The following is a 129,801-nucleotide window of genomic DNA, read 5'->3' on the forward strand; positions in this document are numbered from 1 at the left end:
AAACATCCGAAGGGCATCACATTGGTGAAGAATGGTGCAGTGCATTATTTCTCAAATTTGGGTCTCCAGCTGTTGTTGGACTACAACTCCCATCATCCCGAGCTAGCAGGACTAGTGGTCAGGGATGATGAGAGTTGTAGTCCAACAATGGCTGTTGACCCAAGTTTGAGAAACAGTGCTGTAATGGAAGGACCCTTGGACGTGATGGAGTGGCAATCGGAAGATGTTGGCCTGGAGCAAAAATAAAGGCCCTTTCCTGCCCATTGCATTTTGATTCCCACCATATTGGCAGATACTCCCATCAGCCCCCAACCAGTATTGTCAGAAGCTGAAGTTCAGCACCACCTGGCTTCTGGTTCCCCCTTCATGGTCCAGAAGATGCTTAAAGCAACGGCTACTTGTTTTGCAAAGATCCAATGTGGATTCTTCTATAAAAGCCTCATTTGGTCCTTTCATTGCTCTGGTCTTGATATTCGCCACTTGATCTTTTCAAACAATAAACAGCAGTGACAAAACAAATGTACGTCCAAGCTGCATCAGATATGGGAGAGAGGAGGGGGGGAGACATGCCCGCAAGTGAGTGCTCTTTTCATTATTCTGCTCTGATACCTTCCCTTGGAAGCTGGGGCGCTCAGATCTCACAGCTTCTATTTAAAATGATAAATCAGAAGCATTAAGCACAACGGATCTCACGCGCAACGGACAGCATGAAACCGAGCCTGCTCAGCTGCCCAAGCAACCTTTCGGAAATGTCAGCGCCAGCAGAGTTGGAAGAGAGGGGGGGCATGCGATGGCAATGGACTGAACTCCAGAGCCGTGGAGTTTTGGATGCTCCATCGTTTGACACCCTTCAGTGCTGAGCTCTTGTCTAATCATGACAGAGGGCTGCTTGGCATGCTCCTTGCCACGAATGCCTGCCATCTCAGAGAAACGGATTCCTCTCTCTTTCTCTGCAAATTAGGAGTGGGGGAATCTCAGACCCAGGGGACAACTGCAGCCCTGGGATAGCTCAGCTGGTACAGCATGAGACTCTTCATCTCATGGTTGTGGGTTCGAACCCCACGTTGGGCAAAAGATTCCTGCGTTGCAGCAGGTTGGACCAGACGACCCTTTTGGTCCCTTCTGACTCTACAAGTCTGTGTTTTTCTAGGCTTCCCTATCTAGGCTTCCCTCTCACTGGCCCTGATTCTAACCTGGAGCATGTTTGCTTAGCTGGGATGGGTCCCTGAACTTGGATATAGTGCCTCTTGCTTGTCTGGATGAAGGACTCAGAGGGGTGTAGAAACTAGCTCGCTGTAGAAATGTAAAAGGCACATTGATTTGTCCAGCCATGTTTGCCTTTGCCCCTGCCTACTTCTGGCATGTAGGGACGCGGGTGGCACTGTGGGTTAAGCCACGGAGACTAGGGCTTGCCAATCAGAAGGTCGGCGGTTTGAATCCCCGCGACAGGGTGAGCTCCCGTTGCTCGGTCCCTGCTCCTGCCAACCTAGCAGTTTGAAAGCACGTCAAAGTGCAAGTAGATAAACAGGTACCGCTCCGGCGGAAAGGTAAACGGCGTTCCCGTGCGCTGCTCTGGTTCATGCTGGCCACATGACCCGGAAGCTGTACGCTGGCTCCCTCGGCCAATAAAGTGAGATGAGCGTCGCAACCCCAGAGTTGGCCACGACTGGACCTAATGGTAAGGGGTCCCTTTACTTTTACCTTTCTTCTGGGATGTGGCTCTCAGAAAGCTGCCCGGAATGGAATGTGGCCCTCAGCTGAAAAAGGCTCCCAACCGCTGCTCTAAAGCATACCTTCCTATAGGACCGCTCACTGTAGTGGAAATGCAGAAGACAATTGTATTTCGAGGAGTTAGATGGCATGTCCCTTTCCCTTTAACATCCCCAGTTTGAGGTCTGCTGGATTCTTTTGTTTCACACACCTGTCGCGAGTTTCTTGGGTTCTTCTGTGTTGCAAGTGCTGGCTGGATGCCCGGCTGCAGCTAGTGGGAGACTCTCAGCCGCTTTGTATTAATCCCATCTCAGGGTCCTTGGCTAATCATGAGTAATGTCAGGTCCACTTGATTACATCAAGGCAGGCTATAAAAGCCATAGGTGGGAGGGGCCCAGGGAGCTTCTACCCAGATCAAAGGACCTGATGCTGGGAGACTGATGGTCAGGGTCTTTCTCCTGCTGCTCTACCTGGGGCTCTGGGCAGCTGAAGAGGAGATTGGGTAGCCCCTGTTGGGTATGTTTTATTTTATGCTTTGCATGCCTGCTGTTTATTAGTTAATAAAACTGTTTTGGTTCCCCTTCCACCTCCTCATTCCTTTTGTCCTGATATCCTTGGAAAGAACTGATGTATTTGGCAGCACACTCACCTATCTTGGTGGGTGGTGTTGCAGCCAGGCATCCAAGCCCTTGCGATGATCTGGCTCAGGGATGTGGGATAGATGCCCCCTTCTGCTCTTGAGCCAAGGGTGGTATCTGTTGTTGGCATGCAGAGGGTTGCAAGGCCAGCTGGCTAGCCCCTGCCGTCCTGCTGCGAAGACCCATCCGCCTCTGCTGCGACATAAATCAGCAACCCAGGCTTCAACGCCAGGGCACACTATGTCAGCAGAGCGAACTGCACACACAGAATAGACTTGAGGCTTGTGGAGCATACTACAACTATGGATTTATTAATCATAAATCAGGACAAAGAAACATGTCATCTCTCTCTCCGTCTTCTCAGGGAGACAGGGAAAAGCAAAAGCTATACACACAACGGAAGTTCCCAGCAAGCTGTGCTGGTATGTAAACAGACATGTGACATGCAACAGTTCTATGTCTGCAACTAAAGGTGGAATGGAATTTTCCAACAGTATCTGTGAGACTTTGGGAGAAGATGACTAGGTGAGACAGACAGCAAGCCTTGTCCTGTAACAAGAAAGCCTCACTCCAACCTCAGGAGAATGGGAGTAGCTGCGGAGCCTCAGGAGGAATGGCTGGGCAAGAGAGATGATGAATGGTTCAAAGCCAGTCACAATCACCTCCCAGCATCAGCTGCCGGAAGTGGCCACCTCATTCTCTACCTTAGGGCTGGCCCTACAAATGAACCAGGGATGTTTTGCTCGCAAAGCTCCTGTTCTAGTCTTGTTCTATGGCAAGAGGCTTCATCCTTTTAAAAGGTGTTTTTCGGTAGCACACCAACTGCTGGCAAAAACACAGAAGTATTTTGCAGTAAATGGTTCGTACAACCACAGGCCAAAGCTTCAGTCTCGAACCGATTGATGCAGAATAAACAGCCAGGGCAAAAAAGGGGCTTTTAGCAATGGATTCAGCCTTGAAACAATCAGGGATGTACACACTTGCAGGTCTAAAAATAAGCTTGGCCCGATCCCAGTTTGCATGGTTCTTAATGGATTGAAACCAAGATACTTTAGGGACTACGCTACCTCTACAGACCGTTCAAAAATAATCCTGCACTTTCGGATAATCTAGCTGTGGTATAGATTTTTTAGCTGTTGGGAACGCCGTGTTTCTCACTGCAGAACCTCCACCACAGAGGTCTTTGCTGAAAAAGATTCCAGGGCAGATGCTTTCCTTCCATGGAGAAATATCCACGAAACAACAGTATATCTGCATTCAAAATCTTCAAGGGTATCATGGACAAACAACACATGGTTTTGGGGTGCGGTGGGGGAGGAGGGATGTGAATTGCATTCAACCCTTTGCCTCTGCATAGTGATGTCATAGTGCAAATCACCTTCATTCCTTTTTATTATTTTTTAGAATTAAAATTTCAACAAAAAATAACAAATAAAAAACAAACAACCACCACCACAACAACCACAAACAAAGAAAATTATACACAACAACAATATCAAATCGATAAAATGGGATTCTCTGAATCCCATGACTTCCCCCCGTTCCTTAAATTCCCTTTTCAATTGCATGTCATTTCTATTCCAAATTATTTTTTTCTACCTCAAATATCCTATATGAATTCTAAAATTACAAGTGTTCTTAAAATCCTGCCACTGTATTAACCTGTTTACAATACTTTTGCAAACACATAATAAACATTTCCCATTCTTTTTTAAACTTCTTATCATCTTGATTTCTCAGCTTTCCAGTTAGTTTCTCACCATTTCAGCATAGTCCATTAACTTGGTTTGCCAATCTTCTTTGGTCAGGACAGCTTCTTCTTTCCATCTCATTCCTAATCGCTTAGAAATGTTTCCTAAGACGCTGTGTTTTCAGCTGTACAGGCCAGTTGCCTCTGTATTTCCTTTCTCTCTGTGTGGTGTCATCATCATCATCATCATCTTCTTCTTCTTAATTTTAATTAATTAATCCCTCATTGCATTGTGGACAATAAAGGATGAGTGGGGATTTGAACCCTGGTCTCCCAGGTCATACTCCAACACTATAACCACTACACCACACTGCCTCTTCACGCTGCGGCTTCAGTATTAATCACCTTTCCTCTGGGGCTACTTTTTGGGAGAAAAATATATCTCTAGATCTCTGCAGTTTGCCCTTTAGTTTTCTGCCTGCTTGTGCTAACAAGTTCTGCAAAATGGATGTGGATTTTATGTTCTTGACACACATTATTTGTCACACAGAATCACAGAAGGGACACCAAGGGCCATCTAGTCCAACCCCTTGCAATGCACGAATCACAGCTGACAAGTTGCCACCCAGCTTTTCACAAGCGCTCCGTTTAGAATCCCAACCTATGGAGTCGTCTTTTTTGTGTGTGCCTGCTGCTGGAAATAAAAATGGGTCTTTTGCTCCTCATTTACTCCATGGAGGAAAAAACGGCCGTGTTGAAACAAGCTGTTAAGAACGAACAACACTGAAAAGAATAGATGGTGCACACGGATGAAATATAAAGTAATATTGTAGCAAAAGAGCTATTGTGTGGAATAAAGTAAAGAGGGGCCATTATTTGCCTCTTTGATTGCTTTCTAATGGGCTCTGATGGTCAGTTGATGTTCCTCAAAATAGCTAAGGATTCTTCTTCAGTGGTTTTTCCTAGTTTGAAGATGAGCTTTTAATGAGCCTTGGTCGTTTCTGGTTATGACAAACCCCTATGTTCCTGGAAAGGATGTAGAGAGAAATAGTTGTGAGGAAGAAAGTAGCCAGTGACTGAGACCAGAAATCTGATTTTGATCAGGCTGGGTGCATGACGGGGCACAGTCCTAAAGCGCTCATCCTTTTACTGAATAAGTTATTCATTAATTGCATTTTGACACAAAACTGGTATCCACCTGTGTATATCAAACAAGACACAGCTTTCTTTCTTTCTTTCTTTTTTAATATTCTTTTTATTAAATTTCATTTATCACACACACTCAAAGGAAAAACAGAACCATTTAAAGCAACAACTAAGAAAGAAAAAAGAAAGAATTACAAGTACTCATTAAATCCAGTACTTATTAAATCAAATAACAGAAAAAAGTGACGAAAAAAGCACCAAAGAAGTGGGGGGGAAAGGGTGTAAGATAAGAAATGAAATAAAAATAAGCTAATACATAACACATACTAGCTAGTAAACAAGACACAGCTTTCAATGAGATGAAAAGACTCATACTCACACATCGCCTAATCTTTAGCTAGTTTTGTGTGTGTAATTGATTTCATCTTTTATTGTTAATGATGGTTTCATGTGTATTTGTTTTTAATTGGCTGGTGGATTTTAGTCATGTTTTATGCACTGTATATAACTTGACTTGCACACTACTTGGGTTATTTTGTGAACAAGCAGTTTATACATTTTTTTAAAAAAATTGAAACAAACCTACAAACTGTTTGGCCTAGATCAAAGGAGGCTGAGAGAAGATATTATAGCCATCTTCAAATCTCGAAAGGGCTGTCACATGGAGGAGGGAGCAAGCTTGTTTTCTCCTGCAGGACCTGAACCAATGGATTCAAGTTACAAGAAAGGAGATTCTGACTAAACTTCAGGAAGAATTTTCTGGTAGGAGCTGTTCCACCGTGGAACTGAGTCCCTCAGAAGGTGGTAAAGGGAACCTTGACCATTAGGTCCAGTCGTGGCTGACTCTGGGGTTGCGGTGCTCATCTCACTTTATTGGCTGAGGGAGCCAGCGTACAGCTTCCGGGTCATGTGGCCAGCATGACTAAGCCACTTCTGGCGAAACAGAGCAGCGCACGGAAATGCCGTTTACCTTCCCGCCGGAGCGGTACCTATTTATCTACTTGCACTTTGATGTGCTTTTGAACTGCTAGGTTGGCAGGAGCAGGGACCAAGCAACAGGAGCGCACCCCTTCACAGGGATTTGAACCGCTGACCTTCTGATTGGGAAATCCTAGGCTCTGTGGTTTAACCCACAGTGCCACCCGCGTCCCTCTCAGAAGGTGGTAGACTCTCTTTTATTGGACATTTTAAGCAGAGGTTGGATGGCCATCTGTCATGGATGCTGTAGTTGAGTTCCCTCAGGGTCACAACTCTACCATTATATTATTCTATGAAACAGGCATTGGATTGCACTGTACAATTAGTCCCATAGAAACCAATGGAACAAGCTCACCACAACAGAAATCCAGGTGCTTTTGATGGGACTTGCAACTTGATCCTGCACATAGGGTGGAATTCAGCTAAGTTTTACTCAGAGAAGGCCCACTGAAATTAATGAACATGACTAGATTAGGTCCATTAATTCCAGTGGGTTCACTCTGGATAAAACATAGCTGAATGCCACCCACAGTTACTTAAAGTCCCATTTGAATACTGTAAATAGAACTTGATTTCAATTTCCATTTACATTAGGGCCAGGATTTCATTTCTGTCACTATATTGCCCCTGTAAGACAAACACTGATGATCCATCAGCTCTAGGGGGCTGAAGACAGCTCGTCCCTGTCAATATTTGTTCGAAGGGGGCTGGGCTCCCTCAGTGTTGAGAGGACCTGGTGTGTGTGATGTCATGTGTGTGGTGTGCATTTCACGTTGCAGGTACAGCGGCCAGCTCCTCTAGAGTGCTCGGCCTCCACTGTTGCACATGCATTGTGCATGTGACATCTGTCACATGCATGTGACACGTACTGGGCCCCCTCAATACTGGAGGCAACCTGGTGCCTAAAGGTAAAGGCAATGACCACCTGTGGGGTTGCGGCACTCATCTCACTTTATTGGCCGAGGGAGCCGGCATACAGTTTCCGGGTCATGTGGCCAACATGACTAAGCCGCTTCTGGCGAACCAGAGCAGCGCACGGAAACACCGTTTACCTTCCCGCTGGAGTGGTGCCTATTTATCTACTTGCACTTTGACGTGCTTTCGAACTGCTAGGTTGGCAGGAGCAGGGACCGAGCAACGGGAGCTCACCCCATCATGGGGATTCGAACCGCCGACCTTCTGATCAGCAAGTCCTAGTCTCTGTGGTTTAAGCCACAGCGCCACCCGCGTCCCCAACCTGGTGCCTATATCAACCCAATAGAGAAGTCTCTTTCTTTTCACCTTGCATAACAGAACAGCCTAGCTCTAACAGTCTTAGCTGACATGCCTTGATGGCTCATCCTTGACCGCCCCTTCCTCCCCACTTGCCAATTCATTAAAATGCAGCTACTGCTACCTAAGTTGCACTTGAGAAGTTGAATTCCCAGTCATTCCGAGACAACCTCATTTTCCTTACAGAAGCCACCGGCTTGGGCCTCCTGCCCCCTCCACCCCGTCCCCAAACCTAGCTATTCATCATTTTCTCTTTATATCCTTTAACATCAGGAACTGTCCTCGACCACTATGTTTCAGGCATGGTCTCCTGTCAGCAGCTGGAGCGATATTTGGCAAAGAAGATCCTTAGCCAGGTCTCCTTTTGTGTTAGATTCAGCTTATCTAAAAGAAGGCACTCGGCTAGCCGGTCTTTTTAATTGGCACCGGGCCGTGTTGATTTGGATTTCTGCAACCCTTTCAAAGAATGGTCTTACACGTGTCTCCTAAGTCCAGCAGTCTGTCGCCAGGAGCAATCTCTCTGGCTGGAGAAAGGCAGTTGTTTTTAAGAGATAAAATTGAAGATGGTTTGGGAGAAGCATTGCCTTCCATGTTGTGTACACTTATTTTTTTGGCCCCCCAGGCACCTGCAAGTCCAAAAGCTTCTGGGGGATTTTGAAAAGATACAACACCCCTGCAAAACCTGTTTACCAGAGGCCGACATGGAGTGTGTCTGCTGCTCACCTGTGGGCTTCTGCTTCTAATTGGTATCCTGCTTCCTCTGTTCAAGTGTGTGCTACCTCTGCTCCCAAACACCCGGCCAGTTCTGTTTCTCAGCATGCTATTAGGGCAAAAATCAGATCAGTAGAGTCAAATGAAAGTATATCCAAACGCTCATTAGACAAAAAATCATTATGCATTATACATACACACCACAGATACCCCAAACAGCCAGACCTGCAAGTAATACTGTAAACAAATAAGAAACCTTAAACAAGCATTACATTTTTGTGTATTGCTGGTCTGAAGCAGCTGTTTTGCCAGAAACCATGGTGTGAGTGAGTACAGAGGCAGCATTTTTTCTTTCCTTGTTTGCCTTTTGCAAAGTTTCAAAGAGTTTTCCTGGTTCTCTCCCCACCCCCATCATTTTGGTTTCAAAATTCTGTGGTATAGAACTTATTGGAAATTTTCCTGTGGGAATTGTTGATAATCGTTGACTCATTATGCAAATATTCACCTAACAAACAATTTCTTCAGAACGTATTATGTTCATGTAGCGAGACTTCAGTGTATACCAACAGTTCTGAAACATGCCAATCACAGTGGTGATGAATGGTGGGTTATTTCTCTTGGTAAGAAATACATGCCTGATAAGCTCTAGTTTCAACAAATATGACAGATCTCAAAGAGAGCAGGGGCAACTCCAAACTGTCAGTATTTTGTGGGAGGGATTCAAGCACGTACTGGAAATTTAGGTTTGTGCAGCTGAAGTGGTTTAAATGCAACATATATACTTAGAGAGCCAGTGTGCTTTAGTAGTTAGAGCAGGGGTCAGCAAACTTATTCAGCAGGGGGCCGGTCCACTGTCCCTCAGAGCTTGTGGGGAGCCGGATTATTATTATTATTATTATTATTTTGGGGGGGAAATGTACCAATTCCTATGCCCCACAAATAACCCAGAGATGCATTTTAAATAAAAGGACACATTCTAATCATGTAAAAACACGCTGATTCCTGGACTGTCTGTGGGCCGGATTTAGAGGACAATTGGGCTGGATCCAGCCCCCAGGCCTTAGTTTGCCTACCCATGAATTAGAGTGTTGGACTAAGACCTGGGAGACCAGGGTTCAAATCTCCACTCAGCCGTGGGTGACTTTACAGTGGTACCTCGGGTTACATACACTTCAGGTTACAGACTCTGCTAACCCAGAAATATTACCTCGGGTTAAGAACTTTGCTTCAGGATGAGAACAGAAATTGTGCGGTGGCAGTGAGAGGCCCCATTAGCTAAAGTGGTGCTTCAGGTTAAGAACAGTTTCAGGTTAAGAACAGACCTCCAGAACGAATTAAGTTCTTAACCTGAGGTACCACTGTATTTATGTTATTTCACAAAATCTATACACTGCCTGAATGCTTAAAAAAACACCTCAAAGCAGTCCATGAAGAGAACCAAAACAGTTTACAAAGAGAATTGGGCCATTCACAGTGCCTGTCAGCCTATCCTACCTCACAGGATTGTTGTGAGTATAAATGGAAAGAAAGAGGAAAACATGTTCTCTACCTCGAGCTCCTTGGAGGAAAGGTGGGATTTAAATGAAATAAATAAAATAAACATGCAAACTGTCCTTTGCCGTTACGGAAGTGAGAGGACCAAGTGAGGTTGTGGGGTTGGGGGAGGCAAGCTGCAAGATCGACTGCAGGCACAGGTTAAAAGCAGCAACCGAGAGTCTGGAAGGCCAGAGTCAGGCATGTATAACCCAAGGGCCAGATTTATTTTAGGGTGTGAAGCAAAGAAGCCCAAGATTTCAGAAGGCTAGATTTCGGAAGGCTGCAGAGGTGAGGCAGGTGGAGATTACCCACAAGAGCCTGGCTACTCTGGCAGCTAAGGAGCTAGGCCAAGCCTAATGTCATTCTTATATAACAGGCACATCCAACTTCAAAGAGACTGTGATCTACTCCCACCATAAATAAACTGGCAGTGATCTACCCATTGGATTGACCAGAGTTGTTCAGCTTTTTTGGGGGAGGATGAGCAAAAAAGCTGTTGAGATTTTTATGGGGAGGGTGAACCAAAGTTGTTGAGCTCCCCCCCCCAGTTTTTTTATGGGGGGGGGGAGGCGATTGATCAGGATTCCACAATCGACCACTGACACCCTGCGATCAACAGGTGTATCACAATCAATAGGTTGTACATGCCTGTTATATAAGGTCAGAAGGGCCGTGATTGGCTCTGCAGGTCACCTGATCCCTCTGAGCTTACCAGCTGCCATCTCCTTTTCTGCCAGTATCAAGGTGATGTTGAGGAGCAGCAAAGCCCAGGCCAAACATTCTGTCTGCCTACAAGCTGTTCTGGTGGCACAGAACAGGAACACACCTGGTCCCTGCTGTCAGATTCCCTGGTTCAAGCCCACCATCACCTTGCACAGGTCAGCAGATCTTGTAAAGACTACCACTAAATGTTATTTTTTCAGACCTTTACCATGCCTGCCAGGGGTGTGAGCCCGACTATCCTGATACAGATACCTTAGTGTGGGTGAAGCTTTTAATATCATACAGGTTTTTTAATTTTAAAGGTTATTTGCTAATGATGAATCATCCCTACCTAACACAGAACAGCCACTTATATTATTCCCCTGCCTTCTCTTCGTTCCTCAGTTGTCAAGAATAACTACCCTCTAAAATGGCTGGCTATATGCCCAAGGCCAGTAGTTACACATCACTGTGAACAATGTCCCTTTCCTTTCCCCCCCAACCACCAATCCTTGGTGGGTGGTGGAATTATTCCCAGCCTCTGTTGTGTTGTAATAATTTACGCCAGTAATTCTTACAATACTGCACAGGATCAATATCGGGGTGCCTTCAGGGTTTATGCCCCTTCCATTTCACAACAAATAAAGGTTGGCTCAAGTGAAGCCCACTGAGCTCATCTTTTCATGCACTCTTATTTTGTTATTATCCCTTTTGTATTCATTTGCCACTCATTCAATGCCGTGTTTGTGTGTGCATCTATCTTATCTATATATCTGGGTTACTTTTTATGGCAAGCGGAACAACCGATTTTGGTGCATGCTATTTTATTTTCCCAGATTGCTTTGAATATTTCTTCATTCTTGGGGTGTTAGACAGGGGAAAAAATTGGTCAGTAAGGGATATTATGGGGAAATAAAATGGTATCTGACAAAATCAGCTCTGCTGCTGCCAGTAGCCACTAACCAGTTTTGTGGAACTGCCTTCCAGCTGCGGTCAGACAGGGTCCCACCCTGCTGAATTTCCATTGCCTACTGAAGATGACTTCTTCTTCTTCTTCCTCTTCCTCTTCCTCTTCTTCTCCCCTTCCTCCTCCTCCTCCTCCTCCTTCTTACAGGCATTTTAATTAGAGAAAATTTATAGTTTTAACTAGTGTCCAGAGCACTGCGTAGTCCTGTTATGCTGGATGAGTTTCAGTTAGTAAGGCTCTAGGATGGCGACAACTGCTTGGATCCCTTGAAGATCCCTAGGACAATGTGGCGGGGGGGGGGGGAATGACAGGGACAGTCCTAGTAAACAGGAACCGTTTCCACAAACGTTATTCTTATCTTCATATTGCAGACTGTTGGTGGTATTGGAGGGGAGAGATGGCAGAGGCACTTTGCCAGAGGTGGTGCTAATCAGTTTCAGGGAAATGCTGGGCTCGTATTTTGAAGGCCGTTCTGTAAACTGCGACCAGCGCTCTGCGCACCATGCACACAGATGTGGGGTGTGACTCAAACTTCATTTTGCAAAGAAAAATAGAGAGGCCATAAAAAAAAAGAATAGTGACAAATGAAGAGGAGATGGCAAAAGCGGTCAAGGGCTGCATGTAGATTCAGAAGCCATGGCCTGGAGAATGAGGGCAGCTGTCAGGGACAGGTCCTTCAGCACCCTGGACAGATCCCCAAGAGCTACAGTATCTACACACTACTTTTTCTGGCCTGCTCCTAAATCTAAGTGGAAATGCAAGGCGATAAATACATTATGATCTAACATGGGTTCAGAGGGATGTGGGTGAGTGACTAGTTAAGGTCAACAGGCCATGAGCTTTAGAAAGAAGAATCAACTCTTTTCTCTCTCCTTGGGGACATCACCTTGCATTTTTATTTTTATTTTGGGAAAAGGTGGTCCCCACAGACAGTGAAGCTCCTTCCCTGTGGGGACAAAAGAAATATATCTGGGGACCAAAGAAACATATTAGTCACTGTGTTTGTACAATGTGTCATACCATTTCCCAGATTAGAGAAGGGTTTGTTATGTTACTGCAGCGCTTATGTTTCTATTTTCTCTCTTCACAGCAATAGCACAATTTGTATTTATACTCTGAATCATATTTTCTCCTCACCTTTCTGAAGGGTGAAAGGAAGGGGGGGGCACCGGAGCCAATTTTGGAGTGAGAAATAAGAAGCAGGTATAAAAAGGCAGGAGGGGAAGCTGAGGTGATGAGTAAGGGGGGGGGGGGAGGAATTCACGGGTTATGCCTTTTGATTCCTGTTTCTTGGCTTCTTTAAAAACATAATATGGAAATGAATAATGCAGGCATGTATTCTAGGTTTTGGGAATCCACGCTTGGGAGTATGCGCAGTTTGCAAGGGAACAGAATAAGAGCTCTTCCGAATTAGACAAAGGACCTGTCTAATCCAACATACTCATCATCATCATCATCATCAAAATGTTTATTCGGCTTTACGCCCATCATGAAACACAACACAACAAAACAAATCAAATAAAACAGCGGACTCGTACAAGCCACAAGTAGTATAACACAGTTCACAACTCACAAGGACAAATATTAGCCATTCATAAGAAAAGTTTAAGATTAAGATTAAGATTAAAATTAAAAATTTTTTGCACTACACTAAAATCAATATCTGATATCGTTATAGAAAATTCTTATAACTATCAATAATCAGCTAACATTCCATTCCGTCTCTTGTACGAGAGGACGGCTGTTAGGAATTTAGCAACCTGTAGGGTAATATAAGGATCCACATCTTGAAGAACGCAGGCAAGCTGTAGGTCTACTGGTTTGCCAGCCATTGGCTGGATTAAGGAGTATAGTATGCTAGCACAGGCTGAACTGTACAAAGGGCAGATAAACATAACATGATGTAGAGATTCAGATGTTTTCATTTCACAAGCACACATTGAAGGGACTTGGCCCTTAGTCTCAGCACGTTTGTTGGAAACTATTAATCCAACATACTGTTTCATGCAACTTTTTTTAAAAAATGCTTCTTGCAAGAAGAGCATGCCAAATTTTAACATGTCACATTAAAAAAGACCCACTATTTTTGTTTCTTTCCCAGGAGGTCTGGCCGCCTCCACAATGGCACCTATGGGTGGGCGACTGGGAGAAGAGGATGCTAAATGAAATGGGCCTTTGGTCTGATCCTGCAGAGCTCTTATGTTCTTCTTAGGTAAGAGCAAAGCAGAAATTGCAAATGTACACAATTAGTTGGTGTGAGCTTGTTATGATTTATTGGCTATAATTCTGTCAACGGGGTGACAGACCTGCTGTTGAAAGCTTTTGAACATTTCAGTATTTGGGGAATTTGGACCACACACAAAATATGAAGAGCACCTGATATTAGCTCTTGGTTTTAAACCAAGCTACGGTCCTTGACTGTAAGGGGATTTTATTTGGCAATAGGTCAAGCCTTCTGTACGAATATGTGTGTGTGTGTATTGTCAAAGTTGTCATCTATCTCAGTACAGCTCACCAAGAGGATACTTTTCTTTAAGCTATTTTAAATCCCCGTTGAAGTTTCCACATTCCTAGGCTGCTGAAAGAAAAAGGTCACTTGCCACAAACTGTATTTCTTCCGCAGCTCATGGAACACAAGGTGTTCCCCGTGAGATCTGGCACTTACCTTTGCAAATCCCTGGCTGCTGCTATTTTCTCATGAGCAAATAAATAAGGAAACAAGCTAGGTTGAAAAGCATACATAGATAGATAGAGCCAGGTCTATAATTTGCTGTGCCAATTAACATACTGCTGACTCCTGGAGGGAATGCAAGAGAGCCGCTGTTGCTTTTTTCGCTTTGTGTGTGCAATCATTTATTGTAGGAAGGTGCTATAAATAGAGTGTGGATGGAATGTATGAATGATTTAATGAGGAGAAAGTAGGGTTGGTCCAGAAGCTGGGTCAAGTCAATGCTTGAGACTTTAAAAAGCTGTTTCATTCCACTCATTAAAAAAAAGCAGCCTCAGCCTCACAAATATCTAAACAAACAAAGCTCACAAATAAGAATGCTAAATACTAAAATACACTTCTGATGTTGCAGGACTATAAATCCCACCATCCTTGGCTTTTAGGTATTCTGACATGGGCTGATGGAAGCTCAATCACACCTTGAGGCTCCACAGATTTTGTGCAAAAGTGACAATAGACCAATGCTTTTTAAAGGGCCAGCTAAAAACCGCCCAAGAAATGAGCAAACTTTTGAGTTCAATGGGTTAAATTCTAGCATCTTATAAAACTTTAAAACTTGGAGTGTTTTTTAAAATAGCTTTTCAGTTGTCTGACAGGGAAAGTGTCTGTTTTGTGTATGGGGGGGGGAGTGTTGCCTACTTTTTTGTCTATACTTTACTCTCTCTCTCTCTCTCTCTCTCTCTCTCTCTCTCTCTGTGTGTGTGTGTGTGTGTGTGTTTGTGTGTGTGTAGGGGCTTTGCTTGCTAATTAGAAAGCAACAACAACAACAGAGCATTGCCAGTTTTTCTTCAGTGAAATGAGCATTTTGTGGTGCCCACATCAATTTCTTAGATTTCCAGATACGACTTGGGCCCAAAAAGGGCTGTGGACGTCTGCGTTAACATATAGAGAGAGTGCCAATCTAGCATGGAGATTTATTTGGAGCATGTGAATAATTCCTCCCATGGGGCTTTTTTTTTTCCAGATCAGGAGACAGATCAGGGCAGCTGGGCAGGATGCAGAATGTTGAAGAGGTCTTTACTGGAAAGAAACACACACACACAAATACACACACACACACCAACCTTGGCCACCTTGCAACAATAAGGTAAACCTCGCATCAATCCAATTCCAAAGAAATGAACCAGGGATGATTTCAATGTTGCAAATAATTTCAAAGTGATAATTCCATCTGGGCAAACATTCCAGCTTACCAAACAGAAGAACCCGTCCTCTCCTTCCTCTGCAAACTCTTTTAGGGGTTCTCCTGACCAGCCTGAGCCAATTTTGTGGGTTGCAGGGGAGCATAGGGTGAAGAGAGGAGGAAAGCCCTGTTGCACCAGTGGCAGCCCTTGCATAGGGTTCCTGCTGATGCATCTCATTAGCTGACTCCTGCCCTGAAAATAATGAAGAAGAAAATGAAGAAGAAGAAAACTTTTGAAAAACCGGAGGACAGATTTTAGCAAAGCACTTGGAAAACAGGAGGGCGAGTGGATTCAGCACCTGGGTCAGCAACTTGTTATGGTAAATACAGTGGTACCTCGGTTTACGAACTTACTCCGCTCTGGAAGTCTGTTCTTAAACCGAAACCGTTCTTAAACCAAGGAGCGCTTTCCCCAATGAGGCCTCCCGCCGCTGGTGCCCTTCCACCATTCGGCTTCCATTCTTAGACTGAGGTAAAGTCCGCAAACCGGGACACTGCTTCCGGTTTTGCGGAGTTTGTAAACCGAATAGTTCGTAAACAGGGCTGTTCTTAAACCGAGGTACCACTGCACGCCTTTTAAAAAGGTGTGCTTAAATTGGCCATTTTCATTCTGGAAAAAAATTGCAGGTGTAGAGCACCTAAACTGATGTGTTCCTGATCTTCATTGGGGCTCAGCATTGGTTGCTTGCAGAATTCCCCTTGACTGTTTCTTGCCCTCTGGGGGCAATAGCAGCACCTTCAAGGGGATGGTGGTAGCAGAAACTGCTGGTCAGAGCAGATAATCTCAAGCTAAGTTAAACCAATGGTCCTTCCTATGGTCCTCTGAAAACAGAACTACCACCTATCAATGTTCATTCAGGAAGCTCAGAATAGTTGGTCCAATTCATTCAAGCTGAGCCAAGAGATGTACTCCCAACACTAACGGCAAGTTGGTTTTTGGCATGAATTTCTGGTGCTTCTCTCCAGGTAGGTGAGCAAGTGAAGGAAGGTGCTGCATGTTATCAAAGTAGAAGAAGAGGGGGAGGAGTTTGGATTTGATATCCCACTTTATTGCTACCCTTAGGAGCGGGGAAGTAGCTATTTACACATGTGAGTAAAGTATTTGCAGAGCTATTTCTTGCCGTTTTCCTACAGGCATCCGGTTGACCACTGTGACACTGGACTAGACTGGCCACTGGCCTGATCCAGCAGCCTCTTCTTATGTTCTTATGGCTAGTGGAAAAGCACATCATAAATGAACAAAATGAAATATGCAAACTTGGGCTTCATTTATGGAAATGAAGTAAAAGAGGGATCAAGAGAGGTTGCTATGCAACTGGGTGTTTTCATTAAATTAAAAAAAGGGAAAGTATGCTCTTGATAATATATTTGACCTAAAAAGGAGCAAGTTTAGAACTGGTAATAATGAGGGATTCCTGTAATAATTATATTATTTCTAGCTGAGCTGCAGAAAGATTTGGCCATTATTTTACAAAATAGGACTAGTGCTATAGTCTTTAATTACAAGAGCTTTGGCAGCCAGGAATGAAGCTAGCTAATGGAAAGGAAAAATAATAAGTGGATGTATTTAATCCATTGCAAACACAAGGGTAATAATACGTGTGGGAAGTATCCATAGCTCTCAGCCTTTAAGATGGGCTCTTATGCAACCCTAATGAAAAATAGTTTTGAAATGTGCTGCAAAACCCTTTGGAAATGGGCTTGCAGCAGGGGAGTTCCCCAGTGGATTGGGCCCTGCGTTAATATTCTAGTCCTAACACGTTCCTCTCTGCCAGGAAGGTGTGATGTTCAGCAGATCAAAGAAGAAATAGCAGCTGCTTTGCATGAATAACAACAGTTTTAAACATGTTTTCATTCAAAAACTGAAAAGACTTATTTAGTATTCAGTTGCAGCTTTGACTATACAGGACAAAAAATGAGAAGAGAGGCGAGGGAATTAAAACGGAGCAAGGCTTTGGTATTAAAAGTGGTCATGACAACTTTGCTGCAGCTTTAGATTGACAGACTAACAGCACAATCCAAACCGTGTCAAAAGTAATGCTTATTGGATTTAATAGGGTCTTGGCATTAAGGATTGCTGCCTATTTTAGCTGAGATGCTAAGTTATCCTATTGCCATTGGATCAAATGGAATAAAAAACAATTTTTCTAAAAAACATATTTTATCATTGTGGGTGGGTGTGTTTGTACATTTTCAGAACTAGAGAAGAGTAATATTACTTTCTGAACATAAGAAATGCCTTCTGGATCAGGCCTTTGGCCAATCTAGTCCAGCATTCTGTGTGGTGTAGTGGTTAAGAGTGGTGGACTCGTAATCTGGTGAACCGGGTTCGCATCTCTGCTCCTCCACATGCAGCTGCTGGGTGACCTTGGGCTAGTCACACTTCTCTGAAGTCTCTCAGCCCCACTCACCTCACAGGGTGTTTGTTGTGGGGGAGGAAGAAGGGAAAGGAGAATGTTAGCCGCTTTGAGACTCCTTCGGGTAGTGATAAAGCGGGAAATCAAATCCAAACTCCTCCTCCTCTTCTTCTTCTCCTCACAGTGGCCAACCAGATGCATATGGGAAGCCTTCAAGCAGGACCTAGGCAGTCTCCCTTCCTGTGGTTTTAAAACAACTGGTACTCAGAAACCTTCATCATAGCTAGGAGCTTATCCTCCATGATTTTGTCCAATCCTCTTTTAAAGCCATTCAACTAGGGTGGCCACCACTGTCTCTTGTGGAAGGCAAGTGAAATACAGTCATACCTCGTGTTGCGCTTGCTTCAGGTTGAGCGTTTTCAGGTTGCGTCCCGCAGCGACCCAGAAGTACCGGAAAGGGTTACTTCCAGGTTTCGCCGCTCGTGCATGTGCAGATGTGCAAAATGACATCACGCACATGCGCAGAAGCGGCGAATCGCGACCCGCTCACGCGCAGACGCAGGTTGTGTTCTGCTCATGTTGCGAACAGGCCTCTGGAATGGCTCCCGTTCGCAACCAGAGGTACCACTGTACTTAGAAAAGTCCCTTTCAGTTATATTCCTCCGTTGGGTGCAGCCTGGAAGCTGCAGCTGGTGAAGAACCCCAGCTGCCGGCTGGGATGTCTCCCAGACAGAATAGGCTAGGACAGAATAGGACACCTCTGGTGGGAGAATTGCACTGGCTGCCAAGATGCTCCTGGGCTCAGTTCAAGGTTTTCCTTTTAGCCCTTTACATCTTGGGGACAGGTTACTTGACAGGCTACCTGAGGGAGTACCTTTGCTCTGTGTACCCCAACCTGATGGGGTATATTAGGAGTTCTTTATGCCCCAGAGGTACAACTGACATCAGCTAGAAACCAAACCTTTAGGCTTGCACTCCATCTCGATGGAATCAGCTTCTGGATGAACATAGAGAACCACAGCTTTTAGACAGTGATTAACAATTTTTATTTTTGTTTTTTTAAAGGGCTTCCCCTGAAGAAACTCAGCCATTTTGTATTGTATATGATAGATAATTTTGTAAGTTGATGCTTTTTAAGATCTGTGTTTTAGACTGTTGCATGTATTTCACATTCTTTCTCTTTTGTGTGTATGTGTGTGTATACTTGTTGTTTTTGGGATATTTCTGTTGTTGTTCAGAAACACTTGTTGGGAAGAAGTTTATAAATCCTTAAAATAGATTGATAGGCACACATACCATTATGCAGACTGCAGAGAGTTTTTTTGTTGTTCATATGTTTGTCTGGCTTATCTTTTGGCTAAGATGCTTAACACTGAACGACATCCCCTCAAGGAGCCGCAATATCATATAATTTGTGCCTCACATTCTCTCTCTCTCTCTCTCTCTCTCTCTCTCTCTCTCTCTCTCTCTCTGTGTGTGTGTGTGTGTGTGTGTCTGGGTACCATCTTATTCCGTAAAGAGTTCCACCCTTGGCCCAGAAAAAAAAAGGGCAGAGGACTGGTGAATTGTGGGACCTGTAGTTCCTTAGCACTCTCCTTTGTCTGTGTGATTGAGGGAATGAAAAGACCCTTCTCCTTTTAATTCCTCAGTTGCTGCCACCACTGCTTCTCTGCCACTGACAAGGACAATACAATGCGTGAGGGGAGACAATTCTGTGGACCTGGAAGCACTGCAGGGATGGGTCATTTGGTGGTGTGCAGAAGGAGTGAAGACAGGGATTCATCCCTCAGTGCTACAGTTTTAGATCTGAGCAGGGGAGCAGTACCAGGGGTTGGGAGTTTGCCCACTCCCTTTGGGGCAGGCTTTCCAAACTCCCAGGGTTCTTCTTCAGGCAAATTCCCATGATGTCTCTAATTCTAAGATCCTGATGCTCTGGAATGGAGATGTCCAATTTAGCTACTCAGCACGGACAAATCTATATTTGTCCTTTTAAAATGTGTGGTGGGAATGCAGATTATTGGGTTGTCTTTGTTTTTATAATGTGTTTTGTGTTTTGTATACTGTGATTTTATGTTGGGAACCACCCTAAGATCTATGGGTATAGGGTGGTATACTGAATGAATGAATGACTGAAAATATTTTTGTCAAAAATAGAAGGCAAAGGCAGTTCCAAGATAGTGACCATCCGAGTAGACAATGCCATGAAATGAAGAAAGATATTTGTGTGAATGATATTTTTCCCACTCTTGCTAGTAGAAATTTAAAGGATCATGTATTCACAGACCACAATAGCACAACATGACAACAGCTTCGTGCTGTCTTTCTTTGTTGATGCTAAATGCTCCCTCACCCAGCTGAAACACATTCTACCTGAATGGAGAGACTGCTTGTTATTCATCACTGTCAGCAGGGTATAGAGAATCGTGGGGTAAATTCTAAAGTGACACCTCTAAAGAATGGCAAATGTCCCGATTTTGCTTTTGTGTTTGAGCCCAGGGAAATGTTTTCAAAGAGCAGTCCCCAAGGACAAGTATGTTTCTTGTATTATTATTAAATGTTTTTTAAACCACACTTAAGGGAAATTGCAGAGGGCATCCAGAGCACTGAAATTACCTTTATGAGTTGCATTAGGCTTGCCACTTGAAAGGTGACTTCCCTCTCCATGCTAGATTGACAAAACAGGTTTAAACAAAACAAAACAAGAAAGAACCCTGGCTCTTATATATGCGATTTGTACTGTGGTACTTCCTACAGCCGAAGGGACAAGCCCTATTTACACTCTTCTGTGGCTTGCCTCTTCAGCTGCGGGGATGGCTCTGTCACCAGTGTCAACAAAACTCTGGCTATGCATGAGATTCTGCCCCATCTCTCACTTCTTTGGATTAAAACTCTTCTATTTTAGCCCTTGGGATGCAGGTGGCGCTGTGGGTTAAACCACAGAGCTTAGGACTTGCCAATCAGAAGGTCGGTGGTTCGAATCCCCATGACAGGGTGAGCTCCCATTGCTCGGTCTCCGCTCCTGCCAACCTAGCAGTTCGAAAGCACATCAAAGTGCAAGTAGATAAATAGGTACCGCTCCAGCGGGAAAGTAAACAGCGTTTCCGCACGCTGCTCTGGTTCACCAGAAGCGGCTTAGTCATGCTGGCCACATGACCCGGAAGCTGTACACCGGCTCCCTCAGCCAGTAAAGCGAGATGAGTGCCGCAACCCCAGAGTTGGTCATGACTGGACCTAATGGTCAGGGTTCCCTTTACCTTTACCTTTATTTTAGCCCTTGGATATCTTGACTTGAGGATTGTCCAGACATTACACTGAACACAAGCACAAACTGTCGTGACACGTGTACAAGCATTTGTGTGAAAGGGTGTACACTTGTTCATTTGTACAGCTCAACTATGGTGTGCAGACGCTGTACTTTTTTTGAACGTGACATGTAAAAGTACAAGGGTACAAGTGTTTAGCCATTTGTGTGCACTGCTTGTACACTCCTGGATGGTAGACACCCCACAAGAGATTAATGCTGACATTACCTCTAGTTTCTGGTGGTCTGACTGCATCCTAAATAACTATGTTTATTTAGTTCATCCTGACACCAGTTCTGTGGATTGGAATAACTTATTTTAAGCATAGGAAATGAGGCCGGGCAATCATGATTTGCTTATTGGTCAGTTACTCAGTACACACTAGCTGCTCATGATGCAGACTCAATTTTATAGAATTTTAGAGCTGGGAGGAACCATGAGGATCATCTAGTCCAGCCCCTGCAATGCAGGAATCTTTTCGCCCATCGTGGGGCTCAAACCCAGGACCTTGAGATTGAGAGTTTCATGCTGTTACCAGCTGACCACAGATCCATAGCAGCTCTTAATAACCATGCAGCACGATTAGAAACATTTGATGAAGACAGGCTGTGAAACAGCATCTGCCAAAAAATAGACCTTTCTCTGGCCTTTTCACCCTTAATAAAACAAGATACCTTGTGATTCCATGGGGTATCGTTTGAATGTCTCTTGCGGGAGACATCTAAATACAGCAATGGCATCAATCAATAATGGGCATCCACTGATTTGATTTGCTAAATGAGGATGTGCGTAACAGAGAAGGTAAAATATTAGCTTGGTAAAAGAATACAATGTTATTGACTACTGGGGCTAAGACTAATAAGAGGCAGCTGTGCACAGCTCTGTGCCTTTTGACGAGAGGATCAGAAAGGAAATTATTCCTCTCTTGTGTTAAAAGCACAGATAAATGGGCCAGTTCGGTGCATTTATGAAGGCTGTTAATTAGATGCATAGAATTACAAAGAAGGCAAAGAAGGATGCTTTAGTGCTGCCCAGGGATATTTTAAGCAGAGCCTCCATGGCCTTTTATTGGCTAAAGTTCTGCTACAGGTCCTTGTTCTTACTATCACTAGGGGACAAGAAAACTAGGTAGGATCTGATTGCAGAAAGCTGTAGCTGATGGATGAATTGACAAAATGCATATGGCTTAAAATCTGTCGCTGTTGTTATGAAAGTCACTGTTTATTCAGGCACAGGAGTCAAACCTTGATGAGAAAACCCAAAAGCAATTCACAGTCAGTGCACAAACAACAACAACAACACACAGATAAGAGGACCCCATGTGAGAGGCGGGTAAGGGGAGATCTCACAGGTTGAGAGGCTGTGAAAACAGAGGGCTGAGCCCAGGTGAAAGATGGAATGGGGTACCTTCCTCTGGAGAGGATGAAAGTAATGAGATAGGATCTTGTAGTTTCTTTTTTTTCTTTCTTTGGTTTCTTTCTTTTCTTCATTTCTTGTAGATTAGTTTGATCTTTCACTCGCATTGTGAAAAAATCAGCAATAAATTCTAAACAACAACAACAACACAGCAGCTACTACCACATTACTGAATCAGACCGTAATATTGTAAGAACCCTGCCAGATTATAATACAGTCATACCTTGGTTTACAGCCTCTTCAAGTTGCATCTTTTCAGGTTGCGGACCACCAAAACCTGGAAGTACCAGAACAGGTTACTTCTAGGTTTCGGTGGTTTCGCATGTGCAGAAGTGCCAAATCGCAACCCGTGTGTGCACAGACGTGGAGACGTGGGTTGCGAGTGCTGCAGGTTGCGAATGTGAATCCCGCATGGATCACGTTCACAACCCGAGTGTCCACTGTATTAATAATATATTTATTTTACCCCACCTTTTTCTCTGTCAGGGACTCCAAGTAACAGAACACATGGAAGCGAAGAAACCATATTGCAATGAGTTACCCGGACCAGTTGGGGGCAACAGACAGAAAAGCAACCTGCTCTTTGCGCCCAGGCCTCCCTCCTTCCTTTCTTCATCAGTGTTAGTGTTGAGTCTTCCTTTTGTTCCCCTCATTGACTCCATGATATGGCCAGAAGGAAGCTTGCGCTTGGACTGGCTTTCTTTGCCAGGAGTGGGAAAAAACCTTAAGACACTTCATCCTTTCAACCAGCAGTCTTTATACCAAACTCTCAACAGTGTGGAGGGCTAGAGGTGAAAGTGGATGGAACAACAGATGAGACTCTTACCTTTGAAGACTAGGCTACCTCCTAGCCATGCAAAAGCAATATGTTTTCTACAGACGCACATTTCTCCATCCGGACAGGCAAGAGGCATTATTGCAGCTCAGCAACCAGCAAAAGCACTTGAGGGGGGTGACCTATGGAGAGTTACTGAGTCCAAGGTCCTCTGTCCCTGCTTCAGACATTTGCTCTGGGCATACTGATGCCAGTGGGAGAGGCTGCCCTGTTCGTTTTCTCTCTCTGGAACCTTAATGTCTGAAAAGGGGCTTTTGTCTGATCTGGATTGAGCTCTACATCAGGCCCAGTATCCGTGGAGTTCACTGCGCATGCTTCAAGCATCGATTTATAACTCCCTCCTGCGGCTTTCTTGTAGTTTAGGTACAAATCTGTTTTTATAAATATTTCACTCTCATCATAGCAAAATCCCCTTAACTGTCTCTTTCCACTATATCACTCCTTCCAAAACTCGGAACATCTAAAAGCGGTAATCCTTCAAAGCACGCTCTGTAAGCCTCTGTTTCAGTTTGGGGAACTGTCCTTTACCAAACAAGAAGAGAAAGGTTCTGAACATGGAGAGAAACTGTGTTGTATTTTTTTACATCTGCCAGCTGGATTAATAACGAAGTGCTGTGGCATTTTTCAAGGACCATGTGTTCCATGAAAGATGCCACTAAACCATATCAGTCTGCCTTGCTGATTGAATTGTTGCTGTAAGTTTCGATCCAAGAGCATTTGAAAAAATGCTTGCAATTTGCCACTTTAATGGGCCAATACCATGAATGGTTGCTTTAAGATAAAGGCACATTATACATCAGGAAACCACTGATTCTCTAGCACAGCTGCAAAGACTCACTCCAACTTTCACTCTTGCTTATTACTCCTGACTTTCACTCATACCTTCTACGTATTATTAGCCCAACTTCTGCAATGGGTCCAAGGCCACAGGAGGGCAGAAATTTTTTAGGACAGGTTTCAGCACAGCACCGGGGAAGTATCTTTCCCTGTCTTGGCTACATAAGACAGCCAAAGGAAGTTTGGGTCAGAAGAGCAGCTAATGCCTCTCCCTTGAGGAAACTCTAGTTCCATCAAGCCTTAAAGTGCCTCTGGTTAGATCTTTATTGTGTAGACTCTCCATTTTGAAGAATTCCCTGCCAGTGTTGAGTATTCCATTTTTGGACTAGGTGTCTGGCTATGTGGTAGCAAGTCAGCTTCAAAGGTTCTCAGATGAAGCAGATGCACATTCCAGTCCAGCTTCAGGAATGATTTTTTGGGGAAAGAGGCAACTTCAGCCATCCTGGTAGATGACCTCTGCTGGGAGCTATACAGGGAGAAGAGAGCTGTTGTATTCTCCCTTCCACTTTTCTCATTTCCAACTGCATCGCATTTATTCAATGCAAAGGCAACATTAAGAATTTATGAAGGAACAAATGAGAAAACTTGAACACACAATTCTTAGATAAGGAAATGCAGAAATGAGAAAAGGGAAATACAAAGGCCAAGTGAAAGAAGGAATGCAGGAAACGGCCTTGTTTCAAGTCCATCTAGCTCAGTAATGGCTGTGGCTCTCCAGGGTTTTAGACTCAGCAGAGATTCCTAACCCTACATGAAGACGCTGAGGTCTGAGCCGTGGTCCTGAGGCAAGGTTGCTCTCTTCTGCCATTACTTCTCTGCCATTAGCTTCTCTGCCATTACTGACCTTCTGATTGGGAATAGACTTTTAAAGCGCCTCAGAGACATTAGGAACATGAACACAGGAATTTCTCTTATACTGAGTCAGACCGCTGGTCCATGTAGCCCACTACTGTGACTACAATAACTGGTAGCTGCTCACCAGGGCTTCAGATTGTGGGATGTGAAACACAAGAGCAGTCAAGTACAGCATGTTTACACATGGGGAGGAATGTTTGTCCAGCCAGCAGGAAACTTCCTGTTTCCTTCTGGGCTGGGACAGACTTCCTCTGCATGTGACTGGAGGTGGGTGTGGCCTCACCTGTGCAGGTAATGACAAAAAGCACAAGGCAGGGCAGCCATCTCTCTCTCTCTCTCTCTCTTTCACCACATGCATCGAAGAAACAACATCTACTGAGCCAAAGATGCCCTCTTGGCTTCCAGCCAAGAGAGGACAAAAGGGACTGTCTTCTTATGAGATAGATTCCAAGTGTATGTTACTTCATTAAGCTAAGTCTGCCTTCTGGGATCTGATTGTGAACAGAATGTGAGTAAACTCTTTTTATACTTTTGTAAAAGACTGTGTCATCTCTTATATTTTATGAGGGAATAAGGGGAAAATACCAGAACAGTTATTATAGAGGCTTTAGCGAGCCTGAGCAAACGTATCCGTGGCAAAGTTTAAAATAAGGGGAATGTTACTCTGCTGAAATTGTGGAACTTGTTAACACAAGTTGGATAAGGATATAATCAGACAATATATCCTCTCCTGCATTCCTGAACATTCCCACACAGATGGGATGCATTTCCAGCATTACTTGTGGATGCCAAATTTTGAACCTGGGACTTTCTGCATCCGACACAAATGCTCCACCACTGAGCAATGGTCCTGAAGCAAGGGCGCTCTCTTCAATGCAGCCGTTTCAGGACACCGCAAGATAGGTAAGTCAAATGATTTGTTCATATAGCCCAGTAACGTCTGCTCTGACTGCAGCAGCTTTCCAGGGTCTCAGGCAGTCTTTTGCCCATCACCTGGTCCTAGTAACTTGTGGTAGCCAAGGTGGAACTTCAGATCTTCTGCATACCAAGATAAATAAGACCAAAAAAATTATGCAGGGTCAAACAAAAGCCTATCTAGTTTAGCATTCTGTGCCCATGGTGGCCAGCCAAATGTTGATTGGGAGCTCACAAGCAGGATATGAGCACAGTTGCCCTCAGTGCCCCCCCATCACTTAGATATAGTCTTTACCTCTCCCTTCATTACAAAGGTTTGATTGATTGACAGAGGACTAAACTAGACATAGCATTGGGGTTCATTCTTAGGCTGCATGTACACACACAGATTCAATCTGCCATCTCAGTTTGGACTGAGACAGCATTCAACTGCACTGCATTCTGCCTTTCCATTTTCCCTTAGTGCAGGGAAGGCTGGGAGTGAAACCTGCATCTGAACTTGCCTTGCCAAATTGGTTCCCGAACATCTGTTGGAATTTCTGATGTCTCAAAATTCTGCAGAGTATATTTATTGATATAACATGTCTGACACTTCTCTTTAGAGCTACACTTTAACTAAGCAAACTACAAAGACATGAAAGACAGGGGGGAAATTCAATGCAGCACTAAGGAGACCACTCCATTAGTGAAAATAGTTCTGTTTGCCTGATGGTGCAATCTTCCCTCTCATGCAACCTGCACCCTGTTATGGAGGTTCCAGCAAAAACTCTCAAGGAGGCTGCATATTTAGACCAGTGAAGGGTGTGGCTTGTATACCCTCCAACATTTCTCAGATGAAAATAGGGAGGTTCCATTTCACAATGATACTTTTACTATTTATACCCCACACATCTTACTGAGTTTCCCCAGCCACTCTGGGCAGTTTCCAACATATATAAAACATAATAAAACATTAATATATATTTTTTTAAACTTCCCTATACAGGATTGCCTTCAGACGGCTTGGGAGTCAGATAACTCCATACCTTCCAACTTTTCTCCAGTGAAAATAGTGACATCCTAAGGAAAAGTGGGACATTCCTGGATCAAATCAGAGACCGGGATGGCTTCTCTAAATCAGGGATGTCCCTGGAAAATTGTATCTCGGAGGGTCTGGTCCTGAGGGACAGAAAAAGAGATTTGCAGAGCCACTTTTGTCCCCTTGGTCTGAGGTTCAAGACTCTCTGATTTAGAGCTTTGAAAAGTTAAGTCCAGCAGCAGCCATGTTCTACACCACCTGTAGCCTCCAGACCATCTTCAGAGGCAGCCCCACAAATGGCTCAGGCCATTATCCACTTTACATTATCCACTGTATCCAAACAAGTTTTACAAGTAACCTTTGGATGGCCGCTCTCTAAAAACACCCAGTGCCTCTTTTTGCACATGCTTCCATTATATACTTGAACTCTATGGTGGAGATGACATGGGCAATATAGAGACATTCAGCGTTAACATGCACTTAAGAAACTGAATGCCAAACAATGTGGCTAATTAAATGAAGGTGCTATGGAGTGTCATTGTAAAGACAAGCCTTTTATTTTCTGATGATTGCTACAGAGAGGACCTGAGCTTTCAAAACAGTGTGTTAGAAGAGTGGTTTAGAGTCTGCAAACCATCGTACATTGGGAACGCAACCGGGAAAGGGGGGAGGGAAATTTGGAATCCAAAGGGTGTTAAATTATATTTTATTCTTTTTTTAATTCTTTTATGTTAATCTGTATCTTATATTAAAGAGGGGAACTCGTGGAAGGGAACAGGTCGATTTTAGGGGATGGGAAAATATTTTTTAAATTGGGTTAATGATAATAATTTTAAAATTTGGGGTAAGAATTTGTTGAATCTATTTGAAAGAATTGGAATACAAGAGGGGGTGGGGAGGGGGAAGTCCTGGAAAGATGATATTGAAAATAAGGCCTTAAATTTGGATGTTTTTCTTTTTTTTGTTATATTTGAAAATCTTTAATAAATATTATTAAAAAAAAAAAATAGAGTCTGCAAACCATCAAGGACGATGCTCTTGTCATTGTACAAGTTCTTATTACAACTATCAGAAATAACAGGATTCTTCATTTGAATTGTTCCGAACTTACCACGAGCCATAAAGATAGAACTTTCTCTACAAAACTGAATAGATCTTACATCATCGTGATGCGGGGGCAGGGGAGAGCAGTCTAACATTTTTTACTCTGAAATAAATACCGTATTTTTCTGTGTATACGCCCCCCCCATTTATAACACGACCCCTATTATTTTTGGGGATTCAAATTTAAGAAAATGGGGGGAGATGCCCTAGAGTTGTTGAGCTTTTGCTTTTTTTGGGGGGGGGGGATGCCGAAAATCACTAACCCGAGTGACAAACGCTCTCTCTACTTTTACAAACTTTGAGGCTTCTCAAAGCCTGCTGATACCTCCTTTTTGGCATAAATGGTGCTGTACTGATCATTTAGGTATCCACAACTGGAGAATGAGTTTGCTGTTAGCTTAAGATACGGGTTCTTAGTTGACCAGTGCTGTATTATTCATCATGTAGCTGCTGAGTTCTATTGTTCTCCTTCTTTTATTTTAAAATTCCAAACAAGATTCTTACGCTTCCAGGGGAAAGCTGAAGATGTCTCCAAAGGTTAACTTCTTATTTAATCCATGCCTGCTAATAGCAGTAAGTTTACTTTGCAGGAACCGATAGCTGCAATTTGTAGCTCAAACTGAGAAACAATAATGAGATCCAATCCCATGGGGTCTGAGCTCTTTATTAGCAATTCATCCCTTATTTTGTACAATGTTATTACAGTTTCAAACCTAATTATCTGTATAATCCAAAACTATTCTGCATGTAATGAAAATATTTTAACATATTCATCAGAGCTTTTGCATATAATGACAACATCCCCCCACTTTTTTTGAGAAAGGCAAAGTTCAGTATGAAACGTGCACATAAATTATTTTTAGGATGAATAGGCAAATGTTATTACAGAAAATAAATAGCCGGTTTTTAAGGAAGCAGGATTTAAAATTAAAAGAGTCAGATGCACGTAACTTTATCATCAACCATGGTTCAGGAAACAGGGAACATGGAAATTTCTGCTGATGCTAAGAAGCAGAAGCTAGATCTGGTGTGTGTGCATTGGTGTGGTTGGTCCAATTTGTGCAGCACAAGAGATATGATGACAACCACACAGATGCCAGTGTAGTGTCTGGGTTTAACTGCTTAACCAGGACCTGAGAGACCAGGATTCAAATCCCCACTTGGCTGTGAAGCTCACTGGGTAACCATGAGCCACTCACTGCCTCTCAGCCTAACCTACCTCTCAGGGTTATTATGGGGATTAAATGAGGAGGGGGTAGAACCATGTATGCTGCCTTGAGCTCCTTGGAGCAAAAAAAGTAGAATATAAGCACAATAAAATAAATAAAAACAACACCTCAATATTTCATTAGTAAATCCCTTTCTTTTTTTGAATTTGAAATACTTTATTGTCACTTGTACAACTTGTATACAGTGAGATTACACAAGCACCCCCCCTCAGCTCTCTTAGTCTTAATTCCCCTTGTTTACTGACGCACACCCACCAAACCCGAAAGTCAGTTGCCCTGTTGTAATCTTTTCATTCAGCAGCCTAACAGCCCACGGATAGAAGCTGTTCTTTACCTTGTTGGTGCTTCTATATCTTCTGCCTGAGGGCAGGAGATCAAGAAAGTGCCGGCCAGGGTGTGAATCATCCCTGAGGATTTTCCTCACTCTCCTGAGGCAACGTTCTTCCACTATTTCATCCAGCGGATTCACGGGACAGCCCATAATATCTTGTGCTGTATTCACCACCCTCTGTAGGCACTATCAGATGATGTCAAACCAGCGTACCACACCATGATGTAGTATGAAAGGACACTTTCTATTGCTGACCGGTAGAAGGAGATCATCAAATGTTGATTGACATTGTTCTTCTGCAATACTCTGAGGAGATGAAGTCTCTGTTGGGCTTTCTTAACCACCTGGGTTGTATTTATTTTCCAAGGAAGGTCTTCATTGAGATAAACTCCTAGGAATTTAAAGGAATTTTAAAGGTTTCAGAAGGAATTGTTGGGAAATAATGTGAAATTACTTTCTAAAATGTACAATTTTTTATTGGAATGGTATACTAAAGATGAAGAAGTTAACTCGGTAATGATCCAATGGGCGAGGTATTTTGGATATAATATACATCTGTCAGCATGGGAAAAACTATGGAGAGAGGATTTAAAATTTATGGCATGTTATACATTAAAAGAAATTACATGAAAATGATGTACAAAATGTCTCTAGCACATGCTGGAGATGTAAAGAAGAAATAGGCACAATGTTTCACGTGTGGTGGCAGTGTAGGAAAATAGAGGTGTCCTGGGAGGACATTTATTCCGAGCTTAAAAGAATGCTAAATTTTGCTTTAAAAAACAACAACCAGAAGCCTTCCTACTGGGAATCATAGATATGGATATTCCCAAAAATGTTAGAGAGATCTTTCTTTATGCCACAGTTGCCGCCAGGATGCGTATTGCATCAAATTGGAAAAGTGACAAAGTTCCTTCTAGGACAGAATGGATTAAAAAACTGGTTGAATATGCAGAGTTGGACAATTTATCAGGAAAAATGAAAAATAAACCAAAACATGTATTCATTTCTAAGTGGGAAGTAGTTTAAATATATTTGAAAAATGATTGTCGCAGTCTAAACTCTGTTGTAGCATTTGAATAACATCTGTAGTAGTTGGTAGTAAGAATCAAGACCACAGATAAGTAAATATTTATTTATACTTTTGGCTTTGATAACAATTTGACAAGTTTTGGCAATAAGTTAATAATGAATATGTGAAATATGGAGTGGATGGGAAGTTGTATGTAAAGTAAGAAGATATTCTTTATTCTATTCTATTAGATACTTTTTCTTTCTTTTAGTTGATTTGTTTTAGCTTTTTGTATTAATGGATGGTGAAGAATGTTTCTTTTGTTTATTTCAATAAAGCAATTTTTTTAAAACAAACAAACAAACAAACAAAACCAAGAAAATGATGTATTGCTGGTACTTAACTCTGAGTAAATTAGCAAAAATGTATAGGACTAGTTAAAATATCTGCTAGAAATGTAAAGAAAAGGAATGCACCACATATGTTAAATGTGGTGGAATTGTAAGGTAATAAAAGAATTCTGGGAAATGATATATAATGAATTAGAAAAAAAGATAAAATAACATTTGTTAAAAAAAACCAGAAGCATTTTTGTTAGGAATTGTAGGTGCAGAATTACCGACAGAGCAGAAAAAACTATTCATGTATGCAACGACTGCCACCAGGATGCTGGGTAGCCCAGAGCTAGAAAGACGACAAGGTCCCTCTTGGGATACTGCCAGGGAGACAGAGGTATCAGGTCTCCACACCATCTCCAGACGATCACTGGTCTCCCGTGGAAACAGCATCAGTCAATTAGTGACACGAGCCTCAGACACATTCCAAGACTCATGCACGCCCTTTTCAGCAGTCTCCGCAATGGAAGATTCAGGCAGAAGAGCATATTTACAGCTTTATTCAACGTAGGTCAGAACAAAGGGAAAATATGACTGCTTGCATCTGTGTCAAGGAAACAGCCAGAATAAAAGATATACAGTGGTGCCTCGCAAGACGAAATTAATTCGTTCCGCAAGTTTTTTCGTCTTGCGATTTTTTCATCTTGCGAAGCATGGACTTTGGAAAAGCTTCAAAAATCACCAAAGTCTTCAAAAACCTCAAAAAAGGCTACCACACCGCGTGCTATGAGCTGCTCCTCGAAGTGAATGCACGGTTTTAAGAAAAAGGAAACAAACTTGCAAGACAAAGGAAACAAACTTGCAAGACGTTTTCATCTTGTGAAGCAAGCCCATAGGGAAATCCGTCTTGCGAAGCAACTCAAAAAACGAAAAACTCTTTTGTTTTGCGAGTTTTTTGTCTTACGAGGCATTCGTCTTGCGAGGTACCACTGTATACAAAACGGAAGTTCCCAGCGAGAACAGTGCTGGGAGTAAACAGGCATGTGACACACAACAATCATGCCTGACTCTTTTAAGGAGGAACGGAACTATATCCTAACAGTCCCTACCAGAGTGGAATGGCAGACTAAATGCTTGGGTTATGCAGAAATGGCAAAAATGACCAGGAAAATCAGAAATCAGGAAGATCAAAATTTCAGTAAAGTTGAATACCACTGTAAACATTTGAACTCTTTAGCAGGTCTAAAATAACTATTGTAAGGTAACAAGGACTTTGGATACAATGGAAAACTGGAAAATTGGAGCGACACACGATATGCAGTAGAAAAGGTTGGAAGGGTGGAGGGAAGTCTAAACCTATGGAAGGGTGGAGGGAAGTCTAAAGATTCAGAAGAATCTTGTTTATTTGTTCTTATTTATGATTGTGAATGTAAACAATAATTTGTAAAATCGAATAATTTTTTTCTTAGAAAATAAATAAAAATAATAAACTCAGGGGACAACCAGAGATGCTCCTACAGATGATCTCAGTGACTCAGCTGAGATATGAGGGTTCAGTAGACCAGCTTATAAAACACACTTGGGGGTACAACCCCAGAAGGAAAACAAACATTTAAAACAATGTACAACAATAAATTTATAATTTATAAATGCGAGAAGAGTATAGACACTTAAAACCCATGGAACCGAGTTTGGGGATTTTCTTAACAAACTAGTTTAGGTTGAGGGATAGTCTGTGCCTACAGATCTGTACACATAATCTGGTGACCATCTGGGTCGTCTTATGATCTTTGCCTAACAGGAAAGGGTCAAAAGGTCAAATTTTTGCTTTACTGGGAGGTCAGCGAGCCTCACCAGCAGGGGATCAATGGTCTCACTACGTGCCTCTTCATAAAAGGGACATCTAAAGAACAAGTGCTCTGAGCTTCCTATCTCCCCCAATGAACAAGCGCAAAGTCTCTGAGCATATGGGAATTTTTAAAAGGATCCTTCCAGGACTGGCGAGGGCAGAGCTGAGCTTCTGGCATAAGGGTTCAGTAGTCTAGTCTCTGCACTCAGCCCCAGCTGAAGCTTCTGTGCCAAAGCACGGACTACAGAAGTCAGGTTCCCCATTTCCAGGAGTTGGATAGATGCATATATTAACCATCACCACCACAACGAACTACAATCTTGCATAATCAACTTGATTAGGTCCCTCTGGTTTTCAGGCCTGCAAGATGTGCATTGTAGATGGTAACATAACCCGCAAACTGTGCTGTGGACCGAAACCAGCATATTGATTTAAGTAATTTTCATAAAATCTCATTAGGCTCATTGACGGCTCTCTACACCTTTGGGGAGTGCTTCATTACCATGTAAATAGAGATAGGTCCTTTGGGCTTCCAAAATTAAGAAACAGGGGAAGCTCGTCAGGCGAGAAGGAAAGCTTCTGTGGAAAGGTACCAATAAACCAAAATGAGATTTATTGCAGCAATCTGTGCTTCCCAGCATCTGCATGTGTTGCATTTTGAATTCCCCAAACTCTTTACAATCTTTACGTTGTTTCAGAAGAGATAAGAAGGAGCTGTCTCTGTAATGTTTGATACACGTGGGTGAGATCTTCCAGGGAAGATCCTCAGGGGTCAGTTTCCTTTTGGAGGAGAGAACAACAGGGACTTGTCTTATTATATGATATGTTTGTAAGAAGAAGAGTTGTCATGCGGCTGGAGCGAGAGAGTGAAGCAAGCAGGCGGGTGGCATGAGTGAGCAGGCCAGCAGTGTGAGCAGGCAATTGAATGGCCCAGGCAAGCTTTCCCACTTCCCTGAATGAAGATGAGAAAGTCTTTCTTCCCTTTGCTCTGTGCCACCAACAGAAGGAAGTGTAGCAGGAATGGGGGGTGGTTAAAGGAGCTGTGAGGTGATAATGGGTTGAGATATAAAGGGAGAGGGGTTGACAAGGTGGTTGTGTCAGATAACCAGTCTCATATAAGCAACATGTTTAAGTCTAATTAATGCATGAAGGAGTTAAAATCATAGAGTAAGCTGTCCTGCCAGGCTTAGCTATGCCACTTCCTCTTACCTTGGGAGGAATTAGGTAATCAGGTCTATTGCTTACCGAGAAACACAGCATGTGAAGAGACTTGAGCTGCTTGCTCCAGCTCAGTCACATGGCTCTCACCCGCCACTCTTGAGTTCCTATACCAATAATCTAGGATTTTTTTACCACTTTGTAACTAAGCTATGTTTTACTGCCTGTGCAACTTTTTTTGACTAAGGTGTGGAAAAGCACATGAATCTGACCTTTGGAGAGTTTGTAAGTAAATAATTTTTAACCAAAGGTGTGGTCTTTTCCTATGCTGGGAGGGAAATTTTGGAACTTAAATTTTTAGGTCTAAAGCCTATATTTCCATGCTCTACTTTGCTGTATACTTTGTGACTTTAACTCTCTGCTGGGGCTTTCTCACCAAAGAGTACTTGCCCCAAACTTGGAATTTGGCATCTAGGAATTCTCCTTTCTTTCTTTTTTTCTTTTTTTACACCAACTGGTTGGTGGAGTGGGGAATAGGCCGCATTTCCTGGTTCTGTAATGTCTGTCTGCAGTAGTTGCCAACATACAGGTTGAGCAAGGATGAACAAGCAATGATAGTCCCAAAACAGCAACATCAAGGCCAAGTAATGGCATCGCTCCTCAAGCCTTTAAGGCTCCTATACCTTATGCATAGTTGAGAGTATTGCTGCCTCTACCTCAGTATTGTCTGCACTGGCTGACATTTTCCAGGGTACCACATCCCCACTTCCTGGCTTTTTTTACCTGGAGATGCTGCGGATTGAACCTGGAACCTTCTGCATGCAAACCATGTGCACTTCCACTGCGCTATTGCCCTTTCCCCAGTGGGCTATGACCCTTCCCCAATCAATTGTCATCTGCAGTGAGAGCTTTCCAGCTTTTGTTGAGCATGTGCAGCTGCCTGTAATGGTCTGCATCTATTTTTACCAGAGAGTTGATCTTCACTACTCCGAAAAGTACAAGGCAGCCTTTTCATTAATGGACATTCAATCCTGCCTCAAAAGACCAAGAAGAAAGAACAATCCATTTTGTTATTAATTAAGCGGCCTTTGGGTCCGCCATTTCGTTCAATAACATTTAGTACGTATATGTGAATCCCATGTCAAGTGTCTTTTATAGGCAGCGCTGAGGCTCCATCTGGCTAAGCCTCCCTCCCTCCCCAATTTCACAACTAAGGTAATAAAACAAGGATTTCTCTGGAGGTTTGGAACTGCCTTTCCAATGACCCTCCAATAAAGCAATCAGAAATGCATAAATAATCACTGCTTAAGCAGCATTCAGCCTTAATTAAGATAAATTACAAAGTGTGGCAGCAAACATTTTGAGATAAAACCCACAACGGCTCTCGTATATCAAGAGTGCCACTTCCATAAATATGGAGAACATATCAATTTTGAGCTTAATTTAATAGGTTTATTTAGGAGGAGAGAAATCCTCTGTCCAAAGCAAAGTCTCTTCTTAAAGGACTTTTGTCACTTAAGCTTTAATGCTATAGATTACAGCTCTGGGAAAAGCGGCCCAGTGGATCAATCAGAGCATAGACTTAGGGCACCTGAACACAGACTTAGGGTATTTCCATTTGCCTGTTGCTGCCAACCCAGGACGTTTTGCTGCCTGAAGCAGACCCCAGATGGCACCTGCCCAACCCTTACCTAGACCAACTCTTTTAAAAAATAATTGTAGGCACCAATTCCTGTTTTCATCTATTCATGGTGCAGCCTAAAGCACATCTCTTTACTGCATGGCAGGCAGGGCCAGCCCATCCATGAGGCAAGGTGAGATGATCCTCTCAGGCAACAGAGCCACAATGGTGGCAGATCTGGCCTCCAAGGAACACATCGTCCACCACTGCTGCCACAGTGGCAGTGGTGTCTGAAGCACACTCCTTGAGGCCAGGTCTGCCTCCTTCTCAGAAGCCCCTTCACAATGGCCTCTTGACGAATGGGAGATGCTGCTGCTCTCCATCCACCCCTAGGGAGGAAATGGCCAGGGTCTCCCTCTTAGTCTCCTGGTGTCAGGGACCGGGCTGAGGAGGGCTGCACTGAGGAGGAATGGTGGGAACCTCCCCCTCCCCCTGCTCCTAGTCAGGATCCTGAATCTTCCCAGGAGCAGGAGGACAGTATATATTTGGAACAGTGGTTTGAAGAGGGACATAGTTCAGAAGGCAGAAGCTGGGAAGAACTGAATGGGGAACAGCTAGGAGGAGAAGAACTGGAGGAGAGAGAGTTAACAGACTCACTGCCACTGGGAAGCATTAATCCACTCAGCCCAAGGTCAAGAAAAGCAGATAAGGTGGCAGCCATTTTGGGGGTGGTGGTTAAAGGGGAACATGAGGGAAGGAGAGAGAAATAAAGCCTCATTGCACAGATAGAAGCCCTTGTGAATGGCTTCCACTGATGTGGTTCGCTAGGTAAATCCCATCCCATTTATGTCTTTCCTTCCAAGGTAAATGGCAATTAAGAGTTGGGGGTGTGTGGATGGGGGGATGGGGACTTGATGGGGGGAAAGTGAGGGAGGAAATGTGAAATCTTCCTTCTAGCTGTGCCATGGTCCCAGGTCCCCTCTAGCTGATATATACATATATTTAGAAGTCTAAAAAGACAGAAATGGAGTCACATATTTCTCGTCTGATGTAGTTTGGCCCTCAGACTACAATGCTAAGCATGCTTATGGAAGAATGAGCAGATCTGGTATTCCAAGTAAGCAAATAGGCTTAGATCTGGTTTGGAATATTTAGGTGATTGCTTTAGTTGCCACCCATTCTCCTCTTCATGGCTTCCTTCTGCTGCTTCACTTAATAAACACACATTATTATTATTATTTTAAAAGAAATCTGGAGTGAGCCAAGTGTTGCAAACCTACCTGAAGTATTGATATCAGAGTTAAAGTGAAATGTGAAACAGACAGTGGAGAGAAAAAACACACACAACCTCCTCCAAGTCCCATCTCACACATCCTCTTGGTGACTGTTTAAATGTGACACCTTCATGTTTAACTGAACACTTTGGAGATAAAAATACTTCATTGGGTTCCTTTTAGCTGTGCTGAACAACACAGCTTTGAAAAAAAGAAGAAGAGAGAGAGAGAGAAAAAAAGAAGAAGAATTCAGCTCATTGTTTAGTAACACCCAAATGAGGTTTGACTTTGCCCCCAAATGGCAATGAAGACTAGCAAGCACTGGTGTTTTTGTCAGAGTCGCACTTTGCTGAGATCCATAGCATCTTCTCGACAGGAGCAAGAAGGCAGTGGTTCTAAGCGCAGGATGCAGCAACAATTGCTGAGACAAAGCAGGTGTGGGTCTAGTCAGGGCCTGGATGATGCTAGACCTTCTGGATACCCCATATATATCACCCAGAATTCCATCATGGAAGAAAAGTGGGGTATAAATGTTTAAAAGTTGAGGTGTTTGATGTGATTCAGAGGAGAACTATGGACAGTGTAAGAGTTTAGACTTTGAGAACTGGTGTGGTGTCGTAGTTAGAGTGTTGGGAGCAGCACCTGGGAGACCAGGGTTCATATCCATACTCAGCCATGAAGCTCACTGGGTAACCTTGAGCCACTCACTGCCTCTCAGCCTAACCTACCTCTCAGGGTTGTTGTGTGGATTCAATGAGGGGGGTAGAACCATGTATGCTGCCTTGAGCTCTTTGGAGTAAAAAAAAAAAGGTAGGATATAAGTGCAATAAAATAAATAATAAACTGGGTGCTATCAAAAGAAGCTGGATGCTCAAAGACTCAGAACAGGCAAAAGAAAGTACTTCATCAAGGAGCACTTAGTTAAACTATGGAACTGGAGTGACAAATTCATGAAGGATAAGGCTATCAGTAGCTACTGGATGCAATGAATACGTCCTTCCTCCATTATTGAAGGCCATATACTCTGAATATCAGGGGATCACAAGAGGGGAGAATGTGGTTGGATGGTAATTCTGCTTGTGCGATTCCCAGAGGCACCTGGTTGTGAGAACAGGAACTTGGACTAGATGGGCATTTGGCCCGATTCAGCAGGACTCTTCTTGTACAGTATATATACCGAGCTGAAGGCTCGGTCTGGTGTTGATGTCAGATGAGCATTGCCAACTCAAGGGACAACCAGAGATGCTCCTACAGATGATCTCAGTGACTCAGCTGAGATATAAGGGTTCAGGAGGTCCCTAAGGTATCTTTTACCTGAGTTGCTGAGGGCAAGGACCTTAGACCTGGCTCAGTCATAGCTGGGAAGTTAATGCAGATGCTGAAACAATTGTGTCACACATTTGTGACTATCTGCTGCCATCAGTCGTCTAGCTCAGCCATGAAGCTCACAGATGCCCAAGGGAAGCCCATGAGCAGGACCTGAGCACAAAATCGCTCTTTCCACCAGCAGCTCCCAACATGGGGTATTCAAAGGCACACAGGCTGCATAGCCACTGTGGCTAGTAGCTGCTGATAGATTTATCCTCCATTAAATACTAAGCCACATGGATTTTTTAATATACATATTAAGCGGGCTAGAAATAAATGTCACGTCAGGGATATGGGAGTTGCACTGCACATCAGTCCCCTCACTGAGAAAAGGGGGTTGAGATAGATGTCCTCCAACCTTTCTTAATGATCTCGTTGGAATTCCCACTCCGGGGCTGTGATTTGGCCCGGGGGTGGGGGTGGGGGTGGCAGGGAAACAGGCTGACTGGAGTAGAGAGAGAGAGAGCGCTTAGCAGCAGTAGCGCGCTAGCCCGCGGCTTGTTTCTCTTGTTGCGCGCAGCCCGATTCGAATTCGCCTGTGCCTGCGCCATCATCGGGTGGGTGTGGCGCAGCGTGGCGCGTAAACTCCCGAGCGCAGCGGAGGCTGGAGAAGAGCGAACAGTCTGGGATTCAGGGAGTCAGGTGGAGGAGAAGGAGAAGGAGGAGGTCGCTGTTCTTGGTACCGCTGCCGCCGCCGGCTGGGACCAGCGAGTAGCCGCAGCCGCAGCCGCAGCTTGCGGGGTTGAGTGAGCGAGTGCGTTTTTGCGCCCCTCTCCGACCTGCAAGCATGGCTTCGTCGCAAGGCAAGCTGGAGCTGAAATTCGCGGACTGGATGGCAAGTTTGCCCGAGAGCATCCACAGCGTGCCCCTGACGAATCTGGCGATCCCAGGTAGGCGACTCGAGGTTGGGATTTGGGGAGGACTGGTTGGTTTTGCCTCAAAAGTCCTTTATAAAATGTGGATGAGCGCTTGGGCTGCAGCCAGACATGGGAAAGGTGACATTGCCAGAGAATCTCTTCGCTTCTCCTGCAGGGAGATAACGGCTTTTCTTCTGGGGAATGGCTGGCGTGTGTGATGGAGGGCTGGGAGAAACTGGCTTGTATGTGAGCCCCTCGGCGTTTCATGTGTGTGTGCGTATTGCGTGCGCATCTGTGCACATGCTTTCCCAGAAGGGTAGCTGGTATCAGTCGCGTTGCACCAAGCAAACAACAAAGACTCTCGTGGCTCCTTGAAGGCGAGCGCATTTGCAACGCCATCTCGTACATTGTTTACTCAGGAGTAAGTTCCATTGTGGCCAACGGGACTTACTCCCTAGTAAGTGTGGTTAGGGGTTGCAGCCTTGCTGAGGCATAATCTTTCACAGGCTGGAGACCGTATATAATATATATGGCATATGGGAAGAAAGTGGATTTGAATCCCAGAAAGCTTACGCCGCAATAAAATTGGCTTTTGCTTAGGGTGCCACAGGCATATAAAGTGTTACTGCAACAAGGAATTCGCCCTCTGGAAATGTGTGTGTAATACTAAAAATCCTCACCTTCTCCACCTGCCTCTGTGGCCAGAAGATCTGTGTTTGACTTGCATTGGAAGGCTTATGGCTTTAGATAATTCCCCCACTGCCTGGCATCCAGGTTCTTAATATTCTCCTCAAGTCTCTAAAAATGAATCTCTAGTTCCAAGAAAAGGAGGGACAAAAGTTCAGACTAATGAAACCATTTCATTCTATTATCTGTCCCTCTTCATTCCACCTTCTGTTAGAAGCTCAATGGCACCTTGATGTGTGTCCCATAGATCATGCGTTTCCATGATCTAATACATGTGGCAGATCTGTCTGGCTTGGTTCACACATGCATGCCCTTCTCTTCATTCTCTGCCTCTGACTGCTGCATCTTGATGAGTGACAAGCAAGGGTCAGTTTAGATATTTGGCACCACCAACCTCTTGCTGTTAAAATCGGGCACACATGCTTGTTACTACATTTTATTTTTTATTTAACTTTTTTCTAAGGAGCTCAAGGTTCTACCTCCCCCTGTTTTGTCCTCACAAACAACCCTGTGAGGTAGATTAGGCTGAGACACAGCAGCTGGCCCAAATTCAGCCAGTGAGGTTCATGGCTGTGTGGGAGTTTGAATTTGGGTCTCACCAGTTCCTAGCTCTAAACCTTACTGGCATGCCTGCCTGGCCCCATCCCACCCCTCTCTGTTTGCATAGTTGAGATAGTTCTCATCTTCAAATCCACAGAATGGCCAGCATCATGTCTAGTGGTCCCAAGCTTGTGAGCTGCCTAAATAGCAAAGCATTGCACCTTTCAGGTGATGCGAGATGAAACCAATGTTAAGCCTGGGTGGTTTTTGCATCGTTGACGTTGCATGCATGCAACAATATGTTTCCTGGCATTGCAGGGAAAGGGTGATGGGTGTTCATGTATGAACTGACCCTTGCTGGTAGGAGTGTGTGCGTACATGTGTGAGCAATCATCAAAGAGCCATGGAGAATGGACAGTTCAAGACCAAGAACTAAGATCCAGGGGTCAAGATGTTTGCATGCAGCAGGTAGAGGGAAGTCTGTTGGGGTTGATGTGCCTCACTCTGCATTGCTGATAGCCTTGCTCTATAATGGGCTGCGTAGCCCTAGTCCTAACAGATGTTGGATTCTCAGCTCTCATCAGCCCCAGCCAGAATGGCCAATGGGCAGCGATGATGGGAGATGGAGTCCAGCAACATCTAGCCACAGGTTCCCCATCTCTGCTTTGTGGGAAACTCATCTATCATTTGAAATCTACCCAAGAACCGTTGACACACTGCAACTTTTCAAAATGATCTGCCTTATTCCTCTGTTGCAGAGTCAACAGTTTGTAATGGATGGCAGACTTGGGGTTGTAATAGGGAGAACTGAAGGGTCAAAGCCTATCTCAGCCATGCATCTCATCTGGGGCGGAGGGTGTATATTGAGAAAGTTGTCTCAGCCTTGACTTTGCCTCTCAGCATTGTGAGGATAAATTGTATAAGTCTTTGATGTCCTTGGAGGAAACGGCCACTGCCACTACTGTAGAACACATGAAAGATTTCTCCCACCCCCCAAAAAAATCCAGTTTAGAAAAAGTACCTTTCTCTGGAAAAGCAGAATAAATTTATTTATTGGGATTAATAATAAGCTTTGAAAAAATAATAATAACAACAACAACCCTCCATTGTCATTTACTATATTGGTGCTTTTTCCCCACACAAGACTTACATTGCCTTTCAACTAATTTCATGCTGTTCGTGTGGATACCTGGAAGCTTTTTTTGTGCAAGACAAAGCAGATGAGCATTCTAGCCAGGGCAGATTTCATATTTTCATTGCAAACTGAGAAGCAAGGAATGTGTTTAACCATTCAACCCTATTCCTATTCAGAAGCAAGGCCTACTGAGTTCAGTGGAACTTGTTCCCTAGTAAATGTGCCAAGTCCCATTGAACTCAGTTGGGCTTACAGGGAAGATTGCGCTTTAAGCCACATTTGTGAAAACGCTCCGTGTGCATGTTGCTAGACCAACATGCCAAATGCATCCTAATGCCTGTAGTCTTGGGATTGCAAGGTGTGTGTGCAAAGGAAGCAGTTGTGGGGACACCACTTGGCTCTGGATGACCTCGGACAAAGGACACGACTTGAAAATGTGGAGTTGCTTTGTGGAACAAAAGATATCTTCTAATTTTGGGATATTGTTGAAGCTGCTGTGCGAAGGAGCGCCTGTGCAGATTGCCAAGGTTATTTGGAATTTGCAAGAGCAAGAGAGAGGTGGTGCCTGATCATTGTAGGAAACAATGATCAATTTGTCTGCCTCTGAACTCCTAGCTCAGCCTTTGCAAACCTGGTGCCCTCCAGATGTTTTAGACTACAGCTCACATTGTTCCCAGTGAGCACAGCTCGCTGACTGGAGCTGATCGGAGTTGCAACCACAACATCTGGAGCATCCTGGTTTCGTGAAGGCTGCACTAGTGTCTAGGGTGTCAGCATGAGACAGAACAAAGGTAAAAAACAGGCGGCTTCTTGGGGGGAAAATATATTCTAATACGTTCTTTCCATAATTGTCTGATATGAAAATAACTTGCCCAAAATAACATTTTGGAGAGGAGGGGGAGAAAGGGAGGGAGAGAGAGAAATTCTTTGTATTCTCTGCAGTACAAAGAAATGGATTCTCTGCTAATTGCTAATTGAAATCTAATATATGCTAATTGAAAACTAATGCATGCAAATAGGTTAATTGCTCTGACATAGAAAGTGGATGGCTTGCTGATTGGAGATGTGTTTATCTGGCTAGTTAAATTTAAAAACAAAAACACACAATTATTGCTCTCTTCACAAACACACACACACACACACACACACACACTCAAACTGAGTTTTTCAAGCACCTTGAGTGCTGAGCGGATCTGCCATGGGAAGTGGGTTGGAATGCCTGTGGTTAGATAAGCTTTCCTGTTATACTGAGCAATTTAAAGGCAGAAGCCAGAACCCATAGTGTAGGGCCAAGATTATGGAACAGCGCAAACTGCTCTTGCAATAACAGACGATGGCTATCTGTGGGTGGATGGCATTTAATCCTGCTCTAGATGCTTCATAGCACAGTGGTCGATTGCATGCTCTGCATGCAAAAGGTCTTGGGTTCGTGCCTGAAACCTTAGAGAGCCTCTGGCAGTCCGCGTACAGTACAATAGTGAGCAAGACAAGCCAATGTCCTCAGTACAAAGCAGTTTCCTAGAGCTGCAATGTAGGCTTGATCTGCCTTTGGAACAAAGCGCTTTGCAGCTCAGTGGCAATCTGATTTAGTATTGATAAGGGTGGGTGTGCGAATCAAGCAAAATTAAATAAATACAGGGGATTGCTTACTTGTGCTTTGCTGTTGCAATGGGAGAAATGCTGTTTGCTTTCTTGTTCTTCTTCTGGACCTATTTCCCCAACCTTTCCTGCTGTAGGTTGACTGTTGGCTCCATAATTTCTGGGGGGCTTACTTTGGGCAGGTAACCTTTGGGAACATGCTGGGTCCTCTTGTTGCATCGACCAACCACATGTCCATGGGAAGCTCTCAAGCAGCACCTGAGCACAACAGCATCCTCCCCACTTGCAATTCCCAGCAACTGCTATTCAGAGGCATAATGCCTCCCAAATCAGTAGAGGTAGAACATAAACACATAAAATGTGTGGGACGCGGGTGGCGCTGTGGGTTAAACCACAGAGCCTAGGACTTGCCAATCAGAAGGTCGGCGGTTTGAATCCCCACAACGTGGTGAGCTCCCGTTGCTCAGTCCAAGCTCCTGCCAACCTAGCAGTTCGAAAGCACGTCAAAGTGCAAGTAGATAAATAGGTACCGCTCCGGCGGGAAGGTAAACGGCATTTCAGTGCGCTGCTCTGGTTCGCCAGAAGCGGCTTAGTCATGCTGGCCACATGACCTGGAAGCTGTATGCTGGCTCCCTCGGCCAATAAAGCGAGATGAGCAACCCTGGAGTCGGTCACAACTGGACCTAATGGTCAGGGGTCCTTAGAACATAAACATCATGGCTGTTAGTCATTTATAGTCTTGCCCTCCAGGAATTGGTCTGGTCCTCTTTCAGGGCCATCTAAGTTGGCGGCCATCTTATGGGTGAAAAGCCTTTCCCTATCTGCTTTCTTAGCACCGTGCATAATCTTATGTGCCTCTGGAACACCCCCTCTTACTTTTTTCCTACACTGAACAGCCCCAAATCATGGAATCACAGAATTGTAGAGTTGGAAGAGTCATGAAGCCCAACTCCCTGGAAATGTAGGAACTACAGCTAAAGAATCTCTTTACATTGCAACTTTTTCTCTTGAGGGAGCTGCACCACCCACTAGATCATTTTGGTTGTTCTTTTATGGACCTTTTCCAAGTAGTGGGCCTCACAGGGGCATCTAATTGAAAGAGATTGGTGTGTGTGTGTGTGTGTGTGTGTGTGCACGCGCGCAAATGGATTGTTTTCCCTCATGTTGCCTTTGACATTGGGTTTTCTTTCCATATCTTGCTGGAGAATGTTGGGACCCCTCCTGCAAATCCCAACCATTCTACCTTCTAGAATATAGAAGGAGTTTCTTTTTCTTTCAGTGCCTGCCACTACGGTTTTATTTGCCACCACTTAATCTGAAATGACCTTGGCAGTATTGATTAACACACTCCAATTCCCTTTCTTGGAAGGTGGCAAAAGATAATATTCTTTTGTTGTAGGAGTTGCAAGGGGATTAGTATCCCCAAATGCTCAGAACTCTTGGAACTCCTGCCATTAAAATGAGAGATAAGGAGAGGAAAGGGAATTAGAAATGCACCAGGGCTGTTTAGGCTGGGGCTGAAATCATATATACAAACTTCACGGAACAGAGTGGCACCTACTTCTGAGTAAAAATGTACAGAATTGCTCTGCACCTAGATCTAAATGCCTTCGTTTGTTAAGTCTGACCAAACATGGTAAGTATATCATTCTGATTTGGTTCGGATCCTGAGTTTAAACTCAGAGGGAACCACCAAAGGTTAGTTGACCAAACTTAGCAGTTGACAACTTAGTGTCAAGCCTTCCATCCTCATTACATAATCCTCCCAACTATCTCCTTTTGTTGTTGTTGTTTAGTCGTTTAGTCGTGTCTGACTCTTCCTGACCCCATGGACCAGAGCACGCCAGGCACTCCTGTCTTCCACTGCCTCCCGCAGTTTGGTCAAACTCATGCTGGTAGCTTCGAGAACACTGTCCAACCATCTCATCCTCTGTTGTCCACTTCTCCTTGTGCCCTCCATCTTTCCCAACATCAGGGTCTTTTCCAGGAAGTCTTCTCTTTTCATGAGGTGGCCAAAGTATTGGAGCCTTAGCTTCAGGATCTGTCCTTCCAGTGAGTACTCAGGGCTGATTTCCTTAAGAATGGACAGGTTTGAACTTCTTACAGTCCATGGGACTCTCAAGAGTCTCCTCCAGCACCATAATTCAAAAGCATCAGCCACCTTTATGGTCCAGCTCTCACTTCCATACATCACTACTGGGAAAACCATAGCTTTAACTATACTGGCCTTTGTTGGCAAGGTGATGTCTCTGCTTTTTAAGATGCTTGGTTAATTAGTTAATTAATACACTAATCAGTTAAAAGCATGGCAGGATAATCTTGGCAGCAATGTATATTTTTGTGGCTGGATAAGAGCCAATGCCATAGTACACTGTTTCCCAAACTTGGGTCTCCAGCCATTTTTGGACCTCAACACCCATCATCCCTAGCTGGCAAAACCAGTGGTCAGCAGTGATGAGAACTGTAGTCTGAAAACAACTGGAGACTCAAGTTTGGGAAACCCTGTTGTAGTAGCTCATGTTGATGGAGAGCCACAGGCAGAGGCTATCAAGTTAGATGAGCTGCCGGCCTGACTCAGTTTTAAGGCAGCTAACGAAGCAGTGGACAATATGACCAGCGTACCCCCAAATTCTTTTATCTTGCGCTAGAGCAGGGTTTCCCAGACTTGGCCCTCCAGCTGTTTGGGGACTACAATTCCCACCATCCCTGACCACTGGTCCTGCTTAGCTAGGGATGATGGGTATTGTAGTCCAAAAACAGCTGGTGACCCAAGTTTGAGAATCCCTGCTCTAGAGCAATGCTGCAGAACATTTTCCAGCCTGAGGGCCACATTCCCTTCTGGGTAACCTTCTCAGGGCCACATGCCAGTGGTGGGTGGGGCCAGATGCAAAAGTGGGTGGGGCCTTGAATATGAATGTAAGGTTGTTCAGTAGGCTAGTTTCTGTGCATTGATTCCCCTTCTTTCCTCCATCCAGCAATGCAGGTGTTATCTGAGTTCAAAAACACATTCCAGACAGGCAAAAATGTTTAGGGTTGGGAAGGGCATGGGACCTGGGTAGAGTTCAGGCAGAGGGTCCCATTTGGCTCTTGGACCTGAGGTTCCACATCCCTGCCATCAAGGGTGCACCTAGTGGCCATATAGCTTGACAGAGCTCTGACAGCAAGTCTGTGTTTACTTCTCTTCTCTGAGGCCATCTTGGTGAGTTGATTGCCAGGCCCACTCACTGCTCACATGGTGACCCTTTTCAAAATTGCTTCAAGGCACCGTTCTGGGGAAGTCAGTGAGTGCTGTATATTAATTGGGAACACTGCATTCAATTCTTATGTGTAAGCCTTTCTCCAGAAATAAATAGCTACGCCTGTGGGTAGATTTTTTTTTGGTATAACTTGTTCTTATCACCTTCACTGAAATATGAATCAGTCTGGTCCAATGGCAGAATTTAAATTTGTTGTTTTCTCTCTGCACCCCCAGTAGGAAGAATGTTGATCTTGATATTGGCATAGCAAGAGTTTGAGCTCAGAATGTTATCTGCATCTGTTGTTATGTGTGTGTGTGTGTGTTTGTGTGTGTGTGTGTGTGTGTGTGTGTGTGTATATATATTCATACAATAACTTATCTTCAGTTTCCTAATGGATTTGTCTTGACTGATTCAATATTGAAGATGTTCCTAGGGTAATCAGATATACTTGGTTTCCTGATAATTCACTGTGCTTACATGTTTTGCTTGTTCTTTGCTCATAGAATGAGAAAGAGTCACGTGGCTCGAGTTAATGTTTGCTTTTAGGGGCGATCTGCTGCTAGTGATGTTGTGGAGACTCGTAATTAGCCCAGCCGCACTGCACATCTCGCCTTTTCACAATTCCCATACGTGTAACAAAACGTGATTTTGATGCACCCAAAGTATAATAGTCTTGCAATTGAGAAATGAGATTTATCATGAAATAAATTTATTCTGTGCTCCTGTGTGGTTTGCTTTGTGACTGGCATAACGAAGCAGCCCAGGTAGGCCAGGCTGAGAGACAGTTCTTCACCTATGGTGAGCTTTGTAGCAGAGTGGAGTTTTGATCCTGGGCTTCCCTAACCCTAGTCTGATACTCTTGCTGCGACATCACACTTGACTTGAAATTCGAACTTTACCGCAAAAGAAGAAGAAAGAATATGTTTCATTCCACTTTTATGTTCTAGTTGCAATGATTACGCCAATAAGAACTACTTAGAGCCTATTTCTCCCCAACGGTGTCCATTTCTTCTGCCTGTATTATCTGTTAATGGATCCATTTCTGTGATGTCCAGTACCTTAATTGCCCATTCAGTTGATGCAGATGTCAAGTGCTGAGCGGGAGAGGAGTAGATTTGCAGCTCCTAGGAGAGTTTTTTTTTGTGCGTGTGTGCAATAAAAATAATTTGATTGGCTCTTGATAATCCTCTTCGAGAGAGTACAATATCAAAGTTAATACATCAGACATCAGCCTTGACACTCATCAATGAAACAATAACCTTGGCAGTCTGGACCCAGAAGGAGGCAAGGGGGGCGGGGGTGACATCCTCAGCAAAAGGTTAATTCAGTGCAAGGACCAGTCACTTGCCCAGGATTAGGGCTCTGATGCCCATTTGAAGGGGCCTGGAAGCAGGATGCAGAAAAACTGGGAAGTGGGAAAACAGGCAGGTAAGGAAGCAGATCCTGGATTGGCTGGGGACAACATGCCAAAGAAGTGGGGGCTGGTACCCCTTGGGCAGAAGTCAGAGAGCCCTACAGTAGGTGGACCCAGAGTCAATGACTCTCAGAGCTGACTGATTAGAGAATAATAATAATAATAATAATAATAATAATAATAATAATAAATTTTATTTATATCCCACCCTCCCCAGCCGAAGCTGGGCTCAGGGCGGCTAACAATAACGTAATACAACATTCTAAAATCATTTCATTATAGACTTAATTCAAATCAAATTGATGGCAACCATTGGGCTAGAGTTCTGTGAAGATTGCCAAGGAGGGAGTCAGGCTGTGCCCTGGCCAAAGGCCTGGTGGAACAGCTCTGTCTTGCAGGCCCTGGGGAAAGATGTCAAGTCCCGCAGGGCCCTAGTCTCTTGTGACAGAGTGTTCCCCAGATTGGAGCCACAGCCGAAAAAGCCCTGGCTCTAGTTGAGGCCAGCCTAACTTCTCTGTGGCCTGGGACCTTCAAGATGTTTTTGTTTGAAGACCATAAGTTCCTCTGTGGGACGAGTCAGGATGGCCATCCATCAACAGATAGAGTTGGGTGTCATCAGCATACTGATGGCAGCCCAGCCCAAAATTCTGGATTTGACCCCATCTTCCTCCCAGCTGAGTTCTTCAAGGGGCAACACCGAAACTAAGGAGAGGAGGAATGTGGCAGGCAGTGCCCCTTGCTGGAAATGGTCGTAAGTAAAAAGACAGGAGTCGCTGGCTGAGGGTAGGCAGAAGTTGGTGGGGCAGTGCCCCTGTTGCCCTCATTCGCTAGCTTCTTTTGCAGAAAGCAAGGTGGTTCCTAACTGTTGCCCTGCGAGTGCTGCTATACTAGATAACCAGCAACGTAGCAAGAGTGGGTAGAAAGAGGGTCCTGCCATGGGTGCCACCTGGACAGGGCAGAATGAGCATGAAGGATGGATTTCTGGACTATCAATTGTTTTTAAAATAAAATGATGCAATTTTTCTTCTTCTTCAGGGTGGAAATGATTACAAATGTCTTCAAGTTGGTTAATATCAGGTGTCAGCTTATTCTGGGGCTTAGTGGGGGCAGCAGGCCTGGCAGAGCAGCTTGTGCAGCTCAGAATGGACTCTGTGACTGCAGCCTGACACAACAAAACACATTCAGGGTGCTATCCAAGTTAGCAATTTGGGGCATGTTTGCCTGCAGGATCATCTTACTCCTGTATCCACCCACTTGGCCACTTCAGTTTGTGGAACTGATACAGCAACTGGCCCTCATAATACCTATTCTGCATTTGTAAGAAATCAATCTTTCAGTGTGGCAGAACTTACACTCCCTGCCTATTTACACCAGGGAGTTGCATTCACTGTACTCTTTTCGGTGCCTGATAAAAGCATTTTTGTTTAGACGAGCTTGCCTTGACATGTAGAATGTTGGCGTATGTTTTTAATCTGATTTTGTCTTTTGACTGTTTTAAAGAGTTGTTCTTACTGATAATTTTATTGTTTTATTCTCTTTGTAAACTGATTTTGGGTCCTTTTTTCTTTTTGCAATCAAGTGATGTATTAAATCATATGAGATAAACAAATAAGTTAACTTGGGAGTTAAGCCTACTGAGTTCAGTGGGTCTTCCTCGTGAGCAGGATTTTCTGTTTTCAGTCATTAAATACTGCTGACCGGGGACAGGAATGTGGAATTCATTTTAAAGTAAGGCAGCCTTCCTTTCTGGAATGCGCTACATTTTTCAGGAATTGTTGTATCCATGGATAAGATTACTGTATGTGTTTGCTAAACCAAAATGGGCATAGATGTTACTCATATGCTGGACAGCTCCACACTGCTGATTTTCAAGCAGGTTTCGCCTTGCTGCTATTGCAAACAAAATGAACCAGAATGAAAAACTGCTACACAATGTGAATAATAGGTTATTTGAATGCATCTTCTCATACCAATAAGTGTGTAATTTCATGAGCAGCTTGAAATGCCAGTGAAATGTTCAATTAGTCCCCAAATAGCAGCCCAGCGTTGTTGTTGTTGTTGTTGTTGTTGTTTTGTGTGTGTGTAAGAGATTTCAAGAATGTGAAGCATGTTTGGAAGTCGTCACAAATCCCAGTATTGTTTGCATGGTATTAACAGCATTTTGGAATTCTTTCCTTATGTTCTTTTCTGGCTTCATCTCCATAATAACATTTCAAACTGCGTGTTGTTTTGAGCAACTCCTCTTGAATGTCTGGGAGATGGGGGGTAGGGCATCAGAATGATAATCCAAAAATTGAACAAGCACGAATCAGTCACACAGATTTCTCTGAAAAGAGGCTGCATGAGATATGTTCCTGCAATTCCAGCATGGAACCACTGCTGTCTCTTCTGCAAAGCCCTCGGTCCTTGACAGAAACACGTTTGCTTGCACTTATCTCTTACTATTCTTCTCTCTCCATTGTCTTGCTCCTACAATCTCTTCTTCGGTGTCTAAATTTAGTCTGTAAAGCTCTTTAGAGCAGGGACATATATTTGGCTTCTGTTACTCTGTAAATCATCATGCACAGTGATGGCATGATAAATAACTATCTCCACAAATTGAAGGGTGGCCTGTGGATATTCTTATTCTTATGAGCTCATTCGGAGTGGAGGTAGTGCTGATCCAGGACACTGTGCCCTCACTCTCAGTTGCCTTTCTGACATAGCCAAATCTTATTGGCTCTGTAGTCTTGCAATGTTGTTCACTTCATTGCACTTTAGATTGTGTTATGGCTGATGTATTTGCCTCCCCTGGGCTCCTTTGGGAGGAAAGGCAGGGTGTGCATTGAATGAATGAATGAATGATCCTTGCTTGTCTGGATGGATTAATCTTAGCAAGAAGGGCTGTAACCCAAAGGGCCAAAGGGCCTCAGGTGCAATCCTTGGGATATCTTGGTATGGTTGGGAAACTCTCGTTTAAAATCCTGGGGAGCCAGATGAATCAATGGTCTTCCGAGAGAGAAAGTATGCACAGAAAATGTTGCACATGCATTGAAATGTGAGGCAAATGTTGTATGTGGTGTGTATTCCAACACCTGTTTTCTATTGGCTTATTATCCTGCATATTAGTATAGCAGTGGAATATTTTTCTTTGTATAAAATCCTAGCATCATGACGGGTGTGTTTTTTCTCTCCCTTTCTTAATGACATTTTAATTCTAGCCCTCCTCTTGGCATCTACAAATTGCTGGTGTATATTACCTCTTAGGCTGACATTTCTATATGCTTATATTTGGCCAAGATCAAATTTTTCTTGGAAAGTTTTAGGAACATCTGTTTAGCCATTTGGGGGCTACTGAAGCATGTAGAAATTATACCATTCAGCTGTTTAAATTTTGCTAAAGTACTTCTTCCTATTTTAGCACGGGCATGAATAGAAAATAGATCAAATGCAATAACTGAGAATTTCAAAATGGGCTTCCTCTGGGGCTCTTCTCTCTCCTTTCGCTCTATCCTGATTGCAGCTACTGTTCTGCACCTTAGAATATTCCATTTCTGAGAGCCACTGCAGGTATGAAGAGACTGGCTCAGAGTGGAAAAAATTGGGTTCAAACTCCTGGTCGGTCATGAATCTTGCAGTATGACTTTGGGCCAGCCACTATAGGCCAATTTAGACATAAATGCTAAACGTTACTTTGGATCATGACCTCCTACTTCCATCTCCAGTTTTGGTGTGGGCACAAGGAAGAGTTCAGAAGCTTAGGCCTCCATTTTCAGTTAATCCAAGTTTCACATTCTGTCTAAACTCTAGGCTGTTGTTAAGCTAGTTATGGTTTACCACAACAAGCCAACTTCATAAACCACAGACAAAAGATGCCTGAGGTTCCCCAGGACTGTTTGAAAACCTTTTTGACCAGATGTGTGAGTTGGACAGTGGAAACATTTCTGCAGATGCCATGAGGGACAACGTCCCTGTTGTGCTACTTTCTTTTTTTATATATATAATATTTATTCAGATTTTGAAAATTACAAAAAAGAACAATAAAAAAGAAAAATAACAAAGACATAAAAATACACACAAACAATTAAAAAAGAACAAATCAAACCTTTACATAGCTTTCTTTGCTTTGCTTATTTCCTTGACCTCCTCACACCTCCCTTTTTTGTATTCTAGTTCAATTAGATGTTTCAGCAAATCCTTTCCAGCTTTGTTTTTATCCTAATAATTTGTCTTAATATATTGTAATTCTCGTCTTTCACCAATTAATAAATCAATTTTAACCTAATCCTTTATATCGTTTCTGCTAAAACCACATTACTTCATTCCAACAACCTTCTAACATTCCTTAATTTTACAATGTTTCTGTAAATAAACTTTGAATTTTTTCCAATCTTCTTCCACCAACTCTTCACCTTGGTCTCGGATTCTGTCAGTCATTTCCGCCAGTTCCATATAGTCCATCACTTTCATCTGCCATTCTTCCCGGGTGGGTAAATCTTGTGTCTTCCAATACCTCGCGATGAGTATTCTTGCTGCTGTTGTTGCATACATAAAAAAAGTTCTGTCCTTCTTTGGCACCAATTGGCCGACCATGCTCAGGAGAAAGGCCTCTGGTTTCTTCTGAAAGGTATATTTAAATACCTTTTTCATTTCATTATAGATCATCTCCCAGAAAGTCTTAATCCTTGGGCATGTCCACCAAAGGTGAAAGAATGTACCTTCAGTCTCTTTACATTTCCAACATTTATTATCGGGCAAATGATAGATTTTTGCAAGCTTGACTGGTGTCATGTACCATCTGTATATCATTTTCATTCTCTCTTAAGGCATTGCATGCCGTATTCTCTCTTAAGGCATTGCATGCCGTAAACTTCATACCTGTGCTCCATATCTGTTCCCAGTCAGCCATCATGATATTATGTCCAACATCTTGTGCCCATTTAATCATTACAGATTTAACCGTTTCATCCTGAGTATTCCATTTCAACAGCAAGTTATACCTTCTCGACAAATTCTTAGTTTTGGGTTCTAACAATTCTGTTTCCAGTTTTGATTTTTCCACCTGAAAACCAATTTTCTTGTCCAAATTATAGGCCTCCATTTGTTGGTAATAATGAAGCCAATCTCACACTTTGTTTTTTAGTTTTTCATAACTCTGCAATTTTAATCTGTCTCCCTCTTGTTCCAAAATCCTGTTGTGCTACTTTCAGCTCTCTTAAAAGTTGTCTGTCTCTTGTCTCGGACCCAATCCCAGCCAGTTTCCGAGGAGACTCTTCTCTGACTTCAATGGCTGCTTGATTTTAATAATAGTAACCTTGGTGGCTTAACCTTGAGTGATTAATTGCTCTTCTCACATTTACAAATCCATCTGCCAGCAGCACATCTGCCTGTTGCTTGTGTAGCTCTTGATTTTAATTTCTCCCAGAAAAAAGACCCGGGCTTCCTGTAAAGGTAGAACAAGGAGTGGAAGTCATATATGCATTTTACTCAGAGTAGACCCATTTGAACTAATGAACATGACTAAGTTAGGTCTACTCAGAGGAGGAACTTAGTTGAATCCCACCCCAGGAGGTTGGACATCTGTTAGAGATACTGTAGATGCTTCTACTGAGCAGGAGGTTGGAATGGATTGAGCATCATCCATGTGGTGTCTGCATGCAGGTTCAAGGGCCAGCAGCTGTGAAGCTCTCACTGCAATATGATGCCCTTTTGTTGACTTTCTTAAGACAATTAACATGATTTTCACCCTCCATTGACTCATGGAACCTTATGGAAAGGCGCTTTCATTGGAACTGCTTTTCTTGGAACGTCTCAAACTACAGTGGTACCTCGGGTTACAGACGCTTCAGGTTACAGACTCCGCTAACCCAGAAATATTACCTCGGGTTAAGAACTTTGCTTCAGGATGAGAACAGAAATCGTGCTCCAGTGGCGCAGCGGCAGCGGGAGGCCCCATTAAGCTAAAGTGGTGTCTCAGGTTAAGAACAGTTTCAGGTTAAGAACGGACCTCCGGAACGAATTAAGTTCTTAACCCGAGGTACCACTGTACAACCATTGGCTGCTATTTTCTGTATTATCTTTTCTGTATTAAGCTCTGTATGAGTACGTTTTGTTAAGGTAAAGGTAAAGGTACCCCTGCCCGTACGGGCCAGTCTTGACAGACTCTGGGGTTGTGCGCCCATCTCACTTAAGAGGCCAGGGGCCAGCGCTGTCCGGAGACACTTCCGGGTCACGTGGCCAGCGTGACATCGCTGCTCTGGCGAGCCAGAGCCGCACACGGAAACGCCGTTTACCTTCCCGCTGGTAAGCGGTCCCTATTTATCTACTTGCACCCGGAGGTGCTTTCGAACTGCTAGGTTGGCAGGCGCTGGGACTGAGCAGCGGGAGCGCACCCCGCCGCAGGGATTCGAACCGCCGACCTTTCGATCGGCAAGCCCTAGGCGCTGAGGCTTTAACCCACAGCGCCACCTGTGTCCCTACGTTTTGTTACTTGACATTAAAAAACAATTTAAAATAGTTTAAAAATTGGAAAGAGCATGTCTTTAAAGCAGTACTATACCACTTTAATGGCCATGGCTCCCCCCCCCCCCAGAATCCTGGGAACTGTAGTTTGTTTTGAATTGCTAAGAGAACCCTATTCCCAATACAGAACCACAACTCCCAGAGCTCCCTGGCAAAGAGGATTGATTGTTAAACCACTCTGGAAATCATCAGAGGAGGTCTGTGGTGGGAAGAGGTGTCTCCTAACAACTCTTAGCATGCTTAGCAAATTACAGTTCTCCAGATTCTTGGGTGGAAACTGTGGCTGGTTGGAGAACAAAATCCACACACATCCCCCACTTTTGCAAACATTTTTGGTTGGAGCACAAAATTCAAAGAAGTTTTTTTAAAAAACAACAACAAAACCAAACCAAAACCCTGCATTTTCATTTGCATGTTGTTTCAATGCAAATTAATATAGTTTTGCATTGTCTTTCTCATTACTACTCTTTTCAACAAAATCCCACTGCTATTGATAGGTTCTATGAGGGACAAAATATATGGAATTATTCTTTTATATCTCTTACTTCATTCATTTCCCATATACCATTAAGTCTTGACTGGAAAACTTTCCCCATCTTCTCTCTCTCTCCCTGCAGCTACAAGATTTTCTAAATGCACCATGTAGAGACCATTTTCTCTTTTACATTTCATCACAGACTTTCATAGCAGCCAAGACTATATATCGGCCAAGAACATCCACTTGGCTAAACGGTCAAGGAATTTACAAAGGGCATTTTTGCTGTCTAGTTGCACAGCTGTGAATTTGTCATACCTGGAGACGCTTCAAAAGTTTGAGCTCAGGGCTTCCTGTGAAATTGTTGTTAGACATTCTTGCTTGTTGGCATTGGGGAAAATTGGGGTACCTAGAGTGCTGGGTTCCTTATTACTTATATACAACATAAATGCTGGACTCCCAATTTTCTTCTTCTTCAAGAACCAATGGTGGCTGCTAAGCTACAAACTGCAGCCAACACACAATCATTACTTAGCTTGTGAGCCACCGTGAGACCTACAGGTATGGGGAAGTAAAGATCACCAGTGTTGAAGCAATGATTCTTCAACATCAACTTCGTTGGACTGGACACGTTGTGCAAATGCCTGATTACCATCTTCCAAAGCAACTACTCTATTCCGAACTTAAAAATGGAAAGCGTAATGCTGGTGGTCAACAGAAGAGGTTTAAAAACAGTCTCAAGGCAAATCTAAAAAAAAAAAAAAACCCCTAAAAAAATGTAGTATAAATACTGACAATTGGGAAACACTGGCCTGCGAGTGCTCCAGTTGGAGAACAGCCTTCACCAAAGGTGCCATGGACTTTGAAGACACTCGAACTCAGGACGCAAGGGAGAAATGTGCTAAGAGGAAGGCATGTGTGGCAAATCCACACCATGATCAACTTCTGCCCAGAAACCGATGTCCCCACTATGTGGATCCATAATTGGCCTCCACAGTCACTTACGGACTCACTGTTAAAACTATGTTGATGGAAGACAATCTTTCTCAGCTATGAGTGATTGCCAAAGGAAGAAGAAGAAGATAAATTTAATAAAAAATAAAAAATAGTAACAATAGCCACAAATCCAGACTAAGCCCAGTTCATTATATTGTCTAGTTCCTTGAGAGTTGTTTTATACCTACTTATTTTGTTTTATGTTCCACCTTTCTTCTGTTGAATTCAAATTGCTGCCTAGGAGTTTCCAAGCAATTGTGGCATACCCTCCAACATTTCTTTGATTCCGATGAATCAGAAACCTGGACAGCTTCTGTAATCCAGGACTGTCCCTGGAAAACAGGGACACTTGGAGGGTCTGTTGTGGTGTCTCATCCATTCAGCCCAGTCCAGATGCAGACCTGCTTAGCTTCAGAAGGCTTGCTTGGCTCTTGTGCTCTCAGGGGCCATTATGGCAGCTTGAAGTGCCCCCATCTTATTGTGTAAAGGTTGTTCAATCTTTCTTCCACCTAACCTTCAGTACTGCCTATCTCCAAGCACTCTGGGAAGAGTAAAATACTCTCCACGGTGTCAATTTCAGACTAAGCTGCACTTGATACGTGGCACTACATCTGCAGATTAGCTGAGATGTATGACACACACACAGGCTGCTGTTGCTAGGGAGGGAAGAGCCTGTTGAGGAGGTTTATTGGATTACAAAATTTGCTCTTAAAAATGAGACTGGGAGGAAGTGGAGCTATTCCAGCTTTCGAAATAATTCCTGTAATACAATTTTCTGAAGCAAGGTGTAGCTGGAAAAAGAAACTGATTGTGGCTCAAAATCACCGCGGAGCTAGAATCTGAACTTGGGATCTTGGCGGAAAGCTAGGCTTTATTTTCCTGCCTTTTGACAGTATATATAAATCTAACTCTCATTTTGCAAGATGACCTTTTGTGTGAACAAGAGATTTGAGGAGTTTAGTGGTGGCATACTGTCAGCACAAGCACAAAACAGGACAATAAGCTAGGGTGGAATTCAGAACGGCTCATTTTGGGAGGTGAAATCAAGAGGGTTGCATCCTGCTGGGCAAGCAGAATTCCACTTGCATGCCCATGAAATGTGCTATGGAGGGTCCCTAAATCCACCGGAGCAGATTTTGAGGGTGCACAGAGTAGGGACTGCAAAGTGAAGGAGGAGCGGGAGCTCCATTGTGCAAGAATAAGTCTATTGTTTGAGTGGAACAGCAGCCATGCTTGCAACCTAAAGATGTACTTCCTGGAGAGATGGTCAAAGCAGTGGTGAGCAAACTTTATTTTGGTGTTGGTGGCCCAATTTCCTTTGGCGTAGGTTAGGGGACACGTGATGATTGTGGATGGGGTTGAAGACAATGGTGGAAATGACCAGAGCCCAAAGTAGGTGATGGCATTCTTCCCCCGCTCTCTTTCATTCTCTTTCTCTCCCTCCCTCCCTCTCTCTCTATCTCTCTCTCTCCCTCCCTCCCTCCTTTCCATCCCTTCTCTCCCCTGCTGCTCATCCAATGGGCTGTTGCAGGAGGGACAGATCATTCTTTCCAGATGTCTGAGCAGAGATCACCTGCAGAGGAGTTTTCAAAGTCAGCCAAGGACCACATAAAATTTGAGTGAAGGCCACATGCAGCCCGCGGGCCACAGGTTGCCCATTGCTGGTTTAAGGTAAACCATACATGGGCAAGGAACCAAGGAGCTATTTGATCGTTAGGTTCGTATTTTCTCAAACGTAGGCAGCATAATGACATAACAGTCCATAAATCATTATCACGTTCAACTTAATAAAACAGTTTTGCAAATTATGGCTCATGCCCCAAGTGATCAATCTCTCAATCAATATTACTGTGCACAAAGACAAGGAGGGAGAGAGTTACTGAAGGTGAAAACATTCCAAAGGGTGCATGCATATTTTTATAAAATGTTACAGGTTTTTTGGGGGGTTTGGGGGTACATTTTTCATAAGCCACTAAGATACACAATTGTCCTAATGGCTCCCATTTGTATTTGTATTAAGCTTTCAAGGAATGTGTTTATTTCTAAAACTGATACCTGCTTCTTCAGTGACCGTCACCATTCCCTGGATGGCTTATAAACTATAGAAGAACAGAGTGAACCTCTTTATAATAAGAAAGTTCCCTTGCATCTGACTTTGGTGGGGTTAAGGTAATCTCCCAAACCAGGAGGGAAGCATTATAAAGTGGCATGCATAAATGGAAGGGAACCATGTCACTATAATTTTATAAGTACAGTATCACGATAGAAAGATGAAAGTGGGTCACAAGCTGGAACATGTGTGGAGCAGGGTGACCAAGATGATCAAGGGTCTGGAAACCAAGCCTTATGAGGAACAGTGGAGGGAGTGGGTATGTTTAGCCAGTTAAAGAGGAGACTTGGAGGAGATATGATACCCATCTTCAAATACAGTGGTACCTCGGGTTAAGAACTTAATTCGTTCTGGAGGTCCATTCTTAACCTGAAACTGTTCTTAACCTGAGGTACCACTTCAGCTAATGGGACCTCCCGCCGCTGCATGATTTCTGTTCTCACCCTGAAGCAAAGTTCATAACCTGAGGTACTATTTCTGGGTTAGCAGAGTCTGTAACCTGAAGTGTCTGTAACCCGAGGTACCACTGTAACTCAAGGGCTGTCACATGGAAGAGGGAACAAGCTTGTTTACTCCTGCTTTGGAGGATAGGACTCAAACCAATGGCTTCAACTTACAAGAAAGGAGATTCCGACTTAACATCGGGAAGAATATCAGGAAGAACTTTCTGAGAGTAAGAGCTGTTTGACGTTGCAACAGGCTCCCACGGGTGGTTGTGGATCTTCCTTCCATGGAGGCTTTCAAGCAGAGGTTGGATGGCCTCTGAGATTTGTGGATCACTTTGTGGGGTGTGTTTGTGTTGAACTAGAAGACCCTTGGGGTTCCTTCCAGCTCTATAATTCTATGATTCTGTGATTCTTATCAGAAAGCTTAGGAATATTGGAAGCTCCTAACACTATCTGGCAGTGGCTCTATATGGCTTCAGACCCAGGGGCATAGGAAGGGGGAGTGGGGGGACGGTCCACCCCAGGTCATCACCCTGAGGGGGGATGACAAAATGGCGGTTGGCCGAAGGCTACGCTCACTGTAGGGTGGCCAAGGGCGCACACACGCTGTTGTTATGGGCGCTGTTTGAGCGCTGTCCGTATCGGCGGCGCTTGATCGGCGCCGTCTGTATCGGCGCCGCACATGCTCCACCGGGTGGTTTGCCCCGGCCCTGTGGGTGGTTCGCCCCACCCCTCAACACCCTGCACTGTGGGCCGGAGAGCCTTCCTTCACCACTGTTCAGACCAGGAACATTCTTAGCTATACCTGAAGGTGTTGGGGATTTAAAAGACCACTGAAGGTGGCCCTGTTTTGGGTTTTTAATGTCTGACACTGTATTGTTTTTAATATTTGGTTGGAAGCCACGCAGAGTGGCTGGGGAAACCCAGCCAGATGAGTGTGGTATAAATAATAAATTATTATTATTTTGAACTTGGGAACTTCCACATGCAAGCAGTCACTCTGTTTCGGTGCTAATAAGATCCTTCCCACTGACCAACAGACCTTGCACCAGTAACACACATCAAGAAGAGCTTGACTCTGGCCCTGATAGAGATAACTGTAGCAAATGGTTTTGGTGTCACAGATTTGGCAGTGGTGAGAAGAGAGCCAGAAAAGACAGAATAGAAAAAAAGAGGAGTGAGAAGAGTGGTGAATCTAAACCAAGTGCCTAAAGAAAATGTATTAATACAAAGGATTGCTTAGTGTATCAACAGTTCTTTTCATCAGAAGCAGCTGCAGGTGTCAATGGACCGAAAGTAAAATCGATGTAAGAACAGAGCTATGAATCTGTCCCCCCCAAAAAAAAAGTCTGAATAACAGTCACAAGGAAACCACCAGCGTACAACTTGCATAAAACCAAAAATTAATAATCTGTTGCACATAATTATCTTGATACGAATGTCAAGCTGACATCTAGAATCTCTTAAAAAAATACTGTGAACAGCAGATTTATGAAACAAATAATTAGCTAACTATATATGAGAGAGGGAGGGAGAGACAAGCCTGATAGTTGGGGGCTAAAATCTCCAGCTGTGTTCAGAATACTCCAACCCACTGACTACAGTCTGAAGCCATATTCAGTTGTTCCTTCATATGCATGCAAAAAAAGGGCTTGAGACTGTGTCCTCCTGCTTCTGCCTCCAATATTCCTATATATTGGTGGCCCTGCTCTCATTGCCTGCACACTGAGGGGGGGAGGGAGTTTGACTTTACCAACATCTTGGGTCAGGACATTGCAAGCACTCCATGCATCAGCATTGGTGACCACACGCATGTGGTGGCAGATGATTTTGTCCACCTGGGTTCCACCATAACCAGCAACATCTCAATCAATGCTGAGCTAGACAAGCATACTGGCAAGGCAGCTACAGCAATGGCTTACCTCTCTGAAAGGGTATGGGACAATGTGATGCTTAACATCCAATACCAAGATGAAGGTCTACCAGGCTTGCGTGTTGAGCACATGGTAGAGAGTTGTGGGCCACTTACAACTGCCAGGAATGATGCCTCGATGCCTTCCACATGCACTGCGTCAGGAAGATTTGGAGCATCACATGGCAGGGCATAGTCCCAAGCAAAGATCTGGTCTCCCAAGCCCACATTCCCTGCATGTTCACACTCCTGTCTCAGTGACATCTGCATTGGCTTGGTCGTGTGTACAGAATGGAAGATGGCAGGATCCCCAAGGATGTGCTCTACAGGAAGCAGGCTTGTTGGCATTCTGCATTACAAAGATGCCTGCAAACATGGCTTCAAGTCTCTCCCATATCAGTCTCTACTGCCACAGCAGGAACTGTAACCTTCCCACAGTTTGACTTCACCCCCCAAAGGCGCACTTCTCCATTGTCTCCTGAGAATGTGTGTTCAGCTCCTGCTATGTTTAAACTAGGTGGGTCTATATATATGACTGGAAGAGATTGGCAGGCGGAGAGATGTAAGAATAGTGGGATATCTCTTTCTGGGGATCTGAGGTGGGGCAGTAGCTCTGCTGCCTTGCAGTCTGGGCCTCTTCTTCTGTATCTAGGGTGGAGAACCACTGACTTGTGGGTCAGATAGAGTATCTTCTCCTTGCTCTGAACAAAACCTTCAGTTGGAGCCAACAGAATATTTGTTCTGATATTGTAGCCTCCTCATGGGCAGTGATCATGCTCCCACTGAAAATGTTATCCTGCACCACAAGTGGGCTTGAAAAAGCCTTCCATTGGTGTCAAACATAATGATCAAAGTCTGATCTTCCTGGAAATGACGTTGGGAAGGGTTAAGATCACCTCTCAAACTTCATTGCTGGGGTGGAAGTGAGTGTGTGGTTGTCTCTCTGTGTTTGTTGGATTAGGTTTAGGGTTAAGTGTGTGGTGTGGAGACCCCTATCTCCTTCACAGAGCTCCAGTACTCAAGAGTTCCCTGGGAAGAGGGATTGATTGTTAAACTACTCTGGGAATCGTAGCCCTGTGAGGGAAATATGGGTCTCCTAACAACTACAAGCACCCTTTGCAAACTACAGTTTCCAGGATTCTCTGTGGGGAAGCTATGACTGTGTGCTAGGCCCGGGGGAACCCTTGAAACGCAGTCCAGGACCGGTCCAGAATCCGGAGGTTCTGCTAGGAGTCAGTCTGACAGGGCCAAAGCAAGACACGAGAGAGGAAACCAAGCAAGGACAGGTACAGGATCTGGCATACAGCAATGTTGCTCCCGTAACCTGGGGTGGGGTCAGTCAGCCTTTTATCTTTGTTGGGCTAACGGCTGGTCCTGATCCCCCGGCGACTCACCTCCCTGTTTCGCCCGAAGGCGAGCACTCCTCCTGCGAGTACTCAGGTCTCTCTTTCTCTCAGACCTTAGTCTCTGAAGCTCGGGAGATGTCTGTGGGTTACTAGACCTAGGGGCCTCCTCAGCCTCCCCTGGCCCAACCGGTAGTGGAGCAGCTGTAAGTGATGGCCCAGCTGAAGGCAACGAGGTACTCCCCACATCTGGAGCCAGGGCAAGTTCAGGTCCCTGACTCGGCCCAGCTGGTGTTTGTTGCAGGGGAACCTGTGCAGACTGGGACTCTTCAGGATCAGGCCCCAGACTTGGTTCAGATGATGCCTGAGGCAAAGGATCCAGTGCAGACTGAGACTCCTCTGGTTCCTAGTCCGAGTCCGAGTACCAGGCCATCACAGACTGCTTAAAATGGTGTTGTTGTTGTTGTTGCTGCTGTTGTTGTTGTTTAGTCATCTTAGTTGTGTTCGACTCTCCATGATCCCATGAACCAGAGCATACCTTGGAAGCTCTCACTTTCTTCTCAAAGCTTCTCCTTTTTTATGTCCATGGAGTTTTCTTGGCAAAATACTGGAGTTGTTTACCAGTTCCTTCTGCAGGTGGATCACATTTAGTCTAAACTCTCGAATATGACCTGTCCATCTTGGGTGGCCCTGCACAGCATAGCTCATAGCTTCTTGGAGTTATTCAAGCCCCTTCAACATGACAAAGCAGTGGTCCATGAAGGGGAAAATGGTGTTACACCACTCTAAATGTATAGTACAGATGGAGTTTTAATGGATGTCTTATAGACATTTTTGGAGGACATTCTCTGATCAGTGGATTGAACCTGGAGCTTGGCTGTCGTTACTGTGAACTTTTTTTTTTTTAATGTGCTGTGCATTTGTGGTGGAACATTGAAGTAATGAGCAAACATGTGATCATCTAATAGAAAAAAGTGGTGGATGAGGCCCCAGGTTATTTTCCTGCTAGCCCATTGTTCAGAAAACAGAGGGAAACAAATGCAAATTGTTCAGCATGGAGAAGTTCTTTGCAAAACACCCTTTGCAAGGGTTGTGTTAGAAGAGCTGCCTCTCTCCACCTGCATTAGAGCTTTGTGCTAAATGTTTTTTGAGGCTGTGCCAAGATCTGGGTGACCTTGATGGTTGTCCTGCAATGGAAAGCTGAGACATGTATGCTCAGGAAAGGCCTTAATAATTGACTTAAAAGCTGGAGATTGCCAATCCTAGAATTTACCACAATGAAAACATACTATTGGGAGTGTTATTGGGGGTGGCCAGGTGTCAAAACTAGAAATGACCTGATATTTGGGAGACATTTCTCCCCTGTCCATTCAGGACAGAAGCAAATAGCTCCCTTACCCATATTAGGAAAGAGTGGGAGAAATTCAGTGCCCTGTGGCCTGTTGGTTTTTTTGCTGAATAGCATCATGAGAGAGGCGGGGGACTTGAGAATTCATTCAGACCTGGGAAATACTGTGTAAACTTTCCAGATTATAACGTTAGCACATTTTCTAATGTTCCTTTCACTGCAGTGCCTGTTGCATTATGGAACAGTGGCCCTTTGATCAATAAACTGGCATATCATGCTAAATTTCATTCATACCAGCAGTTGTGCTGTGACACAACAATGGGTGCTGTTGGACATTGTCGCTGTCCCCCCCCCCTTTCCACACATGCATGCTTCTTATTCCCCCACAGATCACCCGGGAAAACCTCAAGAATGAACTATATGTCAGTATGCCACCCCAAATTCCACCATTTTATTCCTGCAGTTTTCTAACTTAATGGACTTGCAGTTAATGGAAGCAATGAGCAGAGAAATGAGCACTAAACTGCCACCAGATTTCTGCAGGTGGCTTCTACATTGTGTGAAACCTCAAGTAAAATGTGGAAATTAACAGTTAGGGGAAAGAAATATAATGCTGTGTGGATTCAGCCTGAATTAGGCTTCTTATCTCTCCCGCTCCTCATGAGGCAAGTTTGGTGGGGGGCAGAGCCACCCAGCTGTCAGTCACCTGGTGTTGCAATGTGCTGATTTTCACCAATCACAAAACGCTGTATGCAGAACTTCAGGGGTGCCATTGGTCAGCAGATTGTCAGTGCCTACAAACCTGCTTTGGTCCAGCTGTGTCCTTGCCTGCCCTATCCCTGATGCCATATTTGATGTTAGGCATAGGGCAAGTGGTGGTGGCTTGGCTGAAACAGCCCTGGTGGGCAGAATGGCTTAGTTCATTTATTACATGCTGCCATTCCACAGTGAGCTGTGCCCCAAAGCAGATGCATCCACTTATCAAAAAAGCAAGCACTGGGGGTAGCTGAGAGAAGCCAGCTTACAAAACGTATCCATAAATTCAAGCAGGGCAAAAATCAACAATGGAACCAACATAGAGTAAATTCCGTATAACAAAAGAAACTCTTTCTCTTTAGTGATCACTTGTAGCTGGGTAAAATTGTCTTCAATAAACACGGTTTTAAAAGTGAGTCTGTAAGTGACTGTGGAGGCCAATTCTGGATCCACACGTCCTTCCACAGTGGGGAAATAGATTTCAGGGTGGGAGTTGATCATGGTGAGGGTTTCCTAAATGTGCCTTCCTTTCAGCATGTTTCTCCCTTTCATCCTGAGTTCGAGTGTATTCAAAGCCCATGATACCTTTGGTAAAGGCTGTTCTCCAATTGGAGTGCTCTCAGGCCAGTGTTTCCCAGTTGTTGGTATTTATACTACATTTTTAAAGATTTGCCTTGAGAGTCTTTGAAGCTCTTTTGTTGACCACCAGCGTGACACTTTCCATTTTTAAGTTCAGAATAGAGTAGCTGCTTTGGAGGACGATAATCAGGCATCCACACAACATGACCAGTCCAACAAATCTAGACTTAAATACGTAAGTACTGAGCAAAGGAAAGTGAACAGAGAATCAGGTTTCAGTTGCTGCCGCTAGTCTTGCTGAACTCCATGAGGCAAAACACTACTAAACCTTAGGTTACGTATATACAATGCTGGTAACAACACACACAATGTAACAGGCTGTTTTTGATTCTGTAACTTCTATTTCGAACACAGTTCAACATATAATATCTCACAAAGTATAATTCCATAGACCAACACATCATGCAAACAGAACATATCAAGAGAAATTAAAGTCCAATGGATGGTCAGGAGATAAAGTCCATTTAGTTCCTAAATTGGCATATTGGCAATAACCACAATATGGTATGCTTATCTCCTGATGTTCCACGTATATATGTTCTGTTTGCATGATGTGTTGGTCTATAGAATTACACTTTGTGAGATATTATATATTGAATTGTGTTTGAAATAGAAGTTATAGTCAAAAACAGCATGTTATATTGTGTGTGTTGTTACCAGAACTCCATGAGGCTGTAGTAGGCTGCCTTTAGGCACAGTTCAAAGGAGAAAGCACGGCATTGTGAGGTAGCTGAGTGGTGTTCTTCATTTTAATACTCGTAAAAGTTTCAAACCTGTCTCTAATGCCCCCACAGCCTCCTGCACTTCCTGGAAGGACAGGACAACCTCTTATCCAAAATGCATCCTGGAAAATCACTCCAAGAGAAGGTGGCTTTGGGAGGGGGGGGGGTGTCCTGAGGCTGGGGAAAAGACCCGGAGGGCCACATTTACCCCCCCTGGGCATGAGGTTCCTCACCTCTTGGTAAAACACATCACTGAGGAAATGGCTCACAAAACCTTGTGAACCCAACTCTGGATTCTACTCTTCTTACGTTCTCAGCTGCCTAAGGTCATTTCAACTGGGAACATCAGACCAAGTCAGGGGTCTTCCATATGTTGAAGCTGGTGCTTGATCAGTGAGCTGTGGTGGTCCCTACGGCAGAGCGTCACAGTTCTAGGCAGTTCCTTCAGGCTCCTGGCTGCAACCCGTAGTTGCCTGGCTCTGCTTTAAGACTTGCTTGTTGCTGAGAAATTCTATGAGCAGCAAAAATAGCAATCTTTAAAGAACTTGCTCGCTTTGGACAGCTCTTTTTTCAAAAATCTGTTCAAAGCAGGAATTCCCTGTGTATAATTTTCTTTTGAGTTAGAAGCCACTGTTTAGCTCTCTGAGTGACAATAGTGATTCTTTGTGCTGTAATGTAGAAAACAGAGGTTCGGCGGGGTGTTGCTATCGTTTAAACACCAATTAATGCAGTAATTTCTTGGCTGCAGCAGTAAAGGATTCCTTTTCATTTTTAATTTGCACGGATTCTTGAAAGTGTGTACTGCTATGCTGGTGCTTAGCAGGGAGTCGTTAATGGGTGGTATCGCATTACCATCTTCCCCCTTCCCTCCCTGGTTTCGTATGGTAACCTCCCCCCCTGCCTTTGTGGAAAATAAAAAGGGGGTAAGCCCCACCCAAGCCATTACCACTCCGCATGCGTTAATGTTCCTGCTATTCATCCTGCCTACACAGACATGCTATCCTTAGTATACTCCCTGTGCCTTGCAGATCTTGAAAAGCATTATGCATTGTGATGAAAGTTTGACATTTATGTACACGGGATGGTGTGTTTTTTGTGTGTAAGAATTTGTGATTTCTATTATTTGGCACTCCACGAGCACGATAATCTAGCTTCGTAAGAAGAGTGCGTTAGAGCGCATTGTATGGCAGAGTGAAAGTTCATCTGTTAATGCAAAAGAAAAAGGGAAAGCAAGGACAGATCTTTTAAAAAAGAAAAAGAAAAGCTAGGTTGTTTGAACCAGTGGTTATGGAAAAGGCCGCTTTGTCTCTCAAGATGCACATTCCACGGTGAGACAAGAATCTTGATAAGTGCGCCAGCCTGAACACCCCCCCCCCAGAACACTCAGGAATCCATCAGATTCCATCAGTCTTTGAGAGTGCACCAACTCGTTGAGTCTCTCCTGCGGAGTTGAGTAGCTACATTTAGCCTAAACCTCACCAGGGAATGGTCTATCCATGACAAGTGACTCACACTGAGCCCACCCCCCCACTCCACCCCAGTCTACACCAGATTAGGTATAGGGGAAGCAGCTGTGGTTTGGGGAATATGGCCTTATGAGTCAAATTGAGACCCATGCTGGGCCAAATTAGTCTGGAGGTTCTCCAACCTCGCAGTAAATGAGCTATGCTGGATGCAGAAAAGCAGCAGAATTCTCCAGCTTTCCTCCTCCAGCCCGTTCAATTCTCCAGCATGGAATTCAGAGCTCTCACCAGGATGGAATTCCCTGGTGCCTATAGCTACCAGGTGAATGTTTCAGTACACAGCTGCAGTATAAACAGACTGCTATGGTCAGACCACTTTGAACAGTCAATAAAACAAGCCATTTCCTACAAAAGCTGCTGTGGCGCAATAGATTATCTCTGATGTGCCACCTGACTTTTCAGCTTCCAGACACATGACTCTGTTCTGCTTGGACTATGCCCCCTTCCACACCGAATTTTATGTATTGATTTAACATTTGTTCCCCACCTTTCCTTGAAGGTGCTCATGGTTCTCCCCCCGCTGATATCATAATGCTGTGATGCAAATATGTGACCATGTCTGGAATACATCTCTGGTCCTCTCGCCTCAAAAAGGAGACTATAGAATTGGAAAAGCTTCAGAAAAGGGTTACTTTTGCAGCTTATTGGGACTTTTTAGTTTAGAGTAAAGGTAAGAGGTGATGTGGGTGGCGCTGTGGGTTAAACCTCAGAGCCTAGGACTTGCTGATCAGAAGGTCAGCGGTTCGAATCCCCACGATGGGGTGAGCTCCCGTTGCTCGGTCCCTGCTCCTGCCAACCTAACAGTTCGAAAGCACGTCAATGTACAAGTAGATAAATAGGTACTGCTCTGGCGGGAAGGTAAATGGCGTTTCTGTGCACTGCTCTGGTTTGCCAGAAGCGGCTCAGTCATGCTGGGCACATGACCCGGAAGCTGGACGTTGGCTCCCTCAGCCAGTAAAGCGAGATGAGCGCCGCAACCCCAGAGTTGGCCACAACTGGACCTAATGGTCAGGGGTCCCTTTACCTTTACCTTAAGAGGTGACATTATGTGTGGCATGGAGAAAGTTGCTGGAGAAAAAGTTTTTGCCCTGCTCCCATAGCACTAGAACTTGTGACTATCCGGTGAATGTTGGAAGAAGCTTCAGGACAGATAAAAGAAAATACTTATTCACACAGCACATAATTAAACTATTAAACTTGCTCCCGCAGGAGGAAATGAAGTGATGGCCATCAACTTGGATGGCTTTAGAAGGGAACAAATTCATGGACAATAAGGCTTTCAGTGTAGGGTTACCAGACGTCCCCGGTTCCCGGGGACAGTTCCCTGATTTGCAAATCTGTCCCCGGACAAATTCCGTCACCGGGATGTCCCCAGATTTGCAAATCTGTCCCCAGTAAACAGCGGCGGCCTCAGCAGCCCGGAGCAAGCCTGTTAACGCACTTGGCTCTGGCTAGCTTCAGGAGCTGCTCGCTGCCCTGGCACCTGCCATTTTCCTGCTCCACGGCAGTGGATGGAGCAGTCTGTTAATGTGGAAAAAGCACAAAAGCAAGGGGAGAGGGCCGTGCAGAAATCCATGTTTTAATTGCTCGTCTTATTAGCCTCCCAACAAAAGCAAAACAAAACTGTAAAAACAGATAAACAAACAGAATATTTCAGCAGATACCTGCAGTGTCATATTGTTCTGCAGTCAGGTTGGTGAATAAAAGAAAGCAGGAACCTAAAAACTTGGGGTGGGTGGGGAAGAGACTGCTATCTAATTAAAGCAAGGAAAAAACCCAAACAGATTAAGCTGAAGCCATCATGTTTCCTACATGCTGTGCTGGGAATAAATTAAATGGCAAAGTTTCAAACATTCCAGGTCCTGGTGCACAACTAAAATAGAATCATAGAATTGTAGAGCTGGAAGGAACCCCAAAGGTCATCTAGAAATGGAGTTCTTTATTGCAGGGTTGGGAAGAGCTGTTTGAAATGGGTAAAGGTAAAGGTAAAGGGACCCCTGACCATTAGGACCAGTCATGACCGACTCTGGGGTTGTGACACTCATCTCACTTTATTGGCCGAGGGAGCCGGTGTACAGCTTCCGGGTCATGTGGCCAGCATGACTAAGCCGCTTCTGGCGAACCATAGCAGCACACGGAAACGCCGTTTACCTTCCCACCAGAGCGGTACCTATTTATCTATTTGCACTTTGACGTGCTTTCAAACTGCTAGGTTGGCAGGAGCAGGGACCGAGCAACAGGAGCTCACCCCGTTGCAGGGATTCGAACCGCCAACTTTCTGTTTGGCAAGTCCTAGGCTCTGTGGTTTAACTCACAGTGCCACCTGCGTCCCGTTTGAAATGGGAGATGTGAATAATAATAATAATAATGTGCACCCACTGTTCTTGCAGCATTAAATGTGCCTGGGTTTGGCCCCCATTTACTTTGCAGATCCACCATCATGACGCTGGTGCCTTCCAAGTGTTTTGGATCACAGTTCCCATCAGTCCCAGCCAGCATGTCCAATGATAAAGGAAGGTAGAGCTGTAGTCCAATATTAGCTCAAGGGCACCAGGCATTTTTGTTAATATAAATTCTCCCCAGTATATTTTTTGAAAAAAGAAAGAATAAGTTGTATGAACATTTAAGGTAACATTTTCAGACAATTGCTAAGAATAAGCATCAAGGTTTCAAAGTAGCTTAAAATAAGTTGGCTGTACCCCAGTGCATCTTCTTGGCCACATGCTACAGTTTTCTGGGACTTGTGGTACAAGCAAAGTACTGGACTCTGAAGTCCCTTTCATCTCTCATTCTTTTAAAGATTCCACAGCAGGAAACTAGGTGGTTTTGACCTAACAGATGCTTGGTATCTTTGCTGAACACAGTTTGTTCTAGTATTTTCTTCTTTGGGTTTCAGAAATGGGGGGAACGAGCTAACAATTTTTGATGGTACATAACATACCCAACTAGCTGGCTAGATACAGATATATTGTAAGCAACATACATCCTGGATATAAAATATTACTCTCTCTCTTTTTGGTGATCACTCATAGCCAAGTAAGATTGTCTTCCATAAACATGGTTTAAAAAGTGAGTCTGTAAGTAACTGTGGAGGCCAATTCTGGATCCACATGTCCTTCCACAGTGAGGACATTGTTTTCTGGGTGGGAGTTGATCATGGTGTGGATTTGCCAAGCATGCCTTCCTCTTAGCATGTTTCTCCCTTGCTTCCTGAGTTCGAGTGTCTTCAAAACCCATGACACCTTTGGTAAAGGCTGTTCTCCAACTGGAGTGCTCGAAGGCCACTGTTTCCCAGTTGTTAGTGTTTATACTACATTTTTTAAAAAAATTGCCTTGAGACAGTTTTTAAACCTCTTTTGTTGACCACCAGCATTACGCTTTCCATTTTTAAGTTCGGAATAGAATAGTTGCTTTGGAAGACTATCATCAGGCATCCGCACAACATGACCAGTCCAACAAAGTTGATGTTCAAGAATCATTGCTTCAACACTGGTGATCTTTGCTTCTTCCAGTACACTGATATTAGTTCGCCTGTCTTCCCAAGTGATGTGTAAAATTTTTTGGAGACACCGTTGATTGAATCTTTCGAGGAGTTGGAGATGGTGTTTATAAGTGGTCCATGTTTCACAAGCATACAGTAAGGTTGGTAGTACAATAGCTTTGTAAACAAGCATTTTGGTTTCCCTGCGAATGTCCCGGTCCTCAAACACTGCACTTCAATTGGGAGAAAGCCGCACTCACAGAGATCAGGCCATGCTAGATTTCAGCATCAATGTTGGCCCTTGTGGAAAGATAACTGCCTAGGTAGGAGAAGTGATTGACATTTTCCAACGTTACACCATTGAGTTGGATTTGTGGTGCTGCAGAGGGGTTATTTTGTACTTGTTGGTGCAGCACTTTGGTTTTTTGAATGTTGAGTGATAGGTCATGCTCTTCGTAAGCTTCTGCAAAGATATTTAGGATGGTTTGGAGGTCATCCTCTGAGTGTGCACACACTATATTGTTATCAGCATACTGAAGCTCTATGATGGAAGTTACGGTAACTTTACTCTTTGCTTTCAGCCTGCTCAGATTGAAGAGCTTTCCATCTGTTCAAGATATGATTTCTACTCTGGTGGGGAGTTTCCCTTTGACAAAGTGTAGGATCATGGCAATGAAAATAATTAATAGAGTTGGGGCAATAACACAACCTTGTTTAATACCAGATCCCACTATGAATGGTTCACTTTGAGAGCCATTGTTATCTGCAGTTGTTGCTGTCATATTATCATGGAGGAGCCAAACGATGTTTACAAATTATCTGGGCAGCCAATTTTCAGAAGGACAGTCCACAGGGCATTACGATTTACAGTGTCGAAAGCCTTAGTCAGGTCGATAAATGCCATATACAGGGGTTGGTTTTGCTCTCTCCATTTTTCCTGAAGCTGTCGAGAGGTGAAAATCATATTCACTGTCCCCCTAGAAAGCAAGGGTGAAAAAAGATGGACAGGATCCATAGAGAACTGGTCTTGTTGGTTGCTTACAACAATAACCCTATTCAGAAGTCATACCCAGGGTGAGTGATGAGAGGATCTTTGCATGTTCAGTGTAATAGTGTGTTCAGTGTGTGTTTGAACAAGAGTAGAACACCCTGTACTTTATCAGTGTCCCCAACAGTGCTCACATTCCTTCTTTCTGATTGCTTAGCAACAGTGATTTAGGGACCAAACATCCTTAGCAGCAGTAGAGCAGCAGTAGTGGCCCCATGCCTGCCTAATAAACCTTGGAACATTCCTTCCACAGTTTGCTTTCTAACTTTCATTATATATGTGCGATTGATTTACTTATTTTTAAAATGAAAGCTCAAAGTCCAGCCCTCCTGTTGAAGCGAAGGGGGCAGGAATGAATGTAAAGATGAACCAAACATTGTCCTACTCCAAAATGAACTTAATTTACTTTTAGGTAGGTAGCCGTGTTGGTCTGACGCAGTCAAAATATATTTAAAAAATAAAAAAATTGTCCAGTAGCACCTCAGAGACCAACTAAGTTTGTTCTTGGTATAAGCTTTTGTGTGCATGCACACTTCTTCAGCAGTGGCGTAGCGTGGGTTGTCAGCACCCGGGGCAAGGCAAGTAATTTGCGCCTCCTAACCCTGGATTTGCGCCCCCTAACCCTATCCCTAACCCTAACCCCCAGATGTTGCGCCCGGTGCGGCCGGCACCCCCTGCACCCCCCACGCTACGCCACTGTTCTTCAGATACCTGAAGAATCTTCGGTATCTGAAGAATTTGTTGTTGTTATTATTATTATTATTTCCTGACCCACAAATTTAGTCCAGGACAGAAGTCTGAGCACATCTGCATATTAATGTACACACATTGGACCACCTGCTTTTGACTTGTAACCCAGCTTTCCAAAGCAGACATTCAATAGAAGGTGCATAGGGGCTTCCTCCCATCCCAGCCTACATTAATTCACCCTGGCTATTTAAATAGAACTACCAGAACTCTACAGAGAAACTTTTCTAATCCAGCCATTTTGCAGAAGGTTTGGGACGTTTTTGCACGATGTGAGTCTGAGGACCTGAGATTACAATGGCAGAGGGCTTGTGATTTTAGTATGCTTTGGTTTTAATTATTGTTATTATAAATTCATTTATAGTCTGCCATTCTGAGCACTGCCCACACAAAGTGGCTTACATATCATAAAAGCACAATGCAGTGTGCAACGCAGAACTGAAAGCCAGACCATTTCTAAGGCGGTGGTGCAAATGTTACTTAAGAACAATTAAAGGGCAATTAAAAGCAGGATAATTTAGATTTGTTTTTGCAAAGAATAAAATGCACATACTGAGCTTTCTACATGTTACAGGCAATTTTTAAAAAACCATTAAAATTGAACACCTGTGTTGAAAAGATTCAGCAGTACAGTTTTTCTGTTAGGGCTGTCAACTGATGAAATCCTTTTAACTGATTAGCCATCTGTTGGTGAATTATTAACTTTATGTAAGTTTGTATAAACACAGAAATGGGTATACATAGACAGGTGAAAGCCAGTATTTTAAGTATCATTTTATGAGTTTTTGAGTGCCGGAATCCTCTAAATTCTTGCCTCTAGTAAGTTTTAGAGTTTAATCAAGACTTGGGTTGTTAAACTGGAAAGCAGACACTTAGTCCCTGGATTCAGAAAGTATTCAGAGAACAAAGGGGCCATTAAGAAAGCAAGAGAGAGGGCTATGGACCAGTTTACAAATGGGTGGGGCCCCTCCTCCAGTTATTAGAGAGTGAGAAGGACAAAAGCCAGGGTTTAGTGCTGAAAGGACGTGTCATGTGGCCTAGATGTAAAGGCCTAGGTTGTGCTTGATTAATAAACAAAACCAATTTTTTTAAAAAATATTTTTTATTTGATTTTACAAGTGTAAAGTTATAACAATACCAAATACATGTTCATGTTCAGAGATTTCTCCAGACTTCCCACCATCCCCTCCTTGGGTCCTATTGTCAAAACTTTCAACTGCATAATATTTCATCATCCATATTTTGTGTATCTCCATATTGTCCATAGTCTTTGTTACATTACAAGTGCTATTAGAATCCTGCTAATGTTTTCATTTGTTTACAGTGGTCTCCTAAATGAAATATAAAACTTTCCTATTCTTTCTTTAAGTTTTTGTCCTCTTGGTTCCTGAGCCTTCCGGTCAGTTTTGCCTTTTCGGCATATTCCAACAGCTTAATTTGCCATCCTGTGTGTTTTCTGTTCTGAGACTTTCTGAGCTCTTCTTGATCTTGGGGAGGGCAGTGGAGGAATGCTGTCCAACGACTGTGAATCTGTTAACTCTCTCTCTTACAGTGTTTCTTCTCCTAGCTGTTCCCCATCCAGTATTTCCCAGCTTCTGCCTTCTGAACTATGTCCCTCTGCAAACCACTGTTCCAAATCTATACTGTCCTCCTGCTCCTGGGAAGATTCAGGATCAGGGAGAGGGGGTAGCTCCACCCACTTCCTCCCTAGTCATCTGTTTTCTCCATCAAGTCTACACACATCTCCAACTCTCAATTGCTATTTACCTTGAAAGGAAAGACATAAATAGGATGGGATTTACCTAGTGAACCACATAAGCGGAAGCCATTCGCAAGGGCTTCTATCTGTGCAATGAGGCTTTCTCTCTCTCTCCTTCCCCCATGTACGCTTTCACCACCACCCCCAAAATGGCTGCCACCTTATCTGCTCTTCTTGAGCTTGGGCTGAGTGGATGAACGCTTCCCAGTGACAGTTAACTCTCCCCCCCCCCAGTTCTTCTCCTTCTAGCTGTTCCCCACCCAGTTCTTCCCAGCTTCTGCCTTCTGAACTATGCCCCTCTTCAAACCACTGTTCCAAATCTATACTGTCCTCCTGCTCCTGGGAAGATTCAGGAGCAGGAACAGGGAGATGGGGTGGCTCCCACCATTCCTCTTCAGTGCAGCCCTCCTCAGCACGATCTCTGACAGTCAGTAGAGTATGATACTCATAATCTCAGGGTTGTGTGTTGAAGCCCCATGTTGGGTAAAAGATTATTGCATTGCATGGGGTGGGATTGGTTGAACCTCATGCTCCCTTCCAACTCTACAATTCTATGATCCTAAGGCCTTATTCTTATGTGAATATGTGTATAGAACCACTCCAGTCTTAGTCCTGACCAATGCAGGTTAGATATTCCTGATCATCTTGATAACAGGTGGGAAAAATCAACAGCTCCCCATTCTTTTTTCCTCCTCTGTTGGAATAACTTGGTTGTTGGAGCAGGAGCCTCAAAATTACAGGGTCGTGGGTTCAAGCCCCAGGTTGGGGAAAAGGTTCCTGCATTGCAGGGTGTTAGACTAGATGACCCTCAGGGTCCCTTTGAACTCTACAATTTTTTGTTCTATTCTACCTTTGCTCTTTGCTATGAGTCATTGGAGAATAAACTCAGCAAGTTTATTTTTACCGTCTTAAATCTCTGTCTGCCTCTGTGTGTGTACATTCAAAAGGGTATATGTTTGTGTGAAGGAGGAAACCCAAAAATAACAAGGAAAAGACAAGCAAACCCTAACAAGGGCCATCACCTGGAAGCCAGCACCTGGCAAACTTGAAAAAATGTGCCTAGAATTGTCTCCGGGATACTTATTTGCCTTCCGAGACTGTCTTGCTGTTAGCATGAATATCAAACGCAACGCCAAAAGCATTTTCACATGCGTTTAGTTTCAGCTTGATTAACATAGGGCAGGTGAATTGTTCATTTTCTTCATTAGCACATTTTACAAGTGTATTGTTATAATTATTATTTCTACGCTTAATTTATCAATTGCCCTTCTAAACCACTGTCTCAAGGCGACTTACACATACTATAATTAAAAAGAATTTAAAACGGACAGATTTAAACACAGCTTCTGGAACCACCAGAAACCCCCCTCCCCTCCACAATTTAGCTTAACACAGCATAGATAAATCCGTCATTTTCTTCATTAGCACATTTTATAAATGTGCGCAAAGTGATCTCAATACAGCTGGGAGTGGAGATAAGTTCTTAGTTGCCACTAGGAAAAAAATCCCTCCCTCCATGATGTATCTTGATCATTGTTTTCTGCTGCCACCAGAAAACCCCTCTTGCCTATCCTTGATTTACCTTGATTAACACATTCTCTTCATTAGCACATTTTATAAATGCATGGTGAGATGGGGGTGGGGGGGTGGGAGTAAGATCCAGCTAGAAGCAGAGCTAAGTTCTTGGCTGCCATCAGAAAATCCCCTCCTTCCCTTCTCTCAGCATTGCATCAGTTTAGCAATCTAGTTGCTTATTTATTTATTTATTTATTTATTTATTTATTTATTTTTGAAATCATGTGTATCTAATCTTGAAGGACCGAAATCATTCTAAGGTGTCTTACAAGTCAACTCAAAATGCAATAATAACTTGTGGTTCGAGGACCCGACCACCGCGACGTGAAAAGAAGACACAGGGACACGTGATATAAGGTTAATGGGCTAGAAAAGGCCACAACTTTATTGATTACAGCAATGAAAAGGTATTGGCTTAGGCATTGGATCACGAAACAAGTGGGTTTATTCACCAGGGGTTCATCACCTGTTGATGCTAATCCAACTATAGGCTCACCCCTGCTGTCACCGAGGGTCGTGCCATGGCCTCCCGCCAAGCAGGCATCGGACAGAATACACGACCGCCAGATTCCTTTAACGGAATACCCCTAAACATTGAAGGCATAGGCGATGGCCACACCTAGCACTTCGACACACCACAGCACATTATTCCAATGCCTAACCTCCCCACCAATACCACAAAAGTTGTGACGATTGCTACGAGGTAGGTGAAAAAACCAAAAAGCCTAATGCCAAATGGAAAAACTCCTACCAGGCCCCCCGTGCAACCGGGGCGACCAACCTAAGGTCCATAGCAAGGCCAATGACCTAAGCCCTAACTCAATGGGAGTGGAGGGTGGGTGACTCGCACAGGACGACGAAGAGAAATGCGGCCGGGGAGAGGCTGACGCTGCAGCATCAAGGCTGCTGGACACGCCCCCCCACGGCACCTGGTTGGACGGCCACCGGGGGGGGGCGTGGGCGCCAGCCAGGTGAGCTGGAGGCAGGGGGCTATGCCCCCTGCTAGGGGCGGTGTTCAGGCTCCCGCCCACAACCACTCCCCTCTCTTTCAGGGAGGAGAGTCTTTGTGGTTCGAGGACCCGACCACCGCGACGTGAAAAGAAGACACAGGGACACGTGATATAAGGTTAATGGGCTAGAAAAGGCCACAACTTTATTGATTACAGCAATGAAAAGGTATTGGCTTAGGCATTGGATTGCGAAACAAGTGGGTTTATTCACCAGGGGTTCATCACCTGTTGATGCTAATCCAACTATAGGCTCACCCCTGCTGTCACCGAGGGTCGTGCCATGGCCTCCCGCCAAGCAGGCATCGGACAGAATACACGACCGCCAGATTCCTTTAACGGAATCCTTTAACATTGAAGGCATAGGCGATGGCCACACCTAGCACTTCGACACACCACAGCACATTATTCCAATGCCTAACCGCCACCCGAGCCGAAAGGCTCGCCGCCAATACCCTCAAAGCTGTAACCAATCCCAGATGCATTTGCTGACACTAGCTAACCAACTGTCGTTCCCCAGATCCGATAGGTGGACACCGTCATTCCGGTATAAAGCTTGGTCGCTGATCCGGATACGGTCATGATAAATGATTCGGCCATACAAAAGTGCACCCAACGGGCTATTGCACGATTTAAGAGTTTCCTGGTTTTTCAATGGCCATACAATTCTGCACACTGCGTCACACAATTCTCTTCAGGAAGGAGGACCAGAACACCGTTGTTCCGGGACACAAGGCAGCCACCTCATCCAAATCTCTCTTTATGTGCCACGACAAGTCCACACTTCTTCTGCTGATAAGGATGTCAGGAGGGCCAAATGCGGCAACTCTCCCTCTCAACAATGGCATAAGCAATGCCTCGTCTCGAAAACCAGGAAACTCGCACTCCAGATGGCTGCCAGGAGGGCCAAACGTGGCAACTCTCCCTCTCAGCAATGGCATAAGCAATGCCTCGTCACGAAAACCAGGAAACTCGCACTCCAGATGGCTGTCAGGAGGGCCAAACGTGGCAACTCTCCCTCTCAGCAATGGCATAAGCAATGCCTCGTCACAAAAACCAGGAAACTCGCACTCCAGGTGGCTGTCAGGAGGGCCAAACGTGGCAACTCTCCCTCTCAGCAATGGCATAAGCAATGCCTCGTCACAAAACCCAGGAAACTCGCACTCCAGGTGGCTGCCAGGAGGGCCAAACGTGGCAACTCTCCCTCTCAGCAATGGCATAAGCAATGCCTCATCTCGAAAACCAGGAAACTCGCACTCCAGGTGGCTGTCAGGAGGGCCAAACGTGGCAACTCTCCCTCTCAGCAATGGCATAAGCAATGCCTCATCTCGAAAACCAGGAAACTCGCACTCCAGGTGGCTGTCAGGAGGGCCAAACGTGGCAACTCTCCCTCTCAGCAATGGCATAAGCAATGCCTCGTCACGAAAACCAGGAAACTCGCACTCCAGGTGGCTGTCAGGAGGGCCAAACGTGGCAACTCTCCCTCTCAGCAATGGCATAAGCAATGCCTCGTCACAAAAACCAGGAAACCCACACTCCAGGTGGGTGTCAGGAGGGCCAAACGTGGCAACTCCCCCTCTCAGCAATGGCATAAGCAATGCCTCGTCTCGAAAACCAGGAAACTCGAACTTCAGGTAGCAATCCGAGGTTAGGGGTGAGGCCACAGCTAACTGACCGTACGTGGGCCAATGGACTATACCATGGCCACAAATCCAGACATTTCTGAGAACGGCTGAAAATAAAGGAGAGAGAAGAAAAAGAAAAGAAAATTATGGATAAGTAGAGGTAAAGGAGCAGGGCGCATTCTAACGAATGTAGCCTTTATAAGCGTCGGATTCCACTGGCCCATTTCCTTAATCTTATCCACTGGCAGGCCCAAGCTTGCAGCTGTTGAGGCGGCGCCAATCCTAAATGAGTGTGCTGCATAATCCTGGGAAGATGAACCACAGGCATCAATAACTTTGCGGAGTGCCCTTGTGAATTGGTGTCTCAACAAAGGTGAACCATCCTCGTGAACCAGGACCGGGCCAGGACCGGGCAGTCTGAGGTAAAGGTACCATCTAGTGTCTTTGACCGGGCATGGGCCCCGCTGCGCTGAAGCTGTAAGTTTTACGAGGGAACCCCTACCTGCCTGGTCCGTTTGGGATTGACGTATGCGCACAGTCATGCTAGCTTCGGTCAACTGCAGTTCCTCCCACTTGCGTTAACCTCGGCTACCACTTCACCAACCCTCAAGGCACCAAAGAAGGCGATCGCATATGCTGCGGAAAAGAGGCGGGCCTCGAACTTGGCCCAGCAGATTGACCTAAGCTTTGTGCGTATCTGAGATAGCAGCCCGTAAGAAATTGGCTTGCGGCTCTAGGGGGGCTGTAGCCTGCCCCAAACCTCAATAGCTCTGCGGGTCAGGAAGTCACTGCACAGGTCAGAAGAAAACATGGCTCTAGCAAAGAAGCTGATGGCGACTACGTGTATCTTTAAAGTTTTGGGGTCCCGTCCCAAATCGTCAAGATGGGAAAGGTATTGCAGAATGTAATCCGTGGTGGGTGGCACGCTAGGCAAAAGCCCCAATATCCCTGACCTGAAGCCCATGAGCTCCAGGTGCTAGCCACCGGAAGCGAGACATCTGAGAGCGAGACCCTTAGGGTAAGAAAGGTTGTGGATTAAGTTAAAGAAAGGTTGTGGATTAAGTCAAAATGCAATAATAACTTTTCAAAATGTCTAACTCTCTACACATGTTATTTGGGTGGAGATGGCAACACAGAGGCAAGCTCTCACATTGCTGCCTGCCTCCCTCTGCCCCTGGAGGTCTATGTGTCCCGGCAGCAGACGATGATGTCAAGTGGAGGATTTGGAAAGTATTGGTGGGTGTCAAGCACTGGACTGAGGAGGAATGGTGGGAACCGCCCCCCTTTTCCTCAACCTTCCTAAGGGCAGGAGGACAGTATTGATTTAGAGCAGTGGTTTGCAGAGGGGCATAGTCCAGAAGGGAAAAGCTGGGAAATACTGCGTGAGGAACAGCTAGAAGAGGAAACCCCAGGAGAGAGAGACAGCTGGCAGATTCAGTGTCCTTGGACAGCATTCCTGACCCCCCTTCGCCTAAGATTAGACGGGCTTGAGAATGATAGAACAGAGAGCATAGCGGCAACAAGCTCAGATTACCCGACATAGGAGTGACGTAGATTAATGGGGATGGAGGGGGTAAACCTTTACTGGGAGCAACGCCATTTCTAGAGAGATAAGCATTCCTTTGTTTCTTGCTGTGATTATTAAAGAAACTAACTGGTAAGAATGCTCCTTTCGTTTGATATGCTTATTTACTGCCACGAGGGGAAAGATCTGATTCCCCAAAGCCTGACACTGGGCAACTTCCAAGTCTGCCCCTGCTCTCCATTCTCACGGTGCATTATTTAAAAACTGGGCTTCAAACAGATGGCTATCATCTGTAAAAGTAGGTGCATGGCCGCCGTGGTTGGAAAGCACAGAACTTCCATTTCTCTCCATGGTGCTGAGAGGTCTCTCTCTTCTTTCAAAGTCCAGACTGTTGGGTTTCTGCAACGCAGGAGTCTTTGCACAAAGGTTAAAATAAGTCTGAAGTGCATTTAAATTAAATTGCTGATCATTGGATTTTTCAGAACTAGTGGTGGAAAAAAACACCTTCTGGTCTCAGTGTGGGACAGGGTTTTCTGTCTGTCTGTCTGTCTGTCTGTCTGTCTGTCTGTCTGTTTTAAAGGTGTTTTCCTGAGGGACTGGAAAATGCATTGCTTTTTCTTAGCCCCAGTTGGAGTACATGACAGAGTCTCAGATTCCCCAGCTTTGCTTTGGTGGGTGCTGCTAGGCAAGGACAAACCAGGCCAGACCAGTAGGTAGACCAGATCAGGTAGTTCTTCCACAGCTTGGATTAGAATTCAAGCCAGAGTAGGAGTGGGGGGATGGCATGATGCAGGATACAGCCATATTTGCATTTTGAGCCAGCAGTGCCCAAATTCAGCAGTGTCACTGCTCAATGCTGCATAACGTTAAACCAAATGAGTGAAGGGACTCCATTAAAAAAAAGGCTGTTTGTTTGAGGTGATACAATAAGTGGTATCTGTGGACCCTGGTGCTTGTATCTGAGCTGGCTGCAGATTATGCCCAAAGCCTTTTGAGATGCGTTGCCTGTTCTGATTTCTGGCCTTGAGCTAATCAGCACAAATGTACGGTAGGTACAATTGGCAAGCCATTTTAACGAGGCAAACTTTGGGAATTGATATAAATAGATCTCAGTATTTGGAAATAATTTTTTGGTTTTTTTTTACCCTCATGAAGATACACTCCATTATGCAGTGCATGACACACACCCAACATCATTATCTGCGGAAGGCACAGTATAACAGACCTATGGATTTCTTTGAATTTCAGAGTTAGAAGTTATTTGTAACAGCACAAGTAGAGAGAGCAGCTTTATTCAGAAAGGTGGGGGGTGGGGAGATTTGGCCAGCCAAGGATGCTACCCCAAATTTTGTCATGAGAGTAGTAGTGGCGTGATCATGAAAACCACTGGGACAAAACTGCCATGGTTTTGTGATTTAATGGGATTGCAATCAGAAGTTTTTCCAGCAGCAAATAACACAGAAATGAGCACCAGGCTTCCGCTATACCCTGCTAGACTTCCAGAAGTCGCTTACAAAAATACAAACACTATTAAATTTAAAAATTAATAATCACCAGACACTGAGAATTGTCTTTCAGGACAAATACAAGCATCAGTGTTATGTTCTGTATGCAGTGATCCATATGGCATCAAAGCAGGCTTGGAAAATCTTTCACGACATTACAGATTAAGCTCACATCCACAGGGTATGCTTTGATCTACAGCATTGAGAAGCGACTTTTGCATTGTGTAAAATATAAAACAAAATCAGCAGTTTGAGAAACGTTGGGAAGATGGAATAAAACTGCCGTAATTTTAAAACATACAGAAAGTAACAGAAAGTTAAAACCGCAATAGGACAGACTAAAACCAATTAAAACTCACACAGACTTTATAAACCTTTGAGTAAGGTAAAGGTAAAGGGACCCCTGACCATTAGGTCCAGTCGTGACCGACTCTGGGGTTGCAGCGCTCATCTCGCTTTATTGGCCGAGGGAGCCGGTGTACAGCTTGCAGGTCATGTGGCCAGCATGACAAACATGGCAAACCAGAGCAGCATGGCAAACCAGAGCAGCGCACGAAAATGCCGTTTACCTTCCCGCTGGAGCAGTACCTATTTATCTACTTGCACTTTGACGTGCTTTCAAACTGCTAGGTTGGCAGGAGCAGGGACCGAGCAACGGGAGCTCACCCCTTGTGGGGATTCGAACCGCCAACCTTCTGACCGGCAAGCCCTAGGCTCTGTGGTTTAACCCACAGTGCCACCCGCATCCCTTAAACCTTTGAGTAGGCTTGTCTAAATGAGAATGTCTTCAGCAGGTGCCAAAAAGAATACAGTTAAGGTGTCTGCCTGGCATCAATAAGCTGGGAGTTCCAAAGTGCCAATGCTGCCATGCTAAACAATGTAGTGCCCCTTTAAAAAAGTAATGTGTAGTTTTGCTCAGAGATGCATGCAGCTTGCCATGAGGCTAATGGCACCCATTCCTTTTGGGTAATGTGAATATAGATAAGAAAATCCTGTGTGCTGTGGACTGGGAAGATACTACATCTTTGTGGCAGATACTTTGACTGGCATTTGATTTATTCTTCATTTTGTTTAAAGCTTTTGACTTTTCCTTAAAAACATTAATTTCATGTCTTCATCATTACATATTATCCATTCCCTTTCCTGGATTTCCCAACTCTCAAAAGAGATATAAGAAGTTACCAGGTTCCTCTTATTTTTGCTTTCTTTAAGCCTCCCTTCCTCCTCAAATACAGCGGTTATTTTAACCATATTTAACCTTCTTAATTAGATCTAATTTATTGGGCTTCTGATATTTTCTGTATGCTTTTGTGCAAAGTTTTCTAGCTGGAGTGATGCTATCTACAGCTTGATCTCATTAGCTTACTCTGAGGTTCTTTATTTAACTGCCAGCACCTCTTTGATCCTGCCATAACTTCCTTGCTATATTTGACCACTGCAGGAAGATCCACCCGCTTTTGAAAGCTGTGGATTTCGAAACATCTGTTTTGGACTCACCCGGCCTAGTGTGCAAGAGCATGTCTTCCTTTTGGTTCGGCATCAAGCAGGAGAGAGAGAGAGAGAGAGAGAGAGAGAGAGAGAGAGAACCCCATTTCATCCAACCCCATTGATTAAGTACTTTGATTCAGCAGATAAGAGATTGCTAAGTAAAGTTTGCATTCTAGCCGACACATCAATCAAAACAGCATGTTCTGCAGAGAACTGCTTGGCTTAACAGCGTTTCAGCATGCCTATTATAGTAATTATTCTAAGCATCATTTTTATGACGCACAGAAAGGCAATTTTAAGTACTGTATTGTGCCCCGCTCCCCAGTCTGTAGGTCGCCCCCCACTTCCCGGCGCCACATGCTTGCTGGTCTGCATAGCAACTAAGCTGGGAGGTAGAACTGGCAAACTTCTGCACTAGAGAAATGGAAGATAGTTTGATTATGCTGTGTGTACACACACATATGCACACATATAATACATTATGCAAATTGGGTCTAAATTATGCAATCTACATTATGCTGTCTAAATTATGCAGAAATTCTGCTATTTTCCCCAACTGACGTAAGGAAGATGTGTAAACAGTCTATATTAGAGCAGAACATTGCACTTAGATAATTACTGTGATCATATGCACCATGGATAGGCGCTTTGGGCAAATATATTTGTTTATGTTTTGGCACTAAAGCTGAAAATTGGAAATGCTGTAAAATGGAAATGCTTTTTTAAAAAAACAAAACAAAACAAACCACACACCCCAAGAAACAGCAAGTTGAATTTTGTGTACAAAATAAATGAAATGAATCAATACAATATATGCATGTTTGGGGCATAACTGTTATTGCCATTTTATTTTGAATACTCTGAAAATTGGGTAATACTTTATACTGGAAAGCTGGAGAGCACACCCCTTACATTGCTTAGCTGAGAAAAGTCTCAGGAAACCTTGCTTAATTTGCTTCTGCCTTTGCCAATGATAAGGGACGCAGGTGGCGCTGTGGGTTAAACCACAGAGCCTAGGACTTGCCGATCAGAAGGTTGGCAGTTCGAATCCCTGTGACGGGGTGAGTTCCCGTTGCTCAGTCCCTGCTCCTGCCAACCTAGCAGTTCAAAAGCACACCAAACAATGCAAGTAGATACAGTGGTGCCCCACAAGACGAATGCCTCGCAAGACGAAAAACTCGCTAGACGGAAGGGTTTTCCGTTTTTCGAGGCGCTTCGCAAGACGAATTTCCCTATGGGCTTGTTTCGCAAGACGAAAACGTCTTGCGAGTCTTGCGAGTCTTGCGAGTCTTGCGAGTCTTGCGAGTTTTCCCCCTTCCCCCCCTTTTTCTAAGCCGCTAAGCCGCTAATAGCCGCTAATAGCCGCTAAGCCGCTAAGCCGCTAATAGCGCTAATCCGCTAAGCTGCTAATAGGGGTGTTTCGCAAGACGAAAAAACCGCAAGACGAAGAGACTTGCGGAACGGATGAATTTCGTCTTGCGAGGCACCACTGTAAATAGGTACCGCTCCGGCGGGAAGGTAAACAGTGTTTCCGTGCGCTGCTCTGGTTCGCCAGAAGCAGCTTAGTCATGCTGGCCACGTGACCCAGAAGCTGTACGCCAGCTCCCTCGGCCAATAAAGCGAGATGAGCGCCGCAACCCCAGAGTCGGCCATGACTGGACATAATGGTCAGGGGTCCCTTTACCTTGCCAATGATGCAAGTAGGCATGTTGAGATCAAGCTTTAGCTGTATCATACTATTTGACGCTGTAGGTAGGTTTTGATGCTGTATTAGATTGTATGATTTATTTGGTGCCCAGGCCACTTTGCAATGTAATAACCATGCAACACAAGAACTTTAAAACTATTATTTCTGTATAACTCATATCAAAAGCCGCAGTGTCAAACCATTTAATAAATTACTGCAATCGCTGTCCCCTCATTCCAAAGCCTGCTGTGGAAGAGGTGTGTCTTTTACCTGTTTCCTAAAACCACAATAGATTTGGGAAGCAAAATAATACTGTAAGTAGTTGTTAGCTGGGAAGCAATTCCTTGCATGTAGAAACTCAGCATGTCAGGGTGATTCAGCCTAAACTTCTCCTACATGTCTTACTTCAACGTATAGGGAAGTGTACGGGGTGTGCATGCATGCTGAACATTCAAACATTCAAGCAGTCCCCCCCACCTTGTAGCCTGAAGTAGTTGTTGTTGTTTAGTTGTTTATTTGTGTAGTCGTGTCCGACTCTTCCTGACCCCATGGACCAGAGCACGCAAGGCACTCCTGTCTTCCACTGCCTCCCGCAGTTTGGTCAAATTCATGCTGGTAGTTTTAAGAACACTGTCCAACCATCTCGTCCTCTGTCGTCCCCTTCTCTTTGCGCCCTCAATCTTTCCCAACATCAGGGTCTTTTCCAGGGAGTTTTCTCCTCTCATGAGGTGGCCAAAGTATTGGAGCCTCAGCTTCAGGATCTGTCCTTCCAGTGAGCACTCAGTGCTGATTTCCTTCAGAATGGATAGGTTTGATCTTTTTGCAGTCCGTGGGACTCTCAAGAGTCTCCTCCAGCACCATAATTCAAAAGCATCAATTCTTCGGCAGCCTACTTTATGGTCAGCCTGAATTAGTACCTCAGTAATTATACCTTTAATTATCCTAAAGATATAAACTGGTCCTTCATAACACAGCAGCCTTGCACATCTGCATGTGAGAGGGAGACCTTCAGAAAGCTCACTCTGACAACTCAAGAACTCATTGTCTACACCAGTTTGGGCCAGGTATCCTCTCATATATACCTGCCTGGGCCCTCAGATTATTACCACCAGAGATCCTTTTTAGGTTCCCCACTTAAAGAGATGAAACTGGAGGGTACTAAGGACCTGATACCTACATAAACATCTTTTTGGCACCTGGTGAAGACCTTTGTATTTTCAGTTTTTGTAGTTATCATCATCATCCCTCTGGCTGGGATTTAAATGCTGTTATGCTGTTTGTTCTGGTTTTTAGAAACTCTCATCTTTGTGGCTCCCATTTTTGTTGCATAAGGAATTAAAATGCCTACAAAGTCTCTCTTCCCTTCCTTTCTGGCAACAAGCCATTTTGCTAATTGTGCTACTGGCATGCGCTAATTAGCCGTAACTCATATTTTGTAAGAACTGTTTAGAATTTTTTTTGATGCACTCGTTGTGGGGGGAGATTTATGTCTATATATTTGCTAGCATGCAGATGCTGCAAACACACTCCAAGGGGTGCATCACAAGTTGAAGCAAGAGACAATTTGCAGCCCGGAATCTTAGTCTGCCCTGCTCCTAAACTGGGCTATCCCATGCAATAGGTCAGGGGTGGGGAGCCTTTTTCAGTCTGAGGGCGCCATTTTTCCTTGTGTGCAACCTGCGGAGAGCTGCATGCCAGAGGTGGGCAGGGCAGAGGCAAAAGTCAGCAAAACCAGAAGCAAAAGTGGTGGAGCAACATATGTAAAGATGGCTATCTTCCTTCCATGCAAAAGCCATTATCTTCTACACACAACCCACATGCTCATCTCTCCATTGCCCAGGAAGAGGTACCAACACAGTTCAACAGTACCTTCCAGCCAAGCAAAAGCACTCGCAGGAACTCTCTTTTGTTGAAACGCAAGAGCAATCATGGCTCAATGCCTCTCCATATTGTAGCCATGTGTTACAATACTGACCAAGTTCTCCATATGATCTTAACCTTAATTGGCCTTGATCTTCTTTTACTAATTGCTGATATCTGACCCATTTGCCTTCTGTGTTTTTCTTTTTAACAGATAATACCTCTAATGGGGATATCCACCATGGTGTTTTGGGCTCTAACAATCTCCAATGTCTTTGCCTGGGCATGAACATTAAGGCACCGTGCAGTGCCCAGCTTGATATGTCACACACTGCAGCTGCTGAGGTATATTTTGAAGCATAGAGAACACACTGAAGGCAAATTCAGGTCCCCCCCACCCCCTGCCCTGGGTATCTTTAGGCAAAAGAACAAGCAGCCTCTGCCAGCTTTTAAATCCATGGGGGACAGGTTATTGCAGAGTAAACAAACATATAGTATACAGAGCGGAGTCAGGTAGGGGGCTCTGCCAGTGGTCCTTGGTGTTAGGACTGGGGACTGGGTGGCTGAGTGGGTACAGAGTGGGGTTCTAAATTGGGCAGCATCCCGCACCCAACTGCAGCTTACAGATCAAGCAGAAGGGAAGCCCAGGCTTGAAGGAATCGATGCATAAATTACTGTGGTCAAACTTTCCTGCACCAGGAATGGTCATATCTTTCGTACTAATGGCAGTTTGTAAAGGTAGTTATGGGGGTGCAGGACTCTGTCCTCCAACAGAAGGGTATGTCCCTCCCTCCCAGGAGAAGCACCACTGCCCCTCACTGGAATCTGCAGCCTGAGGCAGTGGCAGCAAACTGCCTAATGCTAGGGCTGGTAGGTTTCTGGTGGTTGTTTTTTTAAAGGACAGAATATGAAACTCCAGCATAGATTCTGGATTTTTTTTTTTTTTACAGTCTTAATAAAACCTATTACACAAGCAGCGGGTGAAAGTAACATTGAAAAAGTCTGCAGGGAGTCTAAAAATATACATCCAAGTCCGCCTTGCACTGAGGAAGGACTGTACGGATTGTACTGGGGGGAAATTATAGTGGAAAAATAAGCTAGCGATCCAGAAGGTTTCTTTCGCTGATGAGCTCCGGTAATTGGCATGCAGACTGCTTTTTCTTTTCTTTTTTCGTCCAGCAATCGTGTTAGTACTGTGAAGCACTGTACTTCAAAGAAAGGTTTCTCCCCATTATAAAAATCTATTAAGTATTGTTGTTGTTACAGATAACATCAATCAAGAGACTGCTCAGGGCTGAGAGGGAACACTTTGATTTCAACTTCCTTTTACTAGAAAGTGTTGCCCTCAGTCACTTAATGCTGTGTGCTACAAAGACCTTTAACAGGGACCGTCTGGAAATTTCATCATCTTCTTTTCTAATACAAGCGATTCTCTTTCTAAATTGCTTTTATCAGTAGACATGCCAGGATTATTCTGAACGCAAATGATGATAGGGACGTTGTTGCGTAGAAAAGATGCTGTCTCTCATGCTCAGTAGTGTGAAAGTGCTCAAGGAATTCTGCTGTATGGAGGAAATTGCGGGTGGGGGCGGAAATCAAGCCCCCAGGTTTTGCCCAGGAATGTAGGCTACTTTAGACATGTTTCACCTGAGCATGCTGGTCACTAATTAAATTATGTGTGGATCTCCTTCTTTGCATGGAATCCTATTCACTTTTCTCACAAGAGCTGCTAGACCATTTAGCTGGTAGGTTAATCAACTGAAGCTCAAGTTGATTAATAATTTGTGCTGTAAGTTAAGAGCTCGCTTGCTTATTTTTGTGGCTGTTTTGGTTCTGGGGTGCTGCGTGCTTGATGAGAGGATCTGCTGGCAGTCACGTTTTTGGGGATCTGATTCAGTTTCACAGGGCTAGAAGCATGAAGAACAATCAATGGAAGCAACCCCAAGAGTGAAGGCCCAATGGATTTGGGTAATGTAGTCCAAACCAGACAGAAGGTCATGAAGGTCAAGTTGCAGAATCATCAGCTGAAAAAAACCCCATGGTTTAGAAGCAAGTAAACTCATCCAAAGCAGGTAGCAATATGGAGGAACAGGAACAAATCTAAATAGGGGTATCAGGTTGAGTCAAGTGGTGAAAATTGAAGATAAAACTCAGAGAGTAAGGTGTGTTTCATCCAGGCTGGTCCACTGAGCCACCTGAAGATGGGTGATGGGGATTGCATTGCAGTCCCAATGATACCTTTGAGCAGGAATAGCCAATGTAGTCTAGCCAGATGTTGCTGGACCACAACTCCCATCACCCCTGACAATGAGCCATACTGACTAGGGCTGATGGGATTTGGAGTCCAGCAACATTTGGAGGGGAACACATTGGCAAGTGCTGGTGGACTCCATAAATTGTGTGTTGTGCAAATAAGTTATTTTGCCTGTCCCAAACCTTCTGCCACTTGGTTTCATTTCCTCCCTCTGTGTTCAAGTATTAGATTATGAAAGACAGAGAGAAAATTAGCTCCATCCATTAGCATCCAACTCCAGCTTTGTTCATGATCATAGCACAACACACCCAATATTTTAACATCTGCCTTTGTGCTGAATATTGGTTTCCAAATATCTTTATCTTTGAATAGTCGTTGTGGACCAATTTATCCTGGAAAGAGTTCTTTTTAAAAAAGAAAAAAAGCTGGCTTCCTGTACTTGAAGAATGAGTTTTTAAAAGCTGTGCAGTCAATATGGGCAGCCCTGAGCAGATTAACTGCCTGGCAATGGATCTCTCTGCCTATATATATGTGACTTGGGAGAAAGAATTAGCTATTAACCACTGATTTATTTTTGTTTTGATGATACAATGCAAATATTTTACGCTGGGTAAATAGATTTATTTAAACCAGGGCTTTCATTTGACTGATGGCTTCTTTAATAGAAATACCATTTGCATCACAAAAAGGTCTCCGATGCAATATATCCTTCCTAAGTGCTCACAAGAGGTGGGAAGGGGGAAATTGAAGCGTGTGCAAATGGTATCTCCCCCCCCCCGCCGCCCGGCCCCACCAAAAGCAATGCCATTGTATATTTTGATATTGCAATAAAACAACTTTAGTTGCACCTCCTCAAGCTTGAACAAGAAAGTCCTGTGGCCCATGTACTGGTTCCTTACACCCCGATGGTACCAGTTGTGGAAAGGAACTTCAACCCAGTTCGTGCCAAGATGAGAACAGCTTGTTCTGCAGGGAGCAGAGAGCTCAGCCTAACTACAGTGGTACCGCGGGTTACATACGCTTCAGGTTACACACGCTTCAGGTTACATATGCTTCAGGTTACAGACTCCGCTAACCCAGAAATAGTGCTTCAGGTTAAGAACTTTGCTTGAGGATAAGAACAGAAATCGGGCTTCGGCGGTGGGTCGGCAGCAGGAGGCCCCATTAGCTAAAGTGGTTCTTCAGGTTAAGCACAGTTTCAGGTTAAGAACAGACCTCCGGGATGAATTAAGTACTTAACCTGAGGTACCACTGTACTAGCAAAGAACAGCAGGTGGATGTTGCTTCAGCAACAGCCAGGCTTAGACCGAGCCCTTTATAGGAGCAGCGATTGTCCTGTGTTCACCTGCACTGAAAGATTCCTCCTCAGTAAGAGGAGACCAGGTCCTTCCAGGCGTCTTTTACTCAGATGGAACAGGGCAGACCCGGAGAGGAATTCAGTAGCATGCACAGTGCAAGTGTTTGAGCTTGCCAGACAAATTGTTTCCCTGACTCCTCCCTCCATTTTTTTTTGGGGGGGGGGCAAACGGAGGGGGAAAGGCTGTTGCACAAGCGGAAGTCATTGCACATGGCTTCCACTGAGAGGACTCATTAGTTGAATCTGATCTCACTGGAGCACTTGAAATTTAGTCCTCTGAGCCAGAGGATGGAATTAGGACAACCTCTAGGCCAGAGCATGGGCATAGCCAGGATTTTTTTGCGGGGAGGACTTGGTTGTGGGGAGGGGAGGACTTTTGTGTGTGGAGGGGGAAGAACCGATGTGATTGGTCAGTTAGTTAAGTATTTCTATTGTTTTACTTGATCTAGAGGGGGCCACTGCCCCCCTGCCCCCCCCTTGGCTATGCCCATGGGCCAGAGTGGCACTGTTGTCACAGGCTGATCTTGTGGAAGTCCAGCTGGGATTGGGGCTGAACTTCTAAAGGAGGGGGGGAGTGTGGTCTCTGCCTAACTCCTGCCCCTTAACTTGGGTTTTTTCAGGGGGGGGGATGGTAGGTTTTTGTAGGCTCTAACTCTGTACCCACTAAATGCAGCAGGATTTCACATCTGAGTGGAAATGCAGACAATCGGGTTGCAAATTCACTTTTCAAGGCGATGGTGGAAACGGTTCATTAATTAATTTTGCAGAGAAGCAGGGATTGCTTTAAGCTTCAAAGGGGAAGTCTTTGCGGACCGAAGACTGCCATTCCGAGCAGGACCTGCAAAACAGAAAGGGGCTTACTTTAGAGTAAGTGAGGTCTCCCATTGCAGTTCAGAAATGCTTGTCCATCCTTGCATTGCCATGAGGACACAACATCATGAGATTGCAGTGAAGAAAGCACGTTTTACTAGGTGTGGGCACAGAACACCGTATTCAGCTCATGATGAAAAGCAACATCTCATATAATGTAGTAATTGGGTTAGATCAGGGTTGGGGAGCTGTCATCATTGCTGGTCATTACCCGTTCTGACCAGGAAAGATGGCAATTCAAGTCCAGGAACATTTGGAGGGCAGCAACTTCCAGATCCCTGGTTTCAACATAGAAACTAGTTATTTACTTTTAATCAACACAGACATTTCTCCTAACAGGGGACCTCTTTTCAGTGACTAAGGCAAGAATAGATTGACAGAAGACAGTATTTGCACATGAATGAACAGACCTGGGTTTGCAAAACATAATGATTGTGGGTGTAAGAAAATCTCAGATCATCAGATAATTAACTGAGAGAATAGTGAAGTCTGCCAGATTATTTTCCACCCAGGCACAAATATATTTAACTTTATGTGCTTACATGGTTGCCTTTGTAGTAAGATCTGAGTAAGAACGCTTGCAGGAAACATTGTAGATTGGTATTTTTAATTTTTTTTTTTTAAAAGAGAACTTTTTAGCAGGAACTATTTCAACGGCGGCTTAAACACTGGTGAAATTTGTTGTCACGAAGAAAGAGTGTCGGTTCATACATGCACGCTCTTAGCTAGCCAGCATTTGATGATTCACCATAATATGTCTAATCCAACTCCAATAAAAGACACTCTATTTGAGGTGATGTGAAGTGATATCTGTGGCATTTTGATTTATGATGGCAATCCACTGTTCAGTGCTTCAGTCATTATATGACAAACATTCATGAGTGAATCAGCCCTCAAAAACATTCTGAGGTCTGGATAAAATAGAGTTCTTCTGCAAGTGGAATTAGGAACATAGGAATCTGCTTCATTCCTATGTCAAGCCATAGCTCAGGATCTCACCTTGCTCTGTACTGTATCTCCCCATCTGTCTGTAGTCTTCAAAGGACACACAGATGTTCTAAAGGTAGGAGACTTGGGTGGGGTGGAGTGGTCAGCTGTTTTAACCCTTTCTTTGCTATTTTTCTGCACGGAATCTTATCTTCCTGTCCCCTTTACTGGTTTTCTTCCAAAGAGTTCAAAGTTATAGGTCCTCCCTTCACAGTGAGAAAACCAGATAGTTCTGGGACTGCCACTAGCATAATTTTTATTTTATTTACCATTTACTATTAGGTTTATATACCTCCCTTCATCAGAAGATTTCAGGGCGGTTCACGAGATAAAAATACAAGATAAAAACACAAATAAGTAATTAAAACAAAAACAGCAAAACAATGAGATTTTCCCTCCCTTCCTCCCCCTGCATGTCCCCCCAGGCCATCTGTAGATCTGCCTTGGAGGATTGGGAGAACACCCAGAATAGATTTCGGGGTGGGGAGAACATTCTGTTGTGCAAGGATAGCCTTAGGCTTAGCACTGCGTTGAATGCAACCCTTTCTCTTGAAAAGCACTCTAGCCACTCAGATTCCTTTTAAGGATTGGACTGGGAGCATCACTGCAAAGAGCTGAGAACATAAAAAGAGCTCTGTTGGATCAGGCCAAAGGCCCATTTAGTCCATCATCCTGTTCTCACCTTGGTCAGCCAGGTGCCTATAGGAGGCCCCCATACAGGATGCCCATCTGCATTTCCCAGCAACTGAAAATTCAGAGGAATAATGCCTCTGATCCCGAAGGTCATATATAGCCATTGACTATATATAAGCAATGATAATGTTGTCCTCCATGAATTTGTCTAATCCCCTTTCAGTAAATGACCTGCAGGGTGGTGTGAGTGCAGAGAACAGAAGATGCTACACTTTAAACAGAGTGTGGCACATGAGAGTCTTTCTAGGGTCCTTTGCCTTTCAGATAACGTGCAGATGATTCCTATTTGTTGCTGGTGCTTTCTCATGCCTGCTCCTTAAGAGAGCCTCAGCCTTCGTTGCTCTGCTTTTGGTTAGGGCTGGATTCTAGGATAGGTCGCAGGAGATCAGGACCATGGTCAGCACATTTGGGGGGGAGGTTCCAACTCCGGCAGGAAACATGGCTCTCAGGTGTCGCAAACTTGGAATTCCGCTTCAGCAATTATCTGGAGCAAGCCAGAGAGGGCTGCTGTTTGCAACTCCACTCCCAAGGAGAATCCTATCAGGGCTGAAAGGGGCTGTGCCTTATTACTTAGGCTTGGACAGTGATGGGACTAGGGCGCCTTCTGCTGCCTCTGGGATTTCCGGCTTCACCGGCAGGTTTTCTGAGGGGTTGCTCAGAGTTCTAGAAGAGGGAAGAGCTACATCCTCAGGCTGTGCAAGAAAATGCACTACTGTTTTCTGAGGGATGCCTTCCCCTGGGTATCTCATGAGACAGGTAGATTTGAAGCTATCCATCTCCAGGAATGGGACCTGTAACAAACCTCCCCGTCCTCTGTCAGATTCATCCTCTTTGGCACTGGAGTATAATGTTTTTCAGCCTTTAAACAGCAATATTTTGTGCCTGAAACAAAAAGATCCCTATGTATATGCATGCTTGTGTATTGGGTGGTGCCACCGTCCTTGAATTTTGGGGGGAGCTGTAGGGAATATGGTGGCAGAAGTGTCCCAAGACTCTCTTGGATAAAACCCGTTATGTCCTTTATGATGAGCTAAACTTGTTGCCTCCATGCTCACACTGTTCTGTAGTCTTTTGAAGTTTCATTTTATATAATGTCACTGGTCACTGGTATTATCACTCAAAGCCTTCTTAGAATCATGGCAGGGCCCCTTTCATTTACAGCTATTGGTGTTTGAATGTTATGCACTCTTCTCCAGCCCTGGAAACTGACGCATCCTTTGCTCCTCCGAGGATGCGTGGAATAGAAATGTGATAGACCTGCCATTGAGTCAGTTGATTCATCCATCCAAATCCAAAGGAATAGTGCAGTTTCATCGTCATCTGGGAGGGTCCAGTTGCATCATAGTGGTGCTCTTATAATTCTAGGGTTCTCATCCTATGAGTCCATAATGACAACCATTCCCATGCCATCCTTCTGTCTATCTGGCACGTTGCCCCATCATCTGAACAGTGTCTGCACAATGCTACAGTTTGTGCTGTTGCAAGGACACAGTGATGGTGATGATCCAAATTGAGTGCACATTTGGGTCAGGGTTGGGGAAGCTTAGACCCAGGGACTGAATATGGCCTCACCATCCAGCCCTCATAACTCTCCTTGGGCTACACATCTCAGTGGCTTGTCTTCATGGAGAATAGAGAAGGGTGCGTGAGTGTGTGTCAAAACTAGCCTGCTGCAAATTTACAGTGGTACCTTGGGTTCCATACGCTTCAGGTTATATACGCTTCAGGTTATAGACTCTGCTAATCCAGAAATAGTGCTTCAGGTTAAGAACTTTGCTTCAGGATGAGAACAGAAATCGTGCTCCGGCGGCGTGGCAGTAGCAGGAGGCCCCATTACCTAAAGTGGTGCTTCAGGTTAAGAACAGTTTCAGGTTAAGTATGGACCTCCAGAATGAATTAAGTACTTAACCCGAGGTACCACTGTACATTTGTGGCTTTTCCTGCTTTTACCTCTGGCCCCGCCACAGATGTCAGGATTAGGTGTTAGGACTAAGCCCTCTCTCATATAATTTAAACAGGTGTTGGATTCATATATTTTGGCCTGATATCAGCTGGAGTTATTCCTCATTGTCAGCCTTCAAGACTAACGGTGTGTTTCCTGGAAGACTAACAATTGCTACTCAAACACATCGAGGACTTGCAGAATGAAAACCAAACAATTGCCAGTGCCAAGTCATATTCTGTGCAAGAAGCACGACCCAGCAGGGACTCGGCACACCACTGACTGAGCCTGAAAAGTTAAGTCATTTCCCCCTCCCAGGTAACAATATGCTTTGACCTCCAAACACTCAACATAGTACAAACACAGCTATCCCTTTCATTGACTCTGCGAGGTGCAAACTAATGCTATCAGAACACCAGCACAAGTGTGAAGCAATCAGGTGGCTTCTGAAAAGAACATATTTTGTGATTCTCTTGCTACACAGGTAACCCATTTGGATACTACTAGCAACATCTTTCCAATGCTAAAATAACTGATATTAAAACAGTTAGAGAGGAAATAAGTGATTTGTGTTGTAATTTGAGCTCTGGAATATTTTCATGCAGCCCTGAGTATCAGTCTTCAAATCTTGCTTTTTTTAAAAAAGAAATGCAAACGTGTTGTTTTGTGTTATTTTTAGGCTCTCATGACTCATTTAGCTTCTACATTGATGAAGCCTCACCCGTTGGACCTGAACAACCTGACACCGTCCAGAATTTTGTCTCTGTGTTTGGAACTGTGGCTAAAAAGCTGATGAGGAAATGGTTGGCGACGCAGACGATGAACTTCACAAGCCAGCTTGGAGCAGGCATACGGTATTTTGATCTTAGAATCTCCACCAAGCCCAGAGACCCCGACAATGAACTCTACTTTGCTCACGGTTTGTTCAGTGCCAAAGTCAACGAGGGCCTTGAGGAGATCAGTGCCTTTCTTGCTGACCACCACAAGGAAGTGGTCTTTTTGGACTTCAACCACTTCTACGGGATGCAAATGTGCCACCATGAAAAACTGGTCCAAATGCTCAAAGACACTTTTGGGAATAAAATGTGCCCGGCTATATTTGCTCATGAAGTCTGTCTCCAGTATCTGTGGGAGAAGGATTATCAAGTGCTGGTGTTTTATCACAGTCCAGTTGCTTTGGAGGTTTCCTTCTTGTGGCCAGGGCAGATGATGCCAGCTCCGTGGGCCAATACAACAGATCCTGAAAAACTGATCCAGTTTCTCCAGGCATCCATCATTGAGAAAAGGAAGAAGGGCTCCTTTTTTATATCTCAGGTGGTGCTGACCCCAAAGGCTAGCACTGTGGTCAAAGGTGTCACTAGTGGTCTCAGAGAAACCATCACAGAAAGGTGAGTGCCTTACAAATCCAGGTGTGCTTGGATATATGGCCTAGGATATACGTACCTACGGGCCGCCTCTCCTGGTACGCTCCACGGAGGACCTTACGGTCTGCAAATAATAACACCTTGGAGATCCTGGGCCTCAGAGAAATTAGGCTGGCCTTGACCAGGGCCAGGGCCTTTTCAGCCTTGGCCCTGGCCTGGTGGAACGCTCTGCCACAAGAGATCATGGTCCTGTGACATCTTTCCACAGAGCCTGCAAGACGGAGTTGTTCCACCAGGCTCAACCTGATTCCCCTTTTCTTTTTGTATAAGAACCAATATGAAAGAGGCCTCCCAGCATTCTCATGGGCCCATATAAAATCAGCATAAACAGTTAGGCCGATGAGCACTTACTGTTCCCAACCCTAACCCTGTGGAAAGCCATCTAATTAGACTTTAATTTGATTTTGACCTGTTTTTAGGAGGTAATTTAATTATTGTTTAATCTTATACCAATGTTATATATCTGGTGTTAGTCTCCCTGAGCCCGACTTTGGCCGGGGAGGGTGGGATATAAATAAAAGTTGTTTTTATTATTATTATTATTATTATTATTATTATTATTATTATTACATGGAAGTAAGATCCTATTAGAGCTGTCTTCTCTTATTCATTTATGATGGTCAAAAAATGCAGAAACAACAATTGTTACTGTTACTTGTGGATGGGAGCAATTGGCCAGAAATCAGATAATGACTGTTTCCCTCCTTTTTGGTCTGTATTTGTAAACATGCATGCTTATTATCTACAGGTGATGGGTTTAAGTATTGATTAATGTCCTTCAAGCAGCTTGAGTCTAGGTCTGAAGATTAGATGTGGCCACCATGCAGAGAGGAAGGAATGGGTGACCCAGATGTAAATATGCAGGGATAGATTTGCAGTACACCCAACTTTGTGATCCTTTCTGAAATGAGAAAGGGAAGTGGGGACTGAGCATAAAAAACAAAACAAAACAAAACAAAACACAGTGTTCTCTTGCACCAAGGCAGAGCTAATCCACGACATTTTCTTGCCTGAAGTTGAGATGGGGATGAATACCAATTTATTTCCAAAAACAATTCTTCCCAATAGTTTTTATTCCTGTATTAAGTTGCAAGCCACAATAAAATGATGAGAGCTAAAGGGTGTCCAACTTCAGAAATTTATATTGTTTATATTATATATCACGTCAGAAGCTTTCACCCAAAGAATGCTGGGAAATGTAGTTTGGTGAGGATGTTGAGATTTCTCTGTTAGAGCTCCCTAGCCCTTGACACAGAACTACAATTCCCAGAGTTCCCCAAAGAGAAGGAATCATTATTAAACTGATTTATTTTCTAAGTGTAGATGGGTCTCAAGGGATGCTTCTTACCACATGCTTTACTTCTGTCAAAGGGGATTTATTTTCAAAACACTTTTCTTGTTTTCTTTTTCTTTGTTTTAGGAGTAATTATTTTTTTCCTTGAAACAATTCACTTCAAGGACTACTTTGAACCTGATTATTCAAGTAGTGCAAAACCCATCTCTGCATCTTCTCTTGGGAAAATACCTTGAAATATATTTCCATTCATACAAAGGTTGTCGGAGGGATTAGTTTTTTCTTACCATGGGGGATTAGTTTCCTTCTTTGCTCTTTCCCACTTGAAATATTATTCAAAGAAAATAGGGCTATGATCAAAGTTCAGCTGCCTAGCTTGGGCTGCAAAACATCTAAGCCTTAGAGGGTTTCATTGTATCACTTAATTGTATGTTTTCAGTCTGAAATTTGATCTTACTGCTAATGTGTGCATTACAAATCCTAATGAATATTTGTGTAACCATTATCTGAAGACCTAGACCTGGACCTGACTTGCTTTGGAGTAACTGATATTTCAGGTTTTAACTCTCTCCACCCTCACTACCCCTTTCTCCCCACCCCCACCCCATTCCCCAAAAGCTGTAAATTTGAGTCCAGTTAAAAACATATCTCAACCCTTTCTGTTCACCTATGGTTATTTTTTTTCACATTTAAAGAAAAAGTGAAACCTGGCTTGTCTCCTTCCCCCCTGGTTCGGTAGAATGAATATATTCATGGGTTTATTGCTTTATGTGTTTATAATGAGCACCTTTATAAAAAATATATATATCTTTTAAACTGATATTGTGTTACAGATGGAAATGACTCTTCTAAGATGTTGTCTGCTATGAAACACAGCATGCACCATCTAACAAAGGAACGATGATCCCCCCCCCCCCCGCTTTTAAAATAGGGGTGGGGAATCAGTAGATTTCAACTCTCATCAGCCTCAAATGATGGAAGTTGTCTTCCAGTCATATCTGGAAGCTCCAGGTTCCAGAACCCGTTCTAAATTACTGTTAAAAGCATGCATAAATTTGTGCAGATACAAATAAACAATGGATGCATTGATTAAAATGCATACAATTAATCAGCTCCAATTTCCTTAATTGGGTGATCTGACTCATATATGTGTATATGTGTATATGTGTGTGTGTACATATGTATATGTGTATGTGTATATGTATATGTAGGGACGCGGGTGGCGCTGTGGGTTAAACCACAGAGCCTAGGCTTTGCTGAACAGAAGGTCAACGGTTCGAATCCCCGAGAAAGGGTGAGCTCCCGTTGCTCGGTCCCTGCTCCTGCTAACCTAGCTGTTCGAAAGCACGTCAAAGTGCAAGTAGATAAATAGGTACCGTTCTGGCGGGAAGGTAAACACCGTTTCCGTGCGCTGCTCTGGTTTGCCAGAAGCGGCTTAGTCATGCTGGCTACATGACCCGGAAGCTGTACGCCAGCTCCCTCGGCCAATAAAGCGAGATGAGTGCTGCAACCCCAGAGTCGGTCATGACTGGACCTAATGGTCAGGGGTCCCTTTACCTTTATGTATATATATGTTTGTGTGTGTGTGTGTGTGTATGTTTATATGTATATATGTGTATGTGTATGTGTATACGTATATGTATACACACACACACACACACACACACACTTTTGGAGAAAGGTACATATTCAGACCCTAACCCTCCAAATGTTAATTCTTCAGGAGGAGATGTTCCACTGGAGGCCAGAAATATATGCAGCCAGCCATAAGGTCTTTGAAGACTGATGAGTTCACTGATGTGGCGCATGAGTGCATGCCCACAACAAAGCAGCTTGTGCTGACGCCGTGCATTGACGCACAAACACCGTCTCACCTGCCACAAAGCTATTTCTCTAATGCAGACGGGAATTACAAGGGCGCAGTTCATCTGTCCTCCTCAGAATGAAAAATGGCTCTGCTCTCCTCCCCAGCCCCCTTCCCTCAAGCAACACAGCAAATGTACAATAAGGCAGCGCCGTTGTAATCCAGATAAAAGTGAAAGGAGTCTGCAGGCCTCCCCTAAAACACAGCTCAATAGCAAATACATCATGTCTGCTTCTGGCTGATAATGTTCACTGAAGAACTCTGCTGCTTGATACCAGAAGCAGCTAGTCCCTGGTGTCTAAAAGAAGGTGGGGCCTGTAATAATGTCAGGTTCCTTGAAGCTCTTTTCTGAATTCACAACTCCAACCTGGATTACTGTTGTATCCAGCAGCAGTTGGCATGGGTGGGTAAATGGGAAGACCCAGGTGGGCACTTGCCTGTTATTTTGTCATTTTCAGTTTTTTTAAGAAACCTGGAAGGCTTGCGGCAACATCAGACTTCGCGTGTTCTCCTGTACAGGGTGTACATGCCAAGCTTCTTTGACTAGCAGGCAGCTTGTGCCAAACTCATAATGACCCTGCTGTTCTTTCCCCTCCCTTTCCATCCAGTTCTTTGCCTTTCTTCTCCCTTTTACAAATTCAGCAGCCCCATTGGCTGGAACCAGAGGCTGGAGGATAAACAGCAGTCAGTTGTGTGTTCAGCTTTTCAGTTCTAAAGGGGATCTGATGGGGCCATTATTGAAAATAAAAGCTGCTAGTAGTTCTTACGCTCTTAATTCGTTTGAAGGGATCTTCCTTAAATCTAACCAACAACGTTTCACACACACACACACACCCTAAAACTCCCAGGGGCAAGATGGAGTTCCAGGTACACTGAGGCCCTCACTCTGTAACGTTTCATAATTTGGGATAAGCATTGGTCAACGCCCCTCCCCTTCCCCAGTCTGGTGGAGCTGTTGATGAATGCTGGTTCTGTCCAAAGGAAGCCATCTGTCACCTAATGAATAAGGGAGCTCTGACCTGCTGTGCAGAACTGAGACCTGGCCAAATGAGCTGGCCTGGCTTCACCTATGTACCTCCTATAGGTACATAGCTGTGCCTGCCTGGGAAGTCAACACAGCTCCAACCAAGTCAGAGGGGTGAGCCTAGGGGCCTGAACTCAGGAGGAAAACCCCATTCTGAAAGTAGAAAAACACCATTCTGAAAGGCATGAAAAAATCAAAAGTACTTACCTTATTTTTCGCCCTATAGGACACACTTTTCCCCCTCCAAAAATGAAGGGGAAATGTGTGTTCATCCAATGGGGTGAATACAGGCTTCAGGAAGCTATGCGCAACCCTAGGGAGCCCGGCGCGAAGCCGCGCCAGGCTCCCAAAGGTTGCTCAGAGCTGCCTGCATTCCTTGGGCTCCGCGCAACCCTCCGGAGCCCGGCGCGAAGCCGCGCCGGGCTCCCAAGGGTTGCGCAGAGCTGCCTGCATTTCAAAGCCTGGGGTGCGCTGAAGAGCGCACCCGGGCTTCGCGCAGCTCTCAGCAAGCCTGGGGAGACCGGCGTGGCTCCCTAGGCTTGCGGATAGCAGGCTGTTCTGGGGGCTGGGGTCGGGGGAAGCTCGGGCTTCCCCCGCACCAGCCCCGTGCCTGGGGGGGAAATAATTTTTTTTTCTTTATTCCCCCCCCCAAAAAAAAAACTAGGTGCGTCCTATGGGGCGGTGCGTCCTATGGGGCGAAAAATACGGTACTTGTTCCCACAGATTTTCCTGGACATTACTGGGATTTCAAAGGTGGAATTGACATCTAGGGGTGGGGGGGGGACAATTTCCGAAAGGTGGCGCTTTCTCCTGGATCTTATTTTTTTCCAGAAATTTGGGGTTTTTTAGTTTCTCAGATTGAAATTTTGCAGTCACCTATACAACTTACAACAAACAACAAGGAATCTCTTGGACTTCCCCCCTACCCTTTGTGGGTCCCACTGTTAATCATTTCCTCCTGCATCTTTTATAACAATCCAGATCTTTATCTCTCCATTGTATCCTAAATTCACCATTAAACTACAAGTGATATTCCAATCCTACTAATGATTTTAACTGTTTACAGTGGCCTTTAAGATAAGTTATAAATTTCCCCCATTGCTTTCTACTGGATCTTAGGCAAGTCAATCGAAAAATTGTGTTATTTTGGTGTTGTTTTTTTTGTAAGCTCAACTTTGGAGGTGTCCTGGTTTTCACTTTTCGGAATATGGGTTTTCCCAGCTCTTGACTTCAGTCCTCAGGACACTGCTCCAAATGCCTCCCGGATATGTTGGAGCCTTCTTACAAGAACAGGCAGAGATGATCTCTCTCCAGAGGTATCTGCTCTCTGGCCCATATTTTGTAACTTTTGTATGCACTGGTTTTTATCTTCAAAGGTTCTTACATCTCTTTGTGTTCGCTGCTCCAGGGTACAGCTGTATTTTTAGAGTTGGCAACGAGGATTAAGTAATGATGGCTCTAACTGAGCCAGTGAGTTAAAGGAACTTAGAGTTGTTCCACTTGGCCACAAAGCCCCCACTAACCTTCTAGGGTTTTGGGTGCTGGGGATAAAATGATGAGAATTCCACACTAGCTATCTATCCTGAGTTGCTTGGAGCAGAGGCAGGAATTAAATGTGAAGTATCAGGAGTCATCACCATTGTGGAAGCAGTTGGGAATAGCTCTAGGCCAGCAGTAGTGTGGCTGCGACTGCCACTAAGATTTTGCCTGGCCCAAACCTAGACTTTAGAAAAAGTGGGATTTTGAGGAGTAATTTTCAAGAATTGAGAGATGGCATGGATTATGGAGTCAAAGTCTCCAACAGGGATGGGTGAATCTTGTGAATGTTGGTTTCCTTCATCTTTACACTTTTACAAATGTAAGTTCACTTTTCCACATTTCCACATCATTTTGTGATTTAAAAAACAACAGTGCAATCTAGGTATGGCCACACATATACACCATACATTTAAAGTGCTTTAAGCAGTCTCAGCTTCTCCCAAAGAATTATGGGAGCTGTGGTTTGTTAAGGGTGTTGAGAATTGTTAGGAGACCCCTATTACCCCCCCCCCCGAGCTACAGTTTCCTGAATGGTTTAGCAATTAATTCTTCTTCACAGGGAACTCTGGGAACTGTGTCTCTTTGAGGGGAGTAGGGGCCTCCTAACAACTCTCAGCACCCTTAACAAACTACAGTTCCCAGAATCCTATGGAGGTAGCCATGAAAGTTTAACATGGGGGTCATAGTGCTTTATATGTATGCTGTGAATGTTGGCCTATATCTACTCAGAAGTCCCAATGAGTTTTATGAGCCTTAGCCTCAGCTAACTGTGTTTCAGCTTCACAACCCAAGTCTATTGCAAGAAAAACAACAGAGAGTTCTGTAGCGCCTGGAAGCAGACTTCGCGAACCTGGTGCCCTCCAGGTTCAAAATGTTCAAAGCAGCAGAGCACATCTGCTAGACCTGTTCCTAATAAGTGACCCCCACTCTCTGCCCTAATTCCAGATCAATCAACTCCTTTAACTGGATTTACAGAGGTCGTCCCCATTTCTGATTATATCCTGGAATGTCCCGCTTTTCCTATTGTCATTGGAGAAATGTTGGAGGGTATGTTAACTGGCTTTCCCAGTAGTGATGTTTTCCCAGTAGTGATGTATGGAAGTGAGAGCTGGACCACAAAGAAGAATTGATGCTTTTGAATTATGGTGCTGGAGGAGACTCTTGAGGGTCCCATGGACTGTAAGAAGATCAAACCTATCCATTCTTAAGGAAATCAGCCCTGAGTGCTCACTGGAAGGACAGATCCTGAAGCTGAGACAGATCGTGAAGCTGAGGTGTTGGAAAAGATGGAGGGCACAAGGAGAAGGGGACGACAGAGGACGAGATGGTTGGACAGTGTTCTCGAAGCTACTAACGTGAGTTTGACCAAACTGCGGGAGGCAGTGGAAGACAGGAGTGCCTGGCGTGCTCTGGTCCATGGGGTCACGAAGAGTCGGACACAACTAAACGACTAAACAACAACAACATGTTAACTGGCAAACTGGAACTGCTTCTTCCCCAACTTCCTGTCTCTCTGCAGACTCCTCCTGCCTCTTACCTTAACACATTCCATCCTCTCAGCAACACCCCGGTTCCATCCAGTCTCACACCAGAGCACAGTTCATGACCACATACATCCCACCCACCATGACAGCAGTCATTTTGTTAGCAAATCAATAAAAAGCAGGCAAGACAGAGACTCACATTTTGCCTCACTGCATTTGCCTCTCAGTAGTTCATGAAATATCTCTGGAGCCAGCGATTCACTTCTCATTTTCTTCCCTGTGAAAATTATTATAATACCTCATTGAGGATTTGTGAGGCTAAATTCATTAATGTTTGCAAAGCACTTTCCATGATTCTTCGCGGCTGGAAAAAGATGCAGACTTCATTTTGAGCAGTAGGATAAAACACAGTGGTTTCTTTATTATTATTATTATTATTACAGGCGATGATGTTTTTGTTCCTTTAAGAGCCATTATTCCGATTTGATTGTACTTTCCTTGCAAGGGGGAAAGGCAGGCAAATTCAGTGTTAGGCCTTGTGCATTCCCACTTGTCTGTCAGAAGTCAAATTTTATAGCGAAAGAAATAAAAGGAGGTCTAGGAGGAGTTTGTAATGGAGATGGGATAACTTTGGGCTTGGGAAGACACATTACGCTTGGGCCGAAATAGATGCACAAGCTGCTATAATGACACTTCCCCCAGAATTCATGATTTGAGCTGGTAAAAGAATGACATATCCTTCAGCATTTCTCTGATGAAAATGGGGCATCCTATCCCATAATAATAATAATTTTATTATTTATACCCCGCCCATCTGACTGGGTTGCCCCAGCCATTCTGGGCAGCTTCCAACATATATAAAAACATTAAACATTTTTAAAAACTTCCCTATGCATGGCTGCCTTCAGATGTCTTCCAAAGGTTGTACAGTGGTACCTTGGGTTACATACGTTTCAGGTTACAGACTCTGCTAACCCAGAAATATTACCTCGGATTAAGAACTTTGCTTCAGGATGAGAACAGAAATCGGGCTCCAGCAGCGCGGCAGCAGCAGGAGGCCCCATTAGCTAAAGTGGTGTTTCAGGTTAAGAACAGTTTCAGGTTAAGAACGGACCTCCAGGATGAATTAAGTTCTTAACCCAAGGTACCACTGTATAGTTATACTTATCTCCTTGGCTTGGGGTTGCGTAGCTCCAGACCCTCCAATATTTCTCTGAAGAAATTACGGACGTCCTAAGGAAAATCAGGACATTCTAGGATCAAATCAGAAACCAGGATGGTCTTCTGTAAATCCAGGACTGTTCCTGAAAAACAGGGACACTTGGAGGGTCTGGAATGAACGAGGAAGAGGCGGATGTAAAGATGGGTTTAATGTGACCGAAGGATGGAGCATACAATGGGCTTTGACCTTTGGGGAGATTTTAAAATTGTAGAGCCATCTAAATTAGAGTTCTGGTAGCTAAGCAACTGTCATGTAGAATATATTACTGCTTGATAAAGTGGCTTTAAGGACTGAAGCAAAACTGATTGGTGATGAGCAGTTTGGAGCCTTGGAGATCTGCCAGGTCCATCCTTTGTTTACTGAGCTTCATCAGAGAGGAGTGTTTTGCCTCAAGAGCTTTAAGACAATTGCAGTAATGCATGTTGTGAAGAATTAAACGCCCAAGATCAACACAATCTGGAATCCACCTATAAATTCACAACAGCTCCTTAATGTGGGATTGCCACAATGGGTTCCTTATTTTCAAAGGCTGCCTCTTTTTTTTGCTAGTTATACCTTACTTCATGGGGGAGGTCACTGTTGGTGTTATTTTCATGGGGGAGCTATGTTCATGATCTCCACCTGGAGACTTTTGATTGGACTGCCTATTTCCTACATTAGAACCTTTTAGATATGATTGCTAAGAGAATCACTTATGGTGTCTCAATCATGTATTTTACTTTGTAGCTGCTGTGGCATAACAATAATTATTTTGCTATACAATGTAGGAAGGTGTCCTTCCAGAGATCACAAAGATTAATCTAACCCGGGTCATTCCCATTTCTAGCTGTCTTGAAGAAAATCTGTGCTGATTATGCTTTTCAGTGTTATTTTTCAGCTGCAATGGGGTGCAAGCATGTATTAAATCTAGCCATTTTTTACTGAGCATTATCAGTAATGATCTCTGAGGGAGCAGAGAGATCTATGCTCTTATCCAACTTCCCAAGTTTACAAATGCTATAGTATCTATAAATGAAATATGCAAAATGAAGGCAGGGCAGCAGATTGCATTAGCAGTATTTTATATATTTAGGTCAGGTCAGTTTTGCCACGAGGAGAAAATCTGATTTGTTGAATTTGTTTCTTTTGTGTGCTAAATAGTACCAGCTTTCAGCCTGCGCGGCTGGGTTCATGCAAAATTGTTGCCAAGTTGGTGGTGACTTTTTACAAGATAAAAACTTTCTGACTGATGGGAGTTCAAGTCAGAAACATATGGAGGGCACCAGGTTGGGGCAAGGGTGTGCTAAAAAGGTGCCCTGCCCAGGGGAACTTATTTTTCCAAGTATCTAAGGATACTGCCAAAGAATTAATGCTTTTGAATTATGGTGCTGGAGGAGACTCTTGAGAGTCCCATGGACTGCAAGAAGATCAAACCTATCCATTCTGAAGGAAATCAGCCCTGAGTGCTCACTGGAAGGACAGATCCTGAAGCTGAGGCTCCAGTACTTTGGCTACCTCATAAGAAGAGAAGACTCCCTGGAAAAGACCCAGATATTGGGAAAGATTAAGGGCACAAGGAGAAGGGGACAACAGAGGACGAGATGGTTGGACAGTGTTCTCGAAGATACAAACATGAGTTTGACCAAACTGCAGGAGGCAGTGGAAGACAGGAGGGCCTGGCGTGCTCTGGTCCATGGGGTCACGAAGAGTCGGACACAACTAAACGACTAAACAACAACAACATGTTAACTGGCAAACTGGAACTGCTTCTTCCCCAACTTCCTGTCAGAAGACAGAAGTGCCTGACGTGCTCTGGTCCATGGGGTCATGAAGAGTCGGACATGACTAAACGACTAAACAACAACAACAAGGATACCAGCATGTCTAAGCATAATCAGAAAAGAGCTGTTTTAACCCATCGGCTCTAGCAAAAACAAGCTAGCTAGATTCTACCCAGTGGCAATGGCCCAACAAAGAAACTTAAGGTGTCTCAAGGGATTTCTTAATTGCTTCAAGATTGGTTCTTACATTGCAAAGAACCAGATTTATAGCACTGAAGAAATGCCTTGAGCCACCTTAAGGTTTTTTTTGGCTGCACCATTGTCCCTGGGTAAAATCTAGGCTACCTTGGCTCTCCCTTTCTCCATTCATGTCACTTGTCTCATCATTCGTCCCCCTGCTGTTTCTTTATGTAGCTCTTGATTGCTCAGTGACATGTATGCCTCGGTCCCTGAGCTAGCTAGTTTCACTTTCCTGGATTCTCACATCAGTGCTCCATTTCACAGCTGCATGGTTAACCATGTCACTTTGGCTCCTACTCTTGGTTACACTCGCTGAATATTCCATCGGGGAAATGCATCCAGCAGCGCTGGGATGTATCAATTCATTACCGGCTCCCGCTGCAGAGAAAACGCTGCCTGTTCGATGTGGTTTTATTTAAGGAGATAACATATGCTGTGTACAGGAAGGGCAGATCAGGGCTATTGTAATTGCCTGGAGTTGAATTACCTCCAGCCGTGTTCTTGTCAGATATCATAAGCGGAGACAGAGGGTAAGCCTGGTCAGTATTTTCTTGGGTAATCTCCAGTGGATACACAACTGCCACAGGCATTGGTGCTGGAAATTCAGCATCAACAAACAGCCTTTGTGATGGGGTAGGAGCTGTAAGGAATCTTGTGTTGCATAGGTAGGTCACATAGACTTGTGTGAGGATCATACACCTGCCTTTATGTTCCCTTATATATTAGAAAAGTGGGGAAATGTGCAATCATGGTGCTGTTACAAAAGCTGGGTGCCATACCTGCAAGATTCCTGAGGGGTCCACGCACTCACCCAGGGTCTGTGTTCCTTTGGAGAACCGAGACTTCAGAGACTGTTGTATCTTTAAGAAATATGGTTTATTCACTATTTAGACCTTCAGTCTCCATGGAGGGAGTCCAGGTCTTACAGCATGGTCATTTCAAGAGGAGCATGTCCCCCACAGCAGTGCAGCCATGGAGTCCAAGGCATCTCTCCTAGCCAGCCTTCAGCCAGCCTGCCCAAGATGGATCCCTGTCTTTCTTCCTCCTCCTCCTTCACAGAACACCCCGCTAAAAACTCTCTTTTCCTGTCACCTTGTACCCAGTTATCCTGGCAACCTTCCAGACCACAGTCTCATACCTCAGGGCAAGGGGGAAAAGGACAGTTCCCTTGCATTACCAATGGCTCTCAATGGCCTTCGCTTCGCCAGGTCATTTTGCATAAGCTAACTCAGGGATTCATCTGCAGCTTGTATTTCTCCCTTTGCATCCTATATAACCAAATTCCTACCATTTATTAATTTATAGGCTTGGGGGGGCCATTTAACCAGCCCATGGACCCCTGCCACCGTCTCGGGGACTCCCACCGCCTGCTTGGTCAGCTCCCATGTGCCGCGCTAAACCGGTGCAGAGCAGAGACGGGACCGCCTTCTGCGACACTGGCCGGCTTCCCACTGGCTGCAGGAAGCTCCTGCAGCCAATGGGAAGCTGTGCACACCTCCTCCCCGCTGGAAGGAATGCCAGAAATAGCGTTTGCGCATGCGCACTCTGGCCCACCACAGCGTCTGCAGGACCATAAACTGGCCCAAGCCACGAAAACTTTGCCAACCCCTGCTCTGGACCGTTTGTGGAGTGGGCCCTTAAGAAGGGCCTCAGATAATGATTTCAGAGTCCAGGTTGGTTTAAAGGCAAATCTTCATAATCCCCCCTTATACCACTGACTTGCCTTTTCCCTAAACTAAAGAGTCCCAGATGCTGCAACCTTTATGTGGGGCTTAGAGGAAAAATAAATGCCACCTTCATTAAATCATCCTCTGAATACTCCCTGAATATGAATAGCGTGTAATGCTTGTTACAACCTCTTACAATGGATGAATTATCTAACAGCAAGGCAGTTAAATAACTTTTTTAATAAGTCTGGGTAGCAGTGTCAAATGACCTCCGTCCTGAGGCCCACGGTGCTAGCTGGCTCTTGTCGGCGTCTACCGAACCACATCAGCCCAATAAATTGACAGAAATTACCGTAATTGCTCCACATGGAATTCTAGGACTTGCTGGCCTTGAATATAGTCAGCCAGCAAAGAGGCTTTTGATGCAATCTCTCTACTATAGCAGAGGCCAGTTCAAAGGATCCAATTAAAAGAGGGGCTGAGACTCCATATGGGAGAGGAAGGCGAATTCCTCAGCCGGCAAATATAAATGGTGGGAAGGGTGTGAGGGTTTTTCACAACAGCATGCAAATGCAATGTCGCCTCCAATGCCTCTCCCTCACGCCTGTGGGAGTTTGAACAGAGGGTTTATCTTGTCACCAAAGAAGGTTGATGGGAATAGACACCACAGAGTCAGGCCCTCTGTGGTCTCCCGTGAGACTGGCTGACTGTAACAGAAGGTATGCCTTGGCAGCCCATCTGTCTGGGAAACACAACAGACCTCGATGACTAGGCAGCTAGCCATCCTTCGTTAAACCTTTGGTGTGTTTTGAAGCTTCCTGCAAAAGCCACCATTTCCCTCATGCGTAACTAGACGTACTCCTGGCCTGGACCCTTCAGCGACACTACCGCTCGTCTAAATGTTCAGCTGTCATTAAAATTAACAACATTAATAATACGACTCTTCTTTAGTCATGGAGAACACAGGCCAGTTACTGTAAGACAGGGGCAGGGAACACTTTCCTACTTGGGGGCTGCAAAATTGTGGACACAAGCCAGGGGTAGGTGGGGCAGGAGCTAAAAGTGGATGTGGTTTCAACCCACACATACATCTTCATCCTGCATCCAAGCAGCAGGAGCTGTGATCACAGGTCAAAGGCACATTCCAGCCTGTAAAAAGCTCTTCAGGGGGGTCTGGAGCAGAGTCGGTGATAGGTGTGTCCTGAGAATGGGTGTGGTCTGGGGAGGGCATGGCCTAGAGAGAATCCTGAGGGCCATTTTGGTCCCTGGGCCAGCCCTGCTCTAAGAACTGCTTTGGTCGCGCTGTGTGATGACTTCTGTTGGGGAGAGACAAGGGAAATGTGTCCCTGTGTGGAGCCAGTGGGGTATAGTGGTTAAGAGCTGTAGACTCGTAATCTGGTGAACCGGGTTTGTTTCCCCGCTCCTCCACATGCAGCTGCTGGGTGACCTTGGGCTAGTCACACTTCTTTGAAGTCTCTCAGCCCCACTCACCTCACAGAGTGTTTGTTGTGGGGGAGGAAGGGAAAGGAGAATGTGAGCCGCTTTGAGACTTCTTCGGGTAATGGTAAAGGGGGATATCAAATCCAAACTCCTCCTCTTCTTCCTCCTCTTCCTCTGTTAATTCTCCTCAACCTCTCAGCGGCTTTTGATACCATCGACCATGGCATCCTTCTTGAGTGGGTGTCTAAGTTAGAGGTGGGTGACTTTGAGGTGGTTGCTGTCCTGCCTGATGGTTACTTCCAGGGAGTGTTGCTTGGGGAGTGTTCTTCAGCCCTGTGGAGCCTTCAATTTGGGGTCCCTAGGGGTTCGATTTTATCCCCTATGCTGTCTAACATCTGCATGAAATGACTGGGTGGGTTTATCCAAAGTTTTGCAGTACACTGTCGGCAATTTGCTGATGACCGACAGCTCTGCTTCCCCTTTGCATCTGTGGGTGAGGCAGTGGATGTGCTAGACTGTTGTCTTGCCTCAGTAATGAACTGGATGAGAGCCAGCAAAGACTTGGGCACTGTTAGTGGGTGGTTCCCTAGACCAGATGGTTGGGGGGCTGGCTGATCTGGAGGAGCGGGTACATAGTTTGGGGGTACTTCTGGGTCTGTTGCTTTTGGGGAAAACCCCCACTCCATTACAAAACAGGACATTGGAAAGTAATGTGCAAGTAGCTTCTTGGTGACATGGATGATGATGTTGGACTTCACCACCCTTCAGCCCCATCCAGCATGGCCCAAATCAGGGATTATGGGAATTGTAGTCCAACAAATTCTTGAATGCCACAGGTTCCCTGTCCCTGACATAGATTCTTTGCTGATCTCAGGGCATCAGCCATGGAAGTTCTTCATTCTTGTAGGCATTAGGCTCATAGGAAACAAGTGGAAGTAACTTTTACAAATTTATGAATTCAGCTTTTCTAAATTGCCGCTCGGCAGCCATGGAATTCATTCTGCTGAAATGCTTATCTATAATTCAGCACTCTCCAATTGCTGGATAAAATTTGGAAGCATATTCAATCAGATGGCACAGTTTAACATTTTGAGGCTGGATGAACATTTTAATATGATTGATCACTACCCGGTAGTTTCTTGGCAACAACCATGAGCTGATTACTTCCCCCATTCCTCGCCCCCGTGTGATCAGTTCCTTTTAATAAGGAACCACCACCGACTTGGAGGACTTGTGTTTCTTGGTGGGATACAACACACAAGCTCAGCCAGTGGAAGCCTGTGCAAGCACTTCCACTAACACAATGCCCCCCTCTCCCTCTCCCTCTCCCCCTCATGCCCCCTGCATCTCTCAAATAGGCTTCGGGAGCGGGGCAGAAGATCCCCTGAGCAGTATGCAGGAGGAAGAAAGGTCAGGTCATTCCACCAGGCAAGCAGATGTGCTTCCAGTAATAGAGCAGTCTGCTAGCACTATGCTGAATTCCTCTCTCTGGTTGCAAAGACCAGGCTGAGAGATAAGCAAACAGCATAATATAGTGGTAGCCCTCCAGATATTGTTGGACTACAGCTCCCATCATGCCTGACCATTGGCCATGCTGGATGGGAGTTGTAACTCAAGAACATCCCAGGCTTCTTCAGTGGCCTGCCTCCTCTCTGCTTCTCTTCCCCCCTCAACTTCAGCCTCTGCTTCTGCCTTTGATTCTGGACTGCTCTCCCAGCCTCTTCCTGCTCTCTAGACCCTGTTCCGTCTTCAGCTTCTGACTCCTCCTCCTCCCAGTCTGCTCCCTCTTCTCCCTCATCACTGTCCCACCACCAGTTCGCTGGCTCTGAGCCTTTTCTCCCTGCTGTTGCCTCCCACCACTCCTCAGCACCCAGCCACTCCATGACGCTGGGTCACCCAATCCAGGCCAAGTCCACAGTGTAAGGGAACAGGAGACGTAACACTTGGCCTGCCATGGCACCAATCTGAATCTCCCTACTGGTAGCTGTTACTTACTAGGGCTATGTATTGGATCTGGCTGGTTCTCAGATCCTGAACTGGAGTGGGCTAATTTGGGGCAACCCTGGATTTATCCAGATTGGGTTGAGGCAGCCCGAGACTGGCCTGGGTCACGTCAGGTTTACCTGGAGGAATGTCAAAAGAGCTGGGGGGTGATTGTGATGAGGGGAGGAGAGGGAGAAGGAGATTTGCAGGCAACCTGTATGTTTCTCCTCTCCCCCTGCAACCGCATGTTTCACCATGTTTAAGTGGTCCAGGGGGGAGAAGAAAACATTTGTCTCCTTCTCCCTGTCCCTCTACCACATGACTGCCCAAGGCCCCCAAATTGCATCGAGACTCAGATCTGCATACTCTAAGCTCCAGATTGTCTTGGGACAGATCAGGGCCACTCTGTAGTATTGGAACCACAGCCCTGTTATTTATCCCGAGAGGAAAACTGGTACTGGCGCTTGGGGTGGGTGGATATTTTGATGCAAACTTGAGGAATCATTAGGAACATTACAGGGATGATGAAGAAGGAGAGTTTGGATTTGATATCCCACTTTATCACTACCCGAAGGAGTTTCAAAGCGGCTAACAATCTCCTTTCCTTCCTCCCCCACAACAAACACTCTGTGAGGTGAGTGGGGCTGAGAGACTTCAAAGAAGTGCGACTAGCCCAAGGTCACCCAGCAGCTACATGTGGAGGAGCGGGGAATCTAACCCAGTTCACCAGATTACGAGTCCACCGCTCTGAACCACTGGCTCCACACTGTGATGGAGAGATCTTTCTCTGACTCTCCAAACACCTTGGCTACCTGCAGGTTTTTGTATTGGGAAAGAGACACACATTGGGCCAGGCACATAATCCACTTTCTCTGCCCCTCTCCCCCTCTTTTTTAACAGCTAACCAGAAGGTGTTTATTGCTAATGTCAGGGTGTATAATGTAGCTGTTTTATGTTTCTAAGAGCATTCAGCCATGTGGGTATCTGCCATGCCACATGGGCTGTGCTTTCGCTGAATAAACTGCTTAATGAGGCCAATTACAGGGATGGAGGCACTGGGAATTACAAGGAATGGTAAACAAGACAAGGGACAAGGGACAAATTTGATTTTGTTTTAATTCTAATAAGGAACCACCTAATTCTCACTTCTCAAGCCAATATGTGAACCAAAACACATCTATCTTTTGAAATTCGTCCTTCTCCAAATTTTGTGATGCAGTTCTCCAGCCAAACAAAAATGCACATATTAGGGGAAAGTGTGCATAACATGCACATTTTAGTGAAAATGACTTTTAAAATGCATAATAGTGAAAATTGATAGCAATCATGTGTATAGTAGTCAAAATTGCATACAAAATGTAATTTATTGGCAGAAATTTGCACTAAAATGTTAACACATTTACATAAGGTGTTTGGTTTCTAATTTTTTTTTTAATTGCTGCAGGAATGTGAAGAATTTAATTTATGTTTGAGAAACTGAGAAACCCAAACTAATGGATCTATACATCCTTAAACAAATTTGTCCATCCTTAAACAAGACACACCACCTCCAGCCCAGGGAAAACACCGACTTGGTTTTTTTCCCTTCTCATTGCCATGTACATATGGAATATTTTCATTAAAATGGTTCAGATTTTGGTTGTGATTTGAATTTTAAGATTATCTGTGGAAGGAAAAATATACTTTCCTACCTGTGAACTTCTCCTCTTGAGGAGAATTAAATGAAGTACACTTTTGTTAAGTTGGATTCTCTGCTGCAAGTTTTCCAATTGTATTTACTACCTCCATTTTTATTCATTTTTGAGACCTGGCCCATCAGGGTGGGGAACCGTTGGCCCTCCTGATGTTTCTGAATTTCAGTCAGAACATCAAAACCCAGAGAGCATCCAAAATGAAACAGAAAACAAAAAAGAAAATTTCTCAAGATGCTGAGAATAAAATCCTTTCTCTCTCTCTCTCTCTCTCTCTCTCTCTCTCTCTCCTCCGCCCGGCATCTTGAGGTACATTAATGGGTGTTGGAGCCCAACAACCTTGACAAGAGTTGTCACCATGTCTAAAACCATGGGAAGCCAATGCTGGCCATTGTAGATAACATTTAGCTAGATGGGCTGATAGTTTGACTCAATGTAAGACGCCTTCTTATGTCCCTGCACATTTGATGCTTTCAATGGTGGGTAATTTTTTTCTCTTCTTCCTCCCCAGAGCTCTCCCCGCCATGATGCAGTGGGTCCAGACTCAGACACCGGGCGAAAGTGGTGTCAACATTGTCACTGCGGACTTTGTAGAACTTGGCGATTTTATCAGCACGATCATAAAACTGAACTACATCTTGGCTGAAGGCGAAGCTGATACGACTTGATAGTACCGTAATGTGTCCGACATGCTCTAAAGTGGAACTTATCTCCCTTAGTTGTGTTAGGTTGTAATCTTGTGGCACAGATTTTGCAAGCACATGCTGAATATTATTCTTTTCTTTTGGACATGCTGAGGACTTAGAAAGGATGAGGGGGGGAGAGAAAGAAAATGGGTTGTTGTTTTTCTACTTGGTCTGATCATTTCTTGACATTGATTAGCTTGTGTCTCATGAAACCCAACCAGGTTTCATTTACACAGTTATCTTATTCAAGAAAGCCATTCATAAATATTTCTCCAACAACCACATGTGGTTTTGGCCATATTGAGGATCATTTGCTATGCTTAACTTGTAACTGGCGTTCATGAACTGCCCTTTGTCTGTGCAGTAGATTCTCATTGTCTTTAGTAATTCTGCTGCTGAACAAGAACATTGTATAGTCTTATCCAGGTGCTCCATATATATATATAAATGTTTCAGAAATTGGTGGCATCAGGTTTGTTGAACTCAGGTGGGAAGGAAGAATATGGCATCATAAAGAAAAGATCAGTCAAAAGTTAACAGTTGCAGTTACAATGCCTAATAACGTGCAGATTTCCTGAAATTTTTAAACATTTCAAATATGTTGTTGCTATTGCTTTTAAAAGAAGTTCCCCATTGTGAGTCTAATTCTGTCTTCTCCTGTGAGGGGCAGAAGCCTGTCATAGACTTATGCACAGAGTTTCATTATGCACTTTTAGAGGGTGACTCTACATTACCATTTGGAACCATGGCTTCCTGAGAAGTCAATTAAAAAAAAATCATTATATTGATTTGTCACTTTAGTTAGTTAGTTAGAAAATGCATTAACCACCTTTGGGGAGTAGGAATGCAATGGAGTATCCAGGGAAAGGGCATGACTGGAATCTTGAATGGAAGCACTCCATGCTGCAGCGTTCTGTTGCAAGTCCCACTTGTTAAGCTAAAATAAGCTTTCCTTGTCTGAATGAATGATGAAAAGCTATTGCTTCTAAAGCAGGAGTTTCCAAAATGTGGTCCATGAGCTTCATTCAGGTAGTGTGCAGCGTGTCTGTGGATTTGTGGTTTAAGATGGGAGAAGGCACACCTATCCCATTAAATACTGGTACTGAATTTTAATTGCGTTTTTGTTTCTTCTTTTATTCCTTATATTGGATTTTATTGTACTACAGTTTGCATTCTATGGAATTCAAATTATAGTACTGTAAGCTTCAATATAGAAGAAACAAAAGAAGTAATTAAAAAATACAATTAAAAGCTACAACAAGTAGCACCACACATTACAGTTGCTACAACAGACAGAAAAAACAATAAGTGGTCCGCGAGGAGGGAGAGAACCACTGTTCTAGAGAAAGTTACAAAGGAAGACTGCCCCATGTTGTTCTTAAAGGAATATCCAAAATGTTTATATACTTGACCATGTAAGGAAGTACCTCACACATAAACATATCCTAGAATTCAGAGATATAGTTGGAAGATATGTAATCCTCCCCCCTCTGGCATTTTCCCTCATAGTACTCACAGGTATGAAGTACCAGTACTTCTTTTGTGGCCCATGGCAGCCAATTTGGGCTGGCACCTATGGTACTTTTATCAATATATACCAGCACCTCTTTTTTTAACCCCCCAAAAGAGAGAGCACATGATAAGTACCTCATAAAATCATAAGACCTCATAACAGAACATGAAGAAGAGGTCTGATAATTTATTTGAATTTTCAGAGAAATCTGAGAAACAGCCTAGCTTAGTTGCCCTGTCACGGGTCTTCTCAGGCTGTGGACACCATACATAAATTCAGATCTTTCACAATCTTAGCCCCACTTCAACTATCTCTACTTCTTCACTTCTGGATCCCACATTACTCTATAATCTCATCCCTTTTCCTCTTTTAACTCTCCCCTCCCTTGCTTCACTATGACTGGAAAACCTTCAAGTCACTTCGATTGTCCCACTCAGTGGTGAAATGTTCGCTGTAATTCTAGACTCTCAGCTTAGTGGTTTTACAGGGAAGTTGTTTAGTGGGGTAAGACATATTATTCCACTTATTTCAAAATGTCAGCTGGGGATCCTACTGCTCATTCTGCTGAAGGGGACCCTAGATTTCTGCTCCAAAGTCCAGCCTTAACTGCACCTCCATTTCTGCTAGGACAACAGTAATGGGTGTGCAATATTCCCATATTCAGCGAATTGTGCTCCAGGGTAGCAAGATTCCAAGTTTCTTCCCTCCCTGAGGCTCCTTCTTTTAGTAATATCCCCAGATCTTGCTTCTATTCCCACCTGTCCAAACTCATTTGTGTGATGGATTATTGGGTCAGTGGCAAAGCACAGGATTTGCATGCACAAGGTTCCAATTTTGGTCTCTGGCATCTCTGGCAAAAGCAGGCGTGACCACAGACTATGCTTCTTGGCACTGACAGGAGTCAGAGTCCAACAACATCTGCAGGGTCACAGGTTCCCCCAGTCCCAAGTTACGGGGACCAGAAGGGTTGGTAGAAATCGTTGCCTCAAACTCTGCAGAGCCTCTGTCAGTCCCATTACTGGGAAAGACAGACCAATGGTGTGACAGTAGAGAGTATCCTAGTCCATATATGAATGGATAGTTGCCCAGGTTTCCCCTGTGCTCATGCACTCAAGCAAATATCACTTGTGGAGCTGGTGGGAAAGCTGCCAAAGGGGAGTTTCCCCAAGTCCACCATGACTAGTCTTTTGAGGAACCCCTGATAAACTTCCAAGGAATCCCATGGTTCCCCAAATCATAGTCTGAGAAAACCTTGGCCTTGGATGAATGACGACAAGAAAGACTAGACACTGAACATCTATGGGCTAATACTGTCAAATGTTCAAAGATGGCTAATCATCCAACATTGTCTGCTGAGTGGAGTGTATGAAACATCTCACCAACATCTGACACCAATTTTTCATGGGAAGAAGTGATGGGGGGGGGAATCAGTTGTTGTTGTTTAAAAAAAACTATTGGGAACAAACTTTCCAGAAGCAAGAATTATTCTGATCCAACACAGGAGCATAAGGAGCCTTCCGTAACAGTTGCTGACGCAGATATGCTACCAAACGTACAACTGCATGGATTTCTCCATCCACATTGTCATGCATATCCAACATCTACGTTGAGACATCATTGGATGCGAATTAGGAATCTGCACCCAGAATTATCAGGTGTTGAGCATAGCTAAAGCCAGGGATGTTTTTCAGCTGAAACTTATCAGAATTCAGTTCCGGCACCTCTCAGGTTGGCGCCATTGCCATTGTAAGAGAACAAGGGAGACTTCATGGTGAGTTCCAGCACCTCTTTTTCTAGAAAAGAGCACTGGCTAAAGCCAATATGTTTAGGGATGGGTATCTCTCTGTGTGGTTGTGGTTGTTTGGCCGAATCCCGTATTTCCATTTTAACATCCATTCAAATCCAGTGTGATTTTTTATTTTTTTTACTGGTTCAGTGGAATGTTCATAAATATTCCCTTCTGGTGTTGTAGGACAACAAAACACAGCTGCCTCTTGTGCACCTTAGAAGAGGGCTTGGGGAACCTTGGGCCCTCCAGATGTTGCCAGACTCTGGCTCCCATCAGCCCCAGACATCCCATCAACCCAACGTCAGGGCTGACTGACTCCTGACAACATCAAGAGGACCACAGGTTCTCCATTTCTGCCTTAGGCTGTGCACACATTACCAGCTTAGATCGCTGCCAGTCATACTTTTCCTCAATGTAGATTGAAGCTGGTTTGGGGGAGAATGCCTCAAAACACAGTATGTTGTTAGAAATGACAAGGTAGATAAGGATCATGTGTACACTGCTTCGCAGTGGGAGCAGACTGAGTGCAGAGTAAAAGCAGGAGTGTGTACACAGCCTTAGAGCAAGCAATTCTGAAGATGGATTGTCAGTCTGCTTTACAGAACAGCTTCAGTGTACTTTATTTCAAACAGGACACCTGGAGGGACAAGCCCAGCTGCCTGAACGCTGTCCTTTGTGTGGACCGTAAGAGCTCAGCCAATAACTAGTCTAGCTTCTTTTACAGTGAAGCAAAAGCTAATTGTGTATTATACAATATGTGTGGCATAACTCTGCAGTAGCTTCTGTGTTTACATTGTTCTGAACTGTTCCCGTTTACCTGCCGACAAAAAAAGAAAGAAAGAAAAAATGCGCTGTATACTCTGTAAAATGTATTGATTACCAATTTGTTAAGAGTTCAGTGATTCCTTCTTCCCCCAGCTCATAATTTTGAAATTGTGCCAGTGTTCCCGTAAGTTTTCATGTTTGTGTTTGTGTGTATGTATGTGTTCAGGGGTGTGGGGTGTGTACTACGTTGTACAATATATGAGAATTAGCAACTTCAGCCTCAATGGAAAGGGTAGTTGTGTTATCTTCCTTAACGCTACAAATGTTCCAGCTTGTGAAATCTTGAAGTTTCATGTGTGCTTGAGGATTACTGTATTTGGGCTGAGATCCAGAGAGCTCTTTAACAGAAAGACTTCTTTAAAAACCATTGAGTGCATGGACCTCTTGAAGCTCCCTGGATCTCACTCCTAGGGTTCGGTTGCTTTCCTTCTTAGTATGCAAGTTTTAATTGTAAAGATTTAAGAAAAATGAATGTTTGCTTTTTTAAAAAAAAACAAAACAATGTCAAATATACAACCACAAATCTTACAACGGAATGAATTTGCAAGGATTGATTTGTAGGTTTCACGATAATTAAATTTGAAATTCAGCATAATCTGTGTTTCGCTGCCAGGTTTCAAACCTGGGAAGGGGAGAGGGAGGGCAGGTTTTGTGACACTGAAACCAAAGTCAGATACCAAAAATTCTAGTTTTACTCCTGAAACTTGGGATATAATATTTTAAAACAAACATAAATACATGCCTACATTATGCTAGGTTTGTTTTTCAATGTTCTGAATATTATAGCTATTATAGATAGGGGGGATTTGTCAAATTTCAAATGGAATGGAAAAAATTACTTCCACTCTAATTTATACAGCCAAGTCACACAACCTCTTTAAATAATTCAGATGGTGCATTTGTCACAAACAATGAAGGGAATCACCAAACAAAAAAGGAAGCAGTTTTCATTCTGACACATATCAAACACTGGTGTTCTGTCCTCATCATTGAACCCATGCCTCTCCTTCAGTGGGTGATAACCAACCAAGTCATATACAAAGTAGACCCATTTAAAATCAATAGACAACTTCATTGATTTCAGTGGGTTCACTCTAAGTAACACTGGGTATCCCACAGTATGCACTAACTTTTTTTTACCTAATTCAAGTACTCTAGCAACATTTTAGTGCCAACTGCCCCCCACCCAACGTTATCAAGTCTGGAATGAGTGGGAGTGGAGGTTAGTTGACCTGCCATTTCACTGAAGTTCTGAGCAGAAGTGAAAACTGAGTTTGGTGTTTCTTTCACAGGGAGAAAAATTGATTAAGGCTATAATCCTAAATTCACTTACTCAACATGGTGGGACTTGCTTCTCTATAAACATCCACTTCTAAGTAGACATGACTAAGGATAAGATTACAATCCTGTGCATATTCACATGGGAGAAGACTCTGAGATTTACTTCTGAGCATAGGCTTGTAGTACACCTTCTATTTTTTGAAAACCCACTTCTCGAATTAGGGGTCAATATAGTCCTGCTACCAAAATTCAACTGAAGATAATGTCATTCTTATTTGCAAATCATCATCATCATCATCATCATCATCATCATCTTCATTTATTGCCCACACTACACCCTAAGGTCCCAGAGTGGGTTACAACAATTAGAATACAACATTAAAAACAATTAAAAACACCTTACAATCACAGAAACAAGATGAGTCCTATTGTGAAAGCGTTCATTGAGGCCAGTTCAAATTTCGGTAGGTGACAGCAGTTGTCACAAGGTAAGTACTTTGTGTGGGGCTGTGCACGAGTGCCAGGTAATCTTCTCCCCAGCTAAAAGAAACATATGAAAATAAAGGGATGTGGGGCTTGAACGTGGGGCTTGAACCCACAACCTTGAGATTAAGAGTCTCACGCTCTACTGACTGAGCTGCCGTTTCCAAAGCAGGACTTTTCCATGGTTGGATTCCAGTCTCACCAGTCTCAGCCAGCATAGCTGATGCTAGAAAACGATGGGACTATTACAGGCAGAAATACCTGCTAAACCACCATGCATTGCCATTAAGAACATTGGTCCTGCCCAAGTTAAAGACATGTTGTATGTACAAGAACTTTGGGAGTAAGTCCTATTGAGATTTGCTTCCAGCTAAATGTATTAGGCCAAGTGCTGCATTGAAAGTGGCAGTTGCACATCTTGTGACTGGATTATTGCATTCAATGGGATGCAGCTGCAATGAACTGTAGCTGGGTTGGGGTTATAATGATTGGCACCATCATCAGTTTATTGCACTCAACAGACCAGAAATAAACTATACATTGCACCGCGCAGTACTAATTATTGTCAACACGAATATCCAAATGGAATTTTTTCCCCTGACAGGACAGCATTAATCCCTTAACCCCTTACTTCCCTTCTTTCTCCAAGAAACACATGCTCAAAGCATCAGAGTGACTGGATTCTATTTGGATGAGAATTGTGGATGTGTTAAGTTGGCTCAAATTGCAAATGTGTACCAAAGGTTCACACGGCTGCACCTGATTTTCTCATTCTTTCAGAATCTGGGTGCTTTAGTAAACGTTGCATTTCTTAAAAACAAAAACAAAAAAACGTGCCTACAGTTCTGTATAGCAAATGTGGATTTTTATTAAAAGAATGTGTATTTAATGTAAAGACAATGGCGACAACTGAGTTTATTTGTATTCAGTGAAATGTTAATAAAGCCCTGGTACCCATCAGATGATTTTGGGTGGTTTCTTCAGTTTTTAAACACAGCAAAGTCCATATTAATATATGATACACTTCACTTTACCCTATTTAGACATTCTTGCAGGAGAAACAGCCTGTTCCACAGTCGAAAAGCCACTGGGATGTTTCTCTTAATGTTAACTTGCTGTTTTTACTTCATCTGCAATTTCCACCTGTTCAATCTAACCCTCCCTTCTGGAGCAATATGTTTGCGCCATATTCTACATGGCAGCCCCTCAGATATCGGAAGGCACCTCTCATGTGTGTCCCTAATCTTCTCTGTGCCAGGCCAAATGTTTTAATGAGTCCTCTTACTGACTGAGATCTTCCAGCTCTGTTTGAACGGTAAGTCTGCACCAGGTGATCTGCTCTGTATTTGTATTGTTTTCTTTCTTTTTTACTACCCAGACTGCTGCTCCAGAATTCCAAGAACCCCTGAAAACTGAGGTTTTTGAAAGGTTCTGTCCACCATTTTGATTCAAAATGGCGTCCAATTGTTCCTGTCAAATTTGGTTATGGGGTGTCCAAATGCCTAGCAAACAGATAAACAAAACAAACAAGTTTCCAAAATGCGGATAAAGATTTTGTATGCTGCATATATCTATTGTGCCTTTCGCTCTGGGTATTTTAAGGTCCTTCACCTTTGAAAATATGAATGCACCAAAGTCTTTCATATGCCTCTAGCAGACTGAACGCCATGGTTTCCTCATTTTTCTGTCCCCATACTTCCCAACTGACCCCCGCAATCATGAGGACTACAATTCGATGCACACGCAAAATGTGCAAAAGTGATGCTAATTTGCACACACAGGCTGCATGCTCTGCAGAGAACTCACAGAGCCTCGTCTTTTGTACTTTCCACTTTTTAACCTAGGTTGCCATTTTTGTCCGAGCAAATGGAAAACGTAGCAAGCATTTAGCACGAAGACTATCTGAAAGCAAGAGGAAAACCACTTCAGCAGAACTGGAGCACAAGAACAATTGTATGCTCTCCTTTGCAATACACATCTACAGAAACACACACACGGAGCGCTTTATAGGTCATTGCACAAAATGTAATTGAATTGTTTCCATCGCTTGCTTTTGTCGAAGTGATGGGTCTCACTCCCTGTTTGTGCTCTCGAGTTCATGGTTTCAGGCCGCGCTTTAAGAACGGCTCTGTTATGAATTACGAGATGTGGCAATTTGCTGGTGGCATTGATTCAAGCAATCTCAATGCAAATTAGCTCTGGTGGCAAAAGGTGAAGGCGAACTAATAAAGCGGCCTGGCTGCCCACTTCTTATCACACGGAGGCTGGTGGTGCTGCATACAGATGAGGCTGCCGAACGTCGATAACAATGTTCTGCTGTGACTAAATTAATTAAAACCTGGTTTTATAGCTTTCTCCCGGGATTAGGGAGGAAATTGATCATTGTTCAAATTCATAAATTCCCAAACAGCTCAGCGAAATAATATTTAAGCATTTAATCTTCTGGCCGTGGTGCTTTGGCATTTCTTAGCCATGTACAAAATCGGGCGCTGCAAGGTGGTGCTTCCTGCGGCCATCTTCAAAACTCTTAAGGGGCTTCCTTGCAGAAGATGGAACTGGCTCCAGGGAGCAACAGTGGGGGGCAGTGTGGTGGGACAGAGCTGTCTTCCTGTCACCGCCATTGCTGCAATTATTATCGCTGTTGTTGGTTTCCTAATCATGCTCTGTCATGAACTGTCAGGACAAAGCGTGTTCTCCCTAATAGAGTGCACGTGTTGTGGTGGGGTCTAGCAGGCCACCCCACTGTTGCTGGGCAGATCTGTTTGGATGGCCACAGGCAGTCATTGGGCAGTTGAGTTTCTGGGGAGATTTTCATGTTGTCAATTTGGGGGTGGGACCCAAAGGTTTTAAATACAGGTCACGCAGCTTTGGGCTTTCTCTTTTGCTGCATGCACCGGATCACCCGCCCACCCTCCCTGAAATGAGGGTTATTTTGCTTGACCTTGCTATGCCTGTCATGGGGTTGCCTGCTTTTGGGGCAGGGGCCTGGTAGGAATTTTGTCCATTTGGCTGATTGGCTGGTGCCATTTGGTTTTTGCCTAAAGGTAAAGGTAAAGGTACCCCTGCCCGTACGGGCCAGTCTTGACAGACTCTGGGGTTGTGCGCCCATCTCACTTAAGAGGCCAGGGGCCAGCGCTGTCCGGAGACACTTCCGGGTCATGTGGCCAGCGTGACATCGCTGCTCTGGCGAGCCAGAGCCGCACACGGAAACGCCGTTTACCTTCCCGCTGGTAAGCGGTCCCTATTTATCTACTTGCACCCGGAGGTGCTTTCGAACTGCTAGGTTGGCAGGCGCTGGGACCGAGCAGCGGGAGCGCACCCCGCCGCAGGGATTCGAATCGCCGACCTTTCGATCGGCAAGTCCTAGGCGCTGAGGCTTTAACCCACAGCGCCACCTGCTGCCCCTGGTTTTTGCCTACCGCGTAGCAAATCATCACAACTTGTACGGTTTGCAGTTAGGCATTGGTTAAAAAATTGGTTGGTGGAGGGGTAAGTGCCTACCCCTCCAATGCTGGTGCTGCAAGGGAATTCCGTTAAAGGAATCCAGGGGCCTACCATGCCTTCGTCCAAATCCCTGGCATCGGGTTTGGGCCACATAAGCCCCTGGGAGCATGCGGGGAGAGGTGAGGGTCTGTTGCCCAGCTTCACTGATCCCCAATATTGTTTTCCCTGACTGTCTTCTGCTGGAACCTGGAAGTCAGTTCTGTCCCTGGGGCATGGACAGATAGTCGTAACCTAAGCAACCACTCACGTTTGTGTATTTAAATAAAGCTGTGGCCAAAATTCTGCCAAAAACCTTAAACAAAAATTTCTGTGTGAAGTGTGAGTTAATTTGGGGTGGTTTGGGGACCTCAACATTCAATGGGGATGAAAAAGAGGATCCGGAATGTGTGATATATTTCAACCTATAGAAGCTACTGAATTGCATCTAAAATGGATTTGGGGTCAAATTTTGCGTCTCTGCTGTTGAAGAGTGGGGAGAATTGCTTTCCACTAAACCCATGATGCAGTGTCAGTGCAAGATAATATGAACACATATGAACGTTGTGCTCCTACAGTGATGCCCTCGTGGCAGGGCACAAAAACCGCCCAGCTCTGCTTTGGTGTGTTGTGGCTCACACGTTTGTTTCAAGCAATTTTGATTAAGGAATATAAAACCGTTTCCATTGATGAAAGAGTTCTTCAGAATGCACTGGGGATGGTGCCAGTTTGTGTAACTGTTTCTGTGTTTCATACTGGCAGTGGCAGCAGAACCTCCCAGCGTTAAAGAGTTCTCATTTCAAAAGGTGGGAGAGAGATGGCAGTCAGTTGCTTTTTCCTCCTAATATGGCACAGTTCAGCTCAGCATTTGCCCTGCATGATGAGGCACGCTTGGCAACATCTGTGATAGCCTAGCAGAGTTGAAACAAAGGAGGAAAATGTGAAGGATCATGCCAGTCAGAACACCATGGACCAAAAATCTTAGAAATGGAAGGTGCTTTTCAACCCAGATATAATAACTAAAAATAAATAAATCATGAAACAAGGGAATAGTCTGAACTTGACCCTGAATGAAACAAGTTCACCCAAGTCCTTTCCAGAGCAACTCTGTTTTGTGCAATTTTCATCCAGACATGTCGAAAATGCTTTGCTTGCCAGAAAACAACATGAAGACAACTATTGAGGTTTGCTTATACTGAAGAGGGAAATGGCAAAGTTATTCTAATTATGCAGTATGTGGGCATTTGTAGCCAAGTGTACACCTGCGCTCTCAGCCTATGATCTGCATAGCATTTTGATAAATTGGTGTGCTCAGCTCATACGGAAACAGAGGCGTATTGGGGGTCCATGGTCTACAATTCTCCATGCCCTGCTTCGCTGCCTAACCAGATCATACCTACATCAGCCAATTTTTTGAGCTGAAAGAGAGAGAGAGCATAATATTTTTTTTAATAAAAATTGCAATCAAAATAGAGAGAAATGTCACAGGAGATGACAAGGAAGGCAGGCAGGCAACATTGCCAATTCCCACTTCTCACTATGGGGCTCGAGAATGTGAGAAGTTAATAGTCAAGACAGCTTAGGAAGAACTGTCAGCCACAACTGCCTAAGAGCCTTCCATGTGGGGATCCTAGCAAGGACGAGGCGACTCCAGCGGTGAAGAGAGAGAGGCAAGAGAGGAAAAGTGAAGGCGAGGATTGAGGTGTTTTTAATTGAGCACACAAACCGAAGAAGGGTCGGAGAAGAGAGCAGCGCGTGAGTTCAGAAATACAATAGCAGGCCAAATTCATTCCGGCTGGTGCTCTATTTCTGGAAAAAGAGGTGCCAGAACTCATAATGAACACTTCTCTTGCTCTCTTAGAATGGCAATGGCGCCCACCTGAGAGGTGCCGGAACTGAGTTCTAGTGAGTTCTGGCTGGAAAAAAAAGCCCTGTGTATAACCCTTTCATACTAGGATTGCCCCAGCTATTGTAAGCTGCCCTCAATCTATGGCAGGCATAGTCCACAAGATGCCCTTGAGATGTTGTTAGACATATAATACCTTGGGCCAGGCTGGTTGGTGCTGATAGGAGTTGTAGTTCAGCAATAACTGGAGAACATCACATTGGCTACCCTAATACAGTCATACCTCATGTTACATCCACTTCATGTTACGTTCTTTCAGGTTACGTCCCGTGGTGACCCGGAAGTACCGGAAAGGGTTACTTCCGGGTTTCGCCACTCACGCATGCACAGAAGCGCAAAATGACGTCACGCACATGCGCAGAAGCTGCAAATCGCAACCCGCACATGCGCAGACGCACTGCTGTGGGTTGCGCTCTTTTCATGTTGCAAACAGGCCTCCGGAATGGATCCCGTTCACAACCAGAGGTACCACTGTATAGGATATAAACAGGCAATTTATTAGTTCTGCTTACACCCTCCACTTCCTTAGGCTGAAGCAGCTTACATGGGGCTCCCAGTTATCTACCACAGAGGGATCCATCAGACATTTCCACCTCATGATGCAGGAATATAGGAAACTTCCTTATACCCATTGGGTCCATCCAGCTCAGTATGATCTACACGAATTGGCAGCAGAATTTCAGACAGGGCTTTCCCCCTGAACTACCTGGAGATGCCAGGAATTGAACTTAGGAACTTGGTAGAGCATTCAAAACTGATGCGTCCCTGTTGTCCTTCCCCGGGTACTTTGGCATCAACTGCTCCCAGATAATTCTGTGAGCCCAGTAAGTAAGAGTATCACCATGCTGTACTCTGGCTTACATGCTCGTTGAAGTTCTTTCTAAATTAACTCACTACTATTTGATTGTCGCAATCTGTGAAGCAGTGTGTGTGGGTCTCTGGGCGCAATTAAAGACAATTAACATAATTACATGGGGCTGAGTTACTTGTGATGCTCCAGATGCTCTCAGGGCTTGATGCTTCCTGATGCTATTAGCTGCAGACTGCGTCTTTACAGGGGCCTAAAGGGGCAAAAAGAGGGAGCTCCAACTGCACTTCAACCTCAGCTTGTTAAGTCTTCAAGTTTCCTTAAAGAGACAGTTGCAATCTCCGTCTTCTTCCAAAGGTCTTGGAGGTCTTTTTGAATAGTTTCTCAGCCAGGCAAAAAGGGGGAAAATGATGAAATTGACTAATAAAAAATAGGCTGGTTGGTGTAAGAAATGAAATTGACTTCCAAAGGATGAAGCTGACTTATCCATCATTAGTCAAAATAATGTAGTTGACAGAGATTTGGCCTTCAGCTGGCCCATTCAACTTGGCTATAGTAGTCACTGATGATCTTAGGGCCTCTCTAGAAGGCCTTTTCTGCATTAGTGCTCATGAGGGCAGTTACATACTGTCCTGCTTTCAATGCCATTTGTGCTTTCAGATGTTTTGGTTTAGACATACTGTTATGTACTGAAGTTCTTACCCTGGGCCAGCAGGAGGATACTGTAGATAGTTATGCAAATAAGGGATCGAAAGTGACGTTCAGTGATTGGATAGTTTTAGAAAATTGTTACAGTTACATTGTACTGGAGCTCTATATAAGCAGTCTGACTGAACCCTTCAGTTCAGTTCTGTTCTGGCCTGTGAATAAACAAGAGCTGTTTGAGGAATCACTGTGTCGTCTGATATGTTCACCCACAACTTAACACATACTGCTTTGTTTCCCTCAGTGAATGTCCCAGAACTTTCAGCTGAAACCCTGCAACATGACAGATGGTGCATTTTATTTTTCAACCCACTTTTACTGCAAGAGCGCCTCTCCAGACCAGCAATAATGCAGTGACATTGGGGAAATCATAGTACAAGAACTAATAAAGCAGAATGACATGTGGACTATTCGGTATAAATCCATCACTAATGCAGCACCCAGAAAACGATCACTCTCCTCTCCTCCCCTGACTCAGTTGCTCCAGAAGGATGGTATTGAAAGCCACTGAGAGGTTGAGGAGAATTAACAAGGACACATTTCCCCTGTCTCTGGCCCAACGGACAGGATAACCATCACACAGGATAACCAAAGCAGCTTCTGTGCCAAAATCGCAACTGAAATGCATGTAAAAAATCATATATTCTGGATGTGACCCCAGATTTAAAAATTCTAGGAAGACAGAGCAATGGAAATTGAAGTAATGACTGACTATATTTTATGCATGGACTCTCTAATTTTACTCTTGGAACCCCATATGAAAGTGTAAATTAATACCGTGAGTAGACATACAGCTCCTTTACTTGGGTCATGTGGCAAAGTGGTGGCAGTGGGCTCTGGTGAAATCCCATGAGATCTCACAGAGTGCACGAAATCTCCTGAGATCTTGCTGGAAGCCACCACTGCTGCCGCCTCTACTGCGCCAGTGGCAGTGGCAGAGGCAGCAGGCTGGGCAGGTGTCCTCAGGGGCACCACCTCTTGACGTTCCTCCACCTCATTGGTGGGCCAGCTCTGCTTGTAGGCCAACCAGTCCACCCCCTGCCTGATGCAGGAACCACAGGTCTTATTTGGACTGTAGATGACAGGGACTGAACTTAGGGCCTTCTGCATGAACTTTATGAATGAAGAGTCTACAAAGCCATGTAATAATTCAAAAACCACTGCCAGGTTCTAGGATTGGCAGCTCCACCCACCCCACCCCACCCAGCCTTGCTCTTGTGCCTTTAAAGGTAAAGGACCCTTGGATGGTTAAGTCCAGTCAAAGGTGACTATGGGGTTGTGGCGCTCATCTTGCATTCAGGCCAAGGGAGCTGGCTTTTGTCCACAGACAGCTTTCCGGGTCATGTGGCCAGCATGACTAAATCGCTTCTGGTGCAATGGAACACTGTGATGGAAACCAGAGCACACGGAAATGGCGTTTACCTTCCCGCCGCAGTGGTATCTATCTACTTGCACTGGTGTGCTTTCAAATGGCTAAGGTGTACCTCAGTATACAGTGGTACCTCGGGTTAAGAACTTAATTCGTTCTGGAGGTCTGTTCTTAACCTGAAACTGTTCTTAACCTGAAGCACCACTTTAGCTAATGGGGCCTCCCGCTGCCGCCGCGCCACCGGAGCACGATTTCTGTTCTCATCCTGAAGCAAAGTTCTTAACCCAAGGTAATATTTCTGGGTTAGTGGAGTCTGTAACCTGAAGGGTATGTAACCCGAGGTACCACTGTATTAGCTATCTGACACACAAAAATGTAGCAGATGACTTCCTCTTTCACCTTCCTTATCTCTATGCCAGGAAAATCTGTACCTGTTGAAGTTCTGATATGTCGGTCTGCAGCTTTCTTTTTCTTTCTTTCTTTCTTTCTTTCTTTCTTTCTTTCTTTCTTTCTTTCTTTCTCTGTGCTTCCTTCTCTTGTCTGCTCAGGAAAAGAAAAAGAAAAAAGCAATCAGCAGGCTTATTTTGAATATTGCAATAATAAAAAAAAAAATGTACATGCCAAACATCCCTATAAGATGATTACGGCTTTTGCTGTTAAAACCCTTCTAAAGCTTTTCCATGTTTCATTGCACTGCATTAATCTAGGTGCTATGAATGCGGCGGCTCCCCCGCTAATGAGTTTTTTCTTCTTCTTTTCTAAATGGCAAGAGGTAAGCGTATACCTTTGTAGATAGTGAAGCCTGAAAGGGCTTGAATTGGTCGTGATGTTCTGGCGTTGTTTTCCTCCACTTCCCCAGCTGCTGCCAAATAATTTGCAGTTCAGGAAAGGCTAATGGAGCTATAAACAAAGCACAGATGCCACCGTGACTTTTTTTATTGCACCGCATTATGGAAACGGTCCTCTGGATATTTCTGCTGCCGAGCCAGTGGGTGGGAGATGCCTGCCAGAAATCATAGGGATAAGTTAGTGCATTTCCACCCAGAGACTTCTAAGTTGCTGGGCCCCATATGCACCAACATTGCCTACTAGCAGCTGGTGAGTTCTATCAAATGACCATCTTTGAGTTGGGAGTTCAGATCAGATCAAAGATCAGATCAAAGATGTTGAGTTGTAGCCAAGCCTGCTGTTTCTCTGGTGCAGCAGATGTCCCTTTGCTCAGTAGAACTTCCCCTTCATCTCCCCTACAGCTCCACACCACCCCATGCACTCTCAAAGTCTGCTCCAGAGGTTTGGAGGGGGTGCTTCTGGACCATATTTGGGGGAGAGGAGAGGAAGGGGAGGTCTTGTGACTTGACTGGAACTCTGCTTGTGTTGCATGAGATATCACCCCACTGTGCCTGTATTGCCTTTTCTACAACTCACCTATGAACAGGTTCATAATTTTCTAGAAGGTCAGTCAGGTGACTTCAAAATTAGATGGCTGCTAGCTGATGCAAACCAGTTTCCTAGAGTTTGGATTTGATATCCCGCTTTATCACTACCCTAAGGAGTCTCAAAGCGGCTAACATTCTCCTTTCCCTTCCTCCCCCACGACAAACACTCTGTGAGGTGAGTGAGGCTGAGAGACATCAGAGAAGTGTGACTAGCCCAAGGTCACCCAGCAGCTGCATGTAGAGGAGCAGGGAAGCGAACCCAGTTCACCAGATTACGAGTCTATCGCTCTTAACCACTACACACACCTTCAAGATAGCATTATATTCCCTTGTGGTGGTCAGAAAGTGACAGGCTTTGACCCCAGATGGTGTCAACTGCCTTTTAAAAAGTAAATGAGCAATTTGTGTTGGTGACTTGCCATTCTGAATATGCCTATGCTTAATTCACTCTTGGATTAGGTTGTTGCTACATGTTTTCTAGCCATTGGCCACAAACAATAAAAATCTGATGGATAACACTGGCGGCTGGGGTGTTGTCAGCCACTCAGAGCACAATCCCATTTGCAAATTTATTCCTGGCATCTCCAAGCACAGCTGAGAAAGATTCCCTGCCTGAAATCTGGGACAGTCACTGCCAATCAATGTTGACAATGCTAAGCTAGATGGAAGCATTGTCTCACTCACCATAAGACAACATCTTATGTCTTAAGCTTTTTTTAAAAAAATTAATAGTAATAATAATAATATTTTTTCAAGAGACAGGAAGAGGCAGAAGATCTGGGGAGCTGTACAAAAGACTTGAGGTTCACCCCATCTTTAATGGCCCTATCTGGTGGAATACTTTTGCCAGAATTAACTCATTTTATGCTCTCATTCACAACAATAATGTAAGTAGGAGAGAGGTCCTAATCCTAACTCACCTCTCCTACAACCTGTGCAAATTAAGAACAGTGATGGGCCATTAAGGAATATGCTTCTAAAATTCCAAGTTCTTTTTGCTGTTGTGTAGAAGATTTTTGCAGAAAAGCGCTGGCTGCTTCTGTCCAGTGTCAAATTGCATCTGTTTTTCGAGAAGCATGTGGATCAGTGGTACAGGGTATACAAAAGGTCCCTGGTTTAATTTCTGGCATGCCCAGGTAAGGCTTTCTGAAATCCTAAA

General features: G+C 44.3%; 1 protein-coding gene across 1 annotated transcript; it reads left to right on the top strand.

The window, feature by feature from the left end:
* Positions 1-38,587: 38,587 nt before the first annotated feature.
* PLCXD3 (phosphatidylinositol specific phospholipase C X domain containing 3) lies at positions 38,588-117,960 on the top strand. Its single transcript, XM_079995079.1, has 3 exons — positions 38,588-38,967; positions 94,409-95,117; positions 112,873-117,960. The coding sequence occupies exons 1-3, from the start codon at positions 38,865-38,867 to the stop codon at positions 113,027-113,029; spliced, it is 969 nt and encodes a 322-aa protein (XP_079851205.1). The 5' UTR covers positions 38,588-38,864; the 3' UTR covers positions 113,030-117,960.
* The last annotated feature ends 11,841 nt before the right edge of the window (positions 117,961-129,801 follow it).

Source organism: Podarcis cretensis (genome assembly GCF_951804945.1).
Source record: "Podarcis cretensis genome assembly, chromosome: 11".
Classification (NCBI taxonomy): Eukaryota; Metazoa; Chordata; class Lepidosauria; order Squamata; family Lacertidae; genus Podarcis; species Podarcis cretensis.

Bases quoted from the DNA above. Each gene is read 5' to 3' on its own strand.
- PLCXD3 (XM_079995079.1), top strand. From the start codon at position 38,865: ATGGCTTCGTCGCAAGGCAAGCTGGAGCTGAAATTCGCGGACTGGATG. The intron at 38,968-94,408 runs GTAGGCGACTCG...TGTTATTTTTAG, and splicing joins GACGAATCTGGCGATCCCAG to GCTCTCATGACTCATTTAGC. The intron at 95,118-112,872 runs GTGAGTGCCTTA...CTTCCTCCCCAG, and splicing joins AGAGAAACCATCACAGAAAG to AGCTCTCCCCGCCATGATGC.